Source organism: Papaver somniferum, chromosome 9 (assembly GCF_003573695.1).
Source record: "Papaver somniferum cultivar HN1 chromosome 9, ASM357369v1, whole genome shotgun sequence".
Classification (NCBI taxonomy): domain Eukaryota; kingdom Viridiplantae; phylum Streptophyta; class Magnoliopsida; order Ranunculales; family Papaveraceae; genus Papaver; species Papaver somniferum.
Genome location: NC_039366.1, coordinates 146,868,786 through 147,012,964, shown reverse-complemented (window position 1 = coordinate 147,012,964; position 144,179 = coordinate 146,868,786). Strand labels below are relative to the sequence as shown.

The window sequence follows — 144,179 nt, the reverse complement described above, 5'->3', positions numbered from 1 at the left end:
CTGTTGAAAAATTTAGGTTTAGGGGTAATTCATTCGGTTTTTCACTCTCACTCCCATTTAAGTCCAATTTTAGTGTTTTGAAACTTCCTTTGTCTCTACACTTCGTCTTTTGGGTTGATCCTCAACTCTTTAGATTATTGGTGTATGGTGAATATTTTGTATATAATCCAGTAGATAAAATTTTTTAAAAAAATCCTTTTGTTCCTTTTGTATATATTCTGCTAATCCAATATGATCTCGGCTGAAATATGTTGGATTTTTGCCTTGAATAACGGAGTTTTAATTCTGCTTTCGCCGAAATCGGGTATTCTCTCTCCTTTTACTCTACTCAGCATGTCCCTTTCCATATGTTGCATTTTAATTCTTTCCATATTTTGAAACATTGAGGACAATGTTTAGTTTAGGTTTGGGGGGTATAGAGTAGATACCATGATAATTTGCCATAATTGAAAACGAACTCCTTCTTCTTTTTGAAAAAAATTGAAAAATTCCAAAAAAAATTGAAAAAATCAAAATTGAAAAAAATTAAAAAATGAAAAATCATAAAAAAATGGAGCTCATTTACCTTGAAATGTTGACTCTTGTGCAAATATGTATAATTATTAGGAGTCTTAGTCTAGATATTTAGGCACCCTGATTCTAGCACAATTCACATAGTGATAAGAAATTTGCACGCGCACGATCTACCAATACATGTATGGCCTCGATCTTCAAGGTGTTGATAGGAAGTTACGATTGCCAATCACTTTAGAATACTGAACGAAACTTGACTAGATTGTTCTTTGGTTGGTTGGGATAGAAGGTGGAGGTTACATTAAGAAAGACAACCATCGAATTTAACTGGGTGCATCAAAAAGGGCTACCTCTTGCAAAGTGTCATGTAATTTTTGTTTCCTTTTGTATATGTATCAAAAGTGTTTCCTTTCAAAAAAAAAAAAAAAAAAAAAAAAAAAAAAAAAAAAAAAATCGATGTATATATTCAGAAAAAAATACCAAAAAAAAAAAAAAATCAAGTATTTATCAATTCCATCATCTCTTGTTCAAAAAATAAAAGAGAATAGTCAATGTAAATAAGAGTCATGTAAAGAGTTATTTTGTTGTTTCATTGTAATAAGCAAGGAAGGGTGTATGCCATTGATGTACAACGCGAGAAACTGTGAAATACCTCCAACTCATTCACAATTCTCGTAAAGTCCGGACAGCTAGCTAGATTTCGACCTCAGTTCTTAGCCTGAGAAACTATCTCTTGGTGATTAGTAGTCATGACTTCAGATCTTTCTTTACACATGTGTAGATACACTTTACACTCTTATCACATGTCTTTATTTGTTATCAGTGCTAGGATTGTGCCTTCGATAGCTAGATTGACATCTCCATTTTGCTGTGAGCTTAACTGTTTTGCACATGTCACATTTGATGGAATATGAGCTTATATTTTGACCTTGAATTTTGTAGGCACACCTCTGGTAAACCTTCACGAGACTTCAACTCGTCCACTAGGGACACTTAGTGGTTTAAAAGGCTTAGTGCATACGCTAAATGCATTCGAGAAACCAGCGACAGTGGTATAGTTAGGATTTCCTTAGTTTTGTTTTACTTGAGGACAAGTAAAATTCAGGTTTGGGGGTATTTGATGAGTGCCAAATATTGTATATATTTATCCCTTTCTGTTGGCATTTTAACTCATCTTTTGCGCATTAATTCTACATTTTATCCCATATTCTGTATTTTCATTGTTTTCAAGAATAAATATTTTTATTAATTAATTTTGCATTTTTAGGTAATAAATAAAGTTCGGATGAGTCGCGGAGCGAAAAGAGCAGAAAAGTAGTGAAAAGCCGGAAGAAATTACGCAAGGAAGCCGCGAAGAATGGTGCGCACAACCTCATTTTCTACACACAAAAGCGCCTCCGTTCTCAGCCATCAGATCATTTCTCAGAAGCATCTGACGGTCGCTCCTTCATAGAGCATCAAAATCTGAAGTCTCTGCCGAGCACCACAGCGCTGAAATTCCAAGCCTTCAGATTAGATGGTAGTTGAATCCAACGGTCGCTCCCTTGCTGTTCATCAAAGTTTGATATCTCCGCCTAACACTACAACACCTAACTCCATCTGGCATCGTTGATTTTGTTGTATCATATAATCCAACGGTCTCTCATCGCTTACCTCCGCATCACCGTCCGATCTACCTACCATCTTCGCATCTCGCGGCTCAGCGTCACAGAACATCAAGATTGGATGAAGCCGCCTAACACTCTATCACCCGAGCCCTACCACCTAACCAAACAACCCCCTTCTCCCATTCTATCGAACCCATCTACCACCATCACCCCCCTCTCTGCAGAACCACCTCCTTCCCTGCCGCACCACCATCATCACCACCCTCCTGCAACATCCACCAACCACCAACTCTCCACAACAACCGCAACCCATCACTACTATCATCACCCCTATCACCTATTAAGCTATTTCAACAACTCCACCATCCTCTTCACTGTTAGGATTGGATTTGGTGAATTAGATTGATAGATGAAGCAATTGGAGGCGTGGATAGCATGAGGGGAGTCAGAGGAAGATTGGGTCGAAGCTATTGAGTGCTATCAGTGATTAGGTAAAACCTAATTTCAATTTTCACCAAACCCTAATTTCACTGTTTTGGGGTTTTTGATTGTTTGTATAAATAGATGATATGGGTATATGTTAGAACTCATGTTTGGAGTAGCCAACATCCAGAACTCTCAAAGTTCTGTTAAATGTTTTGTTAATTTTCAGTTCAATTTGCTGCTAATTTTCATATCCATGTTTCAGTTAAAATTCAGTCATGTTCATTGTTAATTGTTTATTGTTAGTTTCAGTTATGTTCCTGTTATTTATGTTAATGTTCATGTTCTGTTAATTCCTGTTTAGTGTGATGTTTCTGTTAATGTTTTTATTTTCATCTCCTGTTAACATGTGTCCTGTTTAGATGTTGTTCATTGTTAGTTCAGTTAGTTGTGTTCATGTTTGTTGTTGCTCACTGTTAGTATCAATTCACTGTCATGTTTAAATTTGCTGTCACAATTGATGGAATGCTAGGCTAGGTATCTGAGAAGCAATGTGCTGATTGTGTAATGGAAGAAATCAGTGCTCAGAGCAAGCTGATTTTCTTGCCATTCCTTGTGTATGCTTAGGATGCAGTGTTGATTGTGCATTGGGAGAAACTAGTGCTTATAGCAAGCTAGTTCTCTTCCCATTCTTTTAGTATATCTCAAGAATGCCTTAGTTTTGCTCCATTTCAGTTTCTTCACCATCATCTCTGCCCTTGGCTTAGGCCTTGGTTCATCTTGTTTTGTTCTTTGCTTTTGCTGTTGCCCTGTTGTATCTTCCCTTTTGTTACTGTTTAGTTTTCATTTGCTTTGTTCCTTGTTTTGCCCTGTGTTGTTTTTGCTTGCACTGCCTTGTCTGTTTCTGCTACACTGCTGCCTCTGCTGCTGTCACTTCTTCCCTTGCAGCTGCTGCTGCTGCCTTCCTGCAGTTCCTGCTGCATTACTATCTGCCCTGCAGCTGCTGTTGCTGTTTTCTTTTACTGCATTGTTTGCTTCACTTGTGCTGCTGCCCTTCTGCTGTGCAGTCTTACTACTGCTGCTGCCTGCCAAAGCCAGCTGAGCCCAATTCAGTTCATTGCTGTGCACTCAAGCCCAAATCTCAATTCAAGCTGAGCCCAATTCACTTCAGTGAAGCCTAAGGCCCAGTCCTCAGTAACCAAGCCCAGAGCACAACTTGGGCTCATCAGAAGACCAAAACCAAAGCCCAATTACTGTGAAAGACCATTTCACTGTTAAGGTGAAATTGAGCCCAAAGCTCAATCAAAGGCCCAAAGCCCAATTTGCTTTTCAAAGACCAAACTGAGCCCAAGCTCAGTTCCTTCTATTGAGAACAAACCCAATAGTACATTAAGCCCAACACTTCCAAAGGGCTTCTAAGCCTAAAGCAAATTTAGGGACCCAATTAGCTAAGACACATTTCCGAAACACACCCGATCTCTGTGGATCGACCCGTACTTGCACGAGCTACAACCGACGACCGTGCACTTGCGGTATTACTGTAGGCCCCCGTTTTCTTGCGCTTAATTTATACACCCTTTCAGGGCCCACCACCATGTACTAGGAGAAGAACTGGGAGCAATCTACAAGGAATCTGAGGATGGGTCATATACCATTCTCTTCGTATGGATGTCCTCTATGACATGTCAAACTTTCACGGAAATCCGATGAGCGAGCAAGTAGATGTGGCCAAAATATAAAGTGATGTGCAATCTGAAAAATTTCTGGAAGTCTCCTGGAAGTTTACTATTTCGCCTTTTTCAGGCTCTGAACGTGCTGAAAACTTAAACAGCTTCTTTGGATAAACCTTGGAAATTTTCCGGACTTGAATTTGCACATGCAGATCATCAAAATCCGACTCCATATGAAGATTCTACAGCGTTTCTATTAAAAAGCTGGGTTCTAAATTTTCTAACGACGAAATTCGACTAAGTTTTCATATATTCACATGGGTTCTCATGCATCCTTCACAAGTCAGCACTTTTATACTTCTATGAAGAATATACAGGATATATACTTATTTGAGGAGTCTCCAAAGAGTCCAAGGGGTTGGAGTTGTCCACATCAACGACAAGAGGAACATCACTTCCATCCGGCTCCGAATCTTGGGAATTATCTCCCTTCCCATTCCCAGAGGATGATTGAATTCCAGAATTCTCCATCTCCATGGCGACATCCTTCTGTACACGTCCTCTACAATCAATATTTTCATGTATGAAGCACCACATTTGAACATGCGAAGAAATACTCACAGTTTCTTCGTCACTCAAATCAGCGATTGCTTGTTTAGTAGCAGAAAATTGAAGACCTTCAAGACTCGATGGAGTAAAATTATGCAACAAAATTAACAGCGTTGGCTTCATGATTCTAATGCTAAATAGCAATGAAAGTCACAGTGAGAAATATTGGGAACTAACCAAAGCACCAACTGGGGACTTTACGGTATTAGGTAACAGCTTATAACCTTTATGTCTGCCTTCTCCGCCATGAATAACCGCCTCAGTCTCTGAGAAATCTACACCAATTCGAGGTCGTATATTACGACCGTCCTGTGGTGAAATCCAGTAATATAATCAGAATACAGTTCTTATAATTTCGTGAAGATTATATGAAGAAACATACCTGAGAGCATCCTAGAGACGACTTTCGTTTATCACCAGAAAGATACTTCAATCTTGGTCGACTGGAAATCATCTCAGCCGAAGGAAGATCCTTGAATGAAGGTCTGGGAAATCTTACAAAGTCACGCAAACGCCCAAGTTGCTGGTCCCAGAATTCTACATAACCAGGGGTTACATAGGCGAATCTATCAGAACCAGGAAACCGGTAGCTACTCCCTTCCACGTGAGTATGATCCAAATGAGTCCTGAGTTGCTCAACTGATGGCTTCCTTCTCCGTATGGTTGGAACACACTGATCCATACCCATTTGTCGAGCTGCTCTATCAATATTGTACTCCTCCACTGAAAGCTCTCCAAACGTGACTGATAGCAAATGACCAGGAGTGCAACTCAACATGAAAGATCTTTCTCCATCACTCAGATGCGCACCAGACGTCAAACTCGTGCCTTCTCCAGTATTGAAAGTCATCAGCTGAGAAACATAATCAGGGACTGACACCCACGGGCGAAAATTGAACTCGGATTCTTCATCTAACACATCAATAAAACGTATTTAGAACGAGGCTGCTTGGTGGACCAATGCATGATCCTAGTATTATCTTTCTCAGGGAAAGTATGGCGCGCATCAGTATTCGGTCCTTGCAGAACATTACGTGGAGTAGGTGCATAATTCTTAAAATGCTCCCACATCAAAGCTTGAATAAACATCGTGTTGGCATAACACTCAATCTTCATAGAGCCGTTCGACACACTGGAGTCTATAATCAAGGAGTCCAGGTTGTAATACAAGGAGCCTAAGAATAAGCTACATATCGTAAGTTGCTCACCTTGAGGCATCTTAATAGCAAAGGGAATCACAAAAGGCTTCAACAAGTTTCCACTGTCTTCAAAAACGTCTCTGGACAACCATAAACATAAGAAAGCAGCAATGGGTAACATACCGTCGATGGGTTTATCAGAAACCTCATGTTTGGGCCACCAGTGTGTCAACCAGGAAGCATAGCATCCTTTACTACCAGCCTTATTCGCTTTCTCCATTGCAGTTGTCAAGACATGAGAAACGGCAGTCTCCTCATCTGAAAGATCCCCAGGAAGATTTCCCGTGATCGGGAGATGCATCAGAGCCGCCACGTCTTCCAAGGTAATGGTAAACTCTCCCCATCTACATATGAAGGTGTGAGTGGGAATGCACCAGCGAGAAAACAGAGCCACAATACCACTTGCGTCATGATAAATGAACAACTCTCCAGAAGCTTGAATAGCCCTCGTCACTTGCGCCTGGTCGAGCATAGTCCTCACATGAGGAAAACCCAACATATGCCTCGCCCAGCCGACAAATTTCTCCAAAGGCCGTCGAGAAAGCTTAAATTCTATGATTGATGAGGCGAAGACCCCTCGTTCAAGACAAAATCGAATCACTGTCTTAGGAGTCACCAACTTCTTCTGAGTAACAGTTCTGGGATTTATCAAAAGACGATACACTGGGGATTTCAAATGTTGCTCAGCTCCTGGGATATCTTTTTCAAAGAATGCATCATCTATGTTCGGTACATTCTTGATCCCAGGGATTTTGTCTTCGTCTCCCCCAACGGAAGTTTCATCCATGCATGTCTCATCTCTGGAGATACCATCATCAATGCACATCTCTTCCCTCAAGGCGTCGTCAGCTTGGGAATTGGACATCTTTGTTAAGTAGCTGAAAAGGTTCACACTACATTCTACTTCAGTATGCCGTCCAGATATAAATCAAGGAAATACAAGCAAAAACAGGTAACTCTTAACTCTTACCTTTTATACTTTCACTAACAATGGTGATAGTAATACTAGAGTTAACATCTCAAAATCGTTCGTCTCTTCGAAAACAAAAACGAACAAAACTTTGTTAATTTCAAAACTGATTTTTCATAAAATCACGGATACAATTTTCATAATGTGAAAATTCACACAACTGACCTATGAAGTTTACAACAATAAAATATTTCATCATAAATGTATTGTCTATCTTCGAAGGTTCCTCAAAACCCATGTTTCTGGTTTTTCAAAAAAGCAGCAATTAATGCAACTTGCATACATAAACTCTCAAGGATTTTATTTAACGAAAACAAACTCATGACAATAAAATATATCATCATATTTTGCACAATATATGTCACGACTGCATGTACATATATATATAAAAAAAATTATTTTTCCTTCGTATCGTCGTTATTTGTCTTTAAAACGAAGGTTTATTTCAAAAAATATTGTGAAAGCTCACATCTCATACATATGATAAAGTTTTGTATTTACATGAAAGCTCATAAGCAAAATTTTATCACTGGACACAAGTTCATCATACATATTTTCCTTCGTGTCATCATTATTTGTCTTTAAAACGAAGGATTTTTCCAATTTCATGAAAATTCACTTCTTTTATGATGAAACCTTGGTATACATGAAAGCTCATACACTAAGTTTTATCACTGGACCTAGGTTCATATTAAAAAAAAAATCTCCTAAATCAGGGATTATAGTTAGTTTTCAAAACTAACGATCGAATGAACATACGTTTTCAAAAACGAGGGTTTTTTTTATAAAACTCACACTAATATATACACATGTATATAAATTCATCATGATCAAAGCATGAACAACTCATGAGAATCATAAACATCAGCAAAAAAAAATACACGTACCTGGTCGGCCGGAATTTGGCCGGCGGCGAACGGACGGCGGCTGGCGGCGGCGGCGCCCGGCGGTCTTCTCCTGCTGCTGGCGTGAAGGCGCTGAGGTGATGAAGGTTCTGGACGTGTGTGAAGGAAAAAAAAGGATTAATCCCTTTTATATCAATTTTATTTCCAAAACCTAATTTTCTAAGGATTTCCTTATTAGGCCCGACCCGCGAATCCTAACCGACCACGGACTCGTCATCCAAACCAGCGGTCCAACACCAATTTATGCTCATCAAACGATGCTCCAATCATGATATTGAAGCCTTCATCAAGTCGTGGTTTGCTCGTGCTCTCTAAATCCGGTAACGTCTCAACTTATGACTAAGTTCAATTACTGGTATTATTATTTATGGCCGGAAAATCACCATTTAATGCTGACTGAGGAACACAGCTTTCCTCAGTAAGCAGGGGACTTAATGTAGATGGTGGATTTTCGACAAAGGCTAAATTCGTAAACTCATAATCATACGAAACTCTGATTCAGCAATCAGACGTGAGTATCGAGACACGAGTCTCTCATCGAATTCTCAACAGAGAGTACTTTCTCTCAGAGTACATGTAGATATGAAGTCTCACGACTGGACAACGGCATATCTCATGAATACTGAATACTTTCAGTGATTATTTCTATATAGCATCACGTGATAGAAGGCTCTTAGACAGCTTGCTCTGCTAGTATAGAGCGATAACGTCTTCAGGAACAAACAACGAGTTTACCCTGACTATATAAAAGATATGACTTACCGACAAGCTCATATCGGGATGATTAATGCTCCTAGACAGCTTGCTCTACAGTATGGAGCCACAAAGTTAATTATTCCTAATTGCTCCTATTCCATGGTCGAATCCACGACTGGTCCCATGGAATGGCGATAACAATTGTTCTGATTCTATGATCGAATCCACGGCTTGATCTCATAGAATAGCAATAACTATATTATCTCATTACTCCGATTTCATGATCGAATCCACAACTGGTCTCATAAATGGTAATAGATAAATCTTAATTACTCCGATTCTATGGTCGAATCTGCGATCCCATGGAATGGTAATGCTCACTTTATTATTCTGAATTCGTAGTCGAATCCTCAGCTGATCCTATGAATTAATAATAAACATCTCATTGCTCAGTTTTGTGAATTATTCTCCATCGAATTCCAAAATTGGTAATAAATAATCAACAACCGGGCGTCTAAGCTACCTCTAAGTAAGCCCCGATTCAAATGGTAAAAGTGTATTCAACGATGATACACTAACAGTCACCGCACGAACGAGTATTTCAAAAAGACAACGAAACGATGAAAACTTGTGGGATCGGGCCTTGGCCGACCGGCCATGCCCTAGCCGGTCCCACACGCCCCTTTGTTTTATTATTCTATTATTAGTTTTCCTTGAATTCATCAAATTCCTTGATTTCATGGTATTTCTCTCAAATTAGGAAAAATTCCCTCAAATCATCAAAAATACCTAAAAATATAAAAAAATCATAAAAACTCGTGGGACCGGGCCCAAGCCGGCCGGCCATGCCTCCACGGTCCCACACGCCCTTGTTTTTATTATTTTAATATTTTTTGCTTCCCAGAACTCATGAAAACTCCTTCAGTTCATGGAAACTCCCTAAATTCATCAAATTTCTCAAAATTCATGAATTTTTCATAAAATCATTATAAAATTAGGAAAACTTGTGGGACCGGGTCCTGGCCGGCCAGTCATGCCTCCACGGTCCCACACGCCCTTGTTTTATTATTTTAATATCTTTTGGTTCCTTGAACTCATGAAAACTCCTTCAATTCATGGAAACTCCCAAAATTCATCAAATTTCTCAAAATTCATGAATTTTTCATAAAATCATCAAAATATTATAAAATTAAGGAAAATGCACCACGGGACCGTGGTCACGACCGGCCGACCATGCCTTGACCACGGAGGTCCCACGCCTCCTCATTCCTTATTTTATAATTATTTTTCATCATCTCATGGTGTTTTTCCTCAGTTTCGTCGAAACCCTAATTTTGGCATATTTTCACAAATGGATGCTCAATTGCACGTCAGAAAATATCAAAATTCTCAGGACTGAGACGCGGATGCCTTGGGGACACGAGCACGCTATCTTGACCGACCAAGATTGGCTCTTTGGCTCACGGAAGCCGGTCCCATCAATTTTCACAGTTTTGTCCTAATTTGCACAATTGCTCGTATTAGGTCCAAAACTCTCCCAAACACTTTGGATTTTCATGAAGTGATCATCAGGCGGTCACGGGTCAACCCAGGGCCGGTTTCATGACTCCATGGTCGGTCCCTCGCCTCATCATAATTAATTAGGTTTTCTCACCTAAGGCTCAGACGAGTATTTTAAATAAATGATTAAGCCAGCATTTAATCATTCTTTCACCAACAAATCGTCAACTCTTCAGGAATTCTTCGTATTTGCTCACGTGAGCATATGGACACTACATGGTCGATCCACGGTCCCATGTAGTCGCTCCCTCCTTCGTCCCATGGTTGAAATTCTGATGAACCATGAATTTATCATCAATTGATCAAATTAGGGTTTCTGAATCCAAGGATCATCATTCCAGATTCCAACCTTAATAATTTTACGACGACCTCATGGTCATTAATCTTATTAATTATGCTCGGTTCAACGACCAGTATTTTAATTAATATTCTTGGTACGTTGCCAAATAATCCATCAGATGAACAACACATGCTCAGACGATCAAATATTCAACAATTCATCACATGAGCAGCATTTGCTCAGATGAGGAATATTTGCTCCAACCAAGGAATATTGGTTCAACGATCCATCGAATGAGCGATACTTGCTCACTTCATCGTAAGAACTATACCTCTGTCTCACGACATGTTCAATTCATGAGTTTCAGAACATCATGCTCAACTCAACGACTACATGAACTCATCGTCCCATCAAACCACGAAGTCATCAATTGACTAACAAACCACGAGACGTCAATCGTGTCACTTGGGGGGATATCACTTAGGGTTTTGGTCTGGCGGTCTACGGCACGTGTGTTCAAACACACGATGGAATGTGAGCAAGTCGTGCAATCAGTTGAAGGAATTCACGAGGTAGTGGGTGGAAAATCGACCAAGTCTCCACACGTTGAGCAACTGGTTTCAAACACGATCTCCACTTCCCTACTCCTTGATTCCATCAACTGTCACACTTCATGGAATCATGGTGTCTACAATTCCAGCAATATAAATAAGTCTTTGAATCATTATTGAAGCATCACCAGTATAATCAATCTCACGTCTCATCAACAACACGAGATCATCAACTCATCAATTGAGCAACTACTCTCAATTGAGCAATTTCAATCACTCAGAGCTTATCGTATTCGGAATTCACACACCCACAATCTTTGATTACCATCGATTCCATATATTTCTCATCTTCCCTCCTACAGATCAATCCATCCTCTCTTGTGACCTAATTTACTCTGGAACGATCATTGTCTTGATTTATGCCGGAGTACTACAGATTGATCTCTCGAATCTAAAGCACCCCCTTTGCAGCGGTGCATCTGCGTGAGGTTTAACATTTTGCTCGGTTCGAGGAGTCTCCTCCGTACGGTCGTCTCCTCAATTCCTTAAAAACCAGCAAATCGTTTTTCCCCATCTACAACTATACAAACATATAAATGCTCCCCAACACTTAAACTTTACATTGTCCTCAATGTAAATTTAGTCATTCAAAGTAAAGTTCAAGGTGGGAAATTCCGCAAATGATATGCAAAAACAAAGATAAAATGCTTAAAAATAAAAAGATAAAGATAAAGATACAAAACTGGTGGGTTGCCTCCCACTTAGCGCTTGGTTTAAAGTCGTCAGCCCGACTATCTCCTTGATTTCTGCGCCTTAGTCGGCTTCCAACACATTATGGAAATCTGATTGAATGGTACTTGGGTGTTTCCTCGCCTCAAAGATGTTGAAGTGCATGACTTCTTCATCAAACTCCATAGTCAAGGTGCCATTGTGGACATTAAACTTCGTTCTAGCGGTACTCAAAAATGGTCTACCCAAAAGTAAAGGTGTAGACGAGGATGAATTCACATCACTCATGTCTAAAACGTAGAAATCCACTGGAAATATTAGTCATTTTACCTGCACCAAAACATCCTCAACAATCCCTTTCGGGTAAACATTAGATCTATCGGCAAGTTGAATAACTATGCCGGTTTTCTTAAGAGGACCAAGGTTTAAAGCATCATAAATAGAAGTAGGCATAACATTAATAAAAGCTCCTAAATTTAACATCGCTTTTGTAAATCTCGTTTTACCAATTGTGCATGGAATTGTGAAACTACCGGGATCCTTCAATTTAGGTGGGAGTTTCTTTCGAAGATATGCCGAAGCATTCTCCCCCACACTCATTACCTCATTACCGGTTAGCTTGTGCTTGTTAGTGCAGAATTCCTTTACACACTTTGCATAGCGAGCACATTGTCTAATTACTTCAATGAGTGGAATATTCACTTGGACCTTTTTAAAAACATCCCAAATATCCCTATCTTTCTCCACCTTTCTATTAGATTCAACGAACCTTCCAGGAAAAGGTAGAGGAGGAGCATAAGTAGGAATATGATTTTTAGAGTTGGAAATAGGTACCTCGGAAGTTTGGGGGAAATCAGCATCATTTTCCTCCAAAACTGGTTCCTTTGGGGCTTCTTCTTTACCCGAATCAGTAATTTCGGGTTGCACAAGTCGTGTACCACTTCCAAACGTAATAGCATTGACACCATCTCTTAGGTTAAGAGGTTGGGAAGGGAGTTTCTCACTATTTTGTGCATGCAACTGATTAATTTCTTCGGCCATCCAACCAACTTGTGTTTGCAAGTCCTTGACCGCACCCTCAGTTCTTTGCATAAAAGATTTCAGCAACTCTTCCATATTGGACCCTTGATTTTGAGGTTGTTGTTGTTGTGGTTGACCAACTTGTGATTGCAACTCCTTAATTGCACTATACGTTTTCTGCTGATTTAAGTTCGCTAGTTGTTGATTTTGTTGTACCATGGACATTAGAGCCTCCACCAAAGTAACCATCTTTGCCAATTATGAATTTTGGGCTTGTTGCGGTTGTTGCTGGAACTCACTCGGATGGTTGTAAACAGAACTTGTACTTGCAACTTGCTCGTAAGTGTTGGAGTAAATACCATACGGCTGAATTGAGAATATAGCATTGACATGCTCTACGTTCTCATAAGCTGGGCGTGATGGTTTTATAACCACTGTTGCAATTTGTTGCATCATTGCCATCATATTGCTCATTGTTGACGTAATTCAATAATCTCGTCATCTTGATTAACTCCCTTGGTAGGTGGTTCTGATCCACGACTTGAAAATTGTTGAGAATTTGCTGCCATACTCTCAATCAACTCTCTAGCATGTGTTACCGTCTTATTCATAAGTGCACCACCACTTGCAGCGTCAATAAAATTCCTATCACTTGCTTGGATACCTTCATAGAAGTATTGGATAATCATTGCGTCACTAAATTGGTGATGATGGCAGCTTGCTTCCAACCTCTTGTACCGTTCCCAACATTCATACAACGATTGTCTCACATTTTGCTTCATCCCACAAATCTCCTTGCGAATTTGAGTAGCCTTTGATGCAGGAAAATATCTCTCTAAAAAGAGTTTCTTCAACCCATTCCATGTTGTGACACTTCCGTAGGGCAAGTAATACAACAAATCCTTAGCACTATCCGCCAAAGAGAATCGGAAAACTTTCAACATTGCACCATCCGCATCAGTATCCGCTGGAAGCATGGCCGTGACAATGGTGTGGAAGCCCATAAGATGCTTTTTTGGGTCTTCATTCACCATGCCATGGAACTTTGGTAATTCTCTAAGCAACCCCGGCTTGATCTCAAAAGTAAAGTTTGTTTGAATACATCATTGTTGTGTATCCAACTTGTGAGAAGCCAAGTCCTTGAGTGTACGATTTGCATCACCCATTGCTTCTTTTTCTTCTTCAAAAGGTGGTTCTTGTTCAACCGGAACCTCTTGTTCTATAACTTCTTCTTCTTGCTGGAAAGTCTCTTCTTCTACTTCCAACTCTTGTTCTTCCGTCTCGTCAATTCTTACTTGAAGTATTGTTCCTTCACGAGTAGTTATCCCGCACTTTGGATAGTTCCAATTATTGGGAGCCAGGGATTAGTACCTGAAAAACAATTCTCAAAAACAAGTGAGAACAAGAGACAAGAAACAAAAAGCAAATATGTAAGCAGAAATGATGATAAGAAACTAAAAACTTAATAACTAGCCGTATGCCTCCCCGGAAGCGGCACCAAAATTTGATCGATGTCGTATGTGTCAAAAATAAATTCACGTTCCTAAAGTATATGATAAGAAAGAGTTCGTTTCCACAGAGAGGCGATTGTAGCTATTAAGTATTCAATTTCCTAAGTTACCAATTAGGGGGATTTCTGATTTTATAAAGCAATATGAATTAAATTAAAAGCAAAGTAAATAGTAGAATGTAATCAATGAGAGAAAAATATTGGTCAAGGAATTCATCTTCTATCTTAAACAAGTGCTTGCATTCATGATTAGAATTACAATTTAATCTCTTTTATTATCAAAAGCCTAGAGAATCAAGAGAGCAAGATAATCTATTAATTTCCTAAGTTCATCAACATACACATTAGAGCTGCGTATGTGAATTCTACCTAAAGAATAACCTAACTCCTTGCGCTAATTAAGTTCAATTCCCAGGAGCATTAAGTTTTGTAAATAGGCTAATCAATGCAATTGTCATACATTGCGCATGACAATTCGGACAAAGGTCAAACTCTACATATGATTACAAGAGTATATCATTACAAACCGTAATCATATCATGCTCTTGTATTCGGGGTTGTCGCTTGATGAAAAACCCTAAAATAGCTATGGACAAGGATGCAAGTTCAATTAATTGGCCACTTAACTAACCAAACATCTAAGTCCTATCACAATACATCAATCATGTGATTATTAAAACAATAGAGATTTGAACGATGATCAAGAGAGAAAACTAATGCATTAATCAAGCACACAAGTTGTAGATATAGGACTACATCCTTAACCAATAATATAAGATTTAGCTACTCATAGCTATGGAGTTCATCATAATCAATAATCAAATAAAGAATATGAAAGCAAAGCGAACCCTAGTAGCGTAAACAAAAGTGGCTCTCTCCTTAGCTCCAAGTAGAATACGTCATACTAAAAGTTGCAGAAGTCTTCTCTTTTATAGCTCATCTTGTTCCAAAATTAGGTCCAAATTTTCAAATTCCATTAGATAAAAATCCACCAAACCCATATGTGAGAAAAACCCATGTAGAAATTATCTCAAAAATATGTCGCCGGAAAATTGGGTTCACCGCCGGAAGTTGGCGGGAAAAGTGGTCGAAGAAGTATCTCAGGTGACCGGCAAAGTCCACCCGGTCACCGGTCAAACGGGTCAGGTCGTCGAGTCAACTCAGTCAAAGTGACTGAGTCAATTTACTAACTCAGCAGATCATGAGTCAGATCCGAGTCAGCTATTCAGGTGAGCTAACTGGGATGACTTGATTGAGTTGCCATGGCATAAGCCATTGCACTGGCCTGGGTTATGATGCACAGTGATTGTGCTTCATAGCTCCATCCAGCCATGATGGCCTTCATACTGCAAATCTTGTGACATCTTCATTTCTTCCACCTGCAATGACATTCTCCAACTCCAGCTGCACCAGCTACTTAGCCTGCAATCTCAATACAACCATTCCTCTTGTGTGTGTAGTAACTGGTAGTCAGTTCCCCTCTCCGTGGCTCCATTTCATGCAACTGTTATCATTCACATTCACCAGCTTAAACTCATCACCACCTTCCCTGTAATTCATTGTTACTGACACCATTGCAGCAGCACCTCTACAATTCCAAGCTTCAGCTTCTCCTCTGCTTAACTATTCACAACAGCTTCAGTTCAAAACTGATTTCGGTCCCATCAATTCATCCATCATCACCTGCACATACACACAACTGCAATACTCATTACAACACCACAATTTCTGCTCAGCAGCAACACATATCCATTTGATCCTTACAAACCTTGGCTTCACTGCAACAAAATGCCACCAATCTCGAACCATTCTGCAACATCAACTCCATCGCATGCTCAGCTTAAGCCATTCACTAACAGGCACTATAACCTGCAATTCCAGTTCCATCCATCATTGCACAACAACATTTCTAGACATAACAATCACCACCTGACACAGTTACTCCATCTTAGTCTTGTCCGCCGCTTCCTTAAGCTTTTATGTAACAACAGCAACACCAAGTCCCTCTGAAATGCAATCCATGCCATTCTGCAATCTCCAGTCCAGCTTAGGTCACAACAGCACACACAACCACCACCAATTTCATCAATTTCATCACCAACACCAACTGCTTTCAACATGACCAACATTAACTTCAGTTGCGATCAGCATTCTCTCCCTATATAACAGCATTACCACCTCTTCCATCTATTACCTCTACAACATCATCATTACTTGTAGCTCAAAGCATCGACAACATCACCACTGCCTTGTTCCTCTCAGCTTTCCCTGTAAGCACTCAAATCATCTCCATCCCATCTTCTTTGTAGTCCACAGTTCATTCACAGATTCGATATCGATCCGTAAGTCTTGAACCACCAGCTGCACATACAAATCTAGTTCACTTCCCTGTGATATCCACCAAATTAACCACTTACATTCCTTCCTTTTGTTGGCTTCGCATGAAACTCTCGATCCTTGATTACAATGGCAGTAATGCTCATTTGTTCCCTGTGTTTCGACCAGCGGCATAACTCCAGACTAACACAAACTCTACCATCTCCATACTCTCTTTTCATAGCCTCACAACGGTCTTATTTTTATCTAAAGTTCTTGGTCCAGCAGCAACCCAGAACCCCCACTGATTCGTACCAACATTTCGGAACCCATCTCAATCTAACCAATTGCAGCAACAACCCTTCAAAGAACTTGAAGTAGTGAAGGAAAGTTCACTGAGGCCTTATATCAAACATACTGTGTACAGAATTCTGGTGGTGTAGGAGATGAGTATGTTGTGATATTCTTAGCCGCTTCCATGCTTCAATTCTCCCTGCAATTTGAATTCACAGTAAACCCATTCAACCATAACAATCAAAAACACCAAATAGTTCAGTTTCTCATCCATTTATTACTCAAGTATCAGCAGCAACACCCTATTCAAAACCTCACACATCCAGCAACAACAACTTCTCTCGACTGAATTTCAGGCATAAAATTGACCCAATTCCATTTCGAACCAACACCATCTTCCATTAATTTCTTCTCGATTTTGAATGTGACGACCAACCCTAACTTCATTAACACAACAACATCCAGTTTTTCAATAAATCTAACCATTTCTTCCAAATCTGTCTTCTCAGTAACAACCTCAAAATCTCTGCCAAAAACTTCATTCTCTGAGTTCTTTTTGAATTCCCATCGATCCCATTTCTCCATTGAGATCTCTTTTTGACAGCAGCCATTTTCTCTCTTCTCTGAAGTTGAGAAATGAATTCTCATCTGATTTCTAGGGTGTGGTAATGATAAGAAGTGCCACAGGAACCCATAAAATGATACATGCCACCAAAGAACAACAGCCCCCTATTCCTCCATTGTACTCCCAATAGTGCATGTACATGAAACGACGCTTTCGCCTTTCGTGCTCCAAGTGAACGCTTTCTTCCACCCACAGCAACCGTCTTTTACTTCTCAAATCCATTTCTTCTCTTCAATTTTTTTTCATCACTAAAGTTGTCATGCTTTTCAGACAATATTTTCATCACTAAAGCCGACATGCTTTTCAGATAGAGATGAAGAAATAAAAGCAAATAATGAGAAATAATCCGCCTTCAACAGCATTTGCACCTTTTTGCCTTTTAAGCGACGTTTCTTCTTTTTTTGTTCCAAATGACTCCAAAGTACCTAAAACTCAAAAGCGAACATAAGATACATAATTCACAAGAAAAATTAGCAAAGAAAGCATAAACAATAGATAAATATTAAGGTGTTTTAGACACCTATCAATCCTGCACGAATTCCACTACAATGTTCTTCCGTCCATTTCCCCTTCATTCTTAATAGACTTTACCTCATTGTATATTTTGTGACTGGGTCATAAGTTCCGGAGCCTTGTTAGTTTCCTATTTTCCGTTGAACCCCTTCTGAAATCTGAATGGATGCTTATATGGTAGGTATCTTCTATGCCCGATATAAACCTCTTTCCTACTTCGTTTTAGCCTGACATAGTATGTATTTCTTTCACACACCTTACAGGCGTCTCGTCCCTGGTAGGGACAACCACACAGTGTACCGAGAGCAGTGTAATCATTTATTGTCCATAAAACAACCGCACGTAGAGTAAACATCTCCTGTTTCAGCGCATCAAAACATTCGACTCCCTCAAACAATTCCTTGAGGTCCTCAACAAACGGTTATAACATAACATCAATGTCCTTACAAGGCCCCCAATCGATAATTAATGACATCATGGTGAGCTTTCTCTTCATACACAACGATGGCGGAAGGTTGTAAATCACTGTCAGAATTGGCCACACACTGTGATGTTTTTGCATGCGTTTGTTCATGTCAGCCCTGTCAACCGAAATAGCCACGGATTTCGAAGATCATCACGAATTACGGGATATCTTTCATATATATTTTTCCATGCCGGTGAGTCCGCGGGATGCCGTAAAACACCCTCGTCTTTCTTTTTGGTGGTGTCGTGCCACAATAAATATTCGACAATTATCTTTGATTGAAACAACCGTTTCAGTCTTGGGATAATTGGGAAATACCACAAGACTTTTTCCAGAATCTTTTCATGCACCTCTTGGGTGGTATCGTCAACTTTCCATCTTGATTCCCCCACAGGTGGGACACTTGGTGCAATCCTTGTAATTCTTCATATAGAGAATGCAGTCATTGATGCATACATGTATCTTTACGTAGCGTGAACCCAAATCTCTCAACACCTTCTTAACTTCATATGTATTGTTCATCATCTCATTTCCTGGGGGGGGGCATGTATTTTTAATAGTGGTAGAAGTTCATTAAAAAACTTGTCGGAAGCTTCGTGCTTGCTCTTCAAGTTAAACAAGTCATACATTACAGATATCTTTGTAAAATTGGCACATCCTTCGTATAGGGGTTTCCCAGCATCTTTGAGTAGCCGTTGCATCTTCTCAGAATCCTTTGAAAAGTTATCTCCTAATAAAGCACTAACAATTTCTATAGTCTCTGCAACATGTGTTAGTGGTGGGCCCGGGAAAGCGTATAAAATTGAAGCGAAATGAAACGGGCCTACAGTAATACCGCAAGTGCACGGTCGTCAGTTGTAGCTCGTGCAAGTACGGGTCGATCCACAGAGACTGGGGGTGTTTTGTAGTGTTTAGCTATTTTGGGTTCTAGTTGGCTATTGGGCTTTAGGTATCAAAGGGTTGTGGTACCAATGGGTTATGAATACCCTTTGGAACTGTTGGGATTTATGGGTTTGTTATAATGATGAAGTGCTTTAGGCCTTGGGCCTTTGAATGATTTTGGAATGAACTGTGAACTAGGCTTTGGCCTTAAACTTAGGCTTGGGCTCAGTGTAGTGAACTGAGCTTGGGATTAAACCTGGGCTTTTGGTATGATTTGGGCCTTAGCTGGAGCTAGGCTTTTTAGCTATGAACCTGGGCTTTTAGCCTTTGGTTTCAATGAACTGAACTTGGGCTCAGTGTTGAAGTGAGCTTTGGGCTCAGTTGGCTTGTATGAGGATCTGGGCTTGACAGTGACAGGCCTTAGCTTGGAAAGTGAACTGTGAGCTGGGCTTGATAGAGCTATCAGTTTGGTTTTTGAATGAGTCCACAGTGAACTGGACTGGGCTCTTAATGATCAATGCACTTAGGCCACAGTGAGCTTCAATGGACTAATGGGGAGCAAAACAGAGAAACTAGAAGAGCAAAAGATAGCAAAAGAAAGAGAATAAAAGAGAACACAGACAGAGATGAGGAACAGGGAAGAATAGGGAACAATAACTAAAGGATTAACAATGGCAGTGAAACAAACTAACAATGATCATGGGAAAGAAGCAAAAATCAGTGGCAATGAGGCACAAAGGCAGTTAGCCTAAGGCAAGGGAGCAGCAATGAAACAAATGGTAACAGTGGAGGTAAAAGCTAAGGCTTTGAATCCACCCTTGTGACCTAGCCAGATAGTGTAGTTCTAGGTTGAATTGAACATCCTATGTATACATCTAGAATGGGAGGAAAATCAGCTTGCTCACTGATATGCCCCTAGTATTGACTGTCTTTTGACAGCACAGTCAATCACAGGCATACCAGAGCACTAATTTCTTCCCATTGCACAAGCAAAACAGGCACTAAGGCTTCTAACCTAACATTCCACTACCTAACAGTCCATTAAAGCTTCATCTGAGCCTCAGCTAGTGAGACTTAGCTCATGACTAACATGCTAACACTAACATACATCATACAAGATAATTGAAACATGAATTCAGAAATTAAACATAAACAGAACATGAACATTACACAGTGAATACCAAGAATAGAACATATACAGAACAGCAAAGTTCTGGACACTGGCTAGTCCAGCATCTAGATAAACATGAACAGGAGCTTGATATAAAATGTAACAATCACACACTCAAATTAAATACATGTTGGAGTTCAGAACAGCTAAAATTAACAATGCATTTGAATTGAGAATCATGGAATTGAAAAGATTGAAACCCTCAAAGCTACAGTTCATAACAAAACTAAACTATTCTACTGATGCTCTGGTTAATCCAGGCATAGTTACAACACACCCCCACATCATCTATTTATACATATAAGCAAAATACCAAAAAATCCCCCAAATCAGTGAAATTAGGGTTTACCCAAAAATCCAAAATTCACTCACCTAACACACTGATAACAACCCTAATACGTGACCCATGCTTCTAATTAGACGTACAATCAATTTCCCCAAAAAATCCCCAATTTATGGAATTAGGGTTCTTATAAAAATTTCTATTAAAATTTACCTAATCACTGATGACACTGGTAGATGTCGACCCATGCCTCCAATTCTTCTCCTGTTCTTCTTGTTCTTCCCATGCCCTAATTGCTTTTCTAGCTCATCTATTTCATCAACCCCTAACCTAGGGTTCCTGTGAGAGGAAAAGATCGAGGAATTGATGTTATAGAAAGCTAGAGGAGTAGGGGAAGAGTGGGTTTCAGTTGGTAGGAGCCATGATGTCTTTGGTGAGAGTTGTGGTGGTGGCAGAGACGGACATGGGTGATGGTGGTGGTTCTGCACAGGGTATGGTGGAGAGGAGGAAGGTGAAGGTCGATTGTTTTGGGAAGAAGGGGATGTTTGGTTAGGTCATAGGGTTCGGTCGCTATGGTGTGTAGCGGGATCATCGAGTTCGATGTTTGGCGAATCTCGACCGCGGGATATGGAGATGAAAGATCAATCTGACGGTGAGATGAAGTGGATCCTGCAGCGACCGTTGGATTTACAATACAACAAAATTAACGACAACAGATGGAGTTAGGTGTTGTCGTGTTAAGCGGAAGTATCGAGGTTTGATGCGCAGGCAAAGAAGCGACCGTAGGATGCAGATGCAATCCAATCTGATGGTCGGGAATGGAGGCGGGTATGGATATAGAAAATGGGTTTGGATAAGGGTTTTGGGCCTTGGGTATGCCAAGCCCATATCTTCTTTAAGAACAATTCTTCCTTCTTGAGCCCATTCCTAGCTTTTTGGACGTGCGCTCCATTCTTTGCGGCTTCCTTGCGTAATTCTTCCCGGCTTTTCACTACTTTTCTGCTCTTTTCGCTCCGCGACTCATCCGAACTTCATTTATTACCTAAAAATGCAAGATTAAGTAAGAAAAATATTTATTCTTGAAAACAATGAAAATACAGAATATGGGATAAAATGTAGAATTAATGCACAAAAGATGAGTTAAATGCCAAGAAAAATATATAGAAATATGCACTTTTTAGCACTCATCAAATACCCCCAAACCTGAATTTTACTTGTCCTCAAGTAAAACAAAACTAAGGAAATCCTAACTATACCACTGTCGCTGGTCTCTCGAATGCATTTAGCATATGCACTAAGCCTTTTAAACCACTAAGTGTCCCTAGTGGACGAGTTGAAGTCTCGTGAAGGTTTGCTTAGAACGTACCTACAAAGTTCTAGGTCAAAATATAAGCTCATATTCCATCAAATGTGACATGTGCAAGACAGTTTAAGCTCACAGCAAAATGGAGATGTCAATCTAGCTCTCAAAGGCACAATCCTAGCACTGATAACAAAAAAAAGACATGTGATAAGAGTGTAAAGTGTATCTACACATGTGTAAAGAAAGATCTGAAGTTATGACTACTAATCACCAAGAGATAGTTTCTCAGGCTAAGAACCAAGGTCGAAATCTAGCTAGCTGTCCGGACTTTACGAGAATTGTGAATGAGTTGGAGGTATTTCACAATTACTCGCGTTGTACATCAATGACATACACCCTTCCTTGCTTATTACAATAAAACACAAAAGATGACTTTTTACATGACTCTTATTTACATTGACTACTCTCTTTTATTTTTGGAACAAGAGAGAATGGAATTGATAAATACTTGATTTTTTTGTATTTTTCTGATATATTTTTTTTTTTTTTTTGAATATATACATCGTTTTTTTTTTTTTTTTTTTGATAAAGAAACACTTTTGATACAAATACAAAAGGAAACAAAAAATTACATGACACTTTGCAAGAGGTAGCCCTTTTTGATGCACCCAGTTAAATTCGATGGTTGTCTTTCTTAATGTAACCTCCACCTTCTATCCCAACCAACCAAAGAACAAGCTAGTCAAGTTTCGTTCAGTATTCTAAAGTGATTGGCAATCGTGACTTCCTATCAAACACCTTGAAGATCGAGGCTATACATGTATTGGTAGATCGTGCGCGTGCAAATTTCTTATCACTATGTGAATTGTGCTAGAATCAGGGTGCCTAAATATCTAGACTAAGACTCCTAATAATTACATATTTGCACAAGATTCAACATTTCAAGGTAAATGAGCTCCATTTTTATGTTTTTATCATTTTTCTAATTTTTTTGGAATTTTTCAATTTTTTTCAAAAAGAGGGAGTTCTTGTTTTCAATTATGGCATATTATCATGGTATCTACTCTATACCCCCAAACCTAAACTAAACATTGTCCTCAATGTTTAAAAATATGGAAAGAATTAAAATGCAACATATGGAAAGGGACATGCTGAGTAGAGTAAAAGGAGAGAGAATACCCGATTTCGGCGAAAGCAGAATTAAAACTCCGTTATCCAAGGCAAAACTCCAACATATTCGGAGTCACAATGGATGAGCACAAAATATATACAAAAGGAAATTTAACTAACACATTATCTACAAGAAAATTTGGTTTTTAATGGGATTGGACTTTTTGGGAAAAATTTGGTTTTGTCAGGAGACATTTGGAAACTTTTGGTTTTTTTTTTTTTTTTTTTTTTTTTTTTTAAAAGAAAATAAAATTTGGTTTTTGAATGGGAGCAAGCCCACTGTTGGTTCTCTAATGGAATGGGAAGAAGGCTGCGGCCCACGAAACACTAAGTTTTAATTTTGAAAGTTTAATTTGGCCCAGTTGGTTAAGGCCCGACGTTTGTTTTAAAAATTTGGTTTCGAGGTCCACTCTTGAGTGGAAACAAGCCCACAATCGGTTACAAGCTCAGCTGGGTTTAAACCCAGAGTCCAAAATACAAGTCCAATGAAAGAATTTAAACAAGCCCACAAATTAAACAAACAAGCCCACAAAAATTAATTACAAACCCAACAGAAAATAAAAAAACCAAAAATTGGCTTTAATATTACAAGCCCACAATTAAAAATTGGAAGCCCACAATTCGGGTTCTCTTAAATGGGTTACCTTTTAAGCACAACCCAGCTGCTCTGATATTGTTGCAAAAACCCAGTTGGGCTTTGGTTCTTTTCCTTGGTGGCGTCCCAGCAGAGGAAAAACAGGTTCAGAACAGCAGGTCCAACAACAAATGAAGTGAAGCAGATGCAAATGCTATGCAGTGAAATGCAAAAATATCTAATAAAACTACAAGAAAAACACAGCACCAATCCCCGGCAACGGCGCCAAAAACTTGGTGGGCCCGGGAAAGCGTATAAAATTGAAGCGAAATGAAACGGGCCTACAGTAATACCGCAAGTGCACGGTCGTCAGTTGTAGCTCGTGCAAGTACGGGTCGATCCACAGAGACTGGGGGTGTTTTGTAGTGTTTAGCTATTTTGGGTTCTAGTTGGCTATTGGGCTTTAGGTATCAAAGGGTTGTGGTACCAATGGGTTATGAATACCCTTTGGAACTGTTGGGCTTTATGGGTTTGTTGTAATGATGAAGTGCTTTAGGCCTTGGGCCTTTGAATGATTTTGGAATGAACTGTGAACTAGGCTTTGGCCTTAAACTTAGGCTTGGGCTCAGTGTAGTGAACTGAGCTTGGGATTAAACCTGGGCTTTTGGTATGATTTGGGCCTTAGCTGGAGCTAGGCTTTTTAGCTATGAACCTGGGCTTTTAGCCTTTGGTTTCAATGAACTGAACTTGGGATCAGTGTTGAAGTGAGCTTTGGGCTCAGTTGGCTTGTATGAGGATCTGGGCTTGACAGTGACAGGCCTTAGCTTGGAAAGTGAACTGTGAGCTGGGCTTGATAGAGCTATCAGTTTGGTTTTTGAATGAGTCCACAGTGAACTGGACTGGGCTCTTAATGATCAATGCACTTAGGCCACAGTGAGCTTCAATGGACTAATGGGGAGCAAAACAGATAAACTAGAAGAGCAAAAGATAGCAAAAGAAAGAGAATAAAAGAGAACACAGACAGAGATGAGGAACAGGGAAGAATAGGGAACAATAACTAAAGGATTAACAATGGCAGTGAAACAAACTAACAATGATCATGGGAAAGAAGCAAAAATCAGTGGCAATGAGGCACAAAGGCAGTTAGCCTAAGGCAAGGGAGCAGCAATGAAACAAATGGTAACAGTGGAGGTAAAAGCTAAGGCTTTGAATCCACCCTTGTGACCTAGCCAGATAGTGTAGTTCTAGGTTGAATTGAACATCCTATGCATACATCTAGAATGGGAGGAAAATCAGCTTGCTCACTGATATGCCCCTAGTATTGACTGTCTTTTGACAGCACAGTCAATCACAGGCATACCAGAGCACTAATTTCTTCCCATTGCACAAGCAAAACAGACACTAAGGCTTCTAACCTAACATTCCACTACCTAACAGTCCATTAAAGCTTCATCTGAGCCTCAGCTAGTGAGACTTAGCTCATGACTAACATGCTAACACTAACATACATCATACAAGATAATTGAAACATGAATTCAGAAATTAAACATAAACAGAACATGAACATTACACAGTGAATACCAAGAATAGAACATATACAGAACAGCAAAGTTCTGGACACTGGCTAGTCCAGCATCTAGATAAACATGAACAGGAGCTTGATATAAAATGTAACAATCACACACTCAAATTAAATACATATTGGAGTTCAGAACAGCTAAAATTAACAATGCATTTGAATTGAGAATCATGGAATTGAAAAGATTGAAACCCTCAAAGCTACAGTTCATAACAAAACTAAACTATTCTACTGATGCTCTGGTTAATCCAGGCATAGTTACAACACACCCCCACATCATCTATTTATACATATAAGCAAAATACCAAAAAATCCCCCAAATCAGTGAAATTAGGGTTTACCCAAAAATCCAAAATTCACTCACCTAACACACTGATAACAACCCTAATACGTGACCCATGCTTCTAATTAGACGTACAATCAATTTCCCCAAAAAATCCCCAATTTATGGAATTAGGGTTCTTATAAAAATTTCTATTAAAATTTACCTAATCACTGATGACACTGGTAGATGTCGACCCATGCCTCCAATTCTTCTCCTGATGCTTCTCTTGTTCTTCCCATGCCCTAATTGCTTTTCTAGCTCATCTATTTCATCAACCCCTAACCTAGGGTTCCTGTGAGAGGAAAAGATCGAGGAATTGATGTTATAGAAAGCTAGAGGAGTAGGGGAAGAGTGGGTTTCAGTTGGTAGGAGCCATGATGTCTTTGGTGAGAGTTGTGGTGGTGGCAGAGACGGACATGGGTGATGGTGGTGGTTCTGCACAGGGTATGGTGGAGAGGAGGAAGGTGAAGGTCGATTGTTTTGGGAAGAAGGGGATGTTTGGTTAGGTCATAGGGTTCGGTCGCTATGGTGTGTAGCGGGATCATCGAGTTCGATGTTTGGCGAATCTCGACCGTGGGATATGGAGATGAAAGATCAATCTGACGGTGAGATGAAGTGGATCCTGCAGCGACCGTTGGATTATACAATACAACAAAATTAACGACAACAGATGGAGTTAGGTGTTGTAGTGTTAAGCGGAAGTATCGAGGTTTGATGCGCAGGCAAAGAAGCGACCGTAGGATGCAGATGCAATCCAATCTGATGGTCGGGAATGGAGGCGGGTATGGATATAGAAAATGGGTTTGGATAAGGGTTTTGGGCCTTGGGTATGCCAAGCCCATATCTTCTTTAAGAACAATTCTTCCTTCTTGAGCCCATTCCTAGCTTTTTGGACGTGCGCTCCATTCTTTGCGGCTTCCTTGCGTAATTCTTCCCGGCTTTTCACTACTTTTCTGCTCTTTTCGCTCCGCGACTCATCCGAACTTCATTTATTACCTAAAAATGCAAGATTAAGTAAGAAAAATATTTATTCTTGAAAACAATGAAAATACAGAATATGGGATAAAATGTAGAATTAATGCACAAAAGATGAGTTAAATGCCAAGAAAAATATATAGAAATATGCACTTTTTAGCACTCATCAGTTAGTTCATTAGTGTGCGGACCGTCGTTGTCATTACCATCCAGAAGTGTCCACCTTGATGACTCATCTCCTTCTCCGTGCTTAGTCCATACGGCATAATCTTGAATGAATCCAGAAGAATATAAATGAAACTTAACTTTACTTGCCTTGCCTTGTGCACGTAGTGGTTGAGACATTTCACACATGGACATGGAAACTTAACTTTTCCCTTGTCGTCTGGTTTATGTTTCCCATTCTCAATATCCTATTGGTATGTATGTGTAGCAAACTCTATAAATGCTTTGACTCCGTCTTGATAACGCGGTTTGGTTCTATCGGTATACATCCAAGATTTATCCACTACTCTAGGATCCATTATGAATTCTCAGATACCTGGATGGAGAAAAAACTTGTCAACATCTTGTGAAAATGTTAATATGGTCCGAATAAAACTCTGAATTATCATTGCAAAGAGTAATACGTACACAAAGAATAATCACAATTCACAATCTGAGTTCAGTTATCATATATGAATCGTACAAATAATCAGAGGTTAGCTACCTACATACAGTTACATGTGAAGACAATATTTACCCTACTATGACCATTAGAGTTACAATCTCAGATAACAAAGCAGTACTGAAAAGAAATACTTACACGGCCGATCCGATTATTCCGGAACTTGAAGCAAAACTGAAGGGAATATATGGTTTATCCAGGAGATGAATCAGCTGATCAAAGTAAACCACTTGTTTTGTTTTCTGGGGGTAGAAGATTTAAGAGTAGAAACAAGAAATGATTTAAGACGAGAGAGATGAACACAGAGGGTAAAGATTTATTATCATAAATGGGTAATGTAATGTAAATGGATGGAATTTTGGCAATATTTTTACTAATAATATTTAAGTGTGTCTCGTAAATAATATGGTAAAATAGGAAGGTAAAGATCCTTCAATTTGCATGCTGCACGTTCTATGTTAAGATTTTTCTCAGTCAAATCTTGTTATCCTGCTGCATAATTTTCTGCTTTGACGGCTCTAAAAGACCGGATTTAGATGCCATTAATATTCATTCCATCCTGAAGTTTTTTTGTTCGTACCCGAATTCAGAAAATAAATCAAAATGATAGCAAAAAAGTGGAGTATGTGTTGCTGAAGTTGTTACAACGGTACTAAAGTAAAAAACTAACTTTGTAAAAAATGGAGTACGTGCTGGTGCAGTTGAAAAATAAAATCGTAAGAACTGGAAGAAGCTATGGCCCCAATTAGAATTAAGTGAAATAAAACCCATTACTCTATTTGTGTGTTCAGTCCAATTAGAATTAATATCTAAAACCAAATCTTGATTCATCCAATGAACATAATATGTTTGATCATGGATGGATTTTATTAAAGTCTCACAATCTGATTCAAAGATAACATGATTAAAGTTCTTAAGAGATTAGAATTTGTAATAATCATGAATGTTAATTGTGGAGTGAAAAACAAAAAATGAATTTTTGGTCAGCTGTAGAGTTTCAAATTTTTCTATTAACCTAAAAGGGATTTCCATGAACCCTTTTGACCTAATGAAGTAGACATCTTGATAGTTACCCACACAAAATTTCAGAATTTTTGGAGTTGTAAAAGTATGTTTTTGATATTTTACAAAATAGGGAAATGTTCCTGAAAAATTCTGACAAGCAGAAATTTAGGTTGGTGAACTGAGTTCGCAAAGGGTAAGGTTCTGAATGAGATAGTTCACCAACCCAAGTTCACGAATTGTGGTGATATGAAAAGGTGAAATAGCCAACGGTTCATGAACTCTGTTCATAAACTGTAAATATCTAAGTTCACGAGCCGCTGAACAGTTCATGAACCATAGCGCCCTGAACTCATGAATTGTCTAACAGTCCCACTAAATATTAGTAGATGCTCAACTAATTATTTTTTACATATGTTTAGTATTTCTATGACTCTCATAAACACCTTTAAGACATCATTGATCACTAATACACCTCGTGTATGTGCATCATGATTAAAGTCTTAAGTGTTTAAATGAACATGATATTACTTACTAGTTCGAAAGGCATATTTTCCAAGAACTGTCATTGTACATGATTTCGTAAGTGGGCCAACATGTATATTCTTCTATGTGATTTCAAGACAAACTTCTCACATGTTTACTTGAAATCCTAACTAGAGCTTCATCTAAATAGAGAAAGAATTTCATTGAATCTCAAGTTATCTTAGCATGAATTCTAAGCAACCCTCAGTATTGAACATCTATAAATAGATACACTCATTCACCTGGTAAATTTATCCCTAGCACTCATTTGTCCTAGTTGATTGATAGAGTCGTCCTGCATTGACTTAGGTTTTCTGTAAGAAACATAATTAGGTCAATGACTGAAAGACTTCACTTAGGCATTCGTGAAGCCGGGTCCGACTACCTATACCTTGATAGTCCATGTATCCTGATATTTCTCTTTCTATTATCGAGGTTTTCACAATCTCTTTCAGTAGCAAGATAGATAAAAATCACAAAGTTCTCTTCGTCTCAGACTTTGTAATTCCTCAAGATAGATATCTGAAAACTATTCTTAATTGATTAGTTCATGATTTTTCTTGAGAGGTGGTTGAGAATTCAGGTTTCTCAGCTGACTGAGTGTAAATGTTTTGAATTTGTGAGGCTTGCTAGCTTTGTCTATTACAAACATATTTCCAAGCATTGATCTTTGATCTAAAGGGATTTCCAAGCATTGATCTTTGATCTAAAGGGATTTCCAAGAATTGATCTTTGATCTAAAGGGAAATTAAATAGGCTTATCTTTTAGAGTAAAATTATCACAAGTAAGGTTGAAGCAATTCTTAGGTTGTAAAGGATGTCAGCTAAGAGAATCAATTACGTAGATCCTTGCGAGGTTCAAGAGACGTAAGGAGCGCGACTGTAACTGAATTGATTGGAGAGTAAATTTGGTCCCACCACATTCCAGTCCGAAGTCTGATAGTAGGCTAGTGTCTGTAGCGGCTTAATGCAGCTTGGTACAAATATGGATGGATTTTTATGCAGTTGCAGTTTCGTCATTAACAAAACTTCTGGTGTCATGTGTTTAACTTTTCCGCATTATATTGTTTATCTTTATAATGGGATTTATACAAGTATTACTCAATTCTAGTTAATGCATTCATATTAATTGTGATAGATTACGAGACTCGTTCTTATAGAATTCGTATCTTGAAAGATATAGATAACAAGTTTCATACTTGGCAGAATTCCTATTGGATTATTTAGATATGACTAGATTGATCTTGGATATTGATTTTTGAGATTGTCCAAGTACTATACTTAACACTCAGGTTCACAGACTCTATTATCTAGACTTTCTGATGGAGAAGAGATAGAGACATAAACTCTATATACATATTGTTAATGATTATAAAATGGGGTATTTGGTGTTTGATACTTACATTTTGTCCAGATTTAGTGTTTGGTCTAACTTTTATCCAACTTAGGGTTTGGTACTTGGAACTGATGTTGACCCGCGTTGACTTCGTTTAGTATTGACTTCTGTTTACTAATTATAATTTTTTTTTTTAAATGTAAAACTAAATAAACGAGTTTACTATTGTACCCATCATTTTAATTATTTTATGTAGTAAACTAAAACTACTATCATCTGCCGCCCCACCAAAACTCTCTCTTTGTACTTCTTTTTCTTCTCTCCACCCAATATTTTCTTCAAAAGCAACAATCACCGGTAAGAAGATCTCCAATCTAGTTTCACAAATATATACACACAACCCTATATCCAAATCTAACCTTACCATGAATCTGCTTCATGTTATTGTTTCCATAAGAGTACGAATGATGTTGAACCCTTAAGCAGCTGATGTCGATCTCCGAGTTCAAAGAAAGATTTCATAGTCGTGGTGTTTTTTTTTTACATTCTCCTTCCCTTTCGAGATCGACGATTGACTGATCAAAGAAGATGATTTTACACATATACTTAATGTCTTAGTATTTTCCTCCGCAGAAGGTGGTGCCGGGTATTAGACATTGTAGTGTGTTAGTAGTTTGTGTCTCAAGTCAACACTGTCTACAGTTGACTTGACTATTATAATGTGTTTGTATGTTTCACACAAGAGTTGTCATGTTATTACATATTCAATGATTTGCCTTAAATAGGCTTGTAAGAATACATTGTAAACTACGCTGAAATATTTTTCAATAACATCATCTTCATCTCTTCTCATGGTATCATTCGGTTTGATCCAGGGATTCTGATTTTTCTTTTCACTAACCTTTTCTGCTTCAACAATCTTTCATAATAATCTTTTACAGCAGTTCATTGAATCAGATTCAACAAACTTTTTCAATACCTTTTTCGATTCATCTTTTCAATATCTTCAAGAACACGATTTAGGGTTATTTGTCTTTGTTCAGAAATTTTTCATAATTCATGATTGTTTACACAAGAAGAAGAAATATGGTGGAACAAGGTTTTGTACAACTTCAACATGTGCCTAGTGAGCAACAGGTTGCTGATACCTTTACAAAGGGTCTTTGTGCTCCTACTTTCTCCAGATTGTTGAAGAGTTTAATGGATACTACCTGTCAGTAGTTTGTGTTGATTTTTAGTTCTTATGAAGTGTTCTGTTCTTATTAGACACTGTAATGTGTTAGTAGTTTGTGTCTCAAGTCAACACTGTTCTTTTCAAACTGTTTTTGTGCCCATAACAGTTTGAGGGGGTATATTAGACACTATAGTGTGCTAGTAGTTTGTGTCTCAAGTCAACACTGTCAACAGTTGACTTGACTATTATAATGTGTCTGTGTGTTTCACACAAGAGTTGTCATGTTATTACATATTCAATGATTTGCCTTAAATAGGCTTGTAAGAATACATTGTAAACTACGCTGAAATATTTTTCAATAATATCATCTTCATCTCTTCTCACCGAGAACAAACAGTGATAGACAGAGAAGTACTAACCACGTCAATTTGATTCTACACTAACCAAAATCATTAATTGACACCAGATTTTCCAAACCCAATCCTAATAAAATAAAAAAATTCACCGTAAATAGTAAATTCATATTCATCAACATGTCATACATGTCCCGTTGGATCTAAGCATATCATGATTTCATAGAGAATTGCGAACTAGATCTAAGATTTTAACTTTACCTTTTATTGGGAGATTGAGAATTAAGAACTGAATTTCATTAAAAAAAAATTGTTTCTCCACTTCGTTTGTATAAAAAGGGACACATTTTACTTTACCTTGCAGACAGAGAAGTGAATTTGGTAGTTACTGTGTAAGGATGATTTTTCACCTTTGACGTATTCATTAATGAGAGTTATCAGATGCAATAGTAGTAGTCTGATAAGCACGTAAGTGCGACGCTTTTTCACCCATAATTACATTAGCTCGGACTCATTTTATCGCTAATAAACTTGTTTTAAGTCTTTTCAAGGAAATAAGTTCTTATGGAGAGATCGGCTCGAAAAGTTGTTATTTCGACCTCCGGGGGGAAAAAAAGTACTAAAGGGCACACCAATTTTGGATAAGGGCACCCCAAAAAATGTGTTAAAAATGCCCCAGAAGATGTGTTGAGAATACCCATAAAAGTGTTATAGGCACCCATAAAAATTACTAAGGGGCACCCTGATTACTAAAGGGACACCAAACTTGGTTAAGGGGTGACCTCATCTTCAACCTTTTGAATTTGCGTTTTGGCGGGAAAAACTGGTTTTGAACCAGCAGAATTAGGGTTCAAAAATTCAACGTGATTTAGTGAGACTAAAGTGCTGAGATTAATTGGGTTTGCTCTAATGGACTAAATAGGGCTGGTAATGGTCTTTGTTTCAGTTAAAATTGGCTAGAATTTGAACGGGAGCAAAACAGAAAGGTGTAGAATTAGGGTTAAATTTTTAGGCGTGTTCTGAAGAGATTTAATCACTGGATTTGAATGGGTTGGACTCTCTTAGGATAAACAGAGATGATATGTGCTTTTGATTCGAGTAAAGTTCGCTGAATCACTGATTTTGGGTAAAACAAAAAAAATATCATTTTCAGGTCCGGAAGTTCTGTATGGATTCTAGGAAGGTTTTGGTAAGATTCAGTTGCAGGAATTCATTGGACTTAGCCTGTTTCGATGAATCAGGGTTGGTAAGTGGCTTGGATTCGAATAATGAGGAAGGTCACGTGGATTGAAATAAATCAGGGAGGCACGTCTAAGGGAGAAGAAAAACACGGGATGTTTTGTGCTCAACTATGTTTGTGTGTGGAAAGAAGGAGTTGGTTGCAATTTGGAAGGTTGGGAACGTGATTAACACAAGCAGACGCCTGAAGAGATAAAAATGGGAAATCCCATAATTTTTTGGAAAGAAAATATCTTTATTACCGTCGAAGATTTGGAGTAATTGCAGGGAGATTTGAAGGCCCTATGGTGTATAAAAAGGTTGTTGGGGGTTGAGAGGGATACATAGAGTTTGGAGGAGAATTGTAGAGCTAGAGATCGAGAAATTGGAGTTACAAGAAGTTATCTTCTGCTGCTACAAGAATACGAAGAACAGTAGTCAGTCCAAGTCAGTTGTGAATCAGTCGTTTAAATCAACGACAGTTCTGTAAGTTCTAATTGAATTAGACTTCTTGCAATTGTACTTCGTTAGTAGCTGAACTTCTCAATTCAGTCGCTAAAGACCTTAAGCGATTGCAGAGTCATTGTAAGCAATTTATACTCTTTTTGAATCCAGTGAATAATCACAAATTTCTCCAATTTTCGATTCATGAGTAGCTAAACATATTTTCTAGGGTTTTGGAAGAAGCTATGATGCGTAAATTTTAGTAATTATTTTCTTTGACTTATTTACTCCAATACTGTGCTTTTAATTTGTCTAAAAATTCTCTCTTCTTTGTATGCTTCGTAACAATTGTTTTGGGGTAGTTTTAAGCTACCGATCTTTTGTAAGTGAAGGAAAATTAGGTCTTAGAATAGCGATCAGAGTCATAAAAAGAGCTTGTAACGTTATATTTTCCAAAGCATGATATTGGGTTCAAAATTGTTTTGAGTAAAGTAGGAGTATTTTGTCAAAGAAATTATTATTGAGTTTACAAAAATTAGAAGTAGTGGAATCCAAAACCCTAGATTCATCTCTCCTTGGTAAACAAATATCAAATTTAATTAGTTTTTCATTAGTATTTTCTTTTATTAATCTTAAACCAAATTTCTAAAAAAAAAAGTCTGAGAATCGAATTCTTACTTACCACTGTTAAAACTACATCATAGTCGTGGAGGCGGAAGAAGAACGAGTGTACAATTAGGGTAAGTGATCTCGTAAATCTGGACTGTAGCCTTACTGGTTTTGTGAAAGTCGTTGGATCCTAGACCCACATCAAGTTTATATTTGTAAACTCGTATATTTTATTTTATCAAATTAATTAAAATCTGGTCAAAGACTGTCAACACAGGTCAACTTCAATTCGAAGTACCAAACCCTAATTTGGACATAAGTTAGACCAAAGCCTAAAGGTGGACAAAATGTTTGTATCACACACCAAATAACCCTTATTAAGTTGGTCTACTTGCAATTGTATTAGGTTTTTTCCATACAGGTTCTGAATAAAAAAAATTGGCGGTGTACTTGGTACACTCTCCTTTTCACACATGTCCTTCGCCATGTGATTGTTTGAGAATATTTACCCGAATATTAAAATCTGGAATACATAATTGATTTCCTCTGAAGAGAAAACCATCATGCATATGGTAGTCACTTCTCGCTCCTGTATTGAGAACATTCACAATCGCGAAATATGGATCAATTTGAATAAGATCCGAGTATGAATCGGAATCTAATACCTAATTTATCAAAGTCTTGAGCAACAGACTCCTGTGACAAGGGATAAGCTTGCAAGAAGAACAAACTTCACTATTTATAATGACCAAGGTATTTTGGAAACCAAGGAATTTCCAAATCCAAAAATATCAAAATATATCCAATAGATACCAATTTTTCAATTTTGTAAAAGATTCCAATTGTTGTCCAACTAATATACCGAAATATATCATTGATGACAATTATTAGCTAGCATACAAGTATACTTTATTAATATAATATCCAAATATATGTTTTAATTACTGGAAAATTAAATACATGATATAGATTCTCAATATCAAAAGAAATATTATGAAATATTTCGGTTCGGGATCTCACCTTGAACATCAAGGAAAACACTTGAACATTAAGTAATAATATTTTAGCACATGTTCAAAATATTATGTCGACATTAATAATCTTTCCATGTTAACCAAAACATATTCTGATATCTATGCAAATCCTAAAGTAATAGAGAAATCGGAAAATACATTTTTAATTGGTTAAGCCAATAGGGATCGGTCCTGCAATAGGTCCCCAAATAGGGAACAATCTTGTTATAGATCCTTGGGGACCGATCCTGGTATAAATCCTTGATTAAGGGATCAATCCTAGAATAAATCATTTGATTCATTTCAACAACGAAACAAGTTTCACAAGTCTACTTCCTTAAACTCATGTAGTTGTAATCATAGTAATCTAGGCGTATAATCAATCCAAAGCTCAACATGCAAATCTAGTAAGCTCAAACAGTTTTATGTCGCAATTACGAAGTTCAAAAGATAAACGTTATACTTCGTAATCCAATATACCAAAGTTGTATGAATAAATTAGTATATACTTTCTTGAAACTGTAATCATAATACAATAGTATATATATATATGTATATATATATATATACTTCGTATGTTATGTTTTCAATATAAACGACTTAAAGAAACGTAGATAGAAATTGAAACAAGTCAAGTCTGTATTACTATCCTCAAATAGAAGGATGATGTGTACGTTTATGCCATGTCTTCAGGTTCCTTAGAGTAATACGAATTTGTCCCAACATTTCTAATGTTCCTAGTTTAACCTAAAGAAGTTGACTCTAGTAATCTTTATCAAGATGCTTCAAGTTTTGGAGCTAAAATATGACAACCAAACTTGATAACAAATGCTTGGTGGGTTCAACCAAACAATGCTCTAACAGAATATTCAGGTACAAGTGTCAGGGAAGATGCTCTAGAAAATGGAGGGTAGGCTTAGGAGAAGAAAAAAATTTAGTGTAGGATGCAAGTGAAGAAAACCCCCGTGAAAAATCTGAAGTTGAAGATGATATAGTATATAAGATTACTAATGATTACACTCCTTTGGGTCGTCAATTCTAGTAATCAAAATATGGAAAAAAATATTTTCTACTTTGATAGGAGCCTCTGATGGGAGTAAGAAAGAGGAGCCTATGAGCTTTTTCAAAGGCTTAATAGATGGAATAGATGAGAGTTATCAAAAGGCTAAGAAAGAGATGTAACATAGAAGATGGGGGTGAATGTACTAGAAATGAACTGCTTGGCAGGGGGAAAAAACTATGCTAATAATAAATATTGATGCCACCTTCTTGTTCATGTAGCTTATTGGCACTTTGTCTTTTGCTTTGCTTTCTTGTTGTTTAAACTGGGCTGGTTCTGGTAGCACTAGATAGTGCTCTTATTTTCTGTATCTTTTTCACTAAATTGGTCCAACAACCCTTAAAATATTTTTTATGGGTGTACAAAACGAGTAAAATAGGATATTATTTTAATATCCAGGGATATAAAAGATACTGTTATTATATCCATAACCGCGTATTAAACCCAAGTTTCTGTACACAAAGATATCTAATATTTACACAATAGACAAAAAAATACCCTTATCTACTCTAATTGTTTTATTATCTTTTAAAATGTTACCGTGAAAATAGAAAATTTGATGGAAAAACTTATATGGATCGAGAAAGAAGTTTTCTTGCCACTGCACGAGAGTATGAACATAGTGCCGAACTATACAAAATCTAATGACTCGTGCCGCATTTGGATCCCTTTGGAACAAAGCCTTGCTAGAATATGAGAATACCAAGTTTTATTACATTTTCACGTCATAAGCGTTAACAATGGTTCACTTCTTCGTGTCATGAACCGAAAAATATACACCTAAATTTTTAACATGTTACTATATGTCACGGATTGATTTTCTGGTTTACTTGAATGTCAGGATAACTAGTTCTTCTTGTTAAATTATTCATAACATATACGGTTGGGGGGTCTTCAAAAGAAGCTGAAACCATATAAGAGTGATGGAATTTAATCACAAAATTTGAAAATGTAGAACAAATAGAATGTTTTAGAAGGACTAAATTAGGATGAAATCAGTTTTATCTTCGTTTAAACTTGGATGAAACTGGTTTCATTTTGCATACTCCGACAAAGAAAATATTTTAGTGGAATGTATTTGGTTTCATCTAGCATATTCCAACAAATAAACATTGTTTTCTTAGGAATCTGATTTCATCCTGCATATCTAAATATTTTTCTTATCTCATTTTAAGTCAGGATGCAAACAATTTCATTCTAGTTATTTTTTAAAATAATTTCTTTTTCTTAATTTCTTAGTTTAAGTCATTAAGTCAGGATTGATCCTAGCTATTTCTTTAATAATTTCTTTTATAATTTTTCAAATCAGGATGCAACCAGTTTCATCCTAACTGTTTTTTCGGATTCACTATCATAAATTTTTTGGACATATTCTAAAACCCTTTCCAAAAATACAAAATTATAAAAATCGGATATACATATTAGGAGTTGTGACTTGTTTTGTGATTTGTTTTAAAATTAGAAAGAGAAAATGATAAATAAAATAAAAAACATGAACATGAAGGACATAAATGTCTAAAATTTTTGGTGTCCATTTCACCCGTACCTTTTGTTTACTTTTCCACTTGAACCATACTTTAAGAATATTTGGGCAACTAACCAATTTTCTCTTCTTTTAATACAAGTTTAACCCATTTTCTCAAAAAATAAAAAATTCAGAAAAAATAATAAATAAATTCTGGAGCATACTTCTTGACGACACTCTAAAAACTTGGGCCATATAATCTAATTTTGCATTATCTTTCATGTTTTCTATTATAGTTTATAATTTTCCATGTCAATGATCAACTGTTATCTTGTGCATGGAACAAAACCCGATTAACTAATTGTGGGTTTGTTTGCAGAATTCACAATCTATAGGAATTTATAGTCCTATGGGATTATAAATTCCGGGATTTATGTAAATTCCCCGTGTGTTTGATAACTCAATTAAAATTCCTGAGATTTGTAGAGTTATCTTGTTTTAAGTCCATGTATCGTTTGGTATTGCCTCAGAATCATAAAATTGTATACATATGGGATTTCAAGTTAAAAAAAGTGGGTCCATAAATCTCTTGATAAGTTTTCCAACAAATTTTAGAAGGAAGGGTCAGACTCCATATGAAGAATTTGATGGAAAAACGATCCCCATAAAACGTGATTCCACCGATTTGGACAACTAAACGTATTAAGAGAAACATAATTCCATTAAATCCTTAGAACTCTTAAATCCCACCATTAAAATTTTGCATCTAAACTCACCTTTAAATCCCACTTAAGTTCCATTAATTTACTGGTACAGTCCTTCTTTACGGACCGAGAAAACCAAACCAGCTCAAAACCGCCAGACACAATTTTTTTTTCTTTTTCTTTTTTGTAGGAAATACCAATAGGTCTTAGAAATAATATATTAGAGAGAGTCTAGTCCAGTTGACCCAGTCAACTATCTGTTTGGTCCTATTTGAAAATCTAAATTATTGTTTGGTCCTAAAAATTATGGTTTGGTCCTAAGGTGATGTCATAGATGATGTAATTGTCATTGTGTGGTGGCAGAAATATCCTTTTGGGACCACATATATAGACAAAAACCATAGAAAATATCTTATTTTCAGATTTACTTTCTCTCTCCACTTGTTTTCAGATCGAGTTTCTTTTCTCAATATTATTTATTAATAATAAAATAAAGGTTTTTAAATACCTTTTAAAGTAATTATTACAGAGAAAAACAATACAAGAAATTATTACATAGCAGGCAAACGGGCAACAAGCTGCGCCGCAAGCCCTTTTTGAATAGCAAACCCTATCCTATTGAACACAAACTCTCTCGAATCAGGAGTCATGACATTACTGTGCATGACTCTTTGAACTCTTGTTAAAAGCCCAACCGCCTCTGGTGCCAGATACCCAAAAGTGTCGAAGGCAAAGGGGATAAAAGCATGTCCATTATCAATACACGCTTTTTCTCAATTTCTTTTTTCTTTTTCTTTCTGCTACTGTTTTTATTGTTGTTGTTGATGATGATGAAGAAGAAGAAAACGATGACGACGATTTTTCATGGATTTGTTTATGTTTTTGATGTCGTTGTTGATGATGATGAAGAAGATAACGATTGCGACGATTTCATGGATCTGCTACTGTTTTTGATGTTTTCTTGTTGATGATGATGAAGAAAAAAACGATGACGACGATTTCATGGATCTGCTGTTGTTTTTGTTGTTTGTTGATGATGAAAGATGAACTTGTGTTTGAAGACGATGATGTTTTGCTTCTATAAGGCTTGAAGACGACGAAGATGATGTTGCTGTTGGTGTTTGAACACGACGATGTTTGTTGCTGGTGTTTGTAGACGTCGAAGAAGATGAAGATGATGATGTTGTTCATTTTTTAATGAACTCTGTTTTTTTTTAGGTTTTTATATGGAGTTCATTGCTGGAATGAACTCAGTTTTTTTAAGGTTTTTATATAGAGTTCATTTTCTGGAATGAACTCTGGTTTTTTTAGGTGATTTCTGAAAAAATAAGTAGAAATTAACAGGAGTTCATTTTGAAGAATGAACTGCTACAAAAAGATAAGTAGAAATTAACACGGAAGGGTACTTTTGTCCATTTAATATTTTTAAATAATTATGGACCAAACAGTAAAGGCATTTTCCCAAAGGACCAAACTGACATGGACCGACCTAAGAAGGACCAAACGATTATTTTCCTTTTTTCTTTTTCATGGATCCCAGAGACGTCTTCAGAAGACGTGCAAGGGGTGAGTTTGTGTCTGGCGGTTTTGAGCTCGTTTTTTCAGCTCGGTCTGTAAAGAATTTTTGTTACTGGTAATGCAAATCGACCCTTCTTTCGGTCCCGCTGGAAGACCAATCATACTTTAGCACGATAATAGTAACGTGTCAAGATATTAATTACGGGCACACACTCCGGTTCTGATACTTCGATTCGGTATACCAAACCGACAGCTACTGGTGGATCATCACCCTATCCATTCGAGACACTAGCAGACTAGACAGTAGTACACCTAAAAAACAAACAAGAAAAAAGCGTAAAAAACAACCTCTTTCTTTTTCTTAGAAAGTCATAGCAGTCACCAGGATCTTGAGTTTCTGATTTCTTCTTGATTTGATGAAATCCATGGGGTTTTCCAGTGATGATGTTGTATTAATCGAGAAGGGTAATAAACCAGAGGAACCTTATGTAATTACTGTTAATTGTCCAGACAAAACTGGACTTGGTTGTGATCTCTGTCGAATAATTCTTGATTTTGGCCTCTCAATCAGCAAAGGAGGTTAGTGAATTTATTCTTGATTTTCTCCTTTTCAATTTCATGTTTCGTTGTTGTTTAATCTGAGTCTTTAGGTTTAATGGTTGTTAATTCTAGAATCTCTGGTTGTTTTTTTATTTACTCATCATATGTATGGTCTAGTAGAGCGGTAAAGATGTTGGATGTTGATACTTACTAACGACCTCACTTCCAAATTCTTTAGGACCATAATTTTCTACTGACTGAAAAGATTGGCTAATTATGGCTTAATACAATCAATTATTTTTGTTGGGTTGTAGATGTTTCAACAGATGGAAAATGGTGCTATGTAGTGTTATGGGTTATTCCACATTCATTTTCAAGTAATATAAGATGGGCAAGTTTGAAAGATCAATTAGTATCTGTGTGTCCATCAAATTCAGCTTCGTTTTATTTCAATCAACAATCAGATAGCAAATCGTCATCTTCTCCGCTGGTGTACTTGTTAAAATTCTGCTGCCTTGACAGGAAAGGACTGTTACATGGTAAGCATGATTTATTAGAATGTCTTTAGTTATTGAAATTGTCTGTTTTACTTTTGTAATCTTTGCTGGTTGTAATCTGTTCAAGGGTTTTACGTGTAGATGTTACAAAGGTTCTTTGTGAGCTTGAGCTAACAATTCAAAGAGTAAAAGTGATGACAACCCCTGATGACAAAGTCATGGATATGTTCTTTGTTACAGATAACTTGTGAGTAGTCTTTATTTTTCGTTCAATAAGTATTACGACTTTTGAAAATATAGTCATTGAAGTAGCTGCAACAAATCATATTATTCCAATATAGGTATTCAACTGCCCTCTATATGATCAAAAACAAAAATCTGTTTTAATGATAAGTTGATAACAGAATTATGTGTGTTGCATTTCTAGTTCTTCATCTTGTTGGTGTTATTGTCAAGGAAAAAACAAACAGGTCCACCGTGCATGTGTAGAACCCTCACCCTGAAGCTGCACAATCTATTGTGGCAAGGGGAGGGGGTCATGACCCAACCTTGTTGAGTGAGCTCACGCCTTGACCATTTTACTGCAGAGCACATATATCATCTGCTTTATTTCGATCAAGCACATATATCATCTGCTCGCGGTCGTATTTTACTAGAATGCTAAGAAAAGATTCAAGTTAGTTTGTAATAGTTGTCGCAGGACAATTATTCCAGAAATCATAGTAGTTCGGTTTTAATGCCCTGGTTCGTATTGAAGCCATACAAATGATATACCAAGTATTGTGTCTACTGTCAACTGATTCCAATTTGTTATATTGTTTTTCAGGGAGCTTTTACACACAAAAAAGAGGCGAGAGGATACATGTCGGAGCTTATATGCCATTTTAGGAGATTCGTGCATCAGCTGTGATCTTCAGCTGTCAGGTCCTGAATATGAAGCTCTCCAACAAGGGATGTCTTCTCCTCCACCCACTGTTGCAGAGGAGTTGTTCTGCTGTGAGCTTTCAGAAAAGGAAAATCTTTCACATGCTCTAACCCCAGATCTGAACAAACTAAAATCACCAAGTGTTACGATTGACAATTCCTTGAGTCCAGCTCATACACTGCTTCAAATTCACTGTGTTGATCAAAAGGGTCTGCTTTATGACATTATGAGAACCCTGAAAGACTGCAATATTCAGGTGCTTATTTAGCTAAGTTTATCTCTTTGACTTCCATTTCTCTACTTTCACGTGTCAGCAAAAAGAAAAAAGTACTTCATTTTCTCTTTTGATGTTTGATTTATGTTGTTTTCTCTTATCGTTAGATAGCTTATGGCCGGTTCTCATCCATCACCAAGGGTTTCCGAGATGTTGACCTATTTATTCAACAAAAGGATGGAAAAAAGCTTCTAGATTCCGAGAAGCAAAGCTCTCTTTGTTTCCGTCTAAAGGTGGAGATGCTTCACCCCTTGCGAGTAATTATTTCCAACCGCGGCCCTGACACCGAGCTGCTTGTTGCTAATCCAGTGGAGATTTGTGGAAAGGGAAGACCACGCGTCTTCTATGATGTCACCCTTGCCTTAAAGGTTCTTGGTATCTGCATTTTCTCGGTAAGAAACTTTAATAATGATATTCTTAGTGACTCACTATCTTCAACTACAATAAGCAAGCGTTCGTTGTCTTTCTTTGTAGGCTGAGATTGGGAGAAATTTGACATCTGATCGTCAATGGGAAGTCTACAGGTTCCTTCTAGATGAAAGCCATGAGTTTCCGCTTACAAATAATCGAGCTAAAAACCAGATTGTGGACAAAGTAAGAAGAACACTGATGGGGTGGTGAGTTATTTCATTCACTTGTAAATTTCTGGGGAGTTTTTCCTGTTGCACTGGATGTTTGGTTCCCTTGTGTAAAATATGTACAGTTAATGAGTGTAATCTTACCTCCATGTTATCTAATTCAATGCGGTTTGCATTCTTTTGTAATTGGTTCTTACGTCGTTTGTCATAGTCAATGTGTGCATGGGTTTGTTAATCGTTCACACTGTCGTTTGAATCAGAACAGGTAAGCCGGTTATTTTGAACTTGAGAAGCCTACTTCCATTTTTAAGCAGTCTAGCACGGTTGAAGTTCCTTGGTTGAAGTTCCTCCGATGCAACGGTTTCCAATCCATGTCCTGACACTATAAAAATCTCTTTAGCACATTTGAAGCTCCTCTAATGCCAATCCAACACTATATAAACCCCTTTTACGCATGGAGTAACTCGGTCGGTGGTAATCCGAGTCGCGGGAACACCATTGATCAAACACGTGCTGTTAAAAAGGTCTGGCGAGCCATTGCAAAATAAAATGGTAAACGTTAATCCCACACATTTCATATGGGTTATGATTAATAAATGTGCACGCTACATCTAGAAGAAGCAGGGCTGAACATGATATCGGTTTTCCGTTGGCACCGGACCAAATCAGACCAATTAGGAAAAAACCAAACCGAACCATTTACTAATGGATTGGTAACGGTGTAGAAAGTGGAAAGCCGATAGTTTTGGTTTTGGTTTGGTTTGACCTCTAAAACCGAACCAAAAGTCATTGGAAAACCGATTAATTTTTAAACTTAGTTTCTACCGTTGATTTACAAGTATTAGATTCTACCCATTGATTTAGAGGATAAATAGAAACCCTAAATCTAAAATTTCATTATGATACACTCCCTCTTTCTCTTTCTCCTTCTCTTTGTCGCCTCCTTTCTCCACCCCCAACTACTGCTGCTGCTACTCGACTTTTTTCTTCCCGTCTTCCTTCTTTTTTATTGTCAATAACTAAATTAAGATATATTATATATCTTCTTTTGATCTAGAATTAGAGTAAGTTTTAACTATTCTTGATGTTTTTATTTTTTATTTTTTTTTGATCTGTAAATTTGTGTAAACCAGTACTATCGGCAACTATGATTTTTTTATCTGTAAATTTGTGTTTTTTTCTTTTTTTGGTTTGACATAATTATTGGTTAACCAAAAATCACTGGGATAAACCGAAACCAACTGGAACCATTTGGAAACCGAACCAATGGTTAATGGATTGGTTTGGTTTAGATTTTTGGAAACCAATAATATTGGTTTCGGATTTGGTTTCGCTAGAAACCGAACCAAAACCGACTATGAACAGCCCTAAGGAGAAGCTAACAATGCAACCCCGATGACTTACCGTTACCGCAAGTGCAAACACCAGGGGCCTGTGCCAATCTGATAATCTAACTCTTTTAAAATCCTAAGTCATATAAGCTATCACTTCGCAGGGTGATCTCACCATCCCCTCCCCAAATTGCATAGAAATTCTCTTTTTTGCGCCATGCCATTTTCTCATCTCCCTCCCTTGCTATGTCACTTGCCATCTCATCCCTACGTTTAAAACTTGAAAACTTTCATGATAAAAGAAAAAGAAAAAAGAACCTAAAAGCATCACCTATTCTCCCTACTCTCCTATGGAACCTTACGCAGCCAAAAAGGGTTTAATCACTTGAAGTTTACATTAGAGTTTACATGAAAAAATCCATCTTTTTCATGTTCTCTTACGACAAGAAAGCTAACATCTCAAGATTTTGCTGGGAAACCCTTCTTTCTCCATAATAACTTTTCTTAGCGAACTCCATTTCTCTTAGGGTTTGTTATCACATCTCATCATGGACGGAGGAATTTTTAAGAACATAAATAATGAAACACCATATGCCTGTAATGATTACATCTCAATAGCAGTCTTTTTAATTTTTTGTAATCTTTGTTTGTTTCGATCTATTCTGCAGGTACGATTTTTATTGAAACGGATATGCAACAAAATCCCATTCTTTTTTGGTAAATCCTAACCATATTCTTCATTGATCCCTTTCTTATTCATTCTTTGTATGTTTTGGTTCAATTTATTGATTTTGTTCTGATTATTTCAAGTTGTTTTGTTGTTTATTGATGATTTTGTTCTAAATATTGTTTGTTTGGTTTAATTTTACAGCTGCGAATTTTCTTTGCTCTTGATAAACAACAAAATCATCTCTATGTGTAAACTCTAACCTTATTTTTCACAAAGATTTTTATTGTTATTTGGGTTTCTATAAAATATATTCAATATATGATAGACAGTTTTTCAATCCTCAACCGATTATAGAGTGTACTTCTTTACCTATATTTTACCTAATTTGAAATTCAGAACATTTTATTGATTTTAGTATGCAATGCCACTATTTCTCTGTGAACCAGCACACCCTAACAGGAAAGACACCTCTACCATGAGTTTTATTTATCAGTATTTGTGGGCTCAGTTAAATGGTCAGGTTGTTAACAAGTTGACCATAGCTGCACTGCTCAGTGTTGTTGCTGATAAAGCCTTTTGTCGAGAGGTAAGCAAAAGTCGAAACCATTTTTTAAGAAATGTTTATTGAATTTTGAATTATATGTTACCCTTATAACTTCGTTATTCTTTTAACATCATTGTGTTATTACAGGCCATGTCCAATTACAATATGACTCTTATTGTGGATATTCAGCCAGGTCTGCATGGGAAGAGACAATGCGCGAGCTAAATGGAGGTAATACTTGATTTTTTTATTCGAAGCTCCCTGTTACTATTTCTCGGTCCAATTTTGGTGCATGAATCTGGTCCCTCTCTTATTCATGAATTAAGATGCTAGATGCATTTTTCATCTTAGCACAACTGAAAGTATGCTTGCTAATAAAAGCTGATTCCCAGTAAGAATCGGAATAGACTTCAACACTACAACATGTCATCAATATGAATTGCACGTTTAGTAGTTGTTGCTTATTATCTAACATCATTGTGCATCTTAATCTTTGCTCATTAAAAATCCCTGTTTCATAAAGAATTTAGTGCTTTTGTCGGTGACATTGGATTAATCATTTGTATGATTTGGATATATAGCTGGATATGCGCCAGGTAATGGATCCAGAGCTGTTGTGGGTGAGGGTTTGGTGCCATGAAAATACGTCTTATGCAATCCAACGAGATGGGAAGCTCAGCAACAAAGAAAATGAAGTGTCATAGAATTGCAGTTCTCTTGAATGTTATGTCATCAGCTGGTAGTGTGAACGGAGTAGTTTTCATCAGTAGCTGGTCCTAGAGTTGTCTGATATGGAGTCGTTGTGACCTCAAGGATGAAGAGAACTTGAGTTAAGGTATGATGTTTTTCAAATTGTATTCATTTGATGATCCCTGTAAGGCGCGGTCAGCGAGAACTAATTATTGGGGACAGGCAGAATGGTAAAACAGCAGTGGCCACGGATACTATTCTCTATCAAAAAGGGAAAAATGTAGTATTCTATGTACTATCAATAGGATCAATTATAACAAATCATACACTCATATTCTGGAAATACCTGAACAAAGAAATTCTGCGATCGAACTAACAGAATGCACTATTAAAAAAATTCCAGGAGTTCATGGTTCTTATGGACCTAATTCATTGAAATCCCGTCCAGTAAATTCTTACCTAACAATAAACACATATAATAGCTCTCGAAACAAATGCTCGATTTTATTTTCTATCAAACAAAGGGTGCAATTGGAAGGGTGTTGTTCAAGTTTGTTTAATCAGTGACTCTTACCTAAATGCAATGTTATAACTGTGATGCTGTGAGTTTTGGTGTGGTCTTAAGAGTACTTACATTTAGAAGCTACTTTTGTTGGTGTTTTGCAGAGCAGATCCCAGTGGAATTAGCGATAAATGTTACTACCGGGGAACTTTTAATACAATGAACATGTTTCCTGATGGAAATTATGTTTGTTGTATCAAGCCATGTAAATTCCTACTTTACGTGGGAGCCTGGGAAGGTCGGCTTCTTTGATATCTACATCCAATTGTACAGGTAAACCTTCTTGACTTAGTATGTATGCACTCCTTTCTTATCCATCGATCATTGCTCTTTTGGTACAGCATAAATAATTTATTGATAATTATGGCCATTTTCTGAGATTGTTAAGTTGTTGAATTCCGAGTACATCAATAACGGCTCATGTACAGGGTACTGATCAGTACATTTGGCAATTGCATATGGTTATCAACAGGGGCCGAGCCACATTGAGAGGTGGGTGGGCAATTGCACCCCCTCAAATTTAAGCTTCCAAACCTAATTTAAGCACTTTCCCCCCAATTTTAGTCATTTTAACCCTTTTGCACCCCCTAAAATGTGCACCGGCTGATAACTTGCCCACCCATTTCTAGATTTCTGGCTCCGCCCCTGGTTATCAACTACCTTCACATGTTAAGAGAACAATATACTCTGTATATCTATTAGCAATGGATACAGACTACTTATGGTTCCTACTCCTAGATAGTTCAATGCACAAAAGTCATCTCTAACAGTGCATACAATCATTGCAAGCAATGGCAATTGCATAGCCGTACATATTTAGGTGAATGTGAATGCCCAATCTGAGGGTTAGTAGAGTGATGGGCCCAAATGCAACGCATGAGTTTGTGCACTTCAGGGTACTCCGTGCTTGCAATATAAATTTTCATGAAGAACATGCAGTCAAGCAGTATAAGTTACTTTATAGAAAGAAAGTCAGTCATACTTTGTTTTAAATTCACCATGGGATGACCTCGACAAAGGTTTTCTTGGTTCACCTGATGGAATCATTGGTAATGATGGAATTCCAGAGATCAAAAGCCTACATTTTGGTGATGTTGATGTTGCAAAATATTTATCGTGGGACGAGTACATCTTCAATGTATTCCTCAATATGGAGCTATTGGGTCGATATTGGTTGAATTATCAAGTATAGGAGGGTCATAAAGGTACTGTGAAGTTGGAGTGGTATATATAAAAGTAGTTTATGTAGAATTTATAGGAATATAGATCAGTGCATGGGAGATATTGAAAGAAGCTTTATACTAATAACATCGTTAAGGGCCGTCTCGAAGAGCTAACATTTTGACCAGCACCTAGACATGAATTATATGGTGTCATTAACGAGGCAATAGCCCTAATGTTGCCTTTAATCAGTATCTGCTACTAGAGGACTTTGTACATTGTTGAGTTGGAGATTGCAAAGTGGGTTTTACAAATGATTTGGTTGCGGCTGATAAAACATTTACATGGCTTCACCAGGTTAGGGATTTGAATCTTTACGTTTATATGCCCTTATCAATGTTCGCGACCTCAAATATTAAATGCACCCTAGCAAACTGCAGGTTAATTGTAGATTTTTGTTCGTACAGTTATACTCATGATGGGTGTTTTTTGTCATTTGCAAGACTGATGACTTTGGTTCCAGAAATGAAACCTCGAAAACATTGACAATGTCATGTTTCTGTGTCGTACTGCTAAGAGAAAATATGATTTCCCCTCTCGCAAAGCAAAGCAAAGCCATCCATTACTTTCATGGGGAATTTTCAAAACCCAACTACCACAAGCTGTAGCGTGCATGAGAGCATTGACAACATTTCACAGTGTGACGGTCACGATCGACTCTGGCTACTTTGTGCCCATCAACATAATATTTGTGGTAATAATTCATATATGAAATTCAATTCTTTTAATTGAAGATGAAATTCTTTGTATATTTGTATAACAGTATAACGTGATGTTCAAAAGCCTAGCATTTTTTACTCAAATCCATTCTTTGGAAAGGATAGTAACTTTCAAAAATTGTTGTTTGGTGCTAATTATTTTGTTATACTGAATTCGCGAACGTATTTTGAATAGACACTTTCTTTTTTTTAAATTATTAAATACAATCATGAGCGTGGTTAATAGCATGATGTTGCGTAAGGCTTAGATTTTACTATTGGGTTTTATTATGGTTTATACAATCAAGGATTGAGAAAAAACAAACTATAAAAAAAACACCAAATAAAAGATCTTAAGGGATGGGGTGAGGCGAAGCAGATCCACACCAAGTTAAAAATCCTAAGCAACACCAAATGTATTGGGACAAGACGAGGCAAAATCGAGCTAAATCAAATATAAAATCTTAAGCGACGGAATGAGGCGAAGCAGAGCCACACCAAATAAAAAATTCCAAGCGACGGGGCGAGGCGAAGCGAAGCCGAGCCACACCATATAAAAAATACGTCAGGACGGGGCGAGGCGATGCCACGGGACACCAAATAAAAAATGTCGGGACAAGGCGAGGTGAAGCCGAGCCACATCAAATAAAAAATCCTAAACGGCGGGGCGAGGCGAAGCAGAGCCATGCAAATAAAAAATCCTAAGCGACGGGGCGAGACGAAGCAGAGCCACGCCAAATAAAAAATCCTAAGCGACGGGGCGAGGCAAAGTCGAGCCACACCAAATAAAAAATCCTAAGCGACGAGACGAGGCGAACCCGAACTACACTAAATCAAAAACGCATCGCGACGAGACGGGGAGAAGCCACATGACACCAAGCCAAAAATATGGTTAAAAGAAGCAAAAAATGATGGTGGATGGTTTTCGGGTCCGCCCGATACGTAGCACGGGCACAAAATCTAGTATCAAGTATGGTGACATTATTTGTAAGATTAAAGTGGTTCAGCATGATCCGAGAAGGAGACGGCCACTTTTCGTCCAAATTCCGGGCACTTCTCCATTTCTGTTTTCCACATCTTTATTTACACTTGGCCTATGAAGATGATCCAGAGGCTGAAATTCATTCCACCCACACCGAAACAAACGGGTAGATGAAGAAGATGCTGCACTAAATTTTAACGGATGCGAAACACTGAATAATAATACCACCTTAAAAGGGTAAACCCGATAGGAAATAGTAGTACATTGTTTCATTTTTGCTGAAGAGAGAGAGAGAGAGAGAGAAGAAGAAGACTCATCAGAAAAGAGAGAAACAAGATGCCGAAATTGTTCGATGCATGGCCTGTTTACTTCAGGAGAGAATGGAAGCGTAACTGGCCGTTCTTGGTCGGATTTGCCGTTACTGGTACCATCATCACTAAGCTGTCTCTTGGACTCACTGGTAATAATTATTTCTTTTCTTCTTTTTTTTTTTTTTAATTTTTTTTCCCTAATCAAGTTTTTGTAACCCTAAATCTGATGTATTTTGTGGTATTTTATTTATTGTAGAGGAGGATGCGAAGAAGTCTGCGTTCGCACAGAGGCATAAATGGTACATATTATACTTGCCCTTTATTTTGACCTAATTTATATTAAATCCTGATTTTAGTATCTGTTTCTATTGTAGATCTATTTTTTTTATTGGGTTTAGTTATCTATCGTGATTGATCTATGTCTGTTTTAGGAGTTTTTAATTACAAATGGATTGAGAAAGTATCAATTCCTGTGTGAATACTTTCTGTTTCTGTAAATGCTTTGTAAACTTCATTTGAGGTTCGAATTTTCAGTTAATTATTGGCCCTAAATCTAGAATAAGTTACATGTGCAAGGGGATATTAGTGTTGTTTGTGCTGCATTATGGGCGCTACGGCAAGGTCAAGATATTAAGATGTTTTGCTGCTACCATGAGAGCAGGAGTAAATTCACTAAGTTAGTATGTCTTTGTTAACTCCACAAGCTCACTAGATTTTGTTTCTTCTCTGGTTTTTGATTGATAGTATATATGGCGTGTGCAATTAGTTGATTGAGTAAATTTCAATTGTTGCTGATTTGTTTTATATAACTAATATGTGATAATCTCTGCACAATAATTCAGGTCGTCAGTTCTGTAATTAGAAGTTGATTTATCAGCATACACCTTTGTCACTCTACTACTACTATGCAATCTGTTAGCTTCTTTATTCGCCAGTCCAAAAGGCATATGCTCTCTCCACAACTAATGATATTGTTTAGCTCCGTAATAAAGAAATTGAAATCACCTAATGTTGAGAATAGTGTTGTTTGGACTTCTCTTGTAGAAATCTACTGACTGGCAAGTTTGTTAAGCTTTAGATACAGGTTTCACCACCATCAACCCCATTATGTGTTCTTGAGATAACTGCAAGTCATATTGCATGTGATCCGTTCCATTCTGACACATCTGGAACATTTTGCGAAAGTTGCACATCCGGAACAGATGATGCGGACGAGATCTTTCCTCCAACATTAGATATCTTGCTTAACAATAGTCAATGTACATTATGAATTAGATTGTCAACACTCAGGATATCTCTGTCACTGAAGCATAATATATGATCAGCAAGAATGGCTTGGGGGCTTTCTTTAAAATGCTCATCAAACCAGGAATATCTTTCACAGAATGGAAAGCTTCCTGCAGTAGATCAGTTGATAAATCAAGATATGAAAGCTAGGTAGTTTGGTCCACTCAATTACTAGGAACTACGAAAGAGAATATATCCATGCACCTGCCTAGTTCAGGCTCAGTAGCAACCTTGAGCATCTCAACCTCATATCTAAATATAGTTGTTCTGACCATGATGAAAGATTCAAAGCCACGAGGGTTTGAGTACTAAAATTGATGGAGCAACAAGTTATATCTTTGCTTCCCTTTGGCTATAGACTTCTTCATTTCTTTTATGGATTCTTATGCATCATAGGATCTGAACATGCATATTGGTTATTATATTACTGTTCTCAGTTATATTATACTGTTTATTGAAGCATGATTAATATGTATGTAACTGAGAATTTATTAAGCTTTCAAGGATGCTTCTCAAACCAGTTTTATATTTCCTGAAAGCTATTATTATTTCTTAAACCAGTTTGCGTTTCACATCTCTTGCTTAATTAAACTTGTCTCATGCTTTTATCTTATTTCAGCTGCTATGAAATTGTATGCTGGCAAATATATGACCTTTTTACTGATGGTGGTTTTCTATTCTCTTGCAGATGAATCCTCAATTTTGGTGGCTTAGTGACTGGATCAAAAAAAAATTCCTTTCATGAGTGGGGTAGTGTTAACCACTTTTCATTGTGGGTGTTATTAAGTTACAATCCAGATAATTTCTAAAATTCTCAGATGTTGAATTTACTGTCTGCTTTTGTCAAGTTGAATAAGAATCAGACTGGGATATAAAGTTGGATTGGTGGTACTTTTGTTACAAAATATGAATGCATTCTTCTTTTCTCTTTCCCCTACCAAGTATTTTGAAGAGGTTTCTTAGTTTGCATACAACAGGCTGCAATCGAAGCAGCAATACAAAAATTCGATATATCATCAAAAGAAACCTGTCTACGAAGGACAGGAGCAACTTCCGTTGCATGATCGCCCCTCCCTCACAAACTCTCACGAGTCTCACCCATCACTGAGCACACCACTCTAATAAAAGTCGGTAAGAAAAGTAGAGCTGGCTCGGATATCACTGCAGACCCAAATTTATTAGTTGTGTACTGTCTGTGCATTCCTGTGATTATTCCAGATTTTGCTTTTTGATGGAACCATCAATCTTGAGCAGTCCGGCTGTGCAACAATTAAGAGACCAAACACAAATAATTCTGTGTAAACCACTCCACTAGTCTCAAGTCCCATGCTTAGACCTACAGATAGGGCTGAACATGGTTTCGGTTTTCCGCTGGAACCGGACCAAATCAGACTAATTAGGAAAAAACCAAACCGAACCATTTACTAATGGATTGGTTACGGTGTAGAAACCGATAGTGTTGGTTTTGGTTTGGTTTGACCTCTAAAACCGAACCAAAAACCATTGGAAAACCGATTAATTTTTAAGCTTAGTTTCTACCGTCGATTTACAAGTATTAGATTCTACCCATTGATCTAGAGGATAAATAAAAACCATAAATCTAATATTTCATTATGATACTCTCCCTCTTTCTCTTTCTCCTTCTCTCAGTCGCCTCTCTTCTCCACCCCCAACTACAGCTGCTGCTACTCGACTTTTTTCTTCCCGCCTTCCTTTTTTTTATTTGTCAATAACTAACTTAAGATATATTATATATCTTCTTTTGATCTCTAGAATTAGAGTAAGCTTTAACTATTCTTGATATTTTTTTTTTTGTCTGTGAATTTGTGTAAAGCAATACTATCGGCAACTACGATTTTTTTGTCTGTAAATTTGTGTATTTTTTTTTTTTGGTTTGATATAATTATTGGTTAACCAAAAACCAGTGGGACAAACCGAAACCAACTGGAACCATTTGGAAATCGAACCAATGGTTAATGAATTGGTTTGGTTTAGATTTTTAGAAACCAATAGTATTGGTTTCGGTTTTGGTTTGGCTAGAAACCGAACCAAAACCGACCATGAACAGCCCTACCTACAGATAGTAGGTTGGGGAGGGTGTATTGCAGCTGCAGCTAATAGGAGAAGCGGTGGAGTGTTGCACCCTGGTAGTCGAGAATATTTGAGCATTTCATAATCCATTATGAGAAAAGTAAGAAGCTCCCGCTGTGGATTCAAACATAGATTTACTCAATATGGTATTGCGTATTTTACATATGTAGGTGTAAATAATCCACAGATCCAGGTGGAGCAGTCCTAAGCAATATCGTACCGATGATAGGGAAAGAGCGTAGCACCAAATCATCTTCTTAAAGACTGGCGCGAAGAAAGAGATACCCAGAAGAACCCACGAAGCCAGCACGTGTATAGGTGAAACTCGGATGTGATGGAAAGATGTGTGTCGGATGCTAGAGTAATAAATGCTCTGACAGGGTAGCTGGAGAAGATAAGAAGAATCTGGTCAAAGTGGGGCGAACGCTAATAACATCGGGTCAGGATAGAAAAAGACGTCAGATCATATAACATCAAGTAGCCAACATCGGGTAGAAGAATATCGGGAGCCATATCCACCAAGGTCGGGTCAACATCTCAGACGGGACGTCATTTACCACCCGAGAAGAACATCAAGAAAGATATACCATGACATACATTGTAGCTTGGATGTATCAACATATTAGCCTATAAATAGAGAGCCTTGTAATGAGCTAAGGACGAAGTAATCAGTGAGGGAGGAGAGAACACCAAGAGTATTGTGGAGAGAATAGATTGTTGGCTAGTAAGAATCACCATTTGTAATCTTGAGTTGAGTAGTTAGATCATCCTTTCACCCCCGTGGACGTAGGTAATCATGCCGAACCACGTATATCTTGTGTTCATGTTCATCTCTTGCTCGTTTACTTATAATACGTATATTTGAGATGCATTGGATGTAGTAGTAGGATTTTCCACATCTACATTATGGCGCCGACTAAGGGGACCGTATAACATCTTCGGATACCTTGAAATCAGTCGCCAAAAGTGAGAGATCCAAAGCTCCTAAACCACCTTGTGTATTAGTTGAAGCTAAAGGAAGAACTCTTTTGGTTAGACATGCTAGTAGATGGAACTTGCGGATTATTATTATTTTTTACAAAAAATGATCTCTTTATTTTAAAAACTTCTTGAGGTAGATATAGTGGAATTTCTCTTAATCTCGGTGTTAAGTTTTGCTTGAGGGTATTGTTCTTTTTTATTTTCTTTGCTAAGTCGAGTTGTTAGATAGGTTCAAAAGCTCCCAAAATAACATACACCGGTGAATCGGCTCAAAATCATTGAGTTAGGGTTACCGAAACTATGGCTAGAAAGGATCTAACGAGCACTTTGGTAATAAATTCGTTCTAATCTCACAACAAGAGCCTTACAACGTGGTTAAAACGAAAAACCCGAAAGAATCCCAAGGTAAAATTATCCTTGAGGAATTCTGAAGGGAAATTATAGAAAAGAGTCGAGAAAAATCTTATTCTGGTAACTTGTGTTGGTGGTGACGCCGGCAGAACGATTGAAGGCGGTCACCACATCAAAACCTGGCCAAGAAACTTCCCGACCAGTTGTACGGGCAGTTAATGAATTCTGATACAAGGAATATTAGGACAAATGATGATTAATGCATGGTGAGAATACCGAAAGTGACGTAACATGACACTTTATCAAAAACTATCATATTAGTCAAAACCACCTAGTTTGCTGAGTTCAGCATGGCAAAGTAGAAGGAATCGTACTTGGTTGGATTTTCTTCTGGATGTCAGAGCTTTTCTTTCTGTACTTCATTCATAAACCTTTTCGAAAACAATTCAAAGTGAGGTGTTGTATGTTTTGCTGACCTAGGTAGAGACGAGTCTCGGAAGAGAAGGCATACCCGAGCCGATGGCTAGTACTTCAGGAATGAGACGGTAGCAGGAACAAGCATGTAAGAAGGAGTGACGGGTTCACGACAGCAGAACAGCCGACAACACCGGCCTGAAGAATCCCGAGCACCTGCTGGAGGAATGACAACTGTTAATGAGGAGGTTAATTTGAGTATAGACGATAATCTTCCCCCCTTACGCATTAACCCGAGCCAAATGAGACCCGAAAACATGGTGGATGGAATGACTGCATCAGACACTGAAGATGATGAAGAATCATTAATGATGCGAGAGAATCGTAGGCGCAGAATACCAATATGCTTTGGATCAAGAAGAGGAGAGACTCAGACAAGTTCGTTTAGGAAGAAGTAACGCGACCCGAGATATCCCTGAAGAACCTCCAACTGCACCCAAGGTAGTTAATATCACGTATCGGTATCGTATCGGTCGGGTCTTATACACCTATACAAATGATAATATCTGTTTTTATAGGCGATACATCATTTAATATAAAATTTCAAATAATTATAAAACCATAGTAAAAAATAATAAGAATCATACACATATCTCAAATTTCCAAAATACAAGGTGGTTTATTAGCCAAGGTTGTGATTGTTGTCCCATTATGCCGGTAAATCTTTTTTATTATCCTTCATATTTATCTTTTATATTTCTCTGCCTTGCAATCGAAATATAGTTTCCATCTTATATCCTACCATATAGTCATTGATTTTATATTATAAATATATTAGGGATTTTTACCTTCTCCAATTGACATTGTACTTGTCTGTAAAGACTAGATGCATGTTGATGAAAAATTTATTCACAAAACCGATATTATCGGTGTACAAGTAAAACCGATATATCGATCTGTACCGGCATGTACAACCGATAATATCATTTCGTCTTTGTATCGCCGATATTTTCGATATCGTATAGGTATTTTCCGATATCCGATAAAAACCTGTAATATCGGCATGTACAACCGATATTGACTACCTTGACTGCAACCCCCGTCGCACCACCAACTGCGCCACCTACCACAGTAGGAAATCATGTGAACGGTCACTCCAGCCATGAAAGTACGGATCCGACATTGATGGCTATCCTGGCAAACCAAAGGAGGCAGGAGGAATTCATGAGAGAACTACAGATAAGGAACTTAGCGTTGGAACACGAGAATTACCAGCTCCGAAATCAAGGGGCGAGATCGCGCGGATCGTCTAGCCGGGGAAAATCAAGTAATCAAACCCGATCAAGGGATACCCGACCACCTCAAGGACGAGCGCCCGATCCGAACAACACGAGAGGAGGGTATGGTCCTCCCGAGAACTCTTCAACCGAGGAGCAAGCACCAGAACGGAGTGGAAGATCGGACAATGCTACGGAAGCTAAGCTCAAAAAATTAGAGGAGATGGTTAAAAAGCTATCTGGAATGGCGAAGATGATAAATTGGCAGAAGTAATAAGTTAAGCCGAGAAGACTCCCTTCACCCGGGAGCTAGAACAAGCGTCATTTCCCCCAAAGTGCACGCTTCCGACGTTTACTTCAAGGTTTTATGGAACCGGAGATGCAGTAGAACATGTTAAGATGTATATTATGTCATTACTCCAATGGAAGAGCAATGACGTGGTCATGTGTAAATTTTTTCCTGCTAGTTTGGAAGGCGAGGCGAGAAACTGGTTCTATACCTTACCGGTGGGATCTATCGTAAATTATGGAGTCTTGATAGAAACTTTCCTTGAAATATATATGCACAACAACATCACCCGACCTAGGGTCAACAAGCTGTTCACTTTGGCAAAAAGGTTCAAGGAACCTAGGGTCAACAAGTTGTTCAACAATTGCACCGATATTGGGAAGGTGCCAGTCGACCAACAGATATTCGGATTCGAAAATTCGCTCGGAAAGTCTGAACCTATCTGGATAGCAATATTCACAGAGAAACCTCAGACGTTGAAAGAAATGAGGAAGATGCGGGAACACACATAGTCTTAGAAGAAATATAAGAGGGGTCCAAAGACAGAGGAGTACAAGAGGCAAGCACAACAGTGGAGGTGGCACCTCAGGAGGCATCAAAGCGACCCAAGAAGAGATCGGATCCACCACATAAAACCTCAGGGAGAAAGGAGTAGGTCGAGAAGGGGAAGAGGCCTCGCCATGAACCAAGAACTTATACACCTCTGAACGCGTCACTAGAAGAAATCTTCAAGGAAGTAGAAAAAATGAATGATATCAGATACCCGAAGACCAGGGGGATACAATTTGATGAAACAAAGAACCATCCTGAATTATGTCATTATCACCAGTACCGAGGCCACTCGACTAACAATTGTCGGGAAGTAAAGGACATAGTTTAACATATGATTCGGGATGGTTACTTAAGGCAATTTGTCAGACTGACAACACCCACTCCCAATGCACCCGACGCACCTGTGCATCAAGTAAGGATTGATCGGGGAACCCAGTTCGTGTGTAACACCATTTCACACTCGGCAACCCAGGGATTTGATTTGAGGACGGGCATCACGTCAAGAATTCACAAAAGGGATCGGGCAGGGAAGGAGATCTTCATTGTCGCCAAAACTTTACCGAAGGAGGCTTGGATGATGCAGTCGATCACTTTCTCTGCCAAGGATGTCTCGATGAACGACCAAGTGCATGGAAACCCACTGGTTATTACCTTACTTATCGAGGAGTGGGGAGTCAAGAGGATACTGGTGGATAGTGGAAGCTCGGTTGAAGTCATTTTCTATGACACATTTAAAAGAATGAAGCTGTCAGACGACATTATAATCCCATCTACCTATCGGATCTATGGCTTCAATGGGACAGTAACCATACCAAAGGGAGAAGTCACACTCAGAGTCTCGGACGAAGAAGGATACTTGGATACCCTCACCACCTTTTGTGTAGTGGATGTCGTGTCACCATATGAGACGATCATCGGGAGACCGTGGATCGCAGGCATCAAAGGGCTAGCATCGGCCTATCACCAAAGGTTGAGGTTCCCCACTTACATGGGCGTCGTTGAAGTAGTAGGCGATCCTCAAGCCGCGAGATAGTGCATGCAGCTATATATTCAGCAAAACGAGGACAGGCGGTCTAGGATGCGTCGAGAAAAGAATAAAGCTAAGGAAATCAAGGCCGGGGAAGAACTAGAGAAAGTAATTTCACAAAAGGTCATGATCTATGAAGCAGGTGATAAAGAGATCTTATAGCAATCAAAGGATGCGACGCCGATCAAGGAACCAAAGCCAAACTTCTCGGCCCTAGAGTCTACTCGGGAGATCAACTTAGGGTCCGAGGAAGAACCAAAAATAGTCAGAATCGGGTCCTTGTTATCGGAAGAACATGCACAAGAACTAGTAGCTCTGTTACGAGAACATATGGATGTGTTCGCCTGGAAAATGCACGATATGGAGGGGATTGACCCAGAGGTGTGTTTCCATCACCTCAGGACAGATCCCAAGTTCAAGCCGATCCGACAGAAAATGCGTAGAATTGCTCCCTAACTAAAACTACAAGCGGCGGTAGAGGCTGAATTAAAAAAGTTACAGGTGGCTGGAATCATTCGAAAGTCCCAATACCCGCAATGGATATCAAACATGGTGATAGTTCCTAAAAGGAATGGAGGGGTAAGAATCTGCATCGACTTTAGTGACTTGAATAAGGTTTTCCCGAAAGATAACTTTCCTCTCCCCAATATTGTTCAGCTAGTAGAATCCACAGTAGGATAAAAGGCGATAACATTAATGGACAGGTACTCGGGGTACAACCAGATCCCCTTGGCTCCCGAGGATCAAGAAAACACATCTTTCTTCACACCTAGAGGACTATATTGTTATACCAAAATGTTGTTCGGGTTAAAAAAACGCAGGTGCTACTTATCAAAGATTAGTAGAGAACATGTTCGAAGATAAAATACACAACACCATTGAAGTTTACGTAGACGACATGTTGGTGAAGAGTAGGGTGGCATCCAGACATATCGATGACCTTCGGGAAATCTTTCAAACTATGAAAAAATACAAAATGAGAGTAAACTCGGCCAAGTGTGCACCTTTTGGGTAACTTCAAGTAAATTCTTGGGGTACATAATCACTGATAAAGGTATAGAACCAGATCCCGACAAGATCAGGGCCATCTTGGAAATGCCATCTCCAGTAACGGTGAAGTACGTACAAAAGCTAAACGGAAACTTGGCAGCGTTGGGACGATTCATTTCACGATCGTCGGACAAATGTAAAGATTTCTTCGGGACACTAAGAAAAGCGGAAAATTTTAAATGGAGAGAGGAGTGCGAGAAGGCATTCCAAAAGACCAAGAAACATCTCGCGAGCTTACCCATACTACAAAGACCCGAGCCGGAAGAAGTGCTTACCCTATACCCCGGGGCAACAAGTTATGCTATAAGTGCAGTTTTAGTCAAAAATGTTGGAGCAGAAGAAAAACCTGTGTACTTCATAAGAAAGACCATGAACCCGACGGAGAAGAACTACACCATAATTGAATAATTAATACTCGCCTTAGTGTTTGTAACGCAAAAGTTGCGAACATACTTCCAGACTCACATGATTCGGGTGCTTACGAAATCTTTTATAGAACCAGTTCTTGACAGTGCAGCGAGATCGGGACGGATCTCTAAATGGAGTGCTCAAATTAAGCAATTTGACGTCTCCTATGAAATGAGAACAACAGTAAAGGCACGGGCGGTAGCTGATTTCTTGGAAGACTTTCCATTAGACGATGAGGATGAAGTTGAGGATATCCCGGGAACGGAAGAAGATCGGGAGGATCCATCCGATCTCCCTGAAACATGTAGCCCGACACGATGGGAAGTATTTGTAGATGGGTTGTCCAACAAGGAAGGATCGGGGCTAGGACTAGTCTTCACCACACAAAAAGGAAAGAAGATGGTCAACTCATTTAGGCTTAAGTTCAAGGCAACAAACAATGTCACTGAATATGAAGTTGTGATACATGCCTTACGGCTAATTATATAACTAGGAATTCATGATGTAAGACTAACTAGCGATTCTCATACATGCCTTACGGCTAATTGTAGAACTAGGAATTCATGATGTAAGACTAACTAGCGATTCTCAGCTGGTGATTCGACAGATTAGTGGGCAGTACGCCATTCATGATCCGGTCCTGCAAAAATATTGGGAGCTCGCCCAATTTTACATCGACCAGATCCCCAACATCAAGTTCCGACACATTTGTAGAAAAGACAATCGAAACTCGGACGCTTTAGCCTCTATTGCCTCAATGTTAACAGACTCGAGTATTGAAGGCATCCGAGTCCTGAGGGTCCTGATGTCATCCATACCTGAAATAATAGACACAAAGGCGTACGTGGTTGTAACCACGGCTGATAAATATGAGGCTGGTGATTGGCGCAGGCCCATCCATCAATACTTGGAGACGAGAGAACTACCAAAGGGACGACCCGAGATCAACAAGATCAAGAGTAAGGAAGCTGCATATGAATTACGAGACGGTATCCTATACAGAAAATCTTATCTGGGGACGCTCTTAAGATGTTTGAGCAAAGAAGAATGACACTCCATCTTGAATGAACTACATTATGGTGCCGCAAGTAATCATAGCTCGGGTCGAAGTCTGTCAACCAGAGCCAAGACTATGGGGTATTTTTGGCCGCACATGAATGAGGACGCAAAACACATGGCATTAATTTGTGACGAGTGCCAAAAGTTGGCAAAAAGATACATGCACCAGCAGTGTCATTAAACTCAGTGGTAAGCCCATGACCCTTCGCCAAGTGGGGGATCGATATTGTGGGACCATTATATGTCGGATCGGGATAGAGAAAGTATTTAATTGTGGCTACAGACTACTTCACCAAATGGGTGGAAGCCGCACCATTAAGACATATTCGAGACAAGGACGTGTTTCGGTTCATCTGGGGAACACATCATCTGTCGCTTTGGCATTCCAGCAGCAATCATTTCAGATAAGGATACACAGCTACAAGGAAAGAACATCGACCTACTGTTTAACACTTACAACATTCGAAAGAGTAAGGCAACAACCATTTACCCACAGAGTAATGGGCAGGACGAAATCACAAACAAGACAATAGTTGATAACCTAAAAAAGAATCTTTTTCAGAAAACTTTGAAATATCTAAAGCTGTCAACAAGCTCAGATTAAAAGAAGAGAAGGTACATTGGTCAAAAAATATATGGAATTTCTTTTTACATCCAAGTATAGCAGGTAATGTTTGGAAACTGATTAAAGGAGTATTTGTTGATGATCCAAAAAAAGTCAGAAATGGATATGATATGGTTTCCAGGTGCTGTATTTGTGAAGAACCTGAGGATAGTATGCAACATCTATGATAGACGCATTTATATGTCTAATTTGTCCTCAATGTTTCGTATTGTTGGTACTCGTTTTCGTCCTTATTATGGTGTTTTGTGTATTTTTAGGTATTTTTGGAAAATAAATATTGTTGGAAAAATCGGCTCGAAAAATCACTCGGAACACCCCCGGAGGACACTTGCTATACGGAGCCCATATTTGGTTAAGGGGCACCTCAATTACTAAGGGGCACCCCAAAAAGGCAGCTGCTATTCGCATCCCACAGCTGGTTAGGGGGACACCATCTTCTTCATTTGAAACTTGAAAACTGGCGGGAAAAATGTGGCAGCTCTCTGAGAATGTTTCGATCGAAATTTGAAGATGTTATAGGTGGACTAAAGGGCTGAAACTTCATGGGTAGTTGTGATATGTCATAAAAGAGCTGGTATGGGTGTTTGTTTCGATCAAATTTGGCTGGAAAATCCGTGACAAGGAATCAGGGCAGCCCGTGCATGAGAAGAATAGTTCATGGGATTTGGAAGATTTATGCGTGTTCTGCTCGTGTATGATGACTCTAGCAACACTATGGACCGTGAAGAAGATAAATGAGGAGATTTTGCAGCTGTAGAAACACGTGAGAAGCTAAAACAGGGAAGAAAATATTCCCATAATATTTTTCTTCATTGCCGAGTTTAATGAAAATTTGTAAGAGTTATGGCGTGATATTTTGTTGCTGTTGAGTATATATAGGGTGAGGGGATCATAGAGAAGGGAGACGGAGAGATTGGGAGAGAAAAAGAGCACCACGGAGCGAAAAATCAAATTTGCAGAGCTGCCATTTCTGCTGCTGCAAAACTGAAGAACACGAAGAACGGACCTGCACCAGCAGTCGTTTTTGAACAGTGACAACAACTCATTCTGTGGGTTGCAGTTTACAGGCAGACTTAAAAACGCAACAGAAACAGTAACGGCTCTTTGTAACGGTTTTTGCAACAGTTATAAGCGTTGCAAACCCGATTTTTATTATAATTCTCCCTTATTCATCATTTGTAGCCCTTTGATCATAAATGAAATCAACTTTTGAGCATGTTTCCAACATGATGAGCGGCTAATTCTCTCGTAACCAAGGCAATGGATGAAGCTATTTACACATGAACAATGGGTAACTATTTCATTTTCTCTAATATTTAATTATAATTCACTGAATCACTGCTTTTGCAGAGTTCTTAAAAGTTTACATAATTTTCTTCATTAGTTGTGATTCAATTAGATAGGTTATGCTTTGGTTAGATAATCTATGCTTAGTGGATACAATTAATTTTTGAGAATATGTTTGATTATTTGTGGATTAAGAAATAAAGGATTAAAAGGATAATTAGAGTTATGAAATATTTGACATCATTCATGTGTAATAGTGGATTCTAGTGTCTTGGTTATTTTCCAATCACTTGAAATCAATTTTGAGTTAAGTTTTCTATATTTTTAAGTTCTATTAAGTCTAGAATTCATTGCCTTCACAAGCCTCAACGAACTCTTTACTACAACATCATTGAAAATACCATCAATCTACTCTGGGAATGCAAATTCAGTGTGAAATATGGAACTGGATATGTTACATCTTCAGGTTTAATTCTCCCACCTCTTTTGATGATGTCTGGAAATATGCAAGGACTAAAAGCTCTTTGGTTCAAGAGGTATGGATTATCACTTCATGTTTTATCTTAAAAGAGCTTTGGTTTCAAAAGAATAGAACATTCTTTGAAGAAATAAAACCTGATATTACAAGATTTAAGAGCAAAGTTTTAAGAATTGTTCATGATCATAGCCTCAGAATAGAAGGAACTAAATGGAATCAAGAGTATGATTGTCACATTGTATCGTTCTTCAATCTGGGTCTTAGAAATTCCAAATTTCAGTGCATTAAAGAATGTCAGTGGATAACTCCAGATGGAGACTACACTCTCTTTTGTTTTGATGGTGCTTCCTTTGGTAATCCAGGTACATCAGGCTTTGGAGTAGTTTAAGAGGGCATCAAAATCAGGTTATTGGCTCAATCATTGGAGGACTGGGGATAACACTAACTACATTGCCGAGGTGTATGCAGTAGTTAATGCTATTGAATTAGTTGTTTCCTGAGAAAAGCAGAAAATCATCATTAATTCAGACTAAAAAACTGTAGTGAATCAATTTGCTAGAAATCAAATTTCATGGTTCATTAAGACAAGATGGCTGAATGCAATTAAAAGAGTAGCCAAAATAAGGTTGGTTCATTGCTTTAGAGAAGTTAATTTCTCAGCAGATTGTGCAGCAAAAACAGGGGCTCAATTGCAGGTAGGGCAAAAGCAAATATATATGGGAAGACCAGCATGGCTGAAGAGAATTGAAATGCCAGGAGTGACATATTATAGATTTTGTTAAGTAATGTTTTCTTTGGTTTCCTTTAGTTAGCCTCAATTAAAAATTGGAGTTCAGTCAAGCAATTGCTGATTCCTTTTCTTTGGTTGATTTAAAACTTTGATTGTAATATCCATTTTAACTAATATAATTCAATGATTCAGAAAAAAAAACAAGATAACCTAAAAAAGAAGTTGGATGGAGAATACGACGAATGGTGTGAAGATCTTTACTATGTTCTATGGGCCTACAGAACAACCCGAAGAGATGCAACCGGCTTGTCACCTTTCATGCTTACATATGGAACTGAATCCATCATTCCAACTGAGGAAAGATACCCACCACAAGGATCGAAGCATGGAGGCGGAACATCTCGGCGGACCTAATTCTGTCCAAGCTTGATGACTTGGAAGAGACTAGAGAAATGGCTCTACAAAGAATGGAAAACTACCAGAGGCGATTACAGCGTGAATACAACAAGCGCGTTCGTCCGAGAGTATTCCAACCAGGACAGTTGGTAATGAAGGAACTACCCATTTATGAGCGTGACAAAAAGGGTGGGAAATTGGCGGCGAGATGGGGCGGACCATACACTATCGTGTCAAAAGTGGGAGAAGGAGCGTATACGATATTGAAACCAGACGGAAATCCAAAAGCGCGACCATGGAATGCTCGGCACTTGAAACTATATCACCCATGAGTGGTGTATAAGCAGGTATGATACTTTGTCATTCAATTCCTTTAAAAATCCACGAGGGGTAGGGAATATGACATCTGCGACTAATGGTCATTCGTACTCGGGGCGACGGCAGTGTGCAAGTGCCGAGGTGACTTACACTCGCATGGTCATTCGTACTCGGGGCAACGGCAGTGTGCAAGTTCCGAGGTGACTTACACTCGACGAGCTATTCGAACTCGGGGCAGTGGGAAAGTGCCGAGGTAGCTTAAGGGTCTTGGTGGTTGGAAACCAACGACTGATTTTCAAGGCATGAGTACTTGACAATCGGGCATACAACATTGCTCCCATCGCAAGTGGCCGAAATCACTTGCCTAGGATGGTTAATTGATAACTAACCCGGGATTATCGGGACATAGAACTTAGGAATAACTGAGCACCCTTCCACTGACTCAAAATGGCAGTGATGAGATACCTCAATCGGGACATAGCATTGGGCGCGATGACCCTCCCTGTCGAGTGTGTTCGACAAAAACATAATTTGTACTAACTTATGAATGATTGACATAAATACAGGAAATAACAAGGCTAACAATAAACAAACAACAAAACACCCCATAATTCAGGCGTATGACAAGTAATGTCGGGAAAAAAAACAAAGCAACCGAGTGGCGACACAGCACGCCATAAAATAAGATGTTTAGAAGAGTATAGGTGTTCAAGCGACCCAAAAAGAAATTACATCCCGACACAAGGGGAAAATAGTGGCGCAGCACTACAAAAGGCCTAACTTATTCATTGGGAGTGACCGATCCAGAACCCGCCTTCTTAGCAGCAAGATCGACCCACTTCTTTTTGATGAATTCCTTCACACCCTCTTTAATCTTCACGACGAGCTCGGCATGGTGCGCCTCCCTTTCCTTGGCAAGTTAGCGAGCCAGTTCAGTTGACGAAGCCTCAGCAGCAGTAACTCTATCGTTCAACTGAGCCTCACCCTTCTTCAGCTGAACGACATCTTGCTCCAGAGCTCGGACCTTGCCTTGCTCAACTGAAAGACACGAAAATAAATTAGTATTATGATAGACAACAGATCAAATAATTCTTGGATGCTCAGAATATCTGTAGAGACCTGACAGTGTAGGTAAAACTACTTTTAAAGATTCCTCGGACTTAGAAAGGTCAATCTCGAGTTTAGAATTTTTTGAAGTTAACTCGTTATAATACTGCTCATTAAACTCGTTAGTGGGGCAATATTTTTTATGATCGCTCCAACTAGCCTTATGTCGATCATGTGCTATCTGAAGACGCGACAACTGAGCCTGATTCCACTCCAACTCTTGGGATAATTGATTAAATCTCCAAAGCCTCTCTCCTAAATCCTGATTTGATTTCTCGACAATATCTTTTGACTACAGCAGCCGCTTACGATCATAATGCAGATCTCTAATCCAAAGCCTTAATGATTCACACTGACTTCCCAAAGACTCAGCCAACAACCCCTTATCGGCCGCAACCCTTTGAGCCATAAGTAAATTGGTCCGAAGATTATCTATATCCTCGGGCACATACTCGAGCCTCTGATATCGTAGCAACTCGGACCGAAGCTCCTCGATCTCGGAAGTTTGACGATCGATCTTATCATCCTTATTAAAAAAATCTGCTGAAGCGTGGAAACCTGTCCTTTTTCGATGTTTAACTTCTTATTCATCTGGCGATAATCAGAGGCAGCGTCCCTATCTATGCTAGACACCTCCGCTAAGAAGACAATGCTAAACTTAGGATATTGGCACTACACGATCAATCAATAGTAACAAAGTTTTGGACAAGTACCTTTGGCCTCTGCTAGATGCTTCTCCAGTCCTGGGGCTCGTTCCTGCTCTTGTTGCAATTGGGAGCGAAGACTCTCCATATCCGCTAACTCCTTTTGGCGAATAGCAGCCTCCAACAACTTTCGACTGGCAACCTAAAATCAATACATTTCACATCATCAAATAACCCCTTCCCATATTGGATATACGATAAAGGAAAGGCGACCCACCATAATGTTGAAGGTATCCATCAAACCAGCAGTATAGAGGGGCACACCATTGATCATCTCGTCGGCAGTATATGAACTAAAATCGGGAGAAGTGAGTGCACCCCAAAGAATCACAAATTGGGCCCGAGAAAGTAAAGAAAGTATTTCCACCCGAACTCGGAATAGGGGAAACGTGGGGAAGATTCTCCAACACCTCATTCCCAGGGGAAGAACCCTTTCTAGAGGAAAAGTCTTCTGTCTGCTTCTGCTCCTCCCTTTCGTCCTTGTCATCAATTTCTTCATCCATACCAAAGATTTATTCTTCATCATCATCGTCGGACATCACAACAATAATGTTAGCACCAGTTATGGCTACACCCTTACCAACAGACGGCCCAGTAGATTGCCGGGGCACGTTCCTTCTCGAGGCAGATTCCTCGCCTTTTGACTCCTTACTCTTTCCATCGGACTTACCACTTACAACGGTAGACGAAACATCAGAAGGTTTCTGATGCGACTTCCTCAGAAAATGAGATAAGGGTAGCCGATCATTGGGATCCTCACCATCTTTTACAGACGAACCTTTAACACTTCCTTCATCAGCCTTGGACTTCTGCACAAGACTCATCGTCAGATCCATTGAAGGCAACAAATAGGGGCAAGTACATGTACTGAGGATATAGCAGTATATTTGTTACCTTCAATTTCTACTCCTCAATCCTTGTGCTAGAGCCTCTCTTCCGAGTAGTAGAAGCTTTAGTCTGACAACTCTAGGACTTAGGCTATAAAAAATGGGCGAATCAAAATCTTGATGGCCACCCGAGACGATTAGTCAAACAACCGAGCAAAGCAAATGAGAAAACTTACCCGATCAGCATTAACCACCCAAAATGGATAAGGTTCAGCAGGAAAGCTAGGAGGTGGAAGTCTGCCAGTTAAAATAGGACCACGAATAGAAAGAGGAACCCGATCCCAGGCGGCATCACTAGTGTGAGGAGCGTGCTTGTTAGAGTTCGTTCCTCCCTCGGGGTCTTCATCCAGCATCAATTTCTTAAAGCCGCCAGTTGGAAACTTATTGCGATGAGGACTAGAAGAAAAACCAGCAAGATCAGCATTGGTAGCAGTCCCACTTCTATAATTACCAACAAAGATGGCCTAAGGGTAGTCGCTTGCTTGAGAAGGATCATATGTCGACCAAGGGTTCTGAGAACACTCACCCCTTCCTCATTTTTCCCACTCATCCATGGGGCGAAAGGTATTACCATTCCACTAGGACAGGGCACGAAACAGACGAATCTGAGACAATACTTCATAGATGAAAGGGCGGCTTGGGTCATACAATGAAAGACGCAGCCCGAGCTCGAGATGAACTTTTGTGATAATAGTCGCCTCAGCCGAGTGATGAAATTTCTCGACCTCCTCCTTCTTCAGAGTACCTCTCTGGCCCGACACGAGACTGACGTCATAGCCATGGAGGTTGTAGTCATCCTTCAATTGGTTGATGAATTGTTCATCAGTCAAATCCTTAGTAATTTTCTTGTCATTTCTACATGAAAATGGAGGAGAATCATCAGAAAAGATAGAGTTAAGAGCGTGATAATCATGATGAGAAGGACTATCAACAATAAACAAGGAATCAAGAGGAACACTATCTTCATCGGAAAAAGTATAACTCACACCTTTTTTCGGTCATGGAAGGAGTTGGATAAGCCATGAAAGAACTGGAGAAGAAACGAGAAGCATAAAATAAGAGATCGGAAAAATACGATGAAGAACGAAAACCGTAACAGCAGCAGCAATAGCAGGAGAAAAATAGCAAAACCTAGACAATACTAGGGTTTTGAAGGGGGAAGCCTGGCGACGAAGTTAACTGAAGAAGCATCAATGGAAGCAGAAACAAGGAAAGAGAGAAGGTTTGCTTTTAAAAAAAGGATGAAAGAAGAATCAAGGGTTTAACTGTTGGATTTATAGTCTGGGCAGGTTGATAGGGGCCTAAAATACATCATTTGTATATCAATTTCTCATGCTTTTCTTAGCTATTTTTCTTGTATTTTTGTATATTACGCTTCTTTTGCTTGTTATAGGTACTTTGGAGTCATGTGGTGCGAAAGAAGATAAACTGGAGCTTAATTCATTGCTTGGGAGCATTGGGCGTGATGGAATCGAAGACCATCCAGAACATAAGGCAATATTACACAAGATGCTGGAATTACTGAGGCACCATCGTCACTCTTATCAGGGCAGCCAACTGATGTCATCTGAAAGCAGTTCTATAAACACACAAGTCCAGTTTTCTTTACCGAACCATGAGAACTGTTGAATCAAGGTCGATGACCATGATTCAAAGAGCCGCTTCCATATCCTTGCCATTGTTCCGAAGGGTGATTTTCGATGGTTAATGAGAGAGTTTCACAGTCGAGAAGGAAAAGGTACGGTATGTTGGGTTAGGAAAGATGTGGATTAATTCAGGCTTTTGAATCGAGAAACCAAGGAAGAAGAAGATATTATGCCATGAGTTCTATGGAATGTGTAGGAGATTAAAGTTGGCAGTTTCGTTTTTCAGACAAACGAGCATCATAAAAGCATTAAGAAAGATGGGTATTCCATTTTAGAGTGATCATAGTCATATAGGGAAGAAACAACCAAGACTCAACTGATGGGTATGCTGCCATTGATCTTGGTTGGTTGTGACAATGAATTAGGAATATGTGTGATTGTATGTGTTTGAACATTGAATGTGCAGGGAAGGAGCTGTTTTGTGCAATCTCCAATATACAAGCAGTACACAGCCTTCATCAGATGGTTAGGCGCACACAAGATGTTCGATAAAAGTCTTAACTGGCTGAGTGTTGTGCCAGTCTTATTCTCCGCAGATATTAGCCATGATTCTTGTGGTGTCTTATCAAGGGTCGAGAGAGAAATTCACAACCAACAACGAGACAGAGAAGGGGTTGAGTTATGATTTTGATGGGTTTGTAATGATTCAGTGATGGAGGCTTGAGAAGAGATTGTAGCAGGATGGTGATGATTTCAGTCAGAAGTCGCAGTCATAGATGGTGGTACTGGGATTGCGAAGGTTGAAGTGCAGAATGCAATGATGTTGTTGCTGTGTGAGATAAGAACAAAAATGGGAGGAAGAAATGGTGTCAGACATTGCATAGCTGAGATTTATTGTAAGCAGTTGTTGCAGGGAGCTTAAACTGAACTGTGGAACTGGTGTCGTTTAGAAGGATTGGTGATGGAACTGAAGGTTCAGCTGGCGTTGTTGGTTATGAGAAAGACTTACATGCAGAGAATGGAATTGAATGATGTTGAGTTGAGTTACTCTTAGGCTTGAAGTCAAGTTCAGAATGAGTTCATGAAGCTGCTATATTGAAGCAGTGGGTGAAAGAGAGATAACGGGACAGAGTTGATGTTGCTTGGTACTGTTGGTTTGTTGAGCTGGTGATATGAATGTGCAGTTCTTAATAATTCAGGTGGAAACACAAGAAATAGCTGCAGTTGGTGAGGGAAGAAGTAATATTGCATATAGTTAGCCTTTCAGAAGGAGGTATTGCCGTGCAGGAACTGAGCTTGACCCTCACCGGAGCTTGAGCATTTGACTTTGACTGTAGTTGACCAAGTTTGACCTGCAGATTTTGGTGGGTTCAACCCAAGCAAAAAATGGGCTTTTGGCTGGGACTTCTCCAATAAGTTTGAGTTTTCCAGTGTCGCAAGTAAAGTATATATAAAACAAAGTTCTTTAGGAAAGATTATCTTCTTCTACTACTTTTGTTTTAGGGTTTAGAAACATGAAACTTATTTTTATTTTTGTTATGAACTCCTATGCCATGAGTACTTAATTTTACCATTGGTTATGGATTAGTTGGATTTTACAAAGCATGTTTCTTGGTCAATAAATTAGTTTTGTCTCACAATTATCGATTATGATTCACTAGAAATATCGCCATGTATGATTGATTGTTAGTTTTGTCAAGTTGCAAATTGGTAGAACTCGTAATCATATCTATTGCTAGTTTAGGGTTTATTATACGTAAACGTGATACACCTTGAATACACGTAGCATAGTTGTGATTATTGCTTGTAGTGATATATCCAAGTAGTCACATGTGAGTCATAACCTTTGTTAAATCGGATTAGTGCTTTTACACATTCGATTGATTTGATTGGCCTGATTTCATAAAACTTAATGCATCTAGGGAATTAAACTTGATTAATGCTTTTACACGTTAGGTTGTTCTCTTAGGTAGAATTCATATTCACATCTTTTAATGTGTTTGTTGATGATAAGAGGAAATTAGCGGGATATTCTTGCGATCAAGATATCCTAGGGCCTTTGATAAAAGTTGAGATTAAAATATCAATTCTAGTTATTGTGTAGAAAACATGTTTGTGAATGAAGATGAAATCCGTGACCAATATTTTCTCATCCTTGATTTGATTCGTCTACCTTTTTTGTTTGCTTTTATTTATTTTAGTATATAAAAATCAGAAAACCCCCCAGGCTTTACATTAGAAACCAAAATATATTGACAACCTGGTCCTCTTTGTGGGAACGAACTCTTTCTTATCACATACTATATTTATATCTAGTTGAGTGAGAAAGTGAATTATATTTGACGCATACGACTGCGATCAAATTTTGGCAGCGGTTGTCACTTGTTTTTGGTTTCTTATTTTTGTTTTTAGTTTGTTTATTATTTTTGTTTTTCTTATTTTTCTGGTTTTTAACCTTGGTTTGAGAACTCTTGTTTCAGGTACCTATTATGGAAGGAGCATATTGGAACAATGGACACGGTTTTCGACCTCCTCAACACAATGACGAATGCCCACCACCTATGGGATACGATCGAAACCAATTTATGGCCATCATCAATATCCAAGAGCTTATGGTGATTTTCATACATACCAACAACATCTCTGTAGTAGGTATGTAAGTCAAGCACCTAGGTGGGACAATTCTACTTCTTATTTTGTTTATCCGAGATGTATGAGTGCTATAAATGGGCTAGACCAACTTGACAGTGATAAAGGGAACGTTGCACAAACCAATTTATGCAACACTTTTTCTGACCCGACTTTAGATCTTAGTTATGATCATTCACCCATTCAAAGGGAAGAGTCATGTGAAAGAGAAACTATTGTAGCCAATGGTGGTAAGCGTGTGAACGTTAGAAAACTTGCACATAAATTATACAAGTTGGAAGATGATGGAAACTCAGAAGAGCTTGTCGATGCAATTAGTAGGACCATTCATATGGAGCTTAAACGGCGACGTGATAAAGGATGGGAAACCTATGAAGATTCTTATTACGGTGAGTCTGAAAATGAAGATGAGTGTGTTAAAAAGGACCAACCTTTGGAGATATTTGATGACACTAGTGCAGAGGACTCAACTCTTGATCTTTATAATGATCAAGCACCTATTCAAAAGGTAAATGAGTATGATGAAACTAGTGTTTTACAGAATTTCGTTGCAACAAGGTTTGAATCTAATGAAGACGAAAAGGAATATGATGACAACAGTGTAGCTTACTCAAGCCTTGATCTTTATAATGATCAAGAACCTATTCAAAAGGTAGAGCTTGAGGATGATGCAATGAGTGTTCTAAAGAAATTCCTTATGGACAGAATTGCATCTGCAAAAGAGTATGTGCCTTACAACAAAGAGGAGTGTGTCGAGAATGAAACCGATATGACCAATATTGTGGAAGACCCAATTGAGCTTGCAAAGAATTGTAATGAAGATGTTGATGCCGAGACTTTAGTTAAGATAGAAACGGATGAAGAATGGTTGCAAGGTTTGATAGAGGACCATGATATAAAAGATGTGAGTAATTCACTTGAGTTTTCAAGGATGAAGAGGTTTATGTGATACAAGAGATTGTGCAAGGTTTGTCTAACCCTTTGCCTTTTGTTTCTTATCCTTTGCCTCTTATTGGTTTGAATGTATCTGCTTCGAGAATATTGTTGAATGACTTTGTTTCTCGATTTCCGCCATAGAGATGCTTGATTCTCATACTATGCAGGTTTTGGAACAAGAAACCGTGGAAGTACCTGACTTCTACATTCTTTATACACTTCCAAGCGTGGACAAGAATAAGTGTGGGGGAGACTTTTATCGGTTAATATATTCTTTTCTATTTTTTATTGTGCTAATATGTGTGTGAAGCTAGTGTTTTCAAAACAGGTGTTATGGGTGAATCCCCAACTTTTCAGATTATTGGTGTATGGGGAATTCGTCGTCCAAATCGGGCTAAAGACGTTAAACTAAGCGCTAAATGGGAGGAAACCCACTGAGTTTGTATTTCTGTCTTTCGTTTTTCATATCATATTTGCATCCCCATGTTTTACTTCCTCGAGTCCATAATCTATTTTAGAAGAAAATTATGACGAATACCTTTTCGTCAGAAAATTTCAGACTGCGCGTAGTTCAGTCCATAGACCATAACTGTCATACCGTTTATCGAAACATTGTTCCCTTTTGGCACTGTGTAGAAAAGACGTAGGCGAACAACTTTCGGGAAATAGTGTTTTGCCAAATTTCTTACCAATTTGTACAGTTTTCGTGTTTTATCAGTTGGTACGTCAGAATTCAGAATTTTCAGTTTTTCACATTGAGGACAATGTGAAGTTTAAGTGTGGGGGAGTCTTTTGCATATAGATTTTTTAGCCTTGTTAAGAAAAACTAAAAAAAAAAAAAAAAAATAAGAAAAGAAAAGAAAGTCTAGCAACTTGTGCCTTACACTAGTGGAAACATCGTGGTTGCAGGAGTTGAGGAACCCATTAGTAGAGTCTATTCATATGAAAACGAACAAAATATAAAAATAAATAACATGTTAGTTGTCACCATTTCTCGGAGTCGTCACCATATCACGTTCTATTTTAATTTTTTCCATATTTATCTATTGTTTCTCTAAGCGAATTGGTGGGGCACGAACATCGAATTGTTATTACTGCTAGGATGAAATAGAGTGATTGAGTTACTACAAAAAAAAGGAAAAAAAAAGACCTACCAATTGATCAAAAGGAATAAATATGACACTTGGATAAAGCAACATGTGTGTGTTCTCCCTGTCTCCGTCGCCTAAGCAAGCGTAGAGTGCAGGATCCTAGGGAACTAGCATGTAATCTGCTGACAAGAAACATGCGCTTGAATCCACAAGATCCAATCATGATGTCATTCAAAAAAAATGGTTATGTAAAATCGATTACTGGTTCCCTTGTATATGCCAGTGAATTGATCTAGAATTAAGTTTGTCGACCGCTGGTTCCCTTGTATATGCCAGCTGTGTTGACCTTAGAATTCAGACCAGTAAATCAATCCAATAGGATTTTTAGGTTTGTTTTGGCAGTGACCTTCAGACAGATATGGGAAACACCGTTCACCTTAGTCAACAGTCCGCCACCATCTACTTTCTATATCCATCTTTTTTATCTTTTCATGTGATTGTGGTTGATTAGATTTCGAGTATTGTGGTTGTGTTCAACTTTCTGATAAAACTGTATTACTAATTTATGAATTGGATTTCAAAGTGGGTACTTCCTATTGTAATAATTGATAGTATGCAAATTAATAAAAATATTTAGTGCTACAGGTAGTTGGAACTTGGAGTAAAAGGTTTTTTGTAGGTATACCTCTTGTAAACCTTCACGAGACTATAACTAGTCCACTAGGGACACCTAGGGGTTTAAAGGCCTGTTATTCATGCTAAGAGTAACCGTAGCCTCGACTACACGGAGTTGTTGTATTTTAGTTTTGTTTTGTTTGCTCGAGGACTAGCAAAGATCAAGTGTGGGGGAATTTGATAGTGGCCTAAAATACATCATTTGTATATCAATTTCTCATGCTTTTCTTAGCTATTTTTCTTGTATTTTTGTATATTACGCTTCTTTTGCTTGTTATAGGTAGTTTGGAGTCATGTGGTGCGAAAGAAGATAAACCGGAGCTTAATTCATTGCTTGGGAGCATTGGGCGTGATGGTATCGAAGCCCAACTAGAACATAAGGCAATATTACACAAGATGTCGGAATTACTGAGGCACCATCGTCACTCTTATCAGGGCAGCCAACTGATGTCATCTGAAAGCAGTTCTATAAACACACAAGTCCATTTTTCTTCACCGAACCATGAGAATTGTTGAATCAAGGTCGATGACCAAGATTCAAAGAGCCGCTGCCATATCCTTGCCATTATTCCGAAGGGTGATTGCCGATGGTTAATGAGAGAGTTTCACAGTCGAGAAGGACAAGGTACGGTATGTTGGGTTAGGAAAGATGTGGATTAATTCAGGCTTTTGAATCGAGAAACCAAGGAAGAAGAAGATATTATGCCATGAGTTCTATGGATTGTGTAGGAGAATAAAGTTGGCAGTTTCGTTTTTTAGACCAACAAGGAGCATCATAAAAGCATTAAGAAGGATGGGTATTCCATTTTAGAGTGATCATAGTCATATTGGGAAGAAACATCCAAGACTCAACTGATGGGTATGCTGCCATTGATCTTGGTTGGTTGTGACAATGAATTAGGAATGTGTGTGATTGTATTTGTTTGAACATCGAATGTGCAGGGAAGGAGCTGTTTTGTGCAAACTCCAATATACAAGCAGTACACAGCCTTCATCAGATGGTTAGGCGCACACAAGATGTTCGATAAAAGTCTTAACTAGATGAGTGTTGTGCCAGTCTTATTCTCTGCAGATATTAGCCATGATTCTTGTGGTGTCTTATCAAGGGTCGAGAGAGAAATTCGCAACCAACAACGAGACAGAGAAGGGGTTGAGTTATGATTTTGATGGGTTTGTAATGATTCAGTGATGGAGGCTTGAGAAGAGGTTGTAGTAGGATGGTGATGATTTCATTCAGAAGTTGCAGTCATAGATGGTGAACTGGGATTGCGAAGGTTGAAGTGCAAAACGCAATGATGCTGTTGCTGTGTGAGATAAGAACAAAAATTGGAGGAAGAAATTGTGACAGACAGTGCATAGCTGAGATTTATTGTAAGAAGTTGTTGCAGGGAGCTTAAACTGAACTGTGGAACTGGTGTCGTTTAGAAGGATTGGTGATGGAACTGAAGGTTCAGCTGGCGTTGTTGGTTATGAGCAAGAATTACATGCAGAGAATGGAATTGAATGATGTTGAGTTGAGTTACGCATAGGCTTGCAGTCAAGTTCAGAATGAGTTCTGAAGCTGCTATATTGAGGCAGTGGGTGAAAGAGAGATAACGGGACAGAGTTGATGTTGCTTGGTACTGTTGGTTTGTTGAGCTGGTGATATGAATGTGCAGTTCTTAATAATTCAGGTGGAAACACCAGAAATAGCTGTAGATGGTGAGGGAAGAAGTAATATTGCATATAGTTAGCCTTTCAGAAGGAGGTATTGCCGTGCAGGAACTGAGTTTGACCCTCACCGGAGCTTGAGCATTTGACTTTGACTGGAGTTGACCAAGTTTGACCTGAGGATTTTGGTGGGTTCAACCCAAGCAAAAAATGGGATTTTGGCTGGGACTTCTCCAATAAGTTTGAGTTTTCCAGAGTCGCAAGTAAAGCATATATAAAATAAAGTTCTCTAGGAAAGATTATCTTCTTTTACTACTTTTGTTCTAGGGTTTAGAAACATGAAACTTCTTTTTATTTTTGTTATGAACTCCTATGCCATGAGTACTTAATTTTACCATTGGTTATGGATTAGTTGGATTTTACAAAGCATGTTTCTTGGTCTATAAATTAGTTTTGTCTCACAATTATCGATTATGATTCACTAGATATATCGTCATGTATGATTGATTGTTAGTTTTGGCAAGTTGCAAATTGGTAGAACTCGTAATCATATCTATTGTTAGTTTAGGGTTTATTATATGTAAACGTGATACACCTTGAATACACGTAGCATAATTGTGATTATTTCTTGTAGTGATACATCCAAGTAGTCACATGTGAGTAATAACCTTTGTTAAATCGGATTAGTGCTTTTACACATTCGATTGATTTGATTGGCCTGATTTCATAAAACTCAATGCATCTAAGGAATTATACTTGATTAATGCTTTTACACGTTAGGTTGTTCTCTTAGGTAGAATTCATATTCGCATCTTTTAATGTGTTTGTTGATGATAAGAGGAAATTAGCGGGATATTCTTGCGATCAAGATATCCTAGGGCCTTTGATAAAAGTTGAGATTAAAATATCAATTCTAGTTATTGTGTATAAAACATGTTTGTGAATGAAGATGAAATCCGTGACCAATATTTTCTCATCCTTGATTTGATTCGTCTACCTTTATTGTTTGCTTTTATTTATTTTAGTATATAAAAATCAGAAAACCCCCCACGCTTTACATTAGAAACCAAAACATATTGACAACCTGGTCCTCTCTGTGGGAACGAACTCTTTCTTATCACATACTATATTTATATCTAGTTGAGTGAGAAAGTTAATTATATTTAACGCATACGACTGCGATCAAATTTTGGCAGCGGTTGTCACTTGTTTTTGGTTTCTTATTTTTGTTTTTAGTTTGTTTATTATTTTTGTTTTTCTTATTTTTCTGGTTTTTAACCTTGGTTTGAGAACTCTTGTTTCAGGTACCTATTATGGAAGGAGCATATTGGAACAATGGATACGGTTTTCGACCTCCTCAACACGATGACGAATGCCCACCACCTATGGGATACGATCGAAACCAATTTATTGGCTATGATCAATATCCAAGAGCTTTTGGTGATTTTCATACATACCAACAACATCCTTGTAGTAGGTATGTAAGTCAAGCACATAGGTGGGACAATTCTACTTCTTATTTTGTTTATCCGAGATGTATGAGTGTTATAAATGGACTAGATCAAGTTGACAGTGATAAAGGGAACGTTGCACAAACCAATTTCTGCAACACTTTTTCTGACCCGACTTTAGATCGTAGTCATGATCATTCACCCATTCAAAGGGAAGAGTCATGTGAAAGAGAAACTATTGTAGCCAATGGTGGTAAGCGTGTGAACGTTAGAAAACTTGCACAGAAATTATACAAGTTGGAAGATGATGGAAACTCAGAAGAGCTTGTCAATGCAATTAGTAGGACCATTCATATGGAGCTTAAACGACGTCGTGATAAAGGATGGGAAACCGATGAAGATTCTTATTACGGTGAGTCCGAAAATGAAGATGAGTGTGCTGAAAAGGACCAACCTTTGGAGATATTTGATGACACTAGTGCAGAGGACTCAACTCTTGATCTTTATAATGATCAAGCACCTATTCAAAAGGTAAATGAGTATGATGAAACTAGTGTTTTACAGAATTTCGTTGCAACAAGGTTTGAATCTAATGAAGACGAAAAGGAATATGATGATAACAGTGTAGCTTACTCAAGCCTTGATCTTTATAATGATCAAGAACCTATTCAAAAGGTAGAGCTTGACGATGATGCAATGAGTGTTCTAAAGAAATTCCTTATGGACAGAATTGCATCTGCAAAAGAGTATGTGCCTTACAACAAATAGGAGTGTGCTGAGAATGAAACCGATATGACCACTATTGTGGAAGACCCAATTGAGCTTGCAAAGAATTGTAATGAAGATGTTGATGCCGAGACTTTAGTTAAGATAGAAACGGATGAAGAATGGTTGCAAGGTTTGATAGCGGACCATGATATAAAAGAGGTGAGTAATTCACTTGAGGTTTTCAAGGATGAAGAGGATTATGTGATACAAGAGATTGTGCAAGGTTTGTCTAACCCTTTGCCTTTTGTTTCTTGTCCTTTACCTCTTATTGGTTTGAATGTATGTGTGCTTCGAGAATATTGTTGAATGACTTTGTTTCTCGATTTCCGCCATTAGAGATACTTGATTCTCATATTATGCAGGTTTTGGAACAAGAAACCGTGGAAGTACCCGACTTCTACATTCTTTATACACTTCCAAGCGTGGACAAGAATAAGTGTGGGGAAACTTTTATCGGTTAATATATTCTTTTCTATTTTATTTTGCTAATATGTGTGCGAAGCTAGTGTTTTCAAAACAGGTGTTATGGGTGAATCCCCAACTTTTCAGATTATTGGTGTATGGGGAATTCGTCGTGCAAGTCGGGCTAAAGACGTTAAACTAAGCGCTAAATGGGAGGCAACCCAATGAGTTTGTATTTCTATATTTCGTTTTTCATATCATATTTGCATCCCCATGTTTTCCTTCCTCGAGTCCATAATCTATTTTAGAAGAAAATTATGACGAATACCTTTTCGTCAGAAAATTTCAGACTGCGCGTAGTTCAGTCCATAGACCATAATTGTCAGACCGTTTATAGAAACATTGTTCCCTATATACACTGTGTAGAAAAGACGTAGGTGAACAACTTTTGTGAAATACTGTTTTGCCAAATTCCTTACCAATTTGTACAGTTTTCGTGTTTTATTAGCTGGTACGTCAGAATTCAGAATTTTCGGTTTTTCACATTGAGGACAATGTGAAGTTTAAGTGTGGGGGAATCTTTTGCATATAGAGTTTTTAGCCTTGTTAAGAAAAACTAAAAAAAAAAGAAGAAAATAAGAAAAGAAAGTCTAGCAACTTGTGCCTTACACTAATGGAAACATCGTGGTTGTAGGAGTTGAGGAACCCATTAGTAGAGTTTATTCATATGAAAACGAACAAAATATAAATATAAATAACATGTTAGTTGTCACCATATCTCGGAGTCGTCACCATATCATGTTCTATTTTTATTTTTTTCATATTTATCTATTATTTCTCTAAGCGAATTGGTGGGGCACGAACATCGAATTGTTATCACTGCTAGGATGAAATATAGTGATTGAGTTACTACAAAAAAAAAAAAAAAGACCGACCAATTGACCAAAAGGAATAAATATGACACTTGGATAAAGAAATATGTGTGTGTTCTCCCTGTCTCCGTCGCCTAAGCAAGCGTAGAGTGCAGGATCCTAGGGAACTAGCATGTAAGCTGCTGACAAGAAACATACGCTTGGATCCACAAGATCCAATCATGATGTCATTCAAAAAAAGAAATGGTTATGGTGAATAAAATCGATTACTGGTTCCCTTGTATATGCCAGTGAATTGATCTAGAATTAAGTTTGTCGACCGCTGGTTCCCTTGTATATGCCAGCTGTGTAGCTCAATCCTATAGGATTTTTAGGTTTGTTTTGGCAGTGACCTTCAGACAGATATGGGAAACACCGTTCACCTTAGTCAACAGTCCGCCACCATCTACTTTCTATATCCATCTTCTTTATCTTTTCATGTGATTGTGATTGATTAGATTTCGAGTATTGTGGTTGTGTTCAACTTTCTGATAAAGCTGTATTACTAATTTATGAATTGGATTTGAAAGTGGGTACTTCGTCTTGTAATCATTGATAGTATGCCAATTAATAAAAATATTTAGTGCCAAGGGTAGTTGGAATTTGGATCAAAAGGTTTTTTATAGGTATACCTCTTGTAAACCTTCACGAGACTATAACTCGTCCACTAGGGACACCTAGGGGTTTAAAGACATGTTATTCATGCTAAGAGTAACTGTAGCCTCGACGACACGGAGTTGTTGTATTATAGTTTTGTTTTGTTTTCTCGAGGACTAGCAAAGATCAAGTGTGGGGGAATTTGATAAGGGGCCTAAAATACATCATTTGTATATCAATTTCTCATGCTTTTCTTAGCTATTTTTCTTGTATTTTTGTATATTACGCTTCTTTTGCTTGTTATAGGTACTTTGGAGTCATGTGGTGCGAAAGAAGATAAACCGGAGCTTAATTCATTGCTTGGGAGCATTGGGCGTGATGGAATCGAAGCGCAACTAGAACATAAGGCAATATTACACAAGATGCTGGAATTACTGAGGCACCATCGTCACTCTTATCAGGGCATCCAACTGATGCCAGCTGAAAGCAGTCTCCAGTTTTCTTCACCGAACCATGAGAACTGCTGAATCAAGGTCGATGACCAAGACTCAAAGAGCCGCTGCCATATCCTTTCCATTGTTACGATGGGTGATTGACGATGGTTAATGAGAGAGTTTCACAGTCGATAAGGACAAGGTACGGTATGTTGGGTTAGGAAAGATGTGGATTAATTCAGGCTTTTGAATCGAGAAACCAAGGAAGAAGAAGATATTATGCCATGAGTTCTATGGACTGTGTAGGAGAATAAAGTTGGCAATTTCGTTTTTTAGAACAACAAGGAGCATCATAAAAGCATTAAGAAGGATGGGTATTCCATTTTAGAGTGATCATAGTCATACTGGGAAGAAACAACCAAGACTCAACTGATGGGTATGCTGCCATTGATCTTGGTTGGTTGTGATAATGAATTAGGAATGTGTGTGATTGTACGTGTTTGAACATCGAATGTGCAGGGAAGGAGCTGTTTTGTGCAATCTCCAATATACAAGCAGTACACAACGCTCATCAGATGGTTAGGCGCACACAAGATGTTCGATAAAAGTCTTAACTGGATGAGTGTTGTGCCAGTCTTATTCTCTGCAGATATTAGCCATGATTCTTGTGGTGTCTTATCAAGGGTCGAGAGAGAAATTCGCAACAACAACGAGACAGAGAAGGGGTTGAGTTATGATTTTGATGGGTTTGTAATGATTCCGTGATGGAGGCTTGAGAAGAGATTGTAGCAGTATGGTGATGATTCCAGTCATAAGTCACAGTCATAGATGGTGGTACTGGGATTGCGAAGGTTGAAGTGCATAATGCAATGATGCTGTTGCTGTGTGAGATAAGAACAAAAATGGGAGGAAGAAATGGTGATAGACAGTGCATAGCTGAGAATTATTGTAAGCAGTTGTTGCAGGGAGCTTAAACTGAACTGTGTAACTGGTGCCGTTTAGAAGGATTGGTGATGGAACTGAAGGTTCAGTTGGCGTTGTTGGTTATGAGCAAGACGTACATGCAGATAATGGAATTGAATGATTTTGAGTTGAGTTACGCTTAGGCTTGCAGTCAAGTTCAGAATGAGTTCATGTAGCTGCTATATTGAAGCAGTGGGTGAAAGAGAGATAACGGGACAGAGTTGATGTTTCTTGGTTATGTTGGTTTGTTGAGCTGGTGATATGAATATGCAATTCTTAATAATTCAGGTGGAAACACAAGAAATAGCTGCAGTTGGTGAGGGAAGAAGTAATATTGCATATAGTTAGCCTTTCAGAAGGAGGTATTGTCGTGCAGGAACTGAGCTTGACCCTCACTGGAGCTTGAGCATTTGACTTTGACTGGATTTGACCAAGTTTGACCTCCGGATTTTGGTGGGTTTAACCCAAGCAAAAAATGGGATTTTGGCTGGGACTTCTCCAATAAGTTTGAGTTTTAGAGAGTCGCAAGTAAAGTATATATAAAACAAAGTTCTCTAGGAAAGATTATCTTCTTCTACTATTTTTGTTCTAGGGTTTAGAAACATGAAACTTCTTTTTATTCTTGTTATGAACTCTATGCCATGAGTACTTAATTTTACCATTGGCTATGGATTAGTTGGATTTTACAAAGCATGTTTTTTGGTCAATAAATTAGTCTTGTCTCACAATTATCGATTATGGTTCACTAGAAATATCGTCATGTATGATTGATTGTTAGTTTTGTCAAGTTGCAAATTGGTAGAACTCGTAATCATATCTATTGCTAGTTTAGGGTTTATTATACGTAAACGTGATACACCTTGAATACACGTAGCATAATTGTGATTATTGCTTGTAGTGATACATCCAAGTAGTAACATGTGAGTCATAACCTTTGTTAAATCGGATTAGTGCTTTTACACATTCGATTGCTTTTATTGGCCTGATTTCATAAAACTTAATGCATCTAGGGAATTAAACTTGATTAGTGCTTTTACACGTTAGGTTGTTCTCTTAGGTGGAATTCATATTCGCATCTTTTAATGTGTTTGTTGATGATAAGAGGAAATTAGCGGGATATTCTTGCGATCAAGATATCCTAGGGCCTTTGATAAAAGTTGAGATTAAAATACCAATTCTAGTTATTGTGTAGAAAACATGTTTGTGAATGAAGATGAAATCCGTGACCAATATTTTCTCATCATTGATTTGATTCGTCTACCTTTATTATTTGCTTTTATTTATTTTAGTATATAAAAATCAGTAAAAACCCCCTGGCTTTACATTAGAAACCAAAACATATTGACAACCTGGTCCTCTCTGTGGGAACAACCTCTTTCTTATCACATACTATATTTATATCTAGTTGAGTGAGAAAGTGAATTATATTTGACGCAGACGACTGCGATCACATGTACAACCGGAAGAGAAGGTAGCAGGTCATAAAGTTGATGCTAGTGGGGATCTGCATGGCGGGAAACGCGGCATGGCTAGAGTTGTGGGAGTCGAAGCACTTTCTTCCCCTTGTGTCGGGCACAAAAGTGAAAGAAGGGGCATAAATGTAGGTGAAAATAATCCACAGACCCAGGTGGAGCAATCCTAACAATATCGTATAGATGATAGGGAAAGAGCGTAGCACCGAATCATCTTCTTAAAGACTGGCGCGAAGAAAGAGATACCCAGAAGAACCCATGAAGCCAGCACATGTAAAGGTGAAACTCGGATGTGATGGAAAGATGTCTGTCGGACGCTAGAGTAATAAATGCTCTGACAGGGTAGCTGGAGAAGATAAGAAGAATCTGGTCAAAGTGGGGTCGAATGCTAATAACATCGGGTCAGGATAGAGAACGACTTCGAATCATATAGCATCAAGTAGCCAACATCGGGTAGAAGAATATCGGGAGCCATACCCACCAAGGTCGGGTCAACATCTTGGACGAGACGCCATTTACCACCCGAGAAGAACATCAATAAAGATATACCATGACATACACTGTAACTTGGATGTATCAACATATTAGCCTATAAATAGAGAGCCTTGTAATGAGCTAAGGACGAAGTAATTAGTGAGGGAGAAGAGAACACTAAGAATATTTTGGAGAGAATAGATTGTTGGCTAGTAAGAATCACCATTTGTAATCTTGAGTTGAGTAATAAAATCATCCTTTCACCCCCGTGGAGTAGGTAATCATGCCGAACCACGTATATCTTGTGTTCATGTTCATCTCTTGCTTGTTTACTTATACTACGTATATTTGAGATGCATTGGATGTAGTAGTAAGATTTTCCACATCTACAACATAGATATAACCGAGAACTACAAATGATGCAACAAACCTTGTTGTCAGATTGGGCGGCCTTGAGAAACCTTGCATAAATGTGTATGGTGTTGGTAGTACCTGAAAAAGGTCACAGGAATAGTCTCAGAAAACGTGCGATCACTTTTCCCAATTACTAAAACACCATAGAAATTCTTAAGGTAGAATAGGGCAAACCTCAGTATTCAAAAGAGAAATTTATTCTTATGACCCTGGAAATTATGGGTCTTATTCTTTTGGCCCAAGGGTTATTTAATAAAATTGTAAATTATTTCGGTGGCCCTGGAATATTATAACCGGTGTGCATATTGCCCGCACATAAAATCAGTGTGCATATTACCTGCACACTATAAAATCTGAAGAAAATTTAAAAAATTATGTACAAAAATCAGTGTGTATATTTCCTGCACATAAAATTAGTGTGCATATTGTCTGCACACTACGAAATATGAAGAAAATTTAAAAAAATTATTTAGAGAATAAAAAATTTCATGAAATGAAAATTTGATAGTTGTATTTACGCTCGTTGTGTAGCTCTTTCAAAAAGCTTTCCAAATATATAAAATTTGTTGAATGTTTACGTATGATTTGTGAGACATGTTATGTTTAAGTTGGTATGACGAATATACCCTTAAATAATATAATTTATCATTTGATAACATCATCAAACATCTTTATCCAAATGACCCTCCTTCTTTTTTAAGGGTAATTTCAATAAAATGGGTTAGTTTGTTTTTTAATTGAGCCAAAAACCATTTGAGTGAAAGAAAGTGGGAGGGTCAAACACTTAATTCCCACAAAACAAAAACGTGGCATAGGTTATGGAGTTTGAGTCTTGACTTCCGGTTCCGGATAATAAGACATAAAGGCAAGGCAATACTTCGGAGTTTCGAGAGAAAGAGAGATGTCGGGGAGAGTAATATTCTGCAACCCACAAAATAGTCTCTGGTTATTCTCTCCATTATCTTCTTCTTCTTCGATCAAATCCAAAACTACCTATATCAAAAATGTTTTTTTAAATCGCCGAAATCTTCTTTCCTTCTCACCAAAACCTTCTTCATCATCTTCATCCGCCTTGTTCTGTTGCTGTAGCAGCAGCAGTAGCGATGGTGGAGCTCAATCCATTACTCCAGCAGACCCATTCATTCTCACCACACCTCTTTATTACGTAAATGCCCCTCCTCATATGGGCAGTGCCTACACTACAATTGCTGCTGATGCCATTGCTCGATTTCAGGTAAACCCCTCTTCTCCATCCGTTCAGGCTGAAATTTGTAGATACCCCAGACTTCATTTTGTTTCAAACTCACTACCAAAAAAAAATGGTATTAATTTGGTTTCTTTGTTGATACTACCAGAGATTGTTAGGGAAGAAAGTTATATTCATAACTGGTACAGATGAACATGGAGAGAAGATAGCCACTGCTGCAGCTGCCAGTGGTTCGACTCCAATTGAACATTGCAACAATATCTCACAGGCTTATAAATTTCTTTGGAAGGATGTAAGATTTGTTTGACTTTATATTGGAAGAAATGTTTTAAAATCTGTTTAGATTGGATTAGTATTGAGTATTTTTGTTTATTTGCAGCTAGACATAGCTTATGACAAGTTTATTCGAACAACTGATTCAAGTCATGAAGAAATTGTCAAGGAATTTTATGCTAGAGTCCTTGCTAGTGGTGACATTTATCGAGCTGATTATGAGGGACTCTATTGTGTTGGTTGTGAAGAGTATAAGGTGGGTAAACCTTCATTTGGATAAAGGTGTCAGAATGTGATTGATTAGAAGGTTTAATATGATAATGAGGTTTTGTTATAATTCACCTATAGAAGCTTGTCTTGAACAATCAGTTTAGCTGAATACAATGTCAATCTTCTTAACTTCGGCTAGTTATTTTTTCCCTTGGTCAGCAGATAAAATTTTGTTGATATCTTTATTTTCAAAATATATGCAGGATGAGAAAGAACTGCTTGAGAACAGTTGTTGCCCTATGCACCTAAAACCCTGTGAGGCCCGTAAGGAGGATAACTACTTCTTTGCCTTGTCAAAATATCAAAAGTCACTGGAGGAGGTTTTAGCACATAATCCAGATTTTATACAGCCTTCCTACCGTTTGAATGAGGTGCGGCTGACAGTACTAACATTGCTTGTAGGATTATTTTTTTTGTTCGAAAAATTCTTGCACCAAATTATCTTTCTGACAGATTCTTATAGGTGCAAAGCTGGGTCAAGAGTGGCTTAAGGGATTTCTCAATTTCGCGGGCGTCTGTGGACTGGGGTATTCCTGTTCCTACTGATGAAAAACAAACTATCTATGTCTGGTTTGATGCTTTATTGGGGTAATGTCTGCGGCTTCACTTATCTTTAAACTTTTTTATGGTTGAGCCTGGGAGAGTTTTGCCCTTTCGCAATTCCTGTGGATATTTGAGTAGACACTCCAAGATATCCTATGTCTTACATTGTAGTTTAGGCTCATTCTGGGTGCACTATTTACTTATACTTCTCTTTTTTGTTACTTAGATATGTATCGGCATTGTCGCAAGAAGAAGAAAAGCCCACTTTGCAACATGCAATTTCTTCAGGTTGGCCTGCTTCATTGCACTTAATTGGCAAGGTAACAAATCTCGTAATGCAATGCTTTGTGTTAGGTCAATTCTGACAATTTTCTGAAATCTATTTGTGTCCCCTAATTTCTTTCTTGAAACTGGACTATTGTTGGGTTCAAATTCGCCTAAAATCTCGTAATGTTTTCAGATGATGTAGTTACTCTTAGGATCAGTATTTCTCACGACCTAATTACTTTAACGAAACACAGCTTGGTCTTTTTGTCAAATCTCATCAGTTCCCTTGTTCTTTTTCACAGGATATCTTGCGGTTTCATGCAGTTTATTGGCCAGCTATGTTGATGTCTGCTGGACTAAGCCTTCCAAAGATGGTTTTCGGCCATGGATTCCTAACCAAGGTAATTTATACTGAAATACGCTACGTTTAGGCGATACTCAATTCCAGTCCATGCATGACAATCTGCATTTTTAATCCTCTATGGGCACGTTCCATGTATGATGGAGGAGTCTTCCAAAAAAAAGAAACATGATTGCTTCAGTTTCTATCCGTTGTAATGCCTTGTGGATGGATGAATTTGTTGGCAAGTGGCATTGACGAGTCTGTGGGGTGGTTTGGTATATAGAAAGTAGTCAGTCATAAAAACTTCTGATTCAGATGCATCGTTATGGTCTCTACTAGTTTGTTCTACGTTCTCAGATGTGATCAGTTTCAAAAAATTTATTAGGTAAAGGTTTCATTAATAAAGTAGTTTACTAGTTTCCATTTTGTAATCCTAATAATGAAACTCACCTCTAGTGCCTGATGAACTGAAATAATAGGATGTTCAAAAAGTCGATAGGTTCTGATATATTATCTCATTAAGTGATTTTCATTTCATGCAGCAATGCTTTTTATTTTGAAAATTTTAGGATGGCATGAAAATGGGGAAATCACTTGGTAATACACTCGAGCCAAAGGATTTGGTGCTTAGGTTTGGTTCTGATGCAGTGAGGTACTTCTTTCTTAGGGAAGTAGAACTCGGAAATGATGGGGACTACTCCGAGGAACGGTTCATCAACATTGTCAACGCTCATCTTGCCAATACAATAGGTAGTTTCTGGTTTCTGTTTCATGGTTAACTATTGCTAACTACTGACACTAGTACGTGGCTTCGGGTTATAAAAAATAGTACTAAAATACACTCAAAGCTATTGGGGTCATCCTAAGTTCTAGCTCTGACATTGTTTTAAAACTGTTAAAACACTAAAATTTGTGCAGGAAATCTTCTTAACCGTACGCTTGGGCTTCTGAAGAAGAACTGTAACTCAACTTTAATTGTTGATTCGGTTACTGCAGCCGAAGGGAGTGCACTCAAAGACACTGTAGAGAAGTTGGTAAGTATTGTAGAAGGCCCGGCAATATTATTTAGATATATATAATTTTACTTTATGCATGATTCCAATTGTTATTGTTAGCTATATTAACAAAAGTTGTACACATCTCAAGTCACTCAATTATTCTGAGCATTTCCTGCCATTTTTTGTAGGTAAGGACAGCAAAGGACCACTATGAAAACCTATCCTTATCCTTAGCTTGTGAGGCCGTCCTAGAGATTGGTAATGCAGGGAACTTGTATATGGATGAACGGGCTCCATGGTCTCTTTTCAAAAAAGGTGGCGATGCTTCTGAAGCTGCTGCAAAGGTTTTCTCTTAATTATCTCACCATAGGATTTAAAAACAAGAAAACGGAAATGGAGGATCTGAAAGATGATATGTTTTATAAAAGACTTGTAAACTATACTCGTCGTTAAGTTTTCGTTTCATACGGCCAAGTATACTCTGAGCAATCGTTGTTGACCTTTCCCGAGCTAATTGCAAAACGATTTTTAAGTTTTTTACTCTTACTAAAGGAATGTCTTTTTTAATTATCCCGCATTTGTTTTTGGCAGGACCTCGTTGTAATTTTGGAAGTCGTGAGGATTATTGCAGTAGCATTAGCTCCTGTAACCCCAAGTTTATGTTCGCGGATATATTCACAGCTTGGCTATTCAAACGATCAGTTTGAAGCTATTACTTGGGTCTCTCTTTCCTTCTCTCTCTAACCTCCTTGGTGAATTTGAGTTGTAAATCTTGTTAAACTCATCCAATGATGTACTTTCTTTATGCAGAGTGAGACCAGGTGGGGAGGGCTTAAAGGTCGTCAGGTTATGGCTCAGGCAATTCCCATCTTCGCGAGGATTGAAATTATCAAAGAAGAGGAAAATGGAGGTGAAACTCCAAAGAAGGCAGTGAAAGATAAGAAACAGAAACAGAAACCAAAGCCAAAGCCTCAAGTAGCTGTAGAAGCTCAGGGTTAGGACTTGCATATAAGACTCTGCAAGTTTTCTTTGATGCGAGTTTTTTTTAATTGGATCATTGAATATTTTTTTTTTTCTTTTTTTTTTTGATACGAAAGTGGGTTGCATTGATGATTAAATAGCAGTTTTGTTTGCTTGAATACAATTCTCAATTCCCGTAGGATAAGAGACAGGTAACTCTATAGGGAATTTTGCAGCTACATGTGCTGCATTATTAACTGTTCTTTTGACAAAAGAACAAGACCAAACTTCAAATTGTCTAAGTAAATAAATGCAATCTTCTATGATATTATTATGGATCCAGTGAACTGCTCTCCCCTGCTCCCATTGACAGCCATCACCACGTTGTTACAGTCGCCTTCAAAGTGGACTTCTTTTAGCTCTAGTTCTTTTGCCCATTTGATTGCTTCTAGTAACGCTAGTGCTTCGGCTTGTTCTGCATCTACTGCTGTTGTGGGAATGCATCTAACTCCATGGCATATACCTGCAAAACCACGCCAAATTAGACCAAGTCCAGCTATTCATGTTTCTTTATAGAATGAAGCATCGAAATTAATCTTAAAAGCTCCTTGGTTAGGAGATTTCCAAGATAGTAATTCTGCATCAACATTATGACTTCTTGGTTGTTGGATGGATCTGTGGATAAACCATTCATTAAATTCCTTATTGATCCTCCCTGCAGTTTCCTGTACATTAACATGTATATTATCAAACACTAATGCACATCTTACCTTCCATATAATCCATAAACCAGTAGCAATTTGATCTGCATTAACTGTTTGAATAGCAGGGTTGTTATCCACAGTTAAGAAGGTACTTACCAACCAATCATGTAACACAATATTCTCCATATAAGTAGCCAGAGATTGATCTGTTGTTCTCCAGATTTCTTTTGTGACATGGCAGTCACAAAATATATGCTGGGAAGTTTCTTTCTCAGCTGTACAAAAGGGACAGATATCATGACAGGTTGTAACATACTTACATATCTTATCTCTAGTAGAGAGACAATCCTGGATGCACTTCCACAAGAAAGTTAGGATTCTTGGAGGGAGATCTTTCTTCCAAAATCCTTTCCAATTCCATGTGCTATGGGTAACAGTAACAGTGGAATTTTGGATAATTTTATAAGCAGACGTGATAGTAAAGTTACCATCACGGGTGTGCTTCCATCTTAGTTTATAACTTCCAGTAATTGGAATTCTAATTCTAGTGATTCTAGCCACAGTATTAGCATCAAATAAGGCACTAATAGAGTTCATATCCCATTGTTTATTATTCTGGTCTAAAAGTTGATTGACAGTTACATAATGAGCTGAGGCTAGAGTGTTGTCAACTGGTTTATCTGAGAATCCAAATATCTTTCCAGATTTTTATTCTAGAACCATCTCCTATCTCCCAGCAAACATTTTTCTTAATGATTTCTAAACCTTGCTGCACACTTTTCCAGATCCAAGAACCTGAGCTACTTGTTATATCAGTTAAGGGATTACTCCCAAAAAAAGTATTTACTTTCCATGAGTTTAACCCATAGATGATTTGGAGAATGTGAAAGCCTCCAAGCCAATTTGGCTAAGAGAGCTTAGTTCATAATAGAAGACTGTTTGATCCCCAGTTCTCCTAATTCTTTAGCTAAAGCAACCTCTTTCCATTTCTTAAAGAACATACCTTTTTTTCCTTCTTTCTTATTCCACCAGAACCTCATGTGGATTGTATCTAGCTTGTCAGTCAGCTTTTTAGGCATCTGAAAAACAACCATTCGATGAGTAGCTAAAGTGCCTAAAACAGACTGAATTAAAATAGTTCTCTCAGGCTGATTCAGGAAGTGAGCTTTCCAATCTGCAAGTCTACCATAATTGTTATCAATTAAACTAGAGGAAGATTCCATTTTGTTTTGCTGCAAGAGAAGAGTTACACCAAGGTATTTGTCATTTAAGGCTAATTTCTTAATTTTTAAAATATTGGCTACCTCATTCTTTACCTGATTTGGAACCTTTGAGCTAAAAGAAATGCCTGACTTACTAAAATTGACAGCTTGGCCAGAGTAGAGACTGAATTGATCAATGATGGTACTTAGATTCCGAGCTTCCTTTGAATTTGCTTTTGTGAAAAGCAAACAATCATCTGCAAAAAAACAAATGAGAGATAGAAGGGGCATTCTTGTTTACTTTGTAACCATGAATTCCTCCTATATTTCCAGCATTCAAAGAGCTCTAGAGAAAGAGTCCATAACAATGATAAATAAGTAGGGTGACAAGGGATCACCTTGTCTTAGACCTCTTTGAGGATTGAAAGTATCACTAGGAGAGCCATTTAACAATATAGAAGTGCTAACTGTAGAATGGCATTGTTAATCATGCTACAAAAATCATCACAGAATCCTAGTCTAGATAGGACATCCAACAAGAAACTCCACTCAATTATGTCAAATGCCTTTGACATGTCAAGTTTAATAGCCATCCAACCGTTTTCAGCTTTACAATGCTTCATGGAGTCAATTAATTCATGATCAATCACAATAGTATTAGTTATTAGTCTTCCAGAGAGAAAGGCTGACTGATAAGGAGTTATAATTCTGTCAAGCAAACCTTTTAACCTAGAAGCTAACAGTTTAGAAATGATTTTATAAGCAACATTACATAAGCTAATTGGTCTAAAATCTGCAGCAGATTTAGGATTATTAACCTTGGGTATAAGGCTTACAAAATTGTGATTAATCTGTTTCAGCATGTGTTTACTTCTAAAGAAGGATTGAACCATTCTAACAGTATCCTCACCAACAATAGACCACATTTCCTGGTAAAAGCCAGGTGGAAACCCATCAAGACCTGGTGTGGTCCATGGTTGCATACTAAAAATCACATTTTTAACTTCTTCATGAGTAGGAATTCCAGTTAACATATTATTCTCCTCATTAGAAATGCAAGGCATGATGTAGTCTAAATAAGTACTAGGATTAGGTGGCATAGTAGTTCTACTCATTTTAGAGAAATGACTCTTTAAATTAGCAGCAATATCAGCTCTATCGGTTAACCAGATTCCCATGTCATTTTGGATAGTATCTATTTGGGTTGTTTTCCTTCTAAAATTTGTTTTATTATGAAAGTAAGCAGTGTTCCTTTCCCCAAATTTAAAAGCTTCTTCCTTACCTCTTTGCCTCCAGAAATCCTCCTTAATGTCATACCTATGTTTAAGCTTAGATTGCACTTCCACAACAACAGCAGAGTTAGGAGCATGATTAGTATATAAAAGATTATGCAAAGTAGTTTCAAGCTTATTTATCTGAGTAGATATATTACCAAAAACATTGTAGTTCCATTTCCTAAGTTCTTCCTTAGTGACAGTCAAGGCTTTTGAGTGTCTAAAAGCAGGAGAACCCATTCCACATTTTTTCCAGCTGCTTTCAATAAGATCTTTACAAGTGGCATCTCTAAACCAGGCTCTATTGAATCTGAATGGTTTAAAAACTTTAGATTCATTTCTAGCAGTAGTTAAGAGAATAGAGCAGTGGTCACTAGCCATAGGAATGAGGTGATAAACAGCAGCTCTAGGATAATTATGTTACCACTCCAGATTGGTAACACATCTGTCTAGCCTTTCTAAGATTAACTCTTGACCTTGTCTCCTATTTGACCAAGTAAATGGGTTTCCTATCTAGGACATACTATGCAAACTGCAACTAGAGAGAATATTCTTGGCCCTATCAATATCAACCTGATTAACAGCATTTCCTCCCTCTTTTCATCTTGCTGAGAATAAAGTTAAGATCCCCTATGACAACCCAAGGTAAATTGTGCTGATTTGAAACATTCATAAGATAGTCCAATGGGAGTCCCTAATATCCTCATCCAAGGCTCCATAAACAAAAGATAATAAGGATTCTTTAGTTCTAGCATCAATGTTGATAGCATTATATTGACGGTCCACAATTTTTAAAAGAGAAGTGTATTGTTTTTTGTTATAATAAACTGATGATGGAACAGAGAACTGAGAGAAATTTAATGAATGTGGATGGTTGGAACTGCTGCGATATGAAATTGAGCCTTAACTTTTTTGGTCAAATATGTCGATGCCCCTTCTTTTTCTTGCTCGAGTCTTAAATCGGTTGCTAAACTGGAATAATGGGTATAAAAATTAGGACGTGGTGTGATGTTTTCAGAAGGTTTAAAGTAAAATCTATCCATTTATGAATCTTAACCCACTGAAGCACATGGATTTCACTATTATAGCCATAGTAATGAAATTGATGAGCTAGGGAACCTCTCTCATTTTACAGGAACCAAATAACATATATCATATTCATACCATATTTAAACACAATGTACTTGATAAACTAAGTAGGAAGTAAGTTGATACCATTTACTTCTTTTTTTGATGATGGAATATCAAATAGAAACACACACTAGGCCAAATGGCTGCAAAACTCTTGTAGTTTCTCTCTGTTCATATGTTTATGGTGCGGCAGTTAATTCTTCTTGGCGACTCCAAGCCTCTGTCGAAAATCTTCTTCCATTAGAGGAAGACCCTCGCGCAGACTGACCTTTGGTTCCCATCTGAGCAACTCCTTCGCCTTTGAGATGTCTGGCTTTCTTTGACGTGGGTCATCTGGTGTATTCTCCACAACTTTCAACTTCACGTCAGGATCAATCAACTGCAAACCACATGATCAAGTATAACAATGATCAGAATCCCACAAACAGAAATCCACAACCTGCAAGATTGAATTGGCTGAAACATTTTATGTGTGAATGGAAAACTGGATGGTGGAGCCAAAAGATGTAACAGGTCCGTGCCAGAGAAGTAATGTGATCCTTTTCACAGCATTTTGCATATTTCTAATGATAAACCACAACTGACCTCCTTCACTGTCTCGGCGAGTTCCATCATTGTAAATTCACCTATATTATCCCAGAATAAATAACTTAGAATCAACTAATGTTTCTTTTGAATAAATTAATATGAAAATCCTCCAATAATTTCATAAAAATCAAGTAGCTGAACCTGGGTTTCCAATGTTAATGGGTCCTGTATTTTCTCCTTCCATGAGGCGAATAAGGCCATCAACCTTTCAATATTGGCAAAATACAATGAGAAGTAAGAAACAAAGATATTCACTCTGAAATTCTTGAAAGCAGACAAAGCTTTTCTAGTATATTACCATGTCGGAAACGAAGCAAAAACTCCTAGTTTGAGTTCCAGGAGCTTGAACTGTCAAAGATTCACCTCTGCACAAATCACAAGCAAAAGATTAATTTTAATGGAATTCACAAAAGCATGAGAGGGGATGAAAACTCCAAAGGTGCTCGTGTGCATAAAAGAGAAGAAAAAAAGAAAGAAAGAAAAGAAGAAGAAGAAGTTACCGGAGTGCTTGAGCGATGAAATTGCTGACAACACGTCCATCATCAATATTCATCCTGGGTCCATAAGTATTGAAAATTCTGGCAATGCGAATTTCTGTGGGTACAAATACAAGCAAAGCTTAAAACTTACAAAACGACATCCAGCAAGGTAGTTCATCTTATTTACTTTCCAGGAATCCCTGCCGGTTTACCTATGCCATGCTGTCTGTGATAATCAAACATCAAAGTCTCCGCAACACGCTTTCCCTCATCATAGCAGCTTCTGACACCTGAAGCATAAGTCAAGATATCCTTTTCAATCAAACCTCGTAAATTTGTAATGCTTGGTTGTTAAGCACAAACTACTGCTGGATTAGATCAACCGCACCATCATTGTTGGCTTAAGAGGGAAAGCGAATACAGGATTAAGCCAAGACAATATATAGAATAAATTGATTGAAATTGGCTTAAGAGGTAAATTGTGATTGACCCAACTCCCGAGAAAACTTTTCAGGGGAGCTTATAGGCAAGTACAACCCACTTATAATAACCAAAAGTTGTAAAAACTGAGCTGTCAGAGTCAGCAAATCTACCAATCGGGTTCACATTTCCCCAATAATCTTCAGTCTGGGGATGCACAAGAGGGTCTCCATACACCTCCGAGGTCGATGTCAACAAAATCCTGTTGGATTGCATCATGAGTGAAAAAGAAATATGGACTCCAAAACACATATTAGGTTAATTCACTACGAAATGGTAGAAACCACCAACCTGGCTCCAACTCTCTTTGCAAGTCCCAACATATTTAAAGTGCCAATGACATTTGTCTTTATCGTCTGTGGAGTATCAACCACTAATCAGTCAATCAAACCATCTCCAAAATTAAGGTAAACATGTAAGGACTGAAACAGTCCTATAAATGACGTGCATCGACTTTTAGAAAGTAACAGATATATGTCATGTTTGGTTTCAGAGGTCATGGTTTACCCAAAACATGGGAAAGAGCACAGATCTCGTGCCCAGATGTTTGATGGGAATTTAACTACCTTTACTGGGTTGTGTTTGTAGAAAATTGGAGATGCAGGGCAGGCAAGATGGTATATTCGATCAACCTCAATCAGCAGTGGTTCTGTCACATCTGCAGAATGATAAAACGCCAAATGTCAAGTGATCGGCAAGTAGGAGATAATTTCTTTTTATGTTCTTTCAGTTAATCATTATTCTGTACAGTCTATGCCTTTTATTCTACATCATGTAAGGTTCCATGAGGAGAACTTGGTAAGAGGATGGGTTGTGCACTGATTCACAATCAAGTTAAGTTGAATAGGAAGTAGATACCGTGTCGAATAAGCTCAAATCTTGGGTGACCAATCCACTTCTTTATGTTGTCTTTTGAACCGGTGAAGTAGTTATCAGCAACAATAACCTGTGGTAACCAGGAAAAATCTGAGTAACAAAGAGATACTTATTTAAACTATGCTTGTAGATTCTAGCAAAGTCCACCAGGCATACAACCATTAATTTCAAAAAAAAAAAAAGCAAAAGAAAGATAAGTAGAAAGGAAAGAGTACCTCGTTTTTTTCATTTTCCATCAACTTATCTACAAGGTGGGAGCCAATGAACCCAGCTCCTCCAGTAATAAGGATTCGCATATTGGACTGTTAATCGTAAGAGAACTGGTTACTATCACAGAATATCATCTTATAACAGAAATAACGGAGAATAGTTTAATGTAATAATAATGCAGAAGGAAATCTTCTCTTAAAGGTACCAACATCACAATCCTTATAGAGTTATAGCGCTTACTCCCAAATAGGCTCCCAGACAAATGTACCAGACAATACAATTGTAAGGATCATGAGAATAGACTGATATTCCCCCAAGGAGAAACTTTACACACACCAGATGGCGGTTTTAGTTAGCACGCACGACTTAAGCATAAATAAGAAAAGAGAAAGACATTGCCATGCTATCACACCAACTGATCCACACTCAAATCACTCATTTCTCATGTAATGCGAAACATTATCGGGTAAATTGATCAGCAATACCCATTTCCCAAGCACATTTTAATGACATTAGAGCAAAAGTTAAATTAAACAGTCACAAAAATCAACAACAGGGAATCTTGAGACGAGAGTCACGAGACCGATGTAGAAGATACCGAGCTACAAAACGTTCACACTAGAGATCTAAATACAAAATGTTTAGAAACAAAGATATGCCATTTTACCTGAAAAAATTTAGAATTCCTTAGAGGAGATGGAGTTGGAGGGGCCTTTTGGTGATCTCCGTTGGTTGCCATTGCTTGGATCTCTCGCTCTAATCAAATAAGAAATTCCAGTTATAACCAATAAAAAGATCAAAAAGAAACATCTTTCATCACAAACTAAGATCCAACTAAAACTAAAAGGATTCAACATTCAATCACTCTTCTGATCCAAAAACTAGAACTTACCAAACTCAGTAAATGAGTGTTTTTTTACTTCTTCTTCTCTTTGATCGAAAGAAACAATGTGAATGGGTTTCTAAGATGAAAGCTAGTATATTTATAATCAAATTTGAATCTACCAAACTCAAATAATGAAAGACAGAAAAGAAAAGAAATTACAAAGAAAAGGCAGAAACTTGGAGTTGAAGCGAAAAAAGAGAAGAAGAAAAATGTGAATTGAAAGCTTATCAATAACAACTCAGTAACGTAGAAACTAATTATTATTATTGCTGTTCAGATCTGAATCTCGAACAAATTGAGTTTATTACCTTGTGCAGGGACAAAAATCTAAGTTAGATTTGTGAATTCAGAGCTTCTTCTTCTTCTTCTTCTTCTTAATATCCGCAAACGTACTATGTTAATAAACGTTTTTTTAAATAATTAGAAACAGTTGGGTAGGGAATCGGGATAAACGAGAATCACGCGCGTTTCGGGGTAATATACGTGAAATTTTTGTTGTCTTACGAAATGGTCCCTAAATATGCTTAACTTCGTGAAAGCCCTCACCCGGTCTACTCAGCACCAGAACCTAGGAAAGGAAAGAAACACAAACTAGGCACCTGGGTGCAAAACTAAAACTAGGCAGGTACTACATATACAACCTAAGAATCAAGTACAAGTTTGAAAACTAAACAGAAAAGGCAACCAAGTGCACACTGATGACATGAAACTAGCTGGTAATATCTGAAGAAACTACTTAACATTTACATGATTATTGAAATGAGAAAGGCTATTAAAACAGAGCGATGTGAAAGAAACATTCACTTTCAGCTCTTCCCATCAAAAAGTGAGGCGTGCCACAGAAATAACCCTGCCCAGACTTCAATAGCTTTCTTTTTTCTTGTGTTGCTACTCATCATCATACACTTGAGCTGCTTATGCATTGATGGACAAGAAAATGACTCGAATATCTACGAGTACACTAGCTTTCTTTTGGTTTTCGGGGGCTCAGACCTAGAACCTGTCAAATGTACAAAATGTGTGTCAGAAACAATAAGTAAACTTAATGTGTTTTGCGACGAGACACTAAAGTCCCTGCAGAATCTCAATATTTGTACAGCAACAAGAAGGCATTCGTTTCCAAGAGAAAGTACATACCACAAATACAATATAATATACGAAATTAATTACTTACTTTTTATCAAAGGAGAGGGTGGAATCATGAAGTGCAGAAATTGAAATGAGACAAACCTATAGGATGATCTATAACATTAGGCGTGCCTTCCTGAATGCCAGTTATCTCACGATCCTGCAACAATGTGCGCAGATTCCATGCAATTAGAATAAAATGCAACACAGCAATGAATTTACCACTAGCATTTCAAAATCTACCATGGCTGTTAAAGCAGTTTTATGTTAACTTCAGAGGGACACAATTAGGAGTGTATTGAAATGCATGCGAAAACATGAGGAAAGTGAAAAAGAGTCAGAAAATGGCAAGTATATTAAGTTATGCATACTGTGAGGATAAAAGGAGAAAAAGAGAATTCAGAAAAAAACATAGGGTGTAACTACTGAGCATGTCACGACCTTAGGGCACTGCAAAACATCACATACCTTATCATACATTACTAGCTCATTCCGCCAAAACTCCAGTGGAGGTATAAGTAGTCTCCCTGCAAAAAACAAGACAATAAATAAAAAGTACTTCCATGTAGCTAACCAGAAATGAGAGTTCGATTAAGCAACATGGGGAAAAAAATCCAAGTTACCAGATCTCGATCGTTTGAGACTTAGGCTAGACTGTTCTGGGGTATTTGAATATTGCATCTTCCTGTTAATCCCAGCAGTACGCGGTGGGGATACCTAAACAAATAGAACAAATAAATATATGTTAAAGGGTGCAAGGCTAGACTTTTTTGTGATGACCTATCCAAACTGTACAGTTGAATACAAATAAAAAGCTATGGCCTCACTAAAAAATTTAAGTAAAATAGTGAGCAAAATCACTGAACAACGACGTAGTTGGGTAATGATTATATATTCCACCATGCCACTAGTAAGGTCTATAATGTAATACAAGAGACATGTTTTAGTGGCGTGAAAAAAAATGCTTATTCAGAAATTTAAAAGGCTTATCTAAGCTAATGTGGTAAGAGTCGAATGGTGTAGTTCAGCACCTAAAGCTCCAACAACAAAAGGCACCTGAGAACTGCTAAGAAGCCAGCAAGGTCAAACTAGTCAGCTATTAGTCAGTTTCAGAGGATACCTTCTCAATCCTTAAGCTATGGCATGAAAAGGGAATTTGTAAAAAGTAATCCAAATTTAATGTAAGAACTCACTTCTTTCCACATTCTTTTTCCAGGAACAGTCTCTTGAAATCGATCATTTGGCTGATCTAAACCACTTCTGCCTCCTGCATGGTCAGCATTAGTACATTACTCTTAGTAAAATCAGGACCCATAAAAGCAGAGTAGACTTCATTCTGTTTGTAATGAATCTTACTGTTGGTAGGTTTGGCCACCTTCGACTTGTTTCTTGAGATTTTGCCTCTGTTGTTTGTTCTTCTGCCTTTAGATGAATCCGCTGTTTCCTCCATGGCGTCAATTTTACAGATAGAAGGACTTGTGACACGACCTCCACTCAAGTGTTCCCCACACATTGTATTCTTATGGACTTTTCCTTCTATGTTTTTAAACCTACTGCGGGTTCTTGCTGCAGCACTTTGAGTGTCTATATCCATTTTAGATAAGCAAGTAGCATTAGTTTTGAGATTTACTTGTCGAGGAGAATCTTCCATGGTATGATCAATGTAATTCCCCGCAATATCTAAGATGCCATGACTCCCAGCAAGGGGCCCTTTTGACAATGATTCCTGCAGAATTTCTTTAATACTAGCAGTAGATTCATGTCTTAGTTTATCTTTACCAGGAAGTTGTATAACACTACTGCCTTGGGACCCAGAAATAGAATGGCAATTCATTCCTTTCCCCTTTTCGCAACCAACTTTTGTTTTTAAGAATCCTCTGGCAGGAACCAATGTTGAATACGGGATGTTACCTGGAACAGCCGCATTGACCTCAGAAGGACTAAGACTCTTCATATCAGAGCATGTAGGTGCTGAAGCCTCATTCAGGGAATTAGCCTTACCATTATCAAAGCCACAACTAGAGTTTGCTGGTCTTGAACTTTTCATGTTTATCCTGGTCTTCTTACCACCTTTCGAGCTATTTTTTGAACTTCCAGACCTCTTAGATGACTTTTTGAGATCTACAGTAAGAGCCACGTTGACACCTGACGAATCAGCAGTATCGATATCCTTAGCTATGGGTACTAAGATGTCCTTTGGAAGGTCACATCTGCGTGACCTAAAATCTTTGTTAAGACAACCTTCATTGGGGGATGTAGAAACACGCTTTTCCTCAAGGCTCTTCTTTGAGACATGATGTCCATTTGAGGCCTTACTGTAGTTTACCACATTTTTAAGAGTGTATCTAGTGATTCTTCTTGAAGGATGTAAGATGTTCACATTTTCACCATCTTCTTTGCCGGTCAAAGTTTCCTCAGTTGAAAACAACTCAAGAACAAATAACTCTGTAACTTCTTCATTCAGTTGCACACCAGGGACTTCATCATCAGGAGTTCCTGATTTTTCTTTGATAGAGTTCTCTTTTACAGAGTCTCTTTCAGATTCATTGCCAGAATCATTGGGATTATCTTGTTTATTTTCTTCAGCTCCCCCTTCTTTGTCAATTGATGTTTCCTTAGTCTCGTGCAACTCAGTGTCCAACGACTTGACACCTTTTTCATTCAGTGGCAAGAAAGGCACATCGACAGTGAGTTCACAGGAATCAACAGTTCTCGCATCAGACCCTACAGATATGGAATCCGCTTTTTAGGACTCATTCCAGCAACCATCAACGTTGTTTGCTGCTCCTGATATTCTCAAGTTAGCCCGAGTCTTCTTTCGACCTTTTGAGCCGCTTTTCGAACCCCCAAAACCCTTAGACGAGCCTTTGGAGACCACGCTGACCTCTTTAGGATTATCGTTGTTCAAATCATTAGCAATGGGTACTAAGATATCCTTCGAGGCTTCATTCCTCGTGACACTATCAATACATTTCTTCAACCTCATTTTTTTTGTAGGACGACCTTCATTAGGTGATGTTGATGCATGCTTTTCCTCGAAACCATCATTAGGCGCACAATGCTCACTTGAGGACTTACCATAGTTTACTAGACTTTTTAGAGCGTTTCTGGTGATTCTTCTTGAAGTACTGAAAAGCGTCGCATTTTTACCATCTTCTATGCCGCTATTACTGAGACTATCTTGCTTATCTGATGATGGACTTCCTGCAGTTTTCACTGTTTCCCTCTTCCTTGCCAATCAAAGTTTCCTTAGCTTCAAATAACTCAATGTTGAACGGCTTGACGACTTCATTCAATGGCAAGACAGGCTCGTTACAACCATCAGTGTTGAGGTTATCTTGATTTGGGAATAAATGGTATTTGTTTACCATTGTTCCCTCATCATGTACTCCACAATTTTCTTTGTTAACTGTAGTTTCCTCGGTTGCAAGCATATCGACGTCGGATGACTTGACAGCTCCATTCGACAGGACACGAAGACCACCAGTGGAGGTTTCTAGGTTCTCTTCAAATGATCTCTCAGCAAGAACTTTGTTTTTAAGATGGACACATCTATCACTTTTTAGCTTACTTGTTTCAACCTCCTCTAAAATAATATTTTCCTTTTCCACAGTTTCTCCATCTTTACCACATAGAAGATCCTCTTCACGTCCATGTTTCAGCTCAGTTGCAGATCTTTCCTCATTAATAGGTGTTTTCTCTGGCAGAGAATCTCCCAACACAGGATTACAGCATGTTGTATCAGCAGAAACAGGCATCGTAGGGTTTCTCGAAGCATTTCCAATACATTTTTCAAGCAGACTGGCGCTTACATTCTCAGTGGGTGCAGAATTCTCAGACACACAAGGAAAACAGAATATATGATCACGCGTCTTGGTATCTGCTCTTCCTCTTAAGAAGTTGGGTAGAGAAGAAAGCATGGTTGTTGACTCAAGAAAGGCATCCATACTTGTTGTAACACCTCTGCTAGCGGATTCGTCCTCAACACATGGATTAGAATAAGTCTCCCAGGACCAAGGAAATCCAAGAAGGAATAGACTGCAAATCTGCTCATTAGATAGATGCCAATAAATATATCAATGTACTCCACATGAGAGAAGATGTATAAAAACAGTAAAATGAAAATTATTACCTCCGAGGAAAACCCATTTTCCAGTGTGCGAGACGCGTTTATAGAGCCCTTAGTCACAATAGTGATCCCATCAGCCGTCCTCAAAGTGCAAATATTATATCTCTTGATAATTGGAGCAGTGGAGAACACACCCGTAGATCGGAGGCTAAGGAACCAGAAAAGCAGTAAAAGAAATGGTAGCGAATTAAATACTACTACATCAAGAAGGAATAAAAATGAACGATACATGAAGTAGAAAGCATTGGTTAAACCACTGCCAACCAATTTTATTTTGAAAATAGAGAGAAATGTGAAACAACGTCAATTTAAACGAAACGAATTCTAAGCGTTAAACAAGTTTGGAATGTAAGAAAATCCTGGACGTTTCATCTGTGGAGAAACAAGGATGCAAACTTATTACCCCACAAAAAAATCACATTAATGAATTGGCATTTCTTCTAATCCCTTCAATGGGTATGTGAAAGATATTACCAAAACCAGTCAAGGCACCATAGCGTCAAATCACAAATTCCGGTTTATCCAACAAAATCTAGAGCAACCCAGAGTACAATTACATAGTTATATCTACCCAGTGAGTAAAATGCATCAAAACCAAAACACTCAAACATGGACTAAATCCAATAAGATGCTGAAAAAGAAAGCAATACTTAAATCCTGTGATGCCACTATGTTTATCATGTAAACAAAAAACTTAAGGAACCCGACAATTTTTTCTATCCCCCTGAATAATGATCCACAGTACAAACTTCAGTTCTCAGCCGTATAAGTCTTCCAATTTTCATGGCTCTATTATCCAGCAGAAACCAATTAATTGAAAAGCCCTAATTATGATAATCAAATACCGGGATAAATGATTCAGGGGACCATAACAATGTAAATAAGCTTATTTACTTACTCTCTTAAAGCAAATCCTTCACTAGCCAATCTTTTCCCATCAATTTCTTTTTCGGACTTAATTAACCACCAATCTTCTAAATAAACCTAAACAGGAAAAAGAAAAAGATAGAGTTAAGTGAAGTGAAAAAAGAGCATCTCGGGAAGATGATCGGAAGAGACAGAGAAGTACTGTTTGTTCGTCTTTGGATGAAATAAAGTTACTCTCTGATCGAGGGGTCGCCATGAGAACTTCACATGATATCTTTCTATAGTAACATCGCGGGAAAAAGAGAAGAATAAATCATGGAAAACAAAAGTTACGAAATGGGGAGACCTATTAGGCCTGTTCCCATGGGTATTGCCAAAAAAAAAAAAATGTTGGTTGGCATACCAGGTGGTATGGCAAATCGAGATCCTAGCGAGCGTTATTGACTCCAGTGCTGGCGTTATAATCAATTTTGCCAACGTTCGACTTTCTGACGCCTATAAATACCGCACCTTGTTCTCAACTCTTCTCAATTCTTCTTCTCAAATCTTTTGATTTTCTTAAACATCTGTTCTTAAACTTAAACAATTATCTTTTGATTTTCTTAAACAAATATGGAGAGAAGAAAAGGAAATAAAAAAGCCAAAGGATGTACTAGTACCCCAACTAGTGGAATAAGTTTTGTTGTAGATACAAATTATGAGTCTGGTAATGTCAGACAAGTAGCCGGTGAAGGTATGTTCTCTAATCACCTATCTGACCATGAGGAGCGAGCTAATTCGGTAAATCTAAGAGGTGGATGGACTGAGTTACGTACGATTTTTCAATTACTTCCCTCTGTTGTTCAAGAGAGAGTTAGAAGATATTCTTGGCGACATCTATATCATATACAACCTAGAAACCACATGACTCAAGGAGTTCAAGTTATATTAGAACGATGGTGGAAGACTACAAACACGTTCTTTTTCAAGGACTTTGAATGCGGTAAGTCAGTTTTTTTAGTAATTTAATTTTTAGATTATGTGTTTTGTTTTATAAAAATCAACAAATTCTAATTATGAATAATTATTGTTATTAGGAGTTACACCAATAGATTTGTACATGTTAACGGGGATTCCATGTGATGGAAACTTACCTCCATTTAACATACTAAATTGGTTATCAGAAGATAAATGGAAACAAAAACTTCCCTTATATTCAAGTGATGTAGAAGGAAATGTGCTTCATACAGACAATTAAAAGCGCAAGGGTTAAAAGTGGCTGGGTTGAAAGCATTTTTTATACGTTATGCTAGGAAAATGAATGAAAACAGGGTAGCTGGTAATGAATATTTGTCCCCCGACCATTATGAGGAGCTCGAACGTCTGTTTGTATTGTGGACACTAGGCCAATGTCTATTTCCAAATGCTAGCTCAGTGGTGTTAATTGGGTTTCTCGAAGCATTAGAAGATTTAGATCAAGCACCAACATATGATTGGGGGTCTCCGATTTTATCAGAGATTTACATGGCCCTCGATGATTGCTCAACGTGTGTCAAAGATAGTTTTAATGCTTTTGGGGGAGTTCTGGAGGTAAGAACCAATATTTTCCACACTATGTATTTGTTTGTCATTTTCACATGGAAAATTTAGTAACCAACAATGTTATTATTTTCAGTATTGGTGGTATACATATTTCTGTGTTTCGGAACCTTCTCTTAAGAATCATACCAGTGTATTTCCGATCATACGGAAGTACGATTCTGAGAATTGGGAACCTATACAGATTAAAGATGGTCAACGTACTGCTATTTTTCATAAGATTCAGCAGTTGTGTAGAACAAGCCTTAACCTTATCTCCCAGCCGTATGAAGCAATACTTGAGTTCGAAGAAGAACAAGCTCGGAGAATGGTACAGCTAAGCCTTACAATGGTGGTGTTATACACTCCTATTTCTGAAAAGGGTGTTTGGTATTATGGTGAAAGACAACTTCTTCAGTTGCAAAGAAGATCAGTGATAGCCGTCAACCCTTATCCCAGTTCAGAGGTTTCAGGAGACGATTACTTCAAATTGACAAGGGAAGGTCATCATTGGCAAGAAGCTGATCAATTGATCCAGGAGCCAATGGACAGAAATGACTACCTATCTTGGTATAACACTATTTTCAAGCCCAATATTGTTATGCAACCTCAAAGTTTGGGTCGGATGGATTTCCCAGCTTTAGGTAAGATGCCACTTGCCGATGAATTTCTTCCTTCCCAACCTCACCAGAAACGGGTGACGCATTTGCAGATCCTTCTTAAAGTTCATCGTCAAACATGCCACCATTTTCTTGGGAGGTACAAACTATATCCAGCACATCTGGAGAGGTTGTTACTTATCCAATTGCTTCTAGTGCACTTGATCGGACTTATCCATACTTGGGGATCAATGCTACAGAGTTGCATTATCAGACCCAGCTGAACGATTTTCATTTTCTACTTCAGGGATTTCAGAAATTGCACTTGGATGAGTTGCAAAAACTGAGGGACGGCATGATGTTTGACATGAGTCAAGGATTTGAGGGTAATGATGGTTCAGGTAGTAGTAGGGGAATGAGTCCCAATATTAGAGGAATGAGTCCCAGTGGTAGAGTTGTTAGAGGAATGAGTACCAGTGGTAGAGGAATGACTCATTTGAGTCCCAGTGGTGGAGGAATGAGTCCAACTGGAAGTCAGCAAAGTCGTGCAAGTGAAAGAAGATTGAGACGTCGTTTTATGCAAGAGTTACCAGAAAGTTCTACTCCAAATATAGTGTTAGATAGTCAAGTAGTACGTGGTGGTGAAGAAAACATTGGCTTGGCTACAACTCCTGCAAGCATGTTTAGTCATATGCCAACTGACATAATGACTACAGGTGGTGGTGAACATGGAAGTAATTAGGCAATCGACTTTGTATACCCCAATTGCCTCAACCTCATCAACATTTCAAACATTCCAGCAGCCATTGCAGCAAACTCCTCAAGAATATCAACAACACGTGTTTCAAGATTTGTATCGTGTTCTCATGCGCTCTGAACCCATTGCTTATCAAGGTTATGGTGATTATGATGAGACTCAAGCACCAAGTGAGTCTCAAACCGGCTCGCTAACTGATATGTTGAGCAACACTCTTGATCCAGAAAATGCGGGCAATTGGATCTTTGGTCAGAGAGGAAATGAACAAGGTAATGAGTAGTTTAAATGTAATCTTTTAGCTGAAATGTAATCATTTTTTTTAATTAATGGAAAAAAAAATTTAGATTAATATTCAATTAAAAACTAGTTTTACATTTCATTAAAAATTAAGATTGCAAATACAAACTTATAATTTGAATCCCTGCACATGAACATTGTAGAGTTCATAACATTCGTCGTGACTAAACCATCTTCCGTTGTCTTCGGCGAATTTGGTACGAGCTCTATTTTTTAGTTCTTCATTTTACAACCTAGGATTATCCCCTTTTATCAACCACATAATTTGCTGATACTTTTTAACATTGTTATTAATGAAACAATAACGATTTTGAAGACACTCATTTGTTCTTCTTGGATTTACATGACTTAACGTCGTGAACCTTTGAAACACAGTATCCCATAAGTTAAAAGTCTCTAAATTGAAATCTCTATCGCTTGCAACTGAAACCCAACATCGAATTAGAGAAACGTCTTCCTCTGGAGTAAAATCCACTTCGGTTATGCGAGCACTAGGCATGTTGAAATGAATTTGAATTTGAAGTTGGGTTGGAATGGGTAGACGTTATGTATTTATAGAGGGGGAAAATGGTAACCGTTGGATGAAGATCTGATAAGCGTTGATCAGACCAGCGAGCGACAGCTTGACTAACGCTAGCGTTGCGATGACCAGCGAGCGCTGACTTGACCATCGAGCGATGGACACTCTATCGCTCGCTGGAAACTCTGTCGTGCATGCCTATATGTTATTCCTGACATATAGACATATGAGTTTGGCAGTTTGGCATACCCATAGTGGGTGCATATATGCCAAAAATCAGTGTTTGGCATATGCATCGGAATAGGCCTTAACCGGGAGCTTGAAACATTTTGGGCTTTTCTTGGGTTTTTCTATTCGCCACCCACGTTTCCCGGTTCCCGTCCCCATTTATAAAAGTCAAATTAATTATGACTATTAGCATTTTTATTTGTCTTCTTCCTTAATTTCTCTTTTCCATTTTTATTAAACTTTCAATAACCTTTTCTTTTCGATAAATAAAACATTCAAAAAACTACCGTACTGTGAATCCTTGACCGATCAAGAAAAAAAACTTAGAATTTAATTATTACATCTTTTTATTTTTCAAATTTAATTCTTCGAACATAGACGAATCAATCGACAAAATCAGTATTGTTGTTATCATGGAAAATCCCGAACAATAAACCATGTCATTCAATTTCGGGTTCAATGACGCCAGCCTGTCCAATGGCTCTGATACCAATTGTTGAGAAAATTGGCACTCTGAGCACAGCAGAATACGGGATCATAAAGGGCAATTAGTGATTTGAACCAAACATGGAGAAATAAGAAGAAAAACAGAAGATAAAAAGCACACAACCACAACACAGAAAATACGTGATTCACCTTTACAGGCTACATCTACGGCCAACACCACCAGAAAAACTATTATAATCAAAGACCAGTACATGCTCTTTTCACAACCCAAGACAAGATCCAAAAAGTTAACAAGACATAACATCACTGAAGGAACCATGGAAACCAACTCTCTAAACCATTCTTCAAACCAGCCTCATGTATTCTTTTCTACAGCTTCTTCACAATACCTAGTAATTAGGGAAAAATCGTAAACCCTAAACACTAGAACATCAAAATCCTTTTTCTACAATTTTTTCTCTTACACCGATATTGATCTTCATGGTAGCACTCAACCCTCCCAACAAATAAACCTAAAACCTAAGCACAAGGATTTATCATTCTTCTAGGTTGGATTCTCTCCACACTTCTAATGTTAATCTCTTATATGGAGAAACAAACCTGGCCCTTAAAAAAACTTTACTTTGGAAACAAGTTTTCCTAACTTGGCCCCTAAGTTCCTAAAGGAACAAGTTTACTGAAGTTAGAATTTCACCAAAACTCTAAATTTGACCACCGACTAACCCTGCATGTACATCAAAACAAAAGGTATTTGTTGTGGTGCCATCATTAGATTTTAGACCACTACAACCAAAACCGGACGTCTGCAAGTCTATAACAAATATAGTTGATGAACGATCACAAATGTTAACAGCCGATCGTTGATAAACGACCAGTTCATCCATAAACTAAATTGAATTTTTTTAATGTAGTCGTTGAAACTGTAATCAGTCAATGTAAAGCCAGTCGGCCCAATATGTAAAGCAACTAGAAGAAACAATTAAAGAAACGAGGATTGAAGGAAGCGGTGGATTGTGGAGATGGAACATAAAAGGTAGTGGTCGTGGTGGAGAAGAAGAAGTGATTTGTAACTTTGATGTTTTTATTTTCTTTCTTTTGATTGATTTTGTTCGATAATTCTATTATTACGATATTAACTGATTTGTTGTTAGGTAATTTTATTAGTGGGTTCAAATAAAATGTCAAAGGATGATATTTAGGATCTATAAGTGGTGCATATGATTGTTGGGGATGGGAATTCATGTGGATGAGAAACATGAAAAACTTTTTTTTCTTATTCTTTTTTTGAAGCACGAGTAAGTTTGCAGACCATATTCTTCAACCACAACAGACATAATTTTACCATACTTAGCTAATAAATATACAATATGATTAAGGGAATTTTGACTTTACCCGTAGTTGGAAAAGACAATTTAGAGTTACCCTAGTTCGTCCATTTAACATTGACTTTACCCCTATTTTACAAAAAGTGGATACAATTACTAAGAAATCTGGGATTGAAATTGTGTAATGGATATTTCAGATAATTATCAAGGTTGAAGAACAGTCTGAGGCTTAACCAGATCTTCGAATGAGGTTTAAAGTCTGGCATTTTTAGAAATAATCAAATGAGCCAGTTCAAAAAGACTTCTTAACATCTGCATCAGAAGTGATGCACATAACATTACTTTTCTCTGAATAAAAGCTCAAACAGACTAGCTGGTTAAGTATATGTATTCTTAATAATTGTCAGAACTTATTTATCAATTTTAGTTTTACAAAAATGGAGTATCTAAGTAAATATTTTAATGGCTATGTTGATAAAATCACCAAATATAGTAAAAACCATGATGTAACAGGAGAATATGACCCTTATTGTTCTCAATTATTCTCATCTATATAACTATTTTTACATCTATAAATTGTTATATTTCCTAGTAAAGAAAAATGCACCACCTAGTTAGATGTGACCTTGACATTCTCAAATATATGCAAGCATCTACATTTCCATAGTTTCCACAAGATAAAACTTACCAACTTAACATTTTATTAGTATGTATGTCGGCATTGTTAATCTTGAATATAGATATGAGTCATTTCCTAATATTAGCATCTTCAATTTCCTGACCCATAGAAGCATCAACCCCATTCCAGACGCACTTAGCAAAGCTATAGTTAACAAATATGTGTTGCATGTTATCAATACCCCTATCACAAAAGGGATATTGGGTGTTGGTACCAGAACAATACCTAAAAAGTCTATCTCCGGTGAGAGACAATTCTATATGCATTTCAATACAAAATGCAGGATACTGATAGGAAATTTAGTATTCCATAAACATTTCCACAGAACTGGGGATTGGTGACTGATCCAATTTTCCCTATTGATACTTTTTGGATTGCTTGTAAGAAAATTTCGCAATAAAAGTTCCATTATAATGTGGTTGCCATCTTAAGTGATCTGTTCCTGTCAGAGAAATTTTAGCTTTTAAGATTTTCTTAACTTTTTTTTTATCAAATAAAGTAGCAAGCATCTGAAAGATATTAGTAAACGCAAATTGGGTACTTAGAGTAAAATTTAATAATGTTGAAAACCATATATCTCCCCAGATTAATTTTTATGATGGAATCTATCCCAAGCTAGCCTTCTTACCCATCTCTATCCAAAAAGATCACACTAAATTTTTGTGTGGATTGATCCTTTGGTACTCTGGCACAGATCTTGCATACCCCCTCTTTTTTTAGTCAAGTTTCTTTGGTAATAAGGAATTGGGTTTCTTTAGTAAGAATGGATTTGTTCAAAATATCTTTTTTTCTTGATATTTATGCCACCTAGCACTTTAGGTTTGAGAAATATTTTGTCATCTTCTAAGGTAATTTTTTTTATTGTTCTCACTTTTATTTCACCAGAATATCATTTGGATGTTGTCCATTCGGTCAGTGAGCACCTTAGGAAGTGGAAGCAATTCCATATGATGTGTTGCTAATCTACCTAAGACTTAATTAAGATACTTCAGTCGGGATTCAAAAATTTAGATTTCCAATTATCTAATTTGTTACTAAAATAATCATGGAGATAAGCTAAAGATTGCACTTTGCTCTTACATATTTATTTTTTGCATGAAATCATTTTTTAGAGCTTTGTTGCAAGCTAAACAAAGTAAACAGATTCACAACATTGAGGTTAATTAACATGCATTATCCAGATGTGTTTCATTTGTTTTTTTGCACAAGGTTTCCTGGTATTCTCTAAGGAAATAACACAGAAGCTAAGTACCTTGCTGACATCATAGAGCAATTCAGCAAATTCTCAGGTCAGCCAGTCAAGCCTCTCCAAAATTTTATCAAAGATTTTACTAATCAGGTTAAAAGCCATATTTTATAAATATTTGAACATTAAGAAGCTATCTCTGAATGATAACTATTTGGATATATCTCTACTCCTTCAACTTTTTCGTTCGACAACCTGTACAATATATATATATATATAGAGAGAGAGAGAGAGAGAGAGAGTTTTTTATTATCTCTTCCCACAATCAATGTGTCTACACTAAGAAGTCCATGAATCCGATTGTATAGAAGAGTTCTTGGACGATCTCAAAAATCAATATCCAAAATCAATCTAGTCGTATCCAAATCAAGATGATCTGAATTTTGACAAGTATGAAACGTGTAATATATCTTTAAAGATATGTCTCTTTATTGATCACAGTTAATAAGGACTTAAACTAGCTAGACTGGTTGCACACTACTTATGTTATTCCAACTATAAAGGTAAAACAATATAATCTGGAAAAGGATAAATAAGACCCCGTAAGTTTTGTTAACGAGGAAAACTGCACTTGCAGAAAAACCCCGAGACTTCATCCATCTATGAACACCAAACTGCATTAAGACGCTACAGACACTAGCCTACTATCAGACTTCGAACATGAATGTAGTTGAGACCAAATTAACCCTCCAAGCAATTCGGTTGTAGTCTCTCTCATTACATCTATTGAACCTCGCAAGGTTCTACGTAACTGATTCCCTTAACTGGCATCCTTTACAACCTAAGACTTGCTTCAACCTAAGTGAACACTTTTGGTACCAATCTGGCTTTAACAAATAAGCCTGTTTAATTTCCCTTTTGATTTTTGGATCCAGGTTTGGAATATGTTTGCAATAGACAAAGTCTAGAAAACCTCACGAATCCGGAACACTTACACTCAGTTAGCTGAGAATCTTAAATTACCAACCACCTCTCAAGAACAATCCAAACAAATCAATAAATAAGAGTTTTAGATATCTATCTTGAGGAATCACAAAGTCTGAGAAGAAAAGAACTTTGCGATTTCTATCTATCTCATTCCTGATATGAGATAACAAGAACCTCGAAGATCAATAAGAACAAGATTAGGATACACGAACTATCAGGTAAAAGATAGTTGGACCTGGCTTCACGAATGTATGTGATTTTAATTGTTGTAGAAAAGTGGTAAAAAGGATTCGTTCACTCATACTTGTGAAGATTTATTTTAAACCTAATTTTAATTTAAACTTGAAAATATGTAAAAGATGATAACGATATTGGGAGAAACTGAAACTCAGGATTCCACCATTAGCCGAATTCAATTGGTTCATATAACGATTCTTAATTATTCTTTTATGGACTCTATTTATTTGCCAAAAGTAAATTTATAAAATATTAATTGCAAAATATAAGCATGATGTATTAAAAGCCTAAGTCTAAGCATACATCATCAAACAAAATCACAATTAATTGATGAAAATCATAAATCAATTAAGAATAATGCAAACAGTCAAAAAAATCAAATATATTTACCATTCAATTGTGAAAAATGTCTTCCTCCATTGTCCCGGTGATGTAGTTTAACTCATCATGCTTAAAACACTCTTAAAAGAGAGAAACATGGCTAAAAAAGTGTTTAAAGATGAAAAAATAAGAAAATTCAATAAAGCAAAGTTGAACTGTTACAGAAAAAAATAAGATAACCGATGAACGACGGTATGCGGCAGTTCTGCTGTGTCAAATGTTCTTCGCTGCAGCAGCAGCAGAAATATTCTCAGCAACTTCAATTTCTTCGCTTCTGAGCTCCTTACTGGCTCTCCAATCACTCTGTATTAGCTTATGTGACTCTATACGACCTATATACACACCACAAATCAATTAAATCTCCACGAAATATGTATTTTTTTTCTTTTTCCAAAAGTTATAGACTTTTTATTCTTTGTTTATCTCTTACCCGTCTTTAGATCATCTAATTGCTCCCAAAGATAAAAACTAAATCTTAAAGAGAATATATTCTCTGTTAACTTTCCCCATGTAACTTCCATATTTCAAACAAACTAAACCCGAGAAACTCTCTCTCCTCCTTGTTTTCAGAAATCTACGTGGAAAACTCCATTTTCTTCGAATCAAAGTATGTTACCAAGCCTGTTTTAATGCAACAAGCCCATATCAATCCAAATCCAAGAAAGTCTCTGGTTAAAACTCAATCAAAATCTGCCCAGAAAATCTCGCTGCTGGTTGGTTCTTTTTCCGCCAAAAATCATGTTTGAAGTGGTGAACAAAGTGGAGTCCCCCTATCCAGACTGGGGGACCTTTTAGCATTTATTCTGGGGTGCCTTTAGTAATTTTTCAGGTGCCTTTAATACTTTTCGAGCCAATTTTTCCACACTTGTTTATTTCCCAAAAACACCTACACACACAAAACACCATATACATGCACAAAATCGAGCACTAACAATTTAGACACAAAAATGTGTTTATCACAAACCCCTAAGTAAAGTCTTTAAGGCGTAACCTAATTATGTTTCTCGGAGAAAAACTAGGTTAATATAATACGACTATAACAAGCATCTTGGGCACAAAACTGACTGTGATTACGAAGTCATGCTGCATGAATATCTCTATTTATATATTTTCAAGGCTCTATGTAGCTTTAAATTCAAGCTAAGATAACTTGAGATTCAGGAAAATATTTTCTTAGTTTAGATGAAAATCTTATTAGGAATTCATACAATCATGTGAGAAATTCTCCTTGAAATTACACAAAAGAATATACACTATGGCCTAGTGTTACGGAACCTTGTAAAATGATAGTTCGTGGCAAATATGTCTTATAAAAACAAGCATAAATCGTGTTCATTAACACTCAAGACTTAAACCATGATTGAAAAACATAAAGTGATTTAGCGAACAAGGTTGTCTTATAAGTGTTTATGAGACTTGTAGCAATGCAATGCCAAACTTATTTGTGAAAATAGTTTATGGGCATCTGCTTAGTTCGATACTGGGTAGGTAGGTCTAGGGGTACGCATACCTATAAACATGTCCATGAACCCAGGTTGTTGGGGCACGCGTACCCTCATCCATTCACAATACTCAAATCCTAAGGATACGCGTACTTTGTATGTGTACCTCCATCTCATTCATGAAATCATAATCTTAGAGTACGCGGACTGGGTATGCGTACCTACCATATTCGGGAACTCAGACCACTAGGGTATGTGTACCTACCCCAATATTCAGTAATTTCTGAAAATTCTATTTAAACAATTTGAAACATTCCCAATCGCCATAAACAATAAACTAGATTTTATGCCCGTGCTATGCACCGGGCAGACCCGAAACCCATCCACCATATGTTTTTTGTTTTAACCATATTTTGGTTTAGTGTGTGTTGTGTACCTGAAAGTACAACAGGGTTTCCATCAATAATAACTGTAACCTCTCCGATCCGAAGATCTGAGCCATCTAGTTCAGAAGAACCAGCCATGAAATCGATTGAACGACTATTTAGATTAATATTTTCATAAGAGTTTCATTATAGACTCTGAGCTTATAAGGCTCGACTCTACTGAATAGATCCAACGGTCACAATGCTAACACATGGATAAATCTAACCCATCCCTTACAATTTATAAGGACACCCATTACCCAGTTAATTACCACCAATAAGACTGGTACTAAATACTAACACGGAATGGGATAAGGGATACCCTCTCCTCGTCATAGCGGTCATACGACATTCCCCACTCCTTGAAAACATCCTTGTCCTCAAGGATGAGAACTGAGTTGCCAAGCCCTCTCCTCTTCATAGCGGTTATACGACATAAGGTGGCAACACAGGGTAGTAGTGCAACACCGAAATCCCCTCAGCAAACTGATCTTTTTTATGTCAGGTTCCAAACAGTAAACATGTGCATAATCTTCACAAGTCGCAGCTTGATAAACATGGATAAAAGTAACACTACCATCAGGACTCGTGGCTAGGACCACATTAACATCAGAAAATTCCAACTGAAGATAGTGACGTCGTGTCACATTAGAAAAATCATGGAACTCTAGAAAGGCACCAGCTGAATTGGAGACGCCCGGATAAGCTAACATCTTTCCTCTAGCATATATCCAGCGAGCAAACTTGAGAAAAAAGAGATAGGCAACAACTATTACTGGTAACATGTCGTATCCAAGTTGCCAATCATGTGATAAATTCTGCATAGTCGAAAGCAACTTCTGGAAATTGTAAGCATCAACATAGAGGTATAATCAGGAAGTCCAACAACTTTGGCTGCCGAACTGTCCACTTTAAGCAATTGGGGTAACCGGTTTGAAAAATCTGGTGATAACGCGGTACCATGTACCATGAAGATATGAAGGCAAGAAAAACAAACTCATATAGAAAATTCTAATACTCCACAATCCAGATGTAACCAATCTGAATTTACACTTCGAATACCCCATCAACAACCACACATTTAGAATCTGAAGTATCACACCCTCTCGATGTTCATGTATACCCGTGCTGACTTTTAACCATTCGCCAGAGAAGACTGGTGCAGCATTAGGTAAACTATGACAAACAAATCCCGGCAGATGCTGGTAATACCAATGAGGATACTAACTGGTTCGTGAGGGATAAATTTGAGCTATAACAATGGCATGAACTGAGAAATGAACTGCCGCATCAGTACTCCATAAAGCATTTGAAAACAACTTGAATTTCCAGATTAAGTACTCTACCCACAACAACAGTTTAAGAATCATTTTAATTTCCTCCAGAAAACCAAGATTTTCATAGACCCCAGACGCATGTGAAGGAGAGTGTGGAAAGAGACTCATTCTGAAAATCCTGACATAACTTTTTAACAGCGTGCCTTCTACATCACAGTCCATCCCAGTGCCGAAATGAACTGTCAAACCCCAGACCACAGTTACTGCAGAATAATGCTCTGTGGATGCAATCTGCAACATCTTGGAAGTTATCAATAAGCTTGCTTGTAATGTTTCTAGAGCACTTCATGTAGTTGTTGCTAAAATGTAGCTCGGAACTGTTACAACATGTAACTGCCACTTAATGTGTTGCTCGAGATTAGATGATCCTATAAGCTGCTCAACAACCTTGGAACAAGGCTGTACTACATCTGTGATTTTCACCCCCCTCAACAAGAGACTTTTTCCAGCTAGAACAACATTCATCACTACCACAGACTGTAGAGCTAGGTTCTTCTGGTTGCGAAGTGAAAAACCAAGTGAAAACACCATCACTTGCTATACTCCACAAACTGAGATTAAACATACATAATCTCATCTTCTGCTGCAAATACGCATCACCTATCTTGCTGGAACGAAGAGCGCAAATCACAAACTTACAGGTAAGTCTCTTGCAAATAATCTGTGATTCAACATTATATTGCTTAGTAGCAACACAAATATGCAAGGATGTTTGTAAACCACCTCCCAACTGTAATAGTAGAGGATCACAGAAACTGTATCTACTACTATGATGTAGTTGATCGAATAAGTCCCTCGCAGTACCAGCTGCATGATGACCTGTCACTTGAAGTACCAACCAAGACCAGGGAGGTTTACCAGGATGCCACATTTTCTCACACAACTTGCAACCGTACAGCGTTAACTCAAAGAGTAAAGAAATATTGTCTATACCCCATGAATTGTAACATCCATTGAGTATCAATGAACAAGAACTACCAACACATAATTCAGAATTAGCTACAGAATGAGTAGTTCCCCGAATAAGCTCAATTTTCTTGCCACGATCAAATACTAAACAAGTGTAAACAAAACAAGGATAGAAACAAAAACCACCATCATTCCAGATCCACAAAACACTATCACGCAGTGTACCCAAGAATTCCTGCACCATTTCAGGTTCCTATACCCTAGTCCATATGAGAATCAAAATTCTATTTCTCTTAGCTATATGAACAAACAACTTCCTCTCATCATAAAATTTGGAATCATTAACACATAAAAATTGAAATGAGTGCACAGATGAAAAATCTGATTTATACCCAAAGCTAAAAAGTAATTGAGTAATCAATATACCAGCACATTTACCACGATCAGATAACAAGCGAGAATCATCAAGTTTGAAATGGAAACAAGCCATACCTAGAAATTTGCTGAGGACTTCAATAACATCAGTTCTCACCATTTTCTCATACTGAGAATTCTCATCAACGGACATATTATTCTTCGCATGAAAAAAATAGGGTGGAATTATATTGAGAGAAGAAAGTAACTCTAAAGCAGAAGAATCACTGATGTCAATGATAGGGGAAGGAATTGAATTGACTACGGCAGTGGTTGAATCTTCTTTTTCTTCAACGAAAAATGATGGAGTCAACTCATCAGAATCAACAATCAATTCTTCGGCTACAACTGTCTCTTCAGTCATTATTTCTTCAGTAACCTTAGCTTCTTCCACTGTTAAAGAGTCTTGACCCAATTTAGGCACCGAATCGAAAATGAGGACCTCTTCCTCCTTCTTCGTAGCTCTCGTAATCCAAGCTTTATTAACGAATTGTTCTTAGAATGGTGGTACTTTAATGGATTCCCAACTGACCCTGGCGAACGAGATTTCATTCTGTAATCTCCAAAGCTGATAATTTCCACACAGGGAATATATATCGTTGAAAAAATCTCTATATTGTGTCTGCAGATCAACGAAATGGTCATATGCTTCATTTTTTGCCCTAACTCTATACCAATAATCCCTATATCGAAACAATTCTGATACCAATTTGTTGTGTACCTGGACGTACAACAACAGGGTTTCCATCAATAATAACTGTAACCTCTCCGATCCGAAGATATGAGCCATCTAGTTCAGAAGAACCAGCCATGAAATCGATTGAACGACTATTTAGATTAATATTTTCATTAGAGTTTCATTACAGACTCTGAGCTTATAAGGCTCGACTCTACTGAATAGATCCAACGGTTACAATGCTAACACATGGCTAAATCTAACCCATCCCTTACAATTGATAAGGACACCCATTACCCAGTTAATTACTACCAATAAGACTAGTACTAACTAGTACTAAATACTAACACGGAATGGGATAAGGGACACCCTCTCCTCGTCATAGCGGTCATACGAGACGACAGTGTGATGTGGCTTCGCCTCGCCCCGTCGTGCATTTTTGATTTGGTGTGGCTCGGCTAGGCCTCTCCCCAATGGTGCTAAAATCTATCATTATCAGTATCGGGATTTTAACATCCTTATTTTAACAAGGATGTACCCATTATCCATATAGGCTGTAAGTTCTTGTGTCTTCAGTTTAACATCAATATATCAAAAAAGAGATAAACCTTCACCGGCAAATGAACAACCGAAATCATACCTGATGACTTTACAAATTTAAGGACTAAATAAACGTAGTCAAGGCAAGCTCATGTAAGGCACCCTAAACATATAGCTGTTGAACTAATTGATAAATTAGGTTGAACAAAGGCTCATCTCCAGTAGTAAGGAACCCACAACACCATGTATATAGCATAAAACAGATCATAAGAGTGCCACACTTAGTATGACAATTCAACTGTTTTTTTTACCCGCTAACTCAGACCTATTCAATGTATATTATTAATTTAGTTAGACCAAATTATCCTTATTAAGTGCAGTCATGTTAAAAAAAAATTGCACTATACTTTAGAAGCGCCTATAAATCAAATATAATCAAATCAACACACACACTCAGTTTGAGTGTTTTAAGCAAGTATATATAGTCATTTAATTTTTGTTATGTGTCACATATGACCGAATGCATGTATATGAAGGCATTTACAGCCTACATGCAAAACCAACAGAGTACAAGTTGTGGAAAAAACAATGACGGATCTTGCTATTAGAAAAAATGACTAACCATTTGATTATTTGTAAATTTGACCATTCTAGTCTTTGTTTAGCAACTCCTCCTGCTGTCTTCTTAGCAACAACTTCTTGTCATGCTCTCTCTTCTACCATACAAACTCTAAAAGCAAGAGCAAGTTCTGGATCTAAGTTTGGATCTATACCAAATTAGAACCACTGACACCAGATGCCGCCGCTGCTGCAAAACCACTCTTTCCGTATCCCCAGTGAATATGGCTGGTTGTAACCTAAACATGAAATGTTAGTTTAAACGAAGTAGAATAAGAAGCAGAAATCTACATAAGAACTTATGGGAGTTACCCAGTGAGGACTTCAGAGGGAACATTAATACCGGGCAGAAACACGAACAATGTGACTACTGTCATTAATTGTTGTTTACATATGCAAGGAAAGCTCCAAGTTTTTCTGGCTTTTGACTACTATCCCTACTATCACCTTCTCCCCCAAAAAGTTAATTAGCAAGGAAAATAACCTGATAATAAAAACTAAAGAGCAGCTGGAATGAGAATACCAGGTGCATCAATAAATCAACTTTCCGAAGAAGCTTATCTGAAATAACTTCACTTATTCATTTCTAAAGAATATTGGGCCCTCAATTTGATTTAATGAACCAAATCTAATGATGTTCGAATTAGCAATTGCTGCAACCAAATGCTTTGCACTATCTAAAGTAAAAAAAGTACTGCATTCACATCCAAGTATATTATTGCATCATACATAATGAACTTGCCATTAGACAACAAACCATGGTGATCATTGACATTAAACCTATGAAGTTATGTATTGTCCGAGCTTAACGGCTTGAGTATATAATTGTCAGGTTCTCATACCCCTCACTGAGAGTCTACAGAGTAAATCACTGGTAGCAAGTCCACTCTGAGAGTCTATATAGTAAATCTTAAGCCTCTGCGAGCATACTGAAAACTGCATTTGGACCTCCAAAATTAAGTGTGAAATCTAGACCCTCTTTATCTCTCCAGTTTGTGTAATTTTGTTTAATACGCCAAACTGTGAGTTGATGTCATCTATCTGGTCCAATTTCATAAATCTCTTCTGAATTCTTTTTTATCTCTATTTACAGAAAAAGAGAAAAAGGTGACTGGCCTTAATAAAACTCAACTGCACTGCGGAAACTCTTAGGAAATTAAGTGGCATATCAGAAAACAATTATATGGGTTGCAAGAAAATAAGTAACATATTAACAATAACACGTTAATGAGACTACCGCTCGACCCTTATGATTGGCCTTAATAAAACTCAAGTGCACTGCGGAAACTCTTGTGATCTCTATTGCTCTAATTGGTAACGATTAAATATTAACAATATCACAGTAATGAGACTACCGCTCGACTCTTTTGCAATCACCATATGAGTCTAAAAGCTAAAAGCATGCTATCAGATACTAATTTCATATAAAACAACAAATGATTTTTCTTGCAACCCAAATAACCAACCATAAATATTTATATGAATTACTAAATTGAACTGAGCAAGAGAAAAACAAAAAAATTACACCATGAAAACAGGTTACCTTTCAGATATATAAATATAAATATTCATATATCGAAATGAAATATTGTAAATAGAGAAGCGGAAAAGATAACCCGTATTACCTTTGTAAACCAAAATCTTTCATTTTTTGAGATACTAAATTTTCTTGGAAAGTCTCTTTTGAATCCAAAGCCAACTTCATTTCAGCTTCAATATCTAGCAAGGGTGGATCTCTTGCATGCGTATCAAATTAGAGTTGTTCCCTTGCTATGTTATACCCGATAGAAAATAGTTTTTCCAAGATTCTACCTTGTCTTTGTCCGTTAACATAGGCTGTCAACGACATCCATATTAGTAAATCATATTATAAACTCTAAAATACACGAATTATAAAATAAAATTGTGTATTAAGTTTGTTTTGATTGTTAACTTGTATTCTTACCAATTGATACTTGCAAAAACAGTTGAAGTTTCTTGCACCTTGTTGCCAAGGTCATAAGTCGAAAAGGACCTCGATTATTTATGTTCATAGCAACATCGTACCTGCAATCATGCAACTACCTGTGTGAGAGAATACAATGCATGTGCCGATGTATGTTGCTTGCCCAAGCTTTCCGATCCTCAGTCCTTTCTTTAGTTGTATTGCTCAAATTTCTAACATTTGCAAAAACATTTCAATCCCAGGTATAAGACGTCATGCAAGTGTCCATAGTGAAGTTGGTTGTCCGGTGGTCCATCTAGCAAAAAATCTTTGCTCCATATTAACACCAAATCCCTACAAAATTGAAGCAAATGATAAATTTAAAATAATGTTGATATACCAAGGAATTTAAGATTAAACTTGGTCAAAATCTAAACAGAATGCAAAATTGTATATATAATTTCTTCAAACAATCAAAATATATTAAAACACAAAATTAAGACAAAAAATCCAAAATTGATGGCATAAAAGAATTAAGAGTAAAAAATCCAAAATTGATGGCATAAATTAAATGATTTTACCTATAAGTAACATTACTAGGATCAAGCGATATGTTCTCTGCCTCTCTTAACAATCAACTCAACAGTGAGCTAACATCACAAAAATATCACTGAATCACAAAAAATAATAGTTCATAATAAGAAATTAAGAGATCCAAAGAGAACAGGGGGATCCAAATGATTTTGCCAACCTTTTACCAAATAGAACAAATCTTCAAACCACTGGAATTTTCACAAACAGGGTTACCGAGTTTCAATTGAATCCCAAGTATTAAATTTAGGCTGGGTGTAAAATATTCAAACCAAGATTTCAATTGAAGCTCTATGTATTGAACTGATTATTGATTTTGAGGTTTTCTGTGTCGTTCGATTTAGGGACGACGAAGAAATAAAAGAAAAGGATTATTGATTTTGGGGTTTTCTTTGTCCGATTTAGAGACGACGAAGAAAAAAGAGAAATTTTCACTCGAAACCCTAAGTATTAAACTGATTACTGCTTGTATTTGAGTTTCTCTTTTGTTCAATTTTGGACGAAGAACAAAGAAGAGAAAAGAGATAGGCGGAGAAAACAAAAGTTCTAGGGTTTTTGACAAAAATTAATGAAGGTTTATGACAGATATATTGTCTACCTAACTGGCGTTAGTAACGTCCAGTTAAGTCTTCGGTGTAGACTGAAAAGGCGAGGGTACCCAAATATATACCTCAAGCTAAAACTTTTCCTTCCTATAAGTCCTTTCTCTGAAAATGATTGTCTATGGACTGAGTCGAGACAATACAACAAATTTCTTTCACACTTCGTGTGATCGTCTATGGATACGAGATCGAGACAATACTACAACGAAGTATGTTTACTTGATACAAAGGTTCATACTTAACCAAACATAATGGGATTGCTTATCAAGTAAATAGGTACTAACGTTTGTGTAATTTACTTTAATTATAATAAAACAATTATAATGCGGAAATATAAAGTAAATGACACAGCAAGATTTTGTTAACGAGGAAAACCGCAAATGCAGAAAAACCCCGGGACCTTGTCCAGAATTGAATACTCTCGGGATTAAGCCGCTATACAAAATAAACCAACTTCGTATAGTTGAGACCAAGCAACTAAACCTATAGTTCACCTAGTTCCATTTGTATTCCTACGCCTCCAACTTATGAATAAGTCACGTACTTGGAACAATTCCTTTGGTTCGTATTCCAAACAGTAAAGGAACAACAAATCTGTTTGGTATCAACTCTCTTCAACCAAGTGATATGAGTCGGACAAAGGCTCTTCTGTTTATCTTAACATAAACTTCTTCGTCAGGTTCTTAGATCTATCTTATGTCCAATTACCCAAAGTAATCATAAGATTTTGCAATCAATACCTTTAATACCAAGGAACCGTATTGATGCCGATCTACTCAACTATTCTATCCAATCTACCACAAGGATAAACCGATTATAGTGAGATCGTCTTTTTACCGAAACAAGTATTGTGCACACCAAAGATTTATATAACCAGGTCAGAAATCTTTTATCTCTTCTTTATCTTCAAATCTTCTTAGATCTTCAATAAACAACTGCATACAACTACTTGAATCTCTTGTGATCAATCACACACAGAACGGAGTCTGTTAACAATGGATTATCACAAGATCGTCTTTAACACTAACAACAGTCTAAATATCCCTGTCGAAACTTCGAACTAGTTTGAGTGAATCTTATATCTGAAGATAAGATTCTCAAGCATAAACAAACTAGGTGCAATCAAAGTTAAACCACCGTTAGTCAATCAAATCAATCGAAAACAAAAGATAAACTGTAATTATCTAGTTTCCCACCAACGGTACTGGTAGAGCTTCCCAATCCCAAAGAAGTCTTTAAATTGAGCAGCCGTAAGAGATTTCGCCTAATTAGGTTCCTCTCCTCTCTTAATAGGCGGCTTCACCAGTAACAATACAACGGAGGGAGTTTACTGTCACGAAAGATTAGTTTGCTAGAAATGCAAACTTCAAGTATTTATAGACAAGGAAGTTTGGACACCAAGGAATTTCCAAAACCGAAATATTCTCAAGATAATTTCCATATTCGGTTTTCATAATTCCTGAGAATGCTCTGTCCAAAATAATGATCGAAAATCTCCTTGGAAAATCTTTAACTAGAAAATGCACATTACTAATTCTTATTTTCCATATATAATTAAAAACCTTAATTAAAAGATTCTTAACTTATTTAATTTTGATCCTAGGATTTGCTTCCTTCTTAGCTTTTAAGGAATATCTTTGAACAATAAAAGATACGCATAAATGAACGTGTTCAAAGTGTGTCGACATCCTTACTTTGTAAGTCCTCTTTCATACTTACACACTTGAAACCAATTTACCACGCTTCCAAACAAGTTTAGAATTGGTTATCTGACTTTCAAGAGCTATGCGATTGATTAAGAACTCTCAATCACAAATCATGGGTTTAACGGTTCTACCAAAACAAGTTTCGGTTCTACCTCCATGTGAATATTGTGCATAGTCACACTAGCTTTCCAAAATTCGGTTGACTAGGTACTAGGATCGTTTCTCCACATATATATGGTATCTAACTCATATGTGTTGCACATGTCCATAGGATCGGTTCCCCTTTGCCTAAAAACGTGTTGCACATGTCCATAGGATTGGTTCCCCTTTCTGCTATAAACCTTGTTGCACCCTATACAAGGATCGATTCCCCTTTGTGATGTGTTACACCTCTTACTAGGATCGGTTCCCCTTTACCCAGTGTTAGGTCTTACAAACTACACAAACTCGATCATACCATCAGGTGATTACTTAAGATCGGTTTCACTAATAAAAGTCATACCAATACAAAATTCAGGCCTCATGTGAATAGTTTTACCAAGAACACAAACAAGTCATGAGCGGTTATACTAATCACACATATTGGTCGTTCATAAGATATGCAATAAAGAACAATCCCAATAACGCCTGGCGATTTCCTTTTCGATTCACAAACAAAGTTCATGAACTTACTTCCTTAAAACATATGTAAAAACATTGTTTCCTATGATAAAATCCTCACCTCCTACCCATACATAATCACAATAGCATTCAAACGATTATGTCGATGTCTTATATACAAAGTTTAATGGCTAAGCAATAAACCTCGTATTGTATTCCTTAATATTATGTCTATCTAGAGCGTTCATGCTTCGCAGTTTTTTTTTCAATATGCATGGCTTACTTATTCACTTCTTCAAGTCTTCGCAATGCTTGTAATGTCTCATATCCTAATACTTTCAAGCTAACCTATACGAAGTTGACTCTAGTACATTTAATCAAGCGACTCTTAAATGAGTTTTGGTTCACTAAAATATGACAATCAAACTTGACATACCAACGCTTGGTGGGTTCAACCGAGCTATGCTCTAAAAATATTCCCCTTTGTCAATTTTAGTGACAAAACTCTTACAATCATATGGATAAACAAATTACAAGAATTCATTATACATATGCTTGATTCTCGAATTCAACAACACATAACCTGCATACATTCAATCCTTAAAAATGAAACAACTGTTGACATTATAATAACAAAGCTCATACTTCCCCTAAAGGAGATAGGTAGATTTTTAATCCTCACGTCTTTTTGTTATACCAAATCATATGATATGTTACTCCCCTTAGTCTATGCTTTTCCTCATTCGTTAGATAAACGTTCAAGCACCAATGTCCTTCTTCCCTAGTGACACCAATCAATATAAATTGACACCAGCATCACTTGTTTACTCCATATATTTCTCCACCTTTTTGCCACAAAATGACAAAGAAACGAAAAAAATAAAGGACAACACGAAAAGGATCTTACAAATCTCAAAATATACTTGCAACCTGTTGAGTCAAGCACGAGGGTTCCACACATCATTTTTGATAACCAATATCAAAACCGAAACTACAAAGTAATTATGTTTTGATATGTTATCATGGAAATACTTTCCCGAAGCAATTTTCCCAAATAGTTTAGCAAACCAAAAATCAACTAAGCATATTAGTTCCTTTGCTAAACCGATTGTACAAATACAATCGCTTCATTCGATAAGACCAAAATAAAGATAACTCTATTTTTCTCATCAGGTTCTAATTATCCATATAACTTGGACCTTTAGATTTTAAACAAGCCAAATGCTAGGTTAGTTAACTAGCATTTCTTTTTAAGGCATTCTATTAGACTTGAATAACCGAAACCTTCACTTTGATAAGTCTAACTAAGATCAGAATTAACTTAGTTTCTCTTATCCGGAATTGAATTGGACTAAACAACTCATCCCGTAAACATATTCTTTTGTCAAGCCATAAATAATTCATACAAACCAAAACAAATCAACTTGCGTAATTATTCACCTCAACCGGAAGCAATTGAGACAACATAAACATTAAAGCACCGCAATTGCACCGTAAATTTTGTAAACCTAAACAATTGATTTCACACAACAAAGTAAGATAACAATAGTTTTCCTTAACCGGAACCAATTAAATCACACACACATCCATGCACATAATGGAATAAAAACATCAATTGTACCGAAATTTTGTTAAGCAAAAGAAAACAGATATAAGCAATAACATTAGGCTTTTCTTAAACAGGAAAACAATTAACTAACAAGATTGTTGCCTCAATTTCACATCCAACTTCTCCAATATGATCCCATCTTCTTCTTCCAGGGAGAATTGATATCGAAATACCATTATGTTGTCATCCTTATGCAAAACAAAGAATAACAACAACCAACCTTTACCATATAAAGGTTGAAAATCGGTTTTTAACTATTGCAAGCAAAAGTTGAAAACCCATGAAACACATATGCTTTTATGCTAAACCAAACCGATTCAACATGTTGTGACTTTTCACATATTGTTTCTATCAGAACCCCTTATGATCCTTTGATAAAGCCTACCAACATGGGCTAGAACTTAATCCTGCTAAATCAAAAAGTCACCCAAACCATAAGTGTTCACAACATATTATGAGATCGAATATCAAGGTAATAAAACCGAAATCAAACATCTCACAAACATACATAGCATTAAATAAAGCATTCAAGCACAAGCTATGTAAATAAAAAACTATCACAAGGAAAAATTATAAATCAAATAACTTTAGTCATAATAGTTTTTATTCATAATAGACTTAATACAATTAATGAAAGAAATCAAAAATTGGAGCCTATTTTATCTTGAACAAGAATTTAAGCTCATTCATCCTTGTTATCCTCCGTCTCCATGATTTCATCAAGGTTTTGTTCAAACATTTCAAGCTTGGTAGCATGAAAACTAATCTTTTGTAGATCACGAAAGTTTCTATATGATGCCCAACAAACATCATGAAAAATAATTTCCTTTCGAGCAACAATAGATAATTCCTTCAGGAGTTCATTTCTTCCTATTAGTTCAAGAACTCCTTCACATAGGCTTGTAGCCCTTACTTCAGTGAGGGATGGCATGATCTGATATGAACACAATTCAGAACAGATTTCCAATCTTCCTTTATTAGAGGAATCTAAGACACTTTCCACTTCTTGGATACAGTATTCTCCCATAAATTCGTTGTATGATCTTTTATTTTCAGTGAAAAGAATCACATGAATCTTTCTATTTAAAAGGTCATGAAATCTACAGGAGTATATCAGATCTGATATAGCATTCTTTAGGTCTTTCATAACTGACACATATGAAAAGCTCGAATAAGAATTCGGTTCTTATAAGATTTTAATTACTTATAAAAGGAAACCTTTTATTTTTGACAATCTTACCTGGAAAAAAAAATAACCAGAATTTCCCATTTTAAACAAATTTCTACAACACAGGAGTGTTTGGGAACAGAGAAATTTGTTTTTCTGTAACAACATTATTTCATACTGTTTTTCCTCTTCCACATCTTTGGATACGATGTGTCGTCATAATCAAGGAATCGTTCAGAGTCTGTTCCTTTAAAAGGATGAGAGACAAACCTTGTTCGTTTAAAATCATTTTTCTTGTGCTTCTTTTTAAATGATTTTGGTATATACTGGGTAGACCAATAATCAGTACAATGCCCCTTTACTCTGTTGCTTAAAAGTCGAGGAATAAGGTTTAATTTTCTCAACTCTCTTGAGACGAAACAGAGAGCATTTTTCATTATATGAATCTTGCACATCCTCTGAACATGGTTTTTACTACTACAGGAATAACAACACTTGATATTATAAGGATTATGATGTTGCAAGTTACCTGTTTGTGCATGACCAATGAAAACTCCTTCCCCCTTTTTAGACTCTGAGGCTTTGATTTCTTCCTTTCTTCATGAGCTTCATTCTTCTGATTTGAACAATCATTAAGAATTTGTTTGTCTCTACTTGTTTCTTCATTGCTATGTTGAGCATTTTCTTTTGGAGAAACTTCCTGTTGAGTACACACAAATTTAACGAACTTAATTTCACTGTTAGAGACTGTAGTACTATTACCTTCGTATCCTAACCCACTTGTGTCACCATAACTCCTTCCTACTCCCAACAAAGAAGAAAGATTGGAAGAGCTTTCATGAAGTTTTTTCAACACAGAGATTTCTTCTTTTAATGTAATGTTCTCATTAAGAGTAGAGTTAAGAGTTTCCTCTAACCTTTTATGTTTGAAAGAATACCATTTTCTTTTTCCTTGAAGTACTCTTGTTGAGTGTTCATTTTTACCTTAGAGTCATCAAGCTCCTTTTCCAGAAGAAAGTTCTTTTCTCGAAGAATTTCCAGATCTTTTTCTCAAGTTTCTACATGATGACGTTCAACGTCCATTCTTTTTTCATAGTCACAAACTTGTTGTGTGATTTCTCTTTTTAGCAATTCATGCTCTCTGTGGAGATTTTCTACCTTCAATGTCAAATATTGTTCTCTTTCAAGAGTTGAAAGAAGTTCATTAGAGCAGAGAAGAAATTGTTTACTCAATTCCATTAGTTCAGAAGTTCTTACACTTGATCTCTCATTAGAGATCTCAAGAATATAACTTAAAAATGTCTCATTTGAGATTTCATCAATTGAGTAATCAGGATCTGAAGAACAATCTCCTTTTGAGCACAGATCTTGTGGTACGTTAAATGAGCCTTTCTTTAGCTTTCGTTCTCGCTTAACTTTGCTTTGGCCCATATCTTATAGGATGGATTGCACCAAACACAAATTGTTAGATCTTTTCGTATTTGCCCGTTCTGATACCAATTGAAAAGGAGAGGGTACCCAAATATACCTCAAGCTAAAACTTTTCCTTCCTATAAGTCCTTTCTCCGAAAGTGATTGTCTATGGACTGAGTCAAGACAATACAAAAAATCAGTTCACACTTCTTGTGATCATCTATGGATACGAGATCGATACAATACTACAACGAAGTATGTTTACTTGTACAAAGGTTCAGACTTAACCAAACACAATGGGATTGCTTATCAAGTAAATAGGAATAAACGTTTGTGTAATTTACTTTAATTATAATAAAACAATTATAATGTGGAAATATAAAGTAAATGACACAACAATATTTTGTTAGCGAGGAAAACCGCAAATGCAGAAAAACCCGGGACCTTGTCCAGAATTGAGTACTCTTAGGATTAAGCCGCTATACAAAATAAACCAACTTCGTATAGTTGAGACCAAGCAACTAAACCTATAGTTCACCTAGTTCCATCTGTATTCCCACGCATCCAACTTATGAATAAGTCATGTACTTGGAACAATTCCTTTGGTTCGTATTCCAAACAATAAAGGAACAACAAATCTGTTTGGTATCAACTCTCTTCAACCAAGTGATATGAGTCAGACAAAGGCTCTTCTGTTTATCTTAATATAAACTCCTTTGTCAGGTTCTTAGATCTATCTTATGTTCAATTACCCAAAGTAATCATAATTTGCAATCAATACCTTTAATCCCAAGGAACCGTATTGATGTCGATATACTCAACTATTCTATCCAATCTACCACAAGGATAACCGATTATAGTAAGATCATTTTTTTACCAAAATAAGTATTGTGCACACCAAAGATTTGTATAAACAAGTCAGAAATCTTCTATCTTTTCTTTGTCTTCAAATATTCTTAGATCTTCAATAAACACCTGCGCACACCTACTTGAATCTCTTGTGATCAATCACACACATAACGGAGTCTGTTAACAATGGATTATCATAAGATCGTCCTTAGCACTAACAACAGTCTAAAGATCCCTGTCGAAACTTCGAACTAGTTTGAGTGAATCTTATATCTGAAGAGAAGATTCTCAAGCATAAACAAACTAGGTGCAATCAAAGTTCAACCATCGTTAGTCAATCAAATCAATCGAAAACAAAAGATAAACCACAATTGTCTAGTTTCCCACCAACGGTACTCGTAGAGCTTCTCAATCCCAAAGAAGTCTTTAAATTTAGCAGTCGTAAGAGATTTCGCATAATTAGGTTGCTCTCCTCTCCGAATAGGCGGCTTCACCAGTTTCAGTACAACAGAGGAAGTTTACTGTCATGAAGGATTAGTTTGATAGAAATGCAAACTTCAAGTATTTATAGACAAGGAAGTTTGGACACCAAGGAGTTTCCAAAACGGAAAATATTCTCAAGATATTCAATGATAATTTCCATATTCGGTTTTCACAATTTCTGAGAATGCTCTGTCTAAAATAATGATCGAAATTCTCCTTGAAAAATATTTAACTAGCAAATGCACATTACTAATTCTTATTTTCCATATATAATTAAAAACTTAATTAAAAGATTCTTTACTTATTTAATTTCGATCCTGGGATTTGCTTCCTTCTTAGCTGTTAAGGAATATCTTTGAACAATAAAAGATATGCATAAATGCACGTGTTCAAAGTGTGTCAACATCCTTACTTTGTAAGTCCTCTTTTATACTTACACACTTGAAACCGATTTACCACGCTTCCAAACAAGTTTAGAATTGGTTCATCTGACTTTCAAGAGCTATGCGATTGATTAAGAACTCTCAATCACAAATCATGTGTTTAACGGTTCTACCAAAACAAGTTTCGGTTCTACCCCCATGTGAGTACTGTGCATAGTCACACTATCTTTCCAAAATTCAGTTGACTAGGTACTAGGATCGGTTCCCCACATATATATGGTATCTAACTCATATGTGTTGCACATGTCCATAGGTTCGGTTCCCCTTTGCCTAAAAACGTGTTGCACATGTCCATAGGATCGGTTCCCCTTTCTGCTATAAACCTTGATGCACCCCATACAATGATCGATTCCCCTTTGTGATATGTTACACCTCTTACTAGGATCGGTTCCCATTTACCCAGTGTTAGGTCTTACAAACTACACAAACTCGATCATACCATCAGGTGATTACTTAAGATCGGTTTCACTAATAAAAGTCATACCAATACAAAAGTCAGGCCTCATGTGAATAGTTTTACCAAGAACACAAACAAGTCATGAGCGGTTATACTAATCACACATATTGGTCGTTCATAAGATATGCAACAAAGAACAATCCCAATAACGCCTGGCGATTTCCTTTTCGATTCACAAACAAAGTTCATGAACTTACTTCCTTAAAACATATGTAAAAACATTGTTTCCTATGATAAAATCCTCACCTCCTACCCATACATAATCACAATAGCATTCAAACGATTATGTCGATGTCTTATCTACAAAGTTTAATGGTTAAGAAATAAACCTCGTATTGTATTCCTTAATACTATGGTTAAGAAATAAACCTAGAGTATTCATGCTTCACAGTTTTGTTTTCAATATGCACGACTTGAAAGATACGTTAGAGAATGAAACAGTTCAAGTCAAATATCACTAACCTCAAGTGGAAGGATGATGTTGTGGTTGTAGCTCCTTACTTCTTCACTTCTTTAAGTCTTCGCAATACTTGTAATGTCTCATATCCTAATAATTTCAAGCTAACCTATACGAAGTTGACTCTAGTACATTTAATCAAGCGACTCTTAAATGAGTTTTGGTTCACTAAAATATGACAACCAAACTTGACATACCAACGCTTGGTGGGTTCAACCGAGATATGCTCTAACATAAACCAAGTGTAATGAATTTATAAGGCTTAGACTGCTGCGTAAGTGCTGTATACCTAAATTTTTACCAACGGTGTTACTAACGTCCCGTTAAAAACGTGGTGTAAATAGAGTGTAACTGAATTTGTAATGTTTGGACCAATAGAGTCCTGCCAAGTGTCCTCACCAGGTTAACTAATGCCCAAAGATTTTATCTAATTTAATCTGAGGGGGGTGTCAAACTCACCGTTCGACGTGGGAGCTCATATGACTTAGCATTTTAAAGGAGGGGAGATATCATTGTTTGAGAATTTTCCAAATGGTCAAGTTGAAACAAAAATAGTTTATAAACCATAAATTTTTCTTAACCAAGATTGTCAATATCAGGATCCAACACCGAACTAGAGGGATTCTAATGTTAAAGATAGATAAATTGATCGTTTGATTGAGGATCAACCACCTTAATCTATTGAATTAGGGGTTAGCCACCAAGTTAAGTATCACACTTAATAATATTGATTGTATTGATTGATTAAAACCTAAAATAAACTATGTATTTATATATAACATAAGTTAGAAAGCAAGTAAAGAAATATAAATAATTCCTAAAATAACTAAACTCTCCTAATTAGTGTTGGTATGCCAACATCCCCAACCCCTTGAGACACAGCTTGTTCTCAAGTTGGATCATAAAACTAAACTAAGACATTGACAAAACATATATAAATAAAATTATAAAACATGTCTAACCTAAAAATAGAACTGATGTTCTAACATTCCAAGCCCACTTGAAATGCAAATTGTCCTCAAGTTGGATCGTTATAATTCATCACGAGAGCATTATTATGCCCAACTATCCAAGGTGGCTTCCATAGTTTTGTTGCGTTCACAACATCATGATGATTATTATAATTAACATAAGCATAACCAAAATATTCAAGATCTGATCCAACCACGAATGACTGTTCCGCATTACATGTTGTTGTTGTCTTATTATTTCACCCTCCTTGAAAAGAATCTTGTCCTCAAGGTCCTAACTTGATACTGGTACAAAGTTGTATCCTTTCAATTGACTAGTATTAGTATCAACCATTACCTTCCAAGAGAAAACAACACCGAAGGCATCAAAACTATCAAATAGTTATTTGCCATATATGGATGAGTTCGAATTTATAATGGTCTTCCCACTTCTTTGTATGCTAAGATCACTGCAAGCTTTATTAATGATCCCTCCACGAATTACCGTCCTGCATTACTTGTCGTTGTTGGATCTGATACCAGATGTTAGGATCCAACACCGAACTAGAGGGATCTTAATGCTAAAGATAGATAAATTGATCGTTTGGTTAGCGATCAACCACCTTAATCTTTTGAATTGAAGATTAACTGACAAGTTAAGCATAATACTTAATAATATTGATACCCAAAAACAAACTATGTATTTATATAGAACATAACTTAGAAAGCAAGTAAAGAAATATAAATTAGTCCTAAAATAGCTAGAATCTCCAAATTGGTGTTAATATCCAAACAATCAAGGGTCTAGAACATCCATTGCTTGAATCATATTTCGAGAGATTTATCAAGACAAACTTGACTCAAAATTTCTTCTTGTAATATTAAATCTACTAAAATCGTACAACTTAGTCTCATAAAATAAAATGGTAAATACCTTAAGTAAATATGATGGTTCAGTCTTCACATACCTCTTCGTCGATGAAGTTATTCAAATATCTTCGTCTGATCTCCAGTCTTCAATCTTCCAGGGTTATTAGTGATGTCTGATACTCAATTACCATACTCTAATCCTAGTCCGAGATTTAACTTTAGTAGACTAGAAATCAAGATATAGTTTTGTGCATCTAACATTGACAACAAGTTTGAGATAACAGAATTTACGTATTCGACCGACCAGTGCCCTAACAGAGTCATGTAGTACAATGTGGTTGAGAAAAGGAGGGATTTATGGTCCCAGATGGTTGTTGTTTCTTGCTTTACTTCCGTCCGCCGCATAGTTTACTAGAGTGTCCGCCTCTTGGTTCTCCTATTGATGTAGTTTTAATTATGGTAAGTAAAAGTATCGTTCGCTCGGACTTTTTGAAATAATTGATTTTAGACTTAATAATTGAAAATACTAAAAATAAAATAGAGTAACAAGATGAAGAGAGAGAGGTATAGGATTTCGGATTCCACTACTTCTAACAGTTGTAAATTCAACAATTGTCTTTAATCTACTCTCAAAACTACACAAGGCCATTTTGAACCCAGTCTCATGCCTTGAAAAATTTATCGTTAATGAAATATCAATGCGACTAAGTCGATAATCTAAGGCCTAATTTTCCTTCGCTTATAAAAGAACGATCGCCAAAGTCGATCCAAAACAGTTATTATGATGCATTTAAAGAAGAGAAAACTTTTAGACAATTAAAAGCTTAATAGGATAGTAATAATTAAAAGAAAAATAAATACTAAAAATTACATGCTAGAATTAGTTTCCTCCTCAACCCTAGAAATTAAATTTAGCAACCCATGAATCGAAAATTGGAGAAAAATCGATTAATCATTGTATTCAAAAACATGCAAATATGCTTACAACGATTTTCAGTCGCTAAAGACCTCTAGTGACCAAAGCAGCTCAGTTACTAATGGTTCATCCACTGCGCTTTTAGTTACAGAAGAGTTTCGCACTATCAAGATAACGATATGTTGTTTTTGTGGCTTGATATATAAGATTGCTTCTGCGACTGTTCTGGTGAGCCTAATGTTCTTCGTTCTTCCTCTTTAATGGCAACAACAAAGAGGTTTGATAACTCTCAGTTCTCTGCTACTAGCCTCCCCTAACTCTCTATCCCCTCTCAAGACTTCCCACAAGCCCTTATATACAACACCGACACGAAATCTCTCGAGTAAATGCTCAAAATATCTCACAGTAAATACAGTTTATCTCGGGAATATTTTCTTCCCTCTCTTTACCAAATCCCGCGATTTTCTTTCCTTCTATTCCTCTTTCACGTGTTTTCCGGTGTTGAACTCGCCATAGTTATCTCTTCAACGTTCCAAGTCATCCAAACTCCAGCCGTGCACGACTCAAACTCACAGAAATTCATAACATCCCATGACAGACTCGGTACTTCCTTGTTTTATGAAAACTCCACGTAACCCTCCCCGTTATGCGAATCCAAGTCACTTACCAACCCTGTTTGGTTGCCACAGGCCCAAATTACTCCAAATCCTCCATTGAATCTTACTGAATTTCTTCCAAATCCAATACAACAAATATCGGGTTTTGAGAATATCTTCCCGTCACTTGGTTTGCTTCATCTAGCCAATTCGAAATGATTTTGACAACCATTTCATACCTGATATGCTGAATCATCCTTATCAATTCCGGTGACTAAGTCTCACCCAAACACCAATAAAATCCAAAACCTAATTCTGTTCTTCTACACAACCAGTTTCCCGCTAAAATACGTAAGCTCTGATTCATCTTTTCCCGATTATCTAGCAAATTATGGTCAAAATGAAGACCATTACCAGCCCTGTTTAGTCCATAGGAATAAACCCATTTGATTTCATCCATTTTGTCTTTTCACAACCCCTTCAAATCACGATCCCTAATTCTGCAACAAAATTGAAATTCAAATGAAGGTGCCCCTTATCCAACTCCCTGCGGTGCCGAGAGTAATTGGGGTGCCCCTTAGTAATTAGGTTGCCCCTGGGTGATTTTTGGGGTGTGTTTTTCAGCATTTCTCTCAGGGCATTTTTAACACATTTCGGGGGTGCCTTTAGTACTTTTCTCCGGAGGTTTAAATTCCACTTTTAGAGCCAATTTCTTCGCAACTGCTTAATTCTCCAAAAATACCTAGAAAGACATAAAATACTGAAATAAATACAAAAATGGGTACTAACAACATAAAAAATTGATATCACATTAGACACATAAATGCGTCTATCACCTATTTATATTGTGTTGTATAACGCAATACGAAATTTGTTGAATTCTTTGTTTTAGTTCACCTATCATTCCTGTTAAATACCAATTAGGTTCAACGAAATTCTTTATGAAGCACAAAAGATTCCCCGAGTCTGCCTCCAATAGAACTTTTTGCCTTTGTCATTCTGTTGTTGTTCTGGATGCCAATAATGTAGCCAAGGCCTCTGCTATTAAGGAAGTTGTTATTCTTAATGGTTGTGCCAGCGCCATCACCATTCTTGATTCTGAGTCCCTGCAAATGAAACCCGCACCTGCAATACCAGGGTGACCTCTTGCAGTTCCATCTGCGTTTGTTTTGATCCAATCTCTGCCCAATCTATACCATCCCACTGTCATAATTGTAGATATTGTTGTAATGTAGCTAGTTGGGTTACGGTTCGGTGGATCTCCGAAGTCTTCTTGGCCCATTCAAATTATTGTTGTTGTTTTAAAGCTTTGATTAGGATGTTTTTGGAAGTTGTACTTGTTTTTTCAAATATGATTTCATTTCTGGCAGTCCATATATAACATAACAGAAATCAGTAGGCCAAAATAGATGTGGTTGATGCATTTCCTGTAGCATCTACGAGATGGTGGTTTGGGGGTTAAGAGTGATTGAGGATGATGGTTAATGTTTGTGTTGGTTGAAAGGTGAGAGATGAGTGAGTCCCAGGTGATTGGAATTGGGCACTGTAGGAGGATGTATTTTGCTGAATCTGGCTCAGTACTTCATCTAGGGCATTGGTTGGAGTTGGTTAGATAGATACGGTTAAGGATAGAAAGGGTCGGCAGGCCATCGTTAATTGTTTTCCACAAGAAAAGATGTTTTTTTTTGTGGATAAGGTAATGTCCACAAAAATTTGGTGATTGGGATAGGGTTTAGGTGAGGTTGGTCGATGTCCTGGGTCATCTATAGCAAGATGCCATGGTGTATTTTCCAGATTTTAGTGGCGACCATATGATTCTATCTGATGAGTTTTCCTGAGGTGGGTGAATGTTTAGGGTGGGTGGATATTTATGATTCTTTCTGCTGGCTGGAAGGTGAGGTTTAATCGAAGAGATCAACTACAATGTAGATAGGAAAACATTGAGATGGATCAATCTTTTCAAATTGTGGTATTCAGTTGTCCAGGATAGGGGTTGTTAAACCATCTCAAATGCGATGAAAGGTATGTTGGTCTCGCTTTATTCATCAAATTTTATTGTTTTCCATTTTGAACTTCTATTTATATTAGGTTTGGGACTTGGGTTGGTTGGTCGGCTTAGAAAGATTGGCTAAGGTATATCCAATCAAGGAACTCGTTGCCCAAATTGTCCATCGTACCCGTGGAGCCCATGGAAGTGCTGCCCAAATTACATTTCTCAGGTTCTCCGGGTTTCACGGGTTGATCCAAGTTTAACTAAACATAAAAAAATGACATTTCTGTTAGTGTGATAATAATAAATTCTAGTAATAGTAAGATTTAATTGCTCCGTTTATCTTAAATTTCCAAATAACTAAAGATTATATACAATAATATGAATTATTAATGAGATAGATATAATTTATATTTTCGTATTAGATTGAAATTACTCTAAATAGATAATAATACCAATTATAAAAATGATTTATATTATTCATTGGGTTGGGTGGGTTGCTTGTGTTAGAGATATTTATGCCCGTGATTGCCCAAATTTAACTCAGGTTTATAAAATTTATGTCCAAAATCACCTAAAGTTTTGAAATACGTTTTCCATGTCCATGCAACGTTCGGGTTGGGCATGGATTGGTGGGTTGACCCAACCCAAGTCCCACCCTTAATTTATATACCATTTCAATGAAAATGTGTCGGTAATAAAAATAAATTTTCTAGCTAGCAATTGAAAAATTGTCTAGTTAGCAATGACGCTAGTAGTAGGTTGGGTAGTTTTATTTTTTATAGATCAGGTGTTTCTATTCAAAAGATTGTTAGGGTACAAACCAAGGTTCTCTACGAATCTTGATTATTGTATATATATTATTCCTAAATCCCATTGATTAAAAAAATATTCGATTTTAGTTTTATTTTCGTATAAAATTTATTTTATAATTAAAAGTGGTGAAAGAAAAATAATTTTTAACATAAACAATAATATTTGTAAATAATTTATTCGGGTAGCTAGCTCAGCTGGTCATCCCCATTTCGCAAAAAGGTTTGATGCGCTCTAGGAGGTACCGGGTTCGAGTCTCCAATGGCGTAATATTGCAGTATTTGACATGGAAGGTAGAGTTAGCTTGCCCCCTTACGACATAATCGTCCCCCTATCCGCTTCGGCTCCCTTGGCTGGTTCCTCATGAGGCTCACTGGTAGGCTAGTACGACAACCTGTTTAATTAATGTAGTAGTACGATGTTGGTGCTTAGCTTGTTAAGCTTCCAACTAGTTTCTTGTAATAATACTCTTTATCCAATAGTCAAAAAAAGTTATTTATAATAATAATAATTTTTTAAAAATAAAATAAAAATAATATTAGTAAATTTAAAATTATATATATATGATAGTAAAATTATTTTTTAAACCCAAAAGGTTAGAATATTTGTTAAACCTAATAGATGTGTCCCATTTGCTACAACAACAATAGTTGAACCTAATATTTATAATTTACCCACTGGACAAAGTTGCGAAAAATTGGAAACAATCAACCTTTGTCTCTCTAGTGTACCACTCAACCTTTTCTTCTCTTTCTCTTAAGTCCGGTATTGATGGTGGATTTTTGACAAGGGATAAAATCGTAACCTTACATATTCCTGATCCAGTAATCAGACGAATATCGAGACTTATGTCTCTCATTAAAGCATGAAAACTCATGCCACGATGATATATGACTGAGTGTATCGTCTCTCAGAACATCCCTAAAAACCTCTGACTGAGTGTATTGCCTCTCAGAGTGTACATATGCAGTCTCTCAACTGAGACCACGACATATTTCATTAACTGAGCAATTTCAGTAAACACCTCTGTATAGAATCGAAATGATTGGACGTCTCCTAGATGTATTAATCACTAGTATAGAGCAATAACGTCTTCAGGATGTCGCAATGTTCCCTGGCTTTGCAGAGTAAATATTCAAATCGAGTATTACGCTTCAACTAGTTCATACCTCGATCTTCGAAGAATTATAATGCTCCTAGATTACCTGCTTGTATAGAGTCATCAATTAATTATTTCTAGTCGCAAGATTCATCAATTGAATTCCTAATAAATATTCTACGTTCTTCATAATATTTCATTACTTCAGTTCATGGTTCTTCCCAGCAGAATTCCATGAGTTAGTAATAAATATTCAATGTACGAGCATCTGAGCTACCACCGAGTAAGATCCAAGGAAATGATGCAAGTGTGCTTAGCAATAACGCACGAACGAGCATTCAAAAATACGAACGAACGAGGAAACCTATACAAAATAGGAAAGAAAAATAATAATAATAAATTATTAAAAGAGGCGTCTAAGGGGACCAGGCCCGCCGGCCGGTCATGTCGTCGTGACCGGTCCCACGCCTCTTCCTTTCTTTTATCGTATTTTATTATTTTTCCTTGATCTCATGAAAATCCCTTCATTTGAGCAAATTCCTTCATTTTAGCAAATCTCCTTAGTTTCATGATATTTCCTTCACATCATGGAAATAATACAAAATTAGGAAAGGTGTCGCGGGATCGGGCCCACTAGCCGGCCGACCATGCCTTAGCCGTGGCTGGTCCCACACCTTGTAATTCCTTATTTTATTATTATTATTTCCTTCATCTCATGAAAACTCCTTATTTTCAACAAACTCCTTAGTTTCATGAGATTTCCTCCGCATCATGGAAATAATATAAAATCAGGAAAGGTGTCGCGGGGCCGGGCCACTAGCCGGATGACCATGCCTCAGCCGTGGATGGTCCCACACCTTGTAATTCCTTATTTTATTATTATTATTTCCTTCATCTCATGAAAACTCCTTAATTTCAACAAACTCCTCAGTTTCATGAGATTTCCTCCGTATCATGGAAATAATATAAAATTAGGAAAGGTGTCGCGGGACCGGCCGACCATGCCTTAGCCGTGGACGGTCCCACACCTTGTAATTCCTTATTTTATTATTATTATTTCCTTCATATCATGAAAACTCCTTCGTTTTAACAAACTCCTCAGTTTCATGATATTTCCTCCGCATCATGGAAATAATATAAAATTAGGAAAGGTGTCGCGGGACCGGGTTTACTAGCCGGCCGGCCATGCCCTAGCCGTTGCCGGTCCCACACCTTGTAATCCCTTATTTTATTATTATTATTTCCTTCATTTTATGAAGATCCTCAGTTTGAACAAAACACTGATTTCTTCATATTTTCTCAAATGTTGCTCAAACACACACCAGAAATACCCGAATTCTCAGGATTGAGGCACGAACACTATGGTGACATGGGCATGCTATCTTGACCGAACAGGGTCAGACCTTTGGCTTGCAGGAAGCCGGTCCCACATATTTTATTTGACCTAATTTGCTCATATTAAGTTCAAACTCTTCCAAACAACTTGGACTTTTCTCAAATGATCATTAGTCGGTCACATGACCACCAGGGCCGGTTCCATGACCCCTTGGTCGGTCCCTCACTTCTCCATAAATAGGTTTTATTACCTAGCTCAGACGAGCACTATTTTAATAAATGATTAAACCAACATTTAATCATCCTTTCACCAACTAGTCTTCAAGGGACTTTGGTATTAGCTCACTTTAGCTATCAACATTCATTCAACAATTATACATTTGTCTCAACAGACATGTTCAATTCATGAATCCTAGAACATTTGTAAATCATGTTCGACTCAGCAATACAAAGACTCATCGTCTCATCAAGTCAACATCTGACTAATTAAATACACGTCTGCCTTGCAGACTTCACAATCACAAGACATCAATCGTGTCACATGGGGGATATTAACTAAGGTTTTGGTCTGGCGGCCTACGACACGTGTTTTCACCCATGATGAGAATGTGACTAAGTCGTGCAAACAGTTGAAGGAGTTGACGAAGTAGTGGGTGGACAATCAACCAAGTCTTCGCACGATGAGTAACTGGTTTTAACACGATTTCCACTTTCCCACTCTTTGACTCCAGCAACCGTCACACTTATTGGGATCAATGTGTCTACTATTTCTTGCAATATAAATAAGTCTCTGAACCCGTGATTGAAACAATAGAATAAGAACCAACAATTACTCTCAACAGAGCAAATTCAATCATCAGAACTTATTTTCCTCACGCAGAATACACAACACATTCACAATCATTGATCATCATTGATCTCACACACTTCTCAGCTTCCCTCCTACAGATCGATCCATCCTCTCTTGTGACCGAACTGACTCTGGAACGACCATTGTCTTGGTTTAGGCCGAAGTCTTACAAATTGGTCTCTCGAATTCAAAGGACTCCCTTTGTTGTGCATCTGTTTGCAAAAGGTTAAAGCAATTTGCTCGGTTCGAGGAGTCTCCTCCGCATAGTCGTCTCCTCACTTCCTAAAAAAACCAGTAAATCGTTTTCTCCCATCAACACTTGGAAACCACCCTTAGAGTGGTTTTCTACCACTGTTCCCCTAAAAACATCTATTGTACTTGCAAAAAGAGTCGTTATACGACCGTTAAACACCGGGAAACTGGAAATAATTGTTAAAAGACGTATTGTTGTCATTTTAGAATAGAGTATACTAGGATACGACACGGGCTTTAGTTTGTTTTTGTTGATGCCGAATGTTCGTTTCTCATCGTGTTTTATGCTTGCCCTATTGGTGTATATTTCTTTTGTTTTTAAAAAAGTGATACTGTCATTTTTTTTCATTTTAGCCTAAAAATATAAGTCATATTCAAAAAGTGATAGAATCATTTTTTTTTAAATGGAGGGAGTATTATTTTTTGAAATAAAAAACATTCAATATCATGCAGTGATCACTTGCTTGCTTCACTACTCTATGATGTTCATTTAATTATTTTTTTCTGAGATAATCTTTTGTTTGACTGATAATCCATATTGGGCTATTGGTTTTAATCATCCGATTCACAATCGATTGGTTTTTTCTGAGATAACTTAAATATTTTTCGGATTTTCCAATACTTACGTGTTACTTAAGGGTGTAAAAGAAGGTAAAATAAGGAAAAATCTAAAAATCAAATCTGATATATACTTTTGTAGGTTTAAAATATAAACGAATATATATTTATGCATCAAATTTTGGGCACAAACATTTCAAATGCGAAAACCATCATATCCGCATCAAGTTAGTTCCATTTGGGATGAAAAATTCAAATATCCAATTCTGAAAATTATCCGCATCAAGTTAGTTCCATTTGGGATGAAAAATTCAAATATCCAATTCTGAAAATTGTTTTTAAATAATATTTGATAATCTGAATGTGAGTTCAAACGAATTTCCGGACATCCATCGCAACCCATAGTGCTATTTTTCCACCCCAAACCCAAATTGGCTAGTGCTGAATTTAATTTTACTTCCATGTTTTTGGAATCCTATTTCTAGATAATCCAAACTATGAACATAACTCAATTGTTAATCCAAACTATGAACATAACCCATGGTTTTTCCATGAGCGGCACCAAAAGGTGAAAACGATGAATCGTAATATCAACTTCAAGGGGTTACCATGTTTTGCGAGCAGTAAAACTTTAAATTAGGGCCTGCAATGCAAGCACACTCGGCTGAAATTCCAAATTTCGAATTCAAAGCACTCCCTTTGTTGTGCATATTACGATTCATCGTTTTCACCTTTTGGTGCCGCTCATGGAAAAACCACTCAGCTAGTCAGTAGTCAGCTTCAACCCTTGTCCCTTTTAGATGTCATATTTAAACGTTTCAGTAAACGAAAATTCACCCTGTATAAAATAACGCAAACATTTTTAAATGAACTGCCTTTGCAACTATATAGCTCTAAGATAGGTTAACAGTCAACATCGGATTTATTGGCACACTTAAATCAATTTCATCAAAACATCGGCTTAAAGAAAAAGAAAAAAATCAAAATTAATGATCAGTGGGAAAATAGTACCATTCTTGTGCTTATGATATTCCTGTAGATTGATGCTAGGTTGACAACAAAATATCCCGTGTAATCTCCTGGAGAAGATCGTGTGGCTGAAAGGGTAGCGTTCTTAACATCAAGATCATAAAAGGCTGAAGTGGGACCTAGCATTGTCTCATTCGAGATTATATACGGGATTTCCTCCCGGTGTACTAATCATTTTCATATTCATGTATGCAATAGGCAATAAAATTCCTTTGTCACATCGTTGCCGTTCAACATTCTCGTAGAAATGCTTAAAAAAGAAAACCATTCTCGGAGAACAATTCCTTGTTATTATGTCTATTAGCATATTCCTAGTTCTCATAGATTGTTTATTGCGCACTTGCGTCCTGGATGCAACTTCATTCTCTCATTTTCATGCCTAATCAAAAGCAACTCTGCGTACAATAGGCAAAAAGAATTTGGTGTGGGTTATTTGTGTCTCCTGATTGGAACTGACACATCTGCTTGTATGCATCACCTTCTTAATTCCCGACGTCTCTCCTTCAAAACGCATATGATGTCCCCGTTGTGTATATTCAGGTCCATTTATATGATTTCTCTGGGAGGAAGTGCTCCTGTTCATTGTGAGATATCATTTAGACGATAAAACGCATATCAGTTCATAGCCTCATTTGCATCTAGCATACACATTACACGGTGTGTTACAATTTACAAAAGTGCTCGGATTGGATAGTTTGTCTACTTCGTGGTGGCACCTGGTTCAACCATCTAGTCTACTTCGGCAAGTACTAATTCCAAAAAATTGAAGTTTGAATTGTTGAAAAATCTAAGACTGGGAGCAGAAAAACAGAAAATCCAAGGATTCTATCAGTGACAATTTTGTTTAGCTACGTAAAATGAACTAACCTTTGAGTCAAACTCCAGCGCTCGCGCTTCATTGTTGGCAAGAAGCTACAGGTTGCTAGCCCAAAGAAGCAAAAGGAAAATCTTATCCTGTATAATAGAAAACGCATAACACCTGTAAAAGGGGACCATACATCTCCATTAGAAAGTTGCTCTGTGGAAGGCGGAATCAAATCCTACCCCTTCCCCAAATTTTTTTTTATGTAAAACTATACCTTAAAAGCCTTCCTAAATTGGGGGTCTATGCCACTTAATTGAGGCCTATAGCTACATGACAAAATAGGGTCACTAACAAGTAATTTCTAGAAACCCCTTAACCACTATTTTTGTTAATACCTAATATACCCTTATTAAATTAGTGATGATTAATTAAGTTAATATTAGTTAAATTAATTAGTGTTTGTGTTTAATTATAGTGTTAGGATTAGAGTAGAAATTCATTTCCTCTTTTAAGGTTTGGAGGGAAAAAAAGTAGAGGGAAGAAAGAAAAAAGTAGGGTTTGTGATTTTCTTAGCAAAAATGAAACTTTATAGTGATGATAAAGACTCTAGTAGTGATGAAGAAGTGGGTGCATTAGATTATCATGATTTCGATCCTACCAGATTGGATAATTTGTTGAAAGAAGAAGAGGATGTCAACCAAAGAATGCTTGAGGGTATTATTCAAGCACAACAACAAATTCGTCGGGAAGAAGAAGGTGATAATGCTTCTAATAAACAGGTATGAGTTGTAACGATCTACAAACATGCATTTGCACGTCTCGATCGCCCAAAAAGGAAAAAAAAATTCAAAATAGTTTTCCAGAATCGGTTTATTTGATAACACCACATAAACCGATTCTGGAAAAAATCCCCAAATTGGGTACAGAAGTCGGTCTTTGTTCATCACCATATGAACCGATTGTAGTAATTTTTTGGCCCGATGGGTACGTGACCAGAATCGATTTTTGTTGGTGATGTTCATAACCCGATTTCTTCACTTGAATAATCACGTAAGTCGACAATCGGTTTATTTTTGTGTATATGTAATCCGATTCTTAAAGTTCCAGGAGAAATGTGAACAACAATCGGGTTATATGACACGAGACGTGAACCGATTGTGGACTTTGAAATTTTTTACACAAATCTTTAATCGGTCTTTATAGTTGCACATATAAACCGATTTTGGAAAATCGGTTTATTCGACTGTAACATATAAACCGATTTTGAATCATCAACTTGTTGATATTTGTTGTAGATTTTTGCGTCGTTCGACGAAGATCAGCCCAAACATGTAGGTGTTGATACCTCTGCCCACTATTACACCGATTTGGAATGGAAAGAAAAGAATGATGCAAAGCAATGGTTTATAGACAAGGGAATAGAGATCAAATGCGTCTTAGTTTTAGGTCGTCATTCAAGTGAAGATCGTTTGAATGACGTGGCGATCAAACTCCGAGGATCATAGTAACGGATAAGGACCAAGCACTAATGAATACCGTTGGAGTGGTTTTTCCGTACGCTAGACATTTTCTTTGCACATGGCACATACAATGCAATATTAGAAGTAATTATAGGGGTCATATCCAAAAGCCAAAGCCACAAAAAGGTATCCCTCGTAAAAAGGCCGAAGATGAGCGTCTTCAAAACTAACTCCGGAACAAAAAGAGAAGGACAAGAAGAAAAGGCAATTGGAGTATGAAGCGAATGGGTTACTATGGAAGGCATTTCAACATCATTGGGATTTAATGATACACTCAATATCCGTGGCCGAGTTTGAGTCCTACTTGGACAATTTTATTGGGCTATGGAAGAAAGATTACGGGAAGTGTGTGGTTTATTGCTTGAAGGAATTGTTGGATCCGTACAAGGAAAAATTTGTGTATGCTTACACGTACCAACACATGCATTACAAGAATGAGGCGACAAGTATCGCGGAAGGATCTCATGGACGTTTGAAAATCTTGCTCCGAGCCAGAAG

The 144,179-nt window shown here is 37.4% G+C and overlaps 7 protein-coding genes and 3 long non-coding RNA genes across 17 annotated transcripts; 4 read left to right on the top strand and 6 right to left on the bottom strand.

Moving 5' to 3' along the window:
* Window positions 1–14,956: 14,956 nt before the first annotated feature.
* LOC113314379 lies at window positions 14,957–17,497 on the bottom strand. The gene is made up of 2 exons (XR_003342386.1): window positions 16,011–17,497; window positions 14,957–15,925 (listed from the first exon to the last, which is right to left on the bottom strand). It is a non-coding gene; the product is annotated as an uncharacterized LOC113314379 (long non-coding RNA).
* A 22,602-nt stretch (window positions 17,498–40,099) lies between these two features.
* Window positions 40,100–42,813, top strand: LOC113308142 (ACT domain-containing protein ACR9-like). Its single transcript, XM_026556626.1, has 6 exons — window positions 40,100–40,385; window positions 40,661–40,885; window positions 40,985–41,090; window positions 41,670–42,024; window positions 42,150–42,434; window positions 42,517–42,813. Exons 1-6 carry the CDS (start codon window positions 40,223–40,225, stop codon window positions 42,661–42,663), a joined length of 1,281 nt encoding a protein of 426 aa, XP_026412411.1. The 5' UTR covers window positions 40,100–40,222; the 3' UTR covers window positions 42,664–42,813.
* Window positions 42,814–44,182: 1,369 nt separating this feature from the next.
* Window positions 44,183–48,437, top strand: LOC113313282. 7 transcript variants are annotated; one of them, XR_003341775.1, is made up of 6 exons: window positions 44,183–44,668; window positions 44,823–45,207; window positions 45,313–45,396; window positions 45,747–46,000; window positions 46,522–47,935; window positions 48,082–48,437. It is a non-coding gene; the product is annotated as an uncharacterized LOC113313282 (long non-coding RNA). The 7 variants fall into 7 exon arrangements; XR_003341779.1 differs by having other exon boundaries at window positions 44,187–44,668; window positions 46,522–46,690; window positions 47,831–48,437; XR_003341777.1 differs by having other exon boundaries at window positions 44,187–44,668; window positions 46,522–46,690; window positions 47,485–48,437.
* A 1,145-nt stretch (window positions 48,438–49,582) lies between these two features.
* On the top strand, window positions 49,583–51,853 carry LOC113307749. The gene is made up of 3 exons (XM_026556198.1): window positions 49,583–49,778; window positions 49,886–49,928; window positions 51,605–51,853. Coding segments are annotated over exons 1-3 (168 nt in total). The 5' UTR covers window positions 49,583–49,654; the 3' UTR covers window positions 51,606–51,853.
* Window positions 51,854–84,220: 32,367 nt separating this feature from the next.
* On the top strand, window positions 84,221–88,609 carry LOC113310463 (methionine--tRNA ligase, chloroplastic/mitochondrial-like). Its single transcript, XM_026559156.1, has 12 exons — window positions 84,221–84,654; window positions 84,776–84,919; window positions 85,007–85,156; window positions 85,374–85,541; window positions 85,634–85,758; window positions 85,940–86,033; window positions 86,283–86,381; window positions 86,893–87,073; window positions 87,242–87,357; window positions 87,510–87,665; window positions 87,913–88,041; window positions 88,132–88,609. Exons 1-12 carry the CDS (start codon window positions 84,322–84,324, stop codon window positions 88,318–88,320), a joined length of 1,884 nt encoding a protein of 627 aa, XP_026414941.1. The 5' UTR covers window positions 84,221–84,321; the 3' UTR covers window positions 88,321–88,609.
* Window positions 88,610–89,902: 1,293 nt separating this feature from the next.
* On the bottom strand, window positions 89,903–91,842 carry LOC113312685. The gene is made up of 3 exons (XM_026561421.1): window positions 90,639–91,842; window positions 90,302–90,444; window positions 89,903–90,217 (listed from the first exon to the last, which is right to left on the bottom strand). The coding sequence occupies exons 1-3, from the start codon at window positions 91,840–91,842 to the stop codon at window positions 89,903–89,905; spliced, it is 1,662 nt and encodes a 553-aa protein (XP_026417206.1).
* Window positions 91,843–92,483: 641 nt separating this feature from the next.
* On the bottom strand, window positions 92,484–96,553 carry LOC113310378 (UDP-glucuronic acid decarboxylase 6-like). 2 transcript variants are annotated; one of them, XM_026559033.1, is made up of 13 exons: window positions 96,118–96,276; window positions 95,893–95,981; window positions 95,231–95,317; window positions 94,998–95,085; window positions 94,706–94,797; window positions 94,431–94,495; window positions 94,253–94,341; window positions 93,872–93,949; window positions 93,681–93,774; window positions 93,479–93,545; window positions 93,322–93,385; window positions 93,178–93,218; window positions 92,484–92,971 (listed from the first exon to the last, which is right to left on the bottom strand). In XM_026559033.1, the coding sequence occupies exons 2-13, from the start codon at window positions 95,962–95,964 to the stop codon at window positions 92,786–92,788; spliced, it is 1,023 nt and encodes a 340-aa protein (XP_026414818.1). In that variant the 5' UTR covers window positions 95,965–95,981; window positions 96,118–96,276; the 3' UTR covers window positions 92,484–92,785. The 2 variants fall into 2 exon arrangements, with proteins under 2 accessions (XP_026414818.1, XP_026414819.1); XM_026559034.1 differs by lacking the exon at window positions 96,118–96,276 and adding an exon at window positions 96,420–96,553 and having other exon boundaries at window positions 92,504–92,971.
* Window positions 96,554–96,753: 200 nt separating this feature from the next.
* LOC113312684 (kinetochore-associated protein KNL-2 homolog) lies at window positions 96,754–100,225 on the bottom strand. Its single transcript, XM_026561420.1, has 7 exons — window positions 100,084–100,225; window positions 98,596–99,981; window positions 98,433–98,506; window positions 97,863–97,956; window positions 97,708–97,766; window positions 97,342–97,399; window positions 96,754–97,111 (listed from the first exon to the last, which is right to left on the bottom strand). Exons 1-7 carry the CDS (start codon window positions 100,223–100,225, stop codon window positions 97,062–97,064), a joined length of 1,863 nt encoding a protein of 620 aa, XP_026417205.1. The 3' UTR covers window positions 96,754–97,061.
* LOC113310377 lies at window positions 99,964–102,573 on the bottom strand. The gene is made up of 4 exons (XM_026559032.1): window positions 102,438–102,573; window positions 102,267–102,352; window positions 101,372–101,516; window positions 99,964–101,285 (listed from the first exon to the last, which is right to left on the bottom strand). Exons 1-4 carry the CDS (start codon window positions 102,489–102,491, stop codon window positions 100,425–100,427), a joined length of 1,146 nt encoding a protein of 381 aa, XP_026414817.1. The 5' UTR covers window positions 102,492–102,573; the 3' UTR covers window positions 99,964–100,424.
* Window positions 102,574–117,639: 15,066 nt separating this feature from the next.
* On the bottom strand, window positions 117,640–120,852 carry LOC113307821. The gene is made up of 4 exons (XR_003339346.1): window positions 120,302–120,852; window positions 119,742–120,074; window positions 119,422–119,632; window positions 117,640–118,035 (listed from the first exon to the last, which is right to left on the bottom strand). It is a non-coding gene; the product is annotated as an uncharacterized LOC113307821 (long non-coding RNA).
* Between the last annotated feature and the right edge of the window lie 23,327 nt (window positions 120,853–144,179).

Coding starts and splice junctions, on each gene's coding strand:
- LOC113308142 (XM_026556626.1), top strand. CDS start 40,223: ATGAAATCCATGGGGTTTTCCAGTGATGATGTTGTATTAATCGAGAAG. Junction 40,886..40,984: donor CAGGAAAGGACTGTTACATG/GTAAGCATGATT, acceptor TTTTACGTGTAG/ATGTTACAAAGGTTCTTTGT. Junction 41,091..41,669: donor TTCTTTGTTACAGATAACTT/GTGAGTAGTCTT, acceptor ATTGTTTTTCAG/GGAGCTTTTACACACAAAAA.
- LOC113307749 (XM_026556198.1), top strand. CDS start 49,655: ATGCCGAAATTGTTCGATGCATGGCCTGTTTACTTCAGGAGAGAATGG. Junction 49,779..49,885: donor GCTGTCTCTTGGACTCACTG/GTAATAATTATT, acceptor TATTTATTGTAG/AGGAGGATGCGAAGAAGTCT.
- LOC113310463 (XM_026559156.1), top strand. CDS start 84,322: ATGTCGGGGAGAGTAATATTCTGCAACCCACAAAATAGTCTCTGGTTA. Junction 85,759..85,939: donor TGGTTTGATGCTTTATTGGG/GTAATGTCTGCG, acceptor TTTGTTACTTAG/ATATGTATCGGCATTGTCGC. Junction 86,034..86,282: donor CATTGCACTTAATTGGCAAG/GTAACAAATCTC, acceptor TCTTTTTCACAG/GATATCTTGCGGTTTCATGC.
- LOC113312685 (XM_026561421.1), bottom strand. CDS start 91,842: ATGGCTAGTGACCACTGCTCTATTCTCTTAACTACTGCTAGAAATGAA. Junction 90,445..90,638: donor ACAGTTAGCACTTCTATATT/GTTAAATGGCTC, acceptor GTTTTTTTGCAG/ATGATTGTTTGCTTTTCACA. Junction 90,218..90,301: donor GCTCAAAGGTTCCAAATCAG/GTAAAGAATGAG, acceptor CTTCTCTTGCAG/CAAAACAAAATGGAATCTTC.
- LOC113310378 (XM_026559034.1), bottom strand. CDS start 95,964: ATGGCAACCAACGGAGATCACCAAAAGGCCCCTCCAACTCCATCTCCT. Junction 93,386..93,478: donor TTTGCTTCGTTTCCGACATG/GTAATATACTAG, acceptor CAATATTGAAAG/GTTGATGGCCTTATTCGCCT. Junction 92,972..93,177: donor TCGCCGAGACAGTGAAGGAG/GTCAGTTGTGGT, acceptor TGTGGTTTGCAG/TTGATTGATCCTGACGTGAA.
- LOC113312684 (XM_026561420.1), bottom strand. CDS start 100,225: ATGAGGTTGAAGAAATGTATTGATAGTGTCACGAGGAATGAAGCCTCG. Junction 97,957..98,432: donor GAAAAAGAATGTGGAAAGAA/GTGAGTTCTTAC, acceptor CTATTTGTTTAG/GTATCCCCACCGCGTACTGC. Junction 97,767..97,862: donor TCTCAAACGATCGAGATCTG/GTAACTTGGATT, acceptor TGTTTTTTGCAG/GGAGACTACTTATACCTCCA.
- LOC113310377 (XM_026559032.1), bottom strand. CDS start 102,491: ATGGCGACCCCTCGATCAGAGAGTAACTTTATTTCATCCAAAGACGAA. Junction 102,353..102,437: donor CATCCAAAGACGAACAAACA/GTACTTCTCTGT, acceptor TTTCCTGTTTAG/GTTTATTTAGAAGATTGGTG. Junction 101,517..102,266: donor GAAGGATTTGCTTTAAGAGA/GTAAGTAAATAA, acceptor CTGGTTCCTTAG/CCTCCGATCTACGGGTGTGT.